This window comes from Chanodichthys erythropterus, chromosome 4 (assembly GCF_024489055.1).
Source record: "Chanodichthys erythropterus isolate Z2021 chromosome 4, ASM2448905v1, whole genome shotgun sequence".
Taxonomy (NCBI): domain Eukaryota; kingdom Metazoa; phylum Chordata; class Actinopteri; order Cypriniformes; family Xenocyprididae; genus Chanodichthys; species Chanodichthys erythropterus.
Genome location: NC_090224.1, coordinates 23,684,964 through 23,809,065, shown reverse-complemented (window position 1 = coordinate 23,809,065; position 124,102 = coordinate 23,684,964). Strand labels below are relative to the sequence as shown.

At 38.5% G+C, this 124,102-nt stretch overlaps 4 protein-coding genes across 7 annotated transcripts; 1 reads left to right on the top strand and 3 right to left on the bottom strand.

Annotated features, from left to right (window-relative positions):
• Nucleotides 1-3,389: 3,389 nt before the first annotated feature.
• Nucleotides 3,390-28,733, top strand: sytl3 (synaptotagmin-like 3). 3 transcript variants are annotated; one of them, XM_067384607.1, is made up of 16 exons: nt 3,390-3,499; nt 13,412-13,568; nt 13,657-13,872; nt 14,634-14,701; nt 16,395-16,446; nt 16,555-16,621; nt 16,953-17,025; nt 17,901-18,019; nt 20,068-20,199; nt 20,461-20,627; nt 20,761-20,860; nt 22,666-22,836; nt 25,138-25,234; nt 25,430-25,520; nt 26,240-26,433; nt 27,430-28,733. In XM_067384607.1, the coding sequence occupies exons 1-16, from the start codon at nt 3,424-3,426 to the stop codon at nt 27,522-27,524; spliced, it is 1,875 nt and encodes a 624-aa protein (XP_067240708.1). In that variant the 5' UTR covers nt 3,390-3,423; the 3' UTR covers nt 27,525-28,733. The 3 variants fall into 3 exon arrangements, with proteins under 3 accessions (XP_067240708.1, XP_067240707.1, XP_067240709.1); XM_067384606.1 differs by having other exon boundaries at nt 25,135-25,234; XM_067384608.1 differs by lacking the exons at nt 25,138-25,234; nt 25,430-25,520; nt 27,430-28,733 and having other exon boundaries at nt 26,240-26,398.
• Nucleotides 28,734-28,939: 206 nt separating this feature from the next.
• ezrb (ezrin b) lies at nt 28,940-57,855 on the bottom strand. 2 transcript variants are annotated; one of them, XM_067384609.1, is made up of 14 exons: nt 57,706-57,855; nt 56,089-56,164; nt 50,132-50,215; nt 45,525-45,620; nt 42,902-43,176; nt 42,657-42,740; nt 40,973-41,119; nt 38,363-38,459; nt 36,717-36,880; nt 35,848-35,978; nt 33,540-33,700; nt 33,355-33,447; nt 32,028-32,270; nt 28,940-30,153 (listed from the first exon to the last, which is right to left on the bottom strand). In XM_067384609.1, exons 2-14 carry the CDS (start codon nt 56,098-56,100, stop codon nt 29,989-29,991), a joined length of 1,752 nt encoding a protein of 583 aa, XP_067240710.1. In that variant the 5' UTR covers nt 56,101-56,164; nt 57,706-57,855; the 3' UTR covers nt 28,940-29,988. The 2 variants fall into 2 exon arrangements, with proteins under 2 accessions (XP_067240710.1, XP_067240711.1); XM_067384610.1 differs by lacking the exon at nt 57,706-57,855 and adding an exon at nt 57,580-57,598.
• Nucleotides 57,856-59,873: 2,018 nt separating this feature from the next.
• Nucleotides 59,874-65,374, bottom strand: rsph3 (radial spoke head 3). The gene is made up of 9 exons (XM_067383376.1): nt 65,157-65,374; nt 64,800-64,887; nt 64,452-64,593; nt 64,032-64,177; nt 63,297-63,500; nt 61,072-61,234; nt 60,843-60,929; nt 60,604-60,679; nt 59,874-60,482 (listed from the first exon to the last, which is right to left on the bottom strand). Exons 1-8 carry the CDS (start codon nt 65,267-65,269, stop codon nt 60,624-60,626), a joined length of 999 nt encoding a protein of 332 aa, XP_067239477.1. The 5' UTR covers nt 65,270-65,374; the 3' UTR covers nt 59,874-60,482; nt 60,604-60,623.
• A 7,488-nt stretch (nt 65,375-72,862) lies between these two features.
• On the bottom strand, nt 72,863-79,138 carry tagapb (T cell activation RhoGTPase activating protein b). The gene is made up of 10 exons (XM_067383375.1): nt 79,005-79,138; nt 78,665-78,749; nt 78,397-78,450; nt 78,113-78,182; nt 77,718-77,866; nt 76,982-77,143; nt 76,743-76,852; nt 76,236-76,416; nt 75,737-75,845; nt 72,863-74,667 (listed from the first exon to the last, which is right to left on the bottom strand). Exons 2-10 carry the CDS (start codon nt 78,689-78,691, stop codon nt 73,457-73,459), a joined length of 2,073 nt encoding a protein of 690 aa, XP_067239476.1. The 5' UTR covers nt 78,692-78,749; nt 79,005-79,138; the 3' UTR covers nt 72,863-73,456.
• Nucleotides 79,139-124,102: the final 44,964 nt, after the last annotated feature.

Genomic DNA, 124,102 nt, shown 5'->3' with positions numbered 1-124,102 from the left:
TTAAAAGAATGGTATGATCGATAGTGTCAAAAGCAGCACTGAGATCTAATAACACTAATAGAGAAATACAGCCATCGGATGATAGGAGTAGATCGTTTGTAACTCTAACGAGAGCAGTCTCAGTATGGTATGGTCTAAATCCTGACTGGAAATCCTCACAGATTCCATTTCTTTCTAAAAAGGAACACAGTTGTGTTGAAACTGCCTTTTCTAGCATCTTTGACAGAAAAGGAAGATTCGGTATTGGCCTGTAATTTAATAAATCTCTTGGATCTAGTTGAGGTTTTTTAATAAGAGGTTTAATAATAGCCTGCTTAAAGGTTTTTGGCACATATCCTAGTGTTAAGGATGAATTAATTATATCAAGAAGTGGACCTACGACCTCTGGAAGCATTTCTTTCAGTAGTTTAGTCGGCATTGGGTCTAGCATACATGTCGTTGATTTTGATGATTTGATAAGTTTAGATAATTCTGCTGTGCTCTATGGAAACGTCAGCAGTTGAATCTCTGTTTCTAGTTAATTTAGCCACTGTGTCAAATAAATACCTAGGATTGTGTTTGTTTTCTATTAAGAGATTTGAAAAATAAGTAGATCTAGCATTTCTTATAGCCGTTCTGTACTCAATCATTTTTTCTTTCCACGAAAGGCGAAAAACTTGTAGTTTTGTTTTCTTCCAACTTCATTCAGCTTTTCTAACAGCTCATTTTAGAGCCCGAGTGTGCTCATCATACCACGCCGTTGGATTAGTTTCCTTAATCTTCTTTAGACGTAAAGGAGCGACTGCATCTAATGTGCTGGAAAAGAGAGAGCCAATAGTTTCTGTTGCAGCATCGAGTTCTTCTAAGTTGTCAGGTATACTAAGGCGATGAAACTGCTCGGGGAGATTATTTATAAAGCAATCTTTAGTGGTAGACGTGATGGTTCTACAATATTTATGGCTGGGTGGTGGTTTTGTAGCCTTGGCTAATTGTATTATACACGAGACTAAATAATGATCTGATATATCATCGCTCTGCTGTAGAATTTCAACAGCATCAATATCAATTCCATGCGACAGTATTAGATCTAGGGTATGATTACGACAATGAGTGGTTCCTGACACGTGTTGTCTAACTCCAATAGAGTTTAAAATGTCTGCAAATGCCAATCCAAATGCGCCTTTATTATTATCTACATGGATATTAAAATCACCAACAACAAGGACTTTTGACGTTTGTCTGCGTCCTGATCTGGGCCCTGGTTTGTCATGTTTCAGCTCTAAGACTATTTGCCAAATTTCTAGATAGAAGAGCAGCACCATCCCGGGAGGGATGAATACCTTTATCTTTTCAACAGATCAGGTCTGCCCCAAAAGCTTTTCCAATTGTCTATGAAACCTATATTATTCTGCGCACACCACTTAGACAGCCAGCCATTGAGTGATGATAACCTGCTAACTATCTCATCACTCCAACGAACAGGAAGAGGGCCAGAACAAATTACTTCTGCTGACATTGAATTTGCGAGTTCACACACCTCTTTAATGTTAATTTTAGTGATCTCCGACTGGCGAAGTCGAACATCATTTGTGCCGACGTGGATAATGATTTTAGAATATTTACGTTTAGCATTAGCCAGCACTTTTAAATTTGCTTTGATGTCAGGTGCTCTGGCCCCCGGCAAACATGTGGCTATTGTGGCTGGTGTCTCTATTTTCACGTTCCATGTAATAGAATCGCCAATAACTAGGGCACTTTCAACAGGATTCTAAGTGGGTGCGTCACTGAGTGGGGAGAACCTGTTTGATGTTCTAATCGGAACGGAAGAGTGGTGTTTGTTCTTGCCATTATGCCGCCTCACAGTCACCCAGTTAGCCTGCTGCATGGCTTCTACAACCGGAGCCGAATGTGCAGTGTTTACTAGGCTAGTCGCATCCAAAGCAGTATCTAAGGCCCTTTCATTCTCACTATCCTCAATTAAAGTTTGGATGCGTGTCTCTAATTCTGAGATTCTCTCTGTCAGCCTGACAATATCCCTGCATTTATCACATGTGTAAGTCTCACTGCTGACAGAAAGAGCTAAGCTGTACATGTTGCATTTAATGCACATGATAATCGTCGGACATGACTGACCGTGTGTTTGATGAACACCGTCCGAAAAACTGCAACGCACACGGGACTCGCTGGCTGGATGTCTCGGTCGCTTGCCTGTGCCTGGGGCACGGGTGATGTGCGGGACGCTGTACCTCGCGGTGGATCGATGAATGCCGGGCAGCAACGTTTCCACAGCTTCCCGATCTGGCGAGCTGCCCTTTTAATACAATTCATTTTTTTGACAGGAACTTCCATTAATAAGCCTTTACCTGACCGAGTTCTGCTGTGCTCTAAATCACTCACAAATCTTATGATAGTATGATAATCTCCATTCAGTTTTCACACAATATTAGTTGTTTTCATGCCTTTTGCACAAAATTGGAACATTTCATGCTTTTTATCTTCAGAAAGTGTGTTTTATAAGTGCGGGGCATGATGGGTTTTGGTCTAAAATCAAGAATGTCACATAGTTTAACTGCTAAAATGTAAGAGTACAATGTACAATTACAAATTAATAATATGTTGAAAATAATCATAAGTTGGGGTGAGTTGTGCCACTGGCACATCTTAACCCAGGCACTTTGGCACAAATCACCCCGGACCCACAAGTTTGAAAAACTATGATCCAGAGTACTGTATAGACTAATTGCGTAGCCTAAAACGTGTGAAATGTTTTCAAACTTGTCTATAATTGTTCAGACACTACAATCAAAAAACCTTGATCATAGAAATTTTACTTTGAAAGGGAAAAAAAGCTAAAATATGCTTTCCTTTCATGCCAGGTGTCTCTCTTCTTTGGAGGATGAGTAAAATGTATGGCTTTTCAAAATTAAGTGGTCACATGACCAATTACTTCTATGGTTTTCCAGATACAATGGGTGGAACTACTACCCCCCTGGCACAAATCACCACACTCTCCCCTACTACATAAAGCGTACTCAAAAATATACTTGAACATTACTTAAGTATACTTCACAAAATGAACTTATATTAGTTTTAGTATACTTCTTTTTCTTTTACAACTTTTTTAGTATACTTCTTTTTCTTTTTCAACTTCTTTTTCAACAAAGAATCCAAATACCCCCTGAAGGATTATGTGACACTGAAGACTGGAGTAATCAAGGTAAAGAGCATGTTACAAAAAATATGAAATGTTGTAATCGTCTGTAGGCTAATCATAATCTGGTTTGATTGAGTAGCTTCAAAGTTTCTCTTTAAAGATGAGGTTAGTTCTCTTTAAAGAGAACCAATTCCGGTCTTGCACAGAACTCTTAAAATGAAGATACTGTGGTGCTGGTTTATTTTAGTTCACAGACCTGTCATCCTCGTGTGAACAGGAAGGAAGTGGAAATGACGACCAGCGTTGTCTCTTCATATAAAGTTGAGATTGCAGTTCTTAGAGCTGTCACATCACACCAGCTGGAAGGTAAGCGTGCATGCTATTTTATCTCAACACATGAATGTGGCGAGTAGTTTTACAAGTAGCGTTACCAAAGCTGCAAAATTGAGGTTGGGTAAAGTTTATAACGTATATTAGCAGCAAGGTATGCAGTGTTTTAGAGAAGTACATGGATGTCATTGTACTTACAAACAATTTATTTTTGTAAGATCTAAATAATATTGCTGCCTTAGTTCTTTGGGCTTGTCATGAAGAAAATGCATTTTTAGGACTGTAAATGACAATGTGGACAAAAGACAATGATTTTACTAAATTTGAAAACATTAATATTTCATTATAATTCTATACTATAAAAAATCATGAGATTAATTGATTCTAATACTCTTATACTATAATAACAGTAAAAACACATATTTGGAGATTCTTGACAATACAAACCCCTCTATGGGGTAAAAATTAGTGAATTTAAGTGATGGTCCAGAGAGATTTTTTGATGCATGTAGCTAAGTGGAAAGAATTGGACCAGTCACTGTGGATCAGTTTAGTTTTTTGTCTAGTGTTTGGTTAATTCAAACACATACATGTCTGTGGAAATAAAGAAGATGTCAAGAAGGCCTCTGACTAAGGACATTTGATGTGTGTGAACCAGGTTGTCAGCTGTTCTCACAACTATATATATAATAAATACGTGCAGCGTTTGTTGGATAAACCTTTCCTGGAAGTGGCTCTTGCAGCAAAAGCCCTTTGAGCTATCGAGGCCAGACGTTGTGGGTTCCCGCATAACCCCATCATTGCATGACATACGCAGCTCACCAGATATGAGTACAATGAAGTGACTTCACGTAAATGAGCTTATGAAGAATGTGGGAAATGACAGCAGACTCTTCCCACACTCCTCTGCAGTCCGTGTAGGTCTGTTGACTCAGTTTAACCCCTGCTGGGTCATCTCACACATTGTTACACATTCTTGGTTTTGTTACAAGAACCAACAAAATAAGAGAGGTCATACAAAATGCATTAGCATTATAAAATTTTAGTACTGTCCTGAGTAAGGTATTTTACATAAAAGATGTTTACATATAATCCATAAGACAAAAACAAAAAAAGCTGAATTTATTAAAATGATCCAATTCAAAAGTTTGTGAACCATTGATTCTTAATACTGTGTGGTTACCTGGATGATGTTAACTGTTTTTTTGTTTTGTTTTGTTTTTTAGCTCTGTTGTGAGCATCTTTTGCATATTTGAACCCTTTCCAACAGTGACTGAATGATTTTGAGATCTGTCTTTTCACACTGAGGACAATAATGGACTCAAACACAACTTTAAGGGTGTGTTCACACTTTTCACGTTTGGTTCGATTAAAACGAACCCTGGTGCGATTGCTCGGATAGTGCGGTTCATTTGGACATATGTGAACGCTGCCATCCGAACCCTGGGTGCGCACCAAACAAGCGGACCGAGACCGCTGAAAAGATGGGTCTCGGTCCGCTTCCAAACGAACTCTGGTGCGGTTCGAATGATATATGAACGCAACACGGACCAATTAAGACATGTAACCGAACCAAAAACAGGAATACGAGACCCTAAAAAAGGACAGAATCCTCACGCATGTCGGTTTTTCTTGTCATAGTCACGAGTTTGCCCATCACAGGCATCAGACGCGCGTCTCCATGCAGCAGATCATTTGTGTGTGTGTGACGGATGGATTCCCGCCGGTGTTTTGACTACTTTACACATTTTATAAGCTCTTCACGAGTTCCCAGCTGGCCAAAATACCATCACGTACAGGCTACGCACCGCTACGCACACATAACGAGCGCATTTACCTCAGCAAACAGCTTTGTTTTGGATGTTCAGTAAGTTCCGTCTCAAAATAGGCAATACGTCATAAAATCCGACCAATCACGTTGTGAATGTATCCCTATGCCTTAAGGTTCGGTATCTTTTGGTTCGGTGATAAAATTGCCATTTTTTTCTTCTTTGGTCCGGACCAAATGAACCAAACGAACCGAACTACAAGTGTGAACGCACTCTAAAAAGGACAGAATCCTCACGCATGTCGGTTTTTCTTGTCATAGTCGCGAGTTTGCCCATCAGACGCGCGTCTCCACGCAGCAGATCGTTTGTGTGTGACGGAGGGATTCCCCATTCCCGCCGCTGTTTTGACTACTTTAAACATTTTATAAGCTCTTCACGAGTTCCCAGCTGGCCAAAATGCCATCACATGCAGGCGACGCACACATAACAAATGCATTTACCTCAGCAAACAGCACTGTTTTGGATGTTCGGTAAGTTCCGTCTCAAAATAGGCAATACGTCATAAAATCCGATCAATCACGTTGTGAATGTATCCCTATGCCTTAAGGTTCGGTATCTTTTGGTTCAGTGATAAAATTGCCATTTCCCTTTCAGTCGGTCACGTTCGACGTACGTCAGTAGTGACCGACGAATTGGGATATCGCTTAGAGAGCCCTATCATCTTCGTGTAAACTAAAACAAGCCAATGGAATTGGCGTGCGATATTTGCATAATGCGCACCGCCCCCGACAGGTGTATATAAATAGGAAGCAGATGCAATCGCACTCTGTCTTTCGCTTCGGAGCCATTCACTGGTGTCCTGTTTTAGAAGACTCCTTTCTTCGTTTGTTTTATGCTAAAACATTGCCTCAGAAGAGGATTTACAGCGAGCTTCCAGTGCTGGTGAAAGGGCACGTTCAGCGAGGTCGCGAGTCTCCGAGGAGCTGAGCTATAAGCTCGAAAACTGCTGTTTTCACAGCAACACAAAGAGTGTGTGCGTGTGTAGCGATTTGGGCCGGTTCCTCGGTGTGTCAGGGAGTGGTGTACCTGACACATCGCGTCGCTCCCTGGGTGCTTCAGCACGAGTGAGTTGACTTCCCCTTCTAAAAGAGCTTTACAGACGAACCCTGACAGTATGTCATTTCGTCTGAGCGTTAATGGGTGCGGTCGTTCCCTGGTCCCTGCTGATGGGCACAATCGTTGCATCTCGTGTTTGGGCATTCTGCACGTTGAAGCAGCTTTTGTGGATGGTTCATGTCCCCATTGCGGGAACATGACTATCGCGATGCTGAGGTCGAGACTCTCCTTCCTGAAGTCTCAGGAAGCGGGGGTCCCCTCTCCTATGCCGCGTACGACCGTTTTTTCCGGCCCCGGGAACCGGAATGACGGTACGGCGCTGTATAGGAAGGGTGACCGGAGGATTACGGTCAGGGCTTCCCCGCCGAGCGGAAACGCTCCTCGGGCCCCTGCCGCCTCATCAGCACCGCAACCCATCGTGCCACCGTTGGTTTCCGCTGGGCCCTCTACGGACTGTCCAGCCGTTACCTTTGGTGTGCCGGCGGCGGATCAGATGTCGATCGCTGCATCGGAAGGTGAGCCTGAGTCCTCGGGGGAGGATTCGGACGCGCTGCCGCCCGGGACGGTAGCGTTGCCCGAGTCGGATCCCGAGCTTACGGCTGTGCTCTCCCGGGCCGCCTTGTGCGTCGGGCTTGAGTGGAACCCTCCACCCTGTCCCGGCCCATCTCGGTTGGACGATTGGTACTTGGCGGGGGTCGCGCTGGTCAAACCCAGCGTCTCCCCAATGCCTTCTTCCCGGAAGTACACGATGAGGTGACCAGGTCTTGGCAAGCTCCGCTTGGGGCTCGTACAGGGCCTGGTCCCTCGTCCGCCTTCACCTCCCTGGACGGCGGGCTAGCCAGGGGGTACGCGGAGATCCCGCCAGTCGAGCGGTCTGTTGCGACGCAGTTGTGTCCAACGGCCGCTGGCTGGCGCGGTGAGCCGCGTCTCCCGTCCCAGGCCTGTGAATTCTCAGCCGGTCTGACTGAGAAAGCTTACAGTGCCTGTGGGCAGGCTGCCTCTGCCCTGCACGCGGTGGCCCTTTTGCAGGTCTATCAGGCAAAAGCGCTGTCGCAGATGCCCCAGGAAGGTCCTGACCAACAGCTGCTTGGGGAGCTGCGCGCTGCCACTGACCTTGCCCTCCGGGCAACGAAGGTGACAGCGCGTTCTGTTGGCCAGGCGATGTCTACTCTGGTAGCCCAGCAACGCCACCTCTGGCTGACCTTGGCAGACATGAGGGAGACCGACAAACATCGGCTCCTGGATTCCCCCGTGTCTCCGGTCGGCCTTTTCGGCGACGCGGTGGAGAGCTGTGCCCAACAGTCCTCCGCTGCACAGAAGCAGGCTGAGGCTATCGGACATGTCATGCCACGGCGGTCCGCTGCTGCCTCCACCCAGCCGCCCGTGGCTCAGCCTCAGCCCGCTCGTCGCCGAGGGCGCCCGCCTGCGTCTTCCTCCGCCCCCTGCTGGCAAAGCAGCAGCCTACACCAGCCAAACAGCAGGGTGCCGGGCGTGGACGTGGTGCCCAGCCCGTCTCTGCCAGCCAGGTGGCAAGCGGTCGGGGAAAACTCGGCCCTGAGACGGGCGACCTGGAGCGGAAGGTTCCTGCCCTTTGGGAGAGTATTCCATCTGCTCTCCCAACCCCGGAGGAGGGCCGGGGGGATTTTGTGGCGGCTGTCCATCTACCGCCGCTGGCTCTCCGGAGTCCAGCGGTACCCACTTTGCCACAAAAAGAGCAGTTTCCTCAAACTCCAGGTCACAACAAGGGGTGTCTGCCAGTGTGCCAGGCTCCGCCCTCGCTGCTGTCAGCTCCCTCCCCATCTCGCCAGCAGGTGGCAGTGTGATGGTGCAGACCGCGTCCCGTGCGCCGTCTCTCCCATGCACACTGCTGCCTCGCAGAGTCCGACCCCACTCCGGGCCGCCCTCGCCGTCCGAGTCGGGTCCCTCTCTGCCTTGCTGCCCCACCCCCGGTGCGTCTGTGGTGCCTTTGGTCCCGCTGGCTCAGTGTCTGGAAGCGTGGATAGCGCTCTCCAGCCTGTCCAGTTGGCTCATTCGTACTATCAGACTCGGCTATGCGATTCAGTTCGCCCGGCGTCCCCCGGTCTTCAGGGCTGTCCACTTCACTCAGGTGTCGTTGGACAGTGCTCCTGTTCTCCGGGTGGAGATTGCTGTCCTCCTGGCGAAGGGTACAATCAAGCCGGTCCCTCCAGCCGATATGAAGGCGGGGTTTTACAGCCCCTACTTCATTGTACCGTAAAAGGGCGGTGGGCTACGGCCAATCCTGGACCGTCCCCAGGATTGGTTTGCAGCAATAGACCTGAAGGACGCATACTTTCATGTCTCGATTCTGCCTCGACACAGACCCTTCCTAGGTCGGCCTGCGTTCGAGGGTCGGGCATGTCAGTACAAAGTCCTACCCGACATGGTTGTAGCTCCCAACCGGTTGGGTCCTCAGGTCAACTGGGACAAGAGCAAACTCGCCCCCGGGTAGAGGATCTCTTGTTTCGGTCTCGAGCTAGACTCGGTCGCACGGACTGCGCGTCTCACCGAGGTGCGCGTCCAGTCGGTGTTGAACTGCCTGAGCTCGCTCAAGTGCAGGACAGCGGCTCCACTGAAAGATTTTCAGAGGCTCCTGGGGCATATGGCATCTGCAGCCGCGGTAACGCCGCTCGGATTGCTTCATATGAGACCGCTTCAACACTGGCTCCGCGGCCGGGTCCCGAGATGGCGTGGCAGTGCGGCACGCTCCGTGTCCCCGTGACACCGAGCTGCCGTCGCACCCTTGTCCGGTGGTTGGACCCTTCGTTCCTGTGGGCCGGAGTACCCCTCGAACGAGTGTCCAGGCACGCTGTGGTCTCCACAGATGTCTCTGCCACGGGATGGGGGGCCACGTACAACGGGCATGCAGTGACAGGTCTTTGGACGGGGCCTCAGCTGCATTGGCATACCAATTGCCTCGAGTTGCTAGCGGTTCGTCTTGCGCTGGCCCGCTTCAAGGAGCTGTTGTCAGGCAAGCACGTTCTAGTCCGCTCACTAAGCACTGCGGCCGCTGCGCACACCTACCGTCAAGGTGGTCTACGCTTCCGTCGCATGTTGCAACTCGCCCGCCATCTCTTGTTGTGGAGTCAGAAGGATCTGAGGTCCCTTCGGGCCACTCGTGTCTCAGGTGTGCTCTACCGTGCAGCCGACGAGCTGTCACGGCAGCATCTACTTGCGGGCGAGTGGCGGCTCCACCCCCAGGCGGTCGAGCTGATTTGGCAGCGGTTCGGCGAGGCCCAGGTAGTCCTGCTTGCCTCCCCGGAAACTGCCCTCCGCCAGTGGTTTTATTCCCTGACCGGCGGCACGCTCGGCACGGATGCCCTGGCACACAGCTGGCCCCCGGGTCTGCGCAAACATGCGCTTCCCCCAGTGAGCCTTCTCGCACTATTCATGTGCAAGGTCAGGGAGGACGGGGAGCAGGTTCTGTTAGTGGCTCCGTACTGGCCCACTCGGACCTGATTCTCAGACCTCATTCTCCTCGTGACAGCACCTCCCTGGCCGATTCCTCTGAGGAAGGACACCCTGACTCAGAGACGGGGCACCCTGTGGCACCCGCCTCCCGATCTGTGGAACCTCCACGTGTGGTCCCTGGACGGGATGCGGAGGTTCTGAGTGATCCCCCGCAAGCGGTCGTAGACACCATCACTTCCGCTAGAGCCCTTCTACTAGGAATCTCTACGCGCTGAAGTGGAACCTGTTCGTCGAATGGTGCGCCTCTCGCCGAGAGGACCCCCGATCATGTTCGGTCGGATCCGTGCTTTCCTTTCTGCAAGATGGGTTGGAGCGAAGGCTGTCTCCCTCCACCCTCAAGGTGTATGTTGCCGCCATTGCCGCACATCACCATGCAGTTGAGGGTAAGTCCCTGGGGAAACACGATCTGATCGTCAGATTCCTGAGGGGGGCCAGGAGACTGAATCCTCCTCGCCCTTCCTCCGTACCCTCTTGGGATTTGACCCTGGTTCTCACAGCTCTCCGGGGTCATCCCTTCGAACCTTTGCAATCAGTCGACCTGAAACTAATGTCTCTTAAGACGGTTCTTCTGGTTGCATTGGCTTCCCTGAAGAGGGTAGGGGATCTGCATGCATTTTCGGTCGACGAAACGTGCCTAGAATTCGGGCCCGGTGCTTCTCACGTCATCCTGAGACCCCGGCCTGGATACGTGCCCAAGGTTCCTACCACTCCCTTCAGAGATCAGGGTAGTGAACCTGCAAGCGCTGCCCTCGGAGGAGGCAGACCCAGCCCTAGCTTTGCTCTGTCCCGTCCGCGCTCTGCGCGTTTACGTGGACAGAACGCGAAGCTTTAGGACCTCAGATCAGCTCTTCATCTGTTACGGAGGCCAGCAGAAGGGGAAAGGCTGTCTCCACAGAGGATGGCCCACTGGATAGTGGATGCCATCGCCTTGGCGTACGAATCCCAGGGCGTGCCTTGCCCGCTCGGGTTGAGAGCCCACTCCATCAGAGGGGTGGCCTCTTCCTGGGCGCTGGCTCATGGCGCCTCGCTGACAGATATCTGTAGAGCTGCGGGCTGGGCGACACCAAACACGTTCGCTAGGTTTTATAGCCTACGTGTAGAGCCGGTATCCTCACGTGTACTCGCATCCTCTAGTCGGTAGACGTGTTGTACCCACTCTAAGTGTCGGCTTGCAATGCCATTCCCGCCACTGGCCGGATACGTGCATACTTTCACCCAGTCGTGTTCCCCGCTTGGCGAACCCTGTCGAGTTCCTCCGCCTCCCCTTCGGCTCGGACATTGCGGAGTGTTCTGATGCCAGGCCTACATCCGTCGCTGACGCTGTCTGTTGGCTGGGGCCCATATGTCGTGACCCCCTCTACGTGAGCGGTCCCATATGTGTATTTTCCACGGTTTAAAACCCCTACGGGCCGAGTCCGTGTCTTTCCCTTAGCAGAGCCAGCTCTGCTGTCACCTGTCAGATGAGTCTCCCCAACCAGGTGGAGCCATCCCAGGGACTCCATATGCGTACTGCCCCCCCGGGCCAGTCCATGTGTGTATTCCCACGTAAACCCTCCCCCATTGGGTAGGTAGTGGTTTCCGCAGCGTCCCTTCGGGTTCGCTTTCCCCAGTGTGTCTAGTTTACTTAGTGGGTAGTGGTTAGACAGCAGTAGACTCTCTCGGTGTAAGCTCGCCCTTCACCGCCAGCCGGTGCTATGGGCGGCTGAGCTTGTGCTGGGCACTGGAAGGGCTCGTAACTGTGGCGCTTTAGTTGGGATCCCACCTCGTCGGTCACTACTGGACGTACGTCGAACGTGACCGACTGAAAGGGGAACATCTCGGTTACGTATGTAACCCTCGTTCCCCTGAAGGAGGGAACGGAGACGTACGTCCCGTCGCCACAGTTTCTGTACCCTCGCTGTAGTGCGGACACCAGTTGTCTCCTCAGCGAAAAACAGAGTGCGATTGCATCTGCTTCCTATTTATATACACCTGTCGGGGGCGGTGCGCATTATGCAAATATCGCACGCCAATTCCATTGGCTTGTTTTAGTTTACACGAAGATGATAGGGCTCTCTAAGCGATATCCCAATTCGTCGGTCACTACTGACGTACGTCTCCGTTCCCTCCTTCAGGGAACGAGGGTTACATACGTAACCGAGACGTTTTTTCTTCTTTGGTCCGGACCAAATGAACCAAACGAACCGAACTACAAGTGTGAACACACCCTTAAAGAAGGTTCAAACATTCACTGATGCTCCAGAAGGAAACACAATGCATTAAGAATCGGGGGGTGAAACCTTTTGAACAGGATGAAGAAGTCCAAATTTTTCTTATTTCGCTTGAATAGCCTATAATTTTTTTTTTTTTTTTTTTTTTTACTACTACCCTTCGGAAGCAACAGAAGATACTTGCATGTTTCCTGGAAGGCAAATTAAATACAATTTACCTTGATCTTCAAATTCCAAATGTTTTCACTCCCCATCAATCTCAGAACAAACAAGGGACTCATGAACTACCATCACAAAAAAACAAACAGTCGTAGATCATCCAGGTAACCACACACAGTACAATGGTTCACATACTTATGAATGGGGTTATTTTAATAAATTCAGCTTCTTTTTTTTTTTTTTTTTTGTCTTGTGGATTATATGTAAACATCTTTTATGTAAAATATCTTACTCAGGACAGTACTACATAAAAACTAACATAACACTAAACAATATTTTTTAATCAATCCAGCTTACAGGGAACGTTTTTAGAACTTTGGCTGACGTTCTGGCAACGTTCTCTCAAAAGTTATGAACAAACATTCTTCCAGTAACGTTAATAGAATGTTCGTTCAAGGTTATCTTGTCTTTAATTATGTTCGCAAAAAGTTAGCACAAAAACATTTTAAAAAAGAGAACATTCAGAAATAACGTTTTTTATAACCTAATGGGAATGCTAGCAAAACATTCTTAAAACATATTTGCATGCGAATGTTTTCATAGAAAATGAACATTCCAGCTGAAGAATATTTAAGAAGAATGGTTACTCACCCTCAGGTTGTTCCAAATCTATATAAATTTATTTGTTCTGCTGAACACAAAGGAAGATATTTTGAAGAAAGTTTGTAACCAGGCCGCTTTGGGGCACCAATAACTTACTATGGAAGTCAATGGTGCCCCAGAACTGTTCAGTTTCTCACATTCTTCAAAATATCTTCCTTTGTGTTCAACAGAACAACGAAATGTATACAAGTTTGTAATAACCTGAGGCTGAGTAAATGATGACAGAATTTTCATTTTTGGGTGAACTATCCCTTTAAGATGGTGTGTTCATTTAACAATAGTTCCATTGTTAAAAAATACTACATGTTCTGTCTAATTTACTCAAACTAATTTTGTGCTGCATGTATTCATACGCCCAACTGAGCTTTAGGTTTAGTGATGGACCATGCTTTTTTATGTTTTCACATGAATTATATTGAATTATATTTTGTTTTAAGCGTTTGTTTAATATAAAATCAATTTTATTAATTGTACACATTATTGTATATTTATTTAACACTTTAATTGATGGAAAGCCAAAAAAAAATATCACAATTTTTCAGAATCTGAAATGAAACTTGAAGAGGAAAACTGGGATATCAGATACAATCACTTCTGCCCTATGGATCTCGGGTTGTTCCAGGCTCTGGAGAGACAACGAGTTCTGGAGGTTCTTCAGAGAGACAAAGCACTTCGAACCATTGAAGCAGACAGAATCAGGTCCGAAAATGTTCCTAGAACGTTCTTCAAAATATATATATAAATCATTGTACAATGAAAAATGAAATTTCACACTAATTTGTTTTAGGAGGCTAAAGTTAGAACTTCAAGGTATCTATCGACAGGGTGCCAAAACCATTACACGTCCATATGGTCAGAGATCGTGTGCACGATGTCAACGACATCTAGGAAAGTTCTGGGACTGTGGTTCTGTGTGCTGTGGATGCAGTCACCGCATCTGTAACCGCTGTCAGGTTGTCCGGTCTGCAAGAGAGTGGAAGTGCACAATGTGTCATGCATTCAGGTAAAAACAATACATCGTTGAAGTGTTTATATTAAAACCTTCGAATCTATGTGAAATGCGTTATGCACAGGGCTGGGGGGGGTTAGCACAACACCGGCGCCACGGGAGGTCACCTCCTCACCCGGACTATCCTGCCCTCTCAGTCAAGATGAATAAAAAAAATCATTTTAATGATTAACTATTAACTATTTTTTAAAAAATCACAATTTCCTAGTTTAGCATTCATTTTAGACTACTATATCAACATTTTACTTAAATACAGTCACATTTGGCACATTAACCTACAAACTTTCGGCACCACAAAGAATGCAGCTTTACAGAGTAGGTTAAAGGTATGATGATATTGTGGTAGAAATTCCCCTATGCACCTGACGTAAGTGTAGCGTTCCTTATCGATTCTTACGAACTCTAGCGCATCTGCGGGTAACAACTTGCTTAGAGTCGGAAGACGTCATGCCTTCTATGAACATTAAGATCCTGGGATTAAGGTCTTTAGTGTTCCACTAACCTTTGTTAGTGTTAGTTAATAAAATGTTCATGTTCATGATAGTTCACAGTGCATTAACTAATGTTAACAGTTTTATGTATTAGGTATGAACTTTGAGATTAACAAGCATTGAGTATTGTTAGTTCACGTTAACTAATGTAGTTATTAACAAACAAAAACTTATTATAAAGTGTTACCAAAGCTTTAGATATATGACATAAGGATAAATTAAATTGAGTAATTATAAGTGATTTTTTAAAAATTTTTTCCCCAGGGAATTTAAGATCAAATCTGGTGAATGGTTTCTGGAGCAGCAAGCAAAGAAATTTCCGGATGTCAAAGGTTAGTTTACTTCCATTAGCTAATGGTTAGGAACAATTACTGTGTTGAACAAACTAAATTTATACTTTAAATATACACCACTGAACACTTTTTACAAGGCTCACTGGAATATCACAAGACCTCTGTGTCACAAGGGTCATTATTTTGTGATAAATGCCTGCTAACTTTACATTTATGCCTATTTCAGTCAGGACCACTCTGTTTGGTTAAGATTATTGTAGAGGCTCTAAATGTTATTTGGTGGCAGGCTTCGTTCTGAAGGGTTCAGCTTTTGAGCTGCCCACAAGCAAACCTTTCTGAGGTTTGTGAACCCCCATGAAGCCTAAGGCAATTAACCAGAATTTTTATAAGCAACAGTAACATATTTCAATGAGGAAGTAATAGAAGTGCTGAAATGAGAAATGAGAATTACTGAGCAGGATAGAAATATGTGACGATGGACCACAAAAACAGTCATGAGGGTAAATTTTTTGAAATTGAGATTTATACATCAAGCTGAATAACTAAGCTTTCCATTGATGTATGGTTTTAGGATAGGACATATTTGGACGAGATACAACTATTTGAAAATCTGGAATCTGAGGGTGCAAAAAAATCAAAATATTGAGAAAATCGCCTTTAAAGTTGTCCAAATTAAGTCCTTAGCAATACATATTCACTCACAAAAATAATGTTATATATATATATATATATATATATATATATATATATATATATATATATATATATATATATATATATATATATAAAAAATCGCCTTTAAAGTTGTCCAAATGAAGTCCTTAGCAAATACATATTCACTCACAAAAAAAAAAAAAAAAAAAAAAAAAATATATATATATATATATATGGAGGGTGAGTAAGCGTGTGTCTGTGCGAACTGAAAGCTGGCTTAATGCATGTCTGTGCGACAGCAAGTGAGTGTATGAATGAATTTATGCCTTGATTAATTGGTAGTGGAAGGAGTTACGGATTAGCTGAGTATCAGCTCATAGCTGGCTGTCATACTGTGGTCTGTGGTCACACAATATTATTTCCTTGGGTTTGTGAGAACAACCGAGGGGGTTTGTTAATATTGCTAATATTAAAATAAAACTGAAAAAAATAAATAAATAAATAAATAAAAAACAATTCCTTACTGGGAATATGTGCTCTGCGTTTCACCCATAGACGTGCACACACACATATACACACAACACTGATTATTGAACACACACACCGTGAACTCACTGTGGGCGGTTATTTTGCTGCGGCGCACGGGGAGTGATTGGGGGCTAGGTGTCTTTCTCACCTCAATTGTGGGTAATGGGAGTGGAAGAGAGCGCTGTTCATTCACTCCCCCCACCTAAATTTCCTGTCAATACTGGGACTCGAGAGCTGTGACCTTCGGGTTACAAGTCCGACTCTTAAACCATTAGGCCACAACTGCCCATAATATTTTTTATTAACTAGCATCAGAGAACTGTGAACATATAAAATATTTGTTAAATTCTTAAAATATTAACTTATTATCAAGACATGTACATCAGGTAAACAAGAAAGTTTGGGAATCCCTGGTGTACTATAAATATATGTAATCTCCGTTTACAACACTACATGTACTTGATTATTTGTGTGTTGAAATAAACTTGATACTATCCATATGAAATGTCAATTTTAATATATGTTTGCTGTCTTTTTGTGTTGGTTTTAGAAAATCATGAGACCACTGGAGACAAACTATTACAGTCTTATCAACAGCTCAGGTTGGAAACTTTTAACTAAAAACCTTTAAGAGAACATTATAATAACCACCATTACTTTATGACAATTTTTAATCAATCATTTTAAAGTTTTATGTTATTTTGTTTTAGCTTCATTGCAGTCGTGCCTCCAACTCCTCCTCCCTTCAAAGATGTGCCATCATTTAACAGAGTGGAGGTGAAAAGAATAATATCTTTAAGAAATAATGGCCTGGTTTCACAGACAAGGCTTAGATTAAGCCAGGATTAGGCCTTAGTTCAATTTGGACATTTAAGTAGCTTTAATAAACATGCCTTAGAAAAAAAGCATTACTGCTGTGCATCTTGAGACAAAACATCGACACTGATTTATTTTAAGATTTGTCATTGCAAGTTGCTTTCAGTTAAAACAGCTCAAACATGCATTTTAGTCTAGGACTAGACTTAAGCCTTGTCTGTGAAACCGGGGGAATATTTCTATATGTTTTTTCATCACCTTATAATGTGTGTGTGTGTGTCTTTGTATATAGGATCTCAAAACATCAAAGCCATTTACTAAATCTATGGAGAACCTTATGATGTCGGTCAGTGCTCACATAAAAAGTAAGAGAACAAAACTAGAACCTTTGGTTACGCTTTATTTTAGGGCTGCACAACGATTAATCGTGATTAATCGTTTGCAAAATAAAAGTCTTTGTTACGTAATATATGTGTGTGTTCTGTGTATAATAATTATGTATATATAAATACACACACATACATGTATAAATTTAAGAAATATATACATGTATAAATAAATATACATATTTATATATATTTTATATTACATATAAATATAAATATGTTATATATACATATAATTTTTTTCTTAAATATATACATGTATGTTCATTTATTTATATATACATAATTATTATACACAGAACACACACATATATTACGTAACAAAGACTTTTATTTTGCAAACAATTAATCACGATTAATCATTGTGCAGCCCTACTTTATTTGGTAACACTTTATATGTAACTTGTAACAATGACATTGTAAAATAGTTACTGTAGTAATAACTAGAAATTATGCATAATTACATGCAATTAACCCTAAAACAAACCCTCACCTTAACACTAAACCTATAGTAAGTACATGCAGGTAATAATTATTACTCAGTACTTAAGTGTAACTCTTTATTTTAAGGTGTCTTTGTTACACTGTAATTATACATTTAAGTACTGATCAATATTAAGTAGCTACATCTACTCACTTAGGATTAGGGTTTGGTTTGGTTTCGTTTAGGGTTAGCTGCATGTAATAATGCATCATTTATAGTTATTACTATAGTAACTACATGTAATATATGTAACAATGACATTGTAAAATGAAGTGTTACTGAACCTTCTAATTGTAATAACATTGTAATAACTCCACAAGAGTGTCTACAACAGCCTGATCCAAATTATTTTGTCTTTTCCTGATGCTAGAGCTCTCCAAGTCTCAGAATGATTTGAGTGAGGAAGCAGGTCAGCTGACTGTGGATTACGGACGCATGAACGCAAGGCGCAAGAGCCTATCAATGGGTGCTCTCAACAAAGACTTCAATGTAAGAGCCGTTTTCTTTCTTTCTTTCTTTCTTTCTTTCTTTCTTTCTTTCTTTCTTTCTTTCTTTCTTTCTTTCTTTCTTTCTTTCTTTCTTTCTTTCTTTCTTTCTTTCTTTCAATATTTAATTGAATTACATAAAAATAGAATGATCTATACACAATGTCTTTTACAATAAAGGTTGTTTCAAAGCAGCTTTACAGTGATAAATAGGAAAATGATTCAATGATGCAAACAGAGTTTAATTCTGCTGTAAAGCAGCTATGAAAAGACAATAGTAAACAGTCATTATTCAGTTGAAATCAGATCAGTGTTGACAGTTCTCTGGCCTCTAAACAAAGATCTAAATTTAAGACTAGCAACTAATGTAAAATTAATTGAAAGAAACCTTTGAACTTTTAAAAGAAGTCTCTTATGCTTAGCAAGGCTACAGTAGTTTGATCAAAAAATTTGAATATATTTTAAAAATTTAATTTATTCCTGTGATGCAAATCTGAAAGTCTTCAGTGTCACATGATCCTTCAGAAATCATTTGGTGCTCAGTCATTATCAATTATTGTTGGTGCTCAGTTGTTAATAATGGTTCTTACTGTTCTCAATGTTGAAAACTATTTAGCTTCTTAATATTTTTGTTGAAACTTTTCCAGAATTCTTTGATGAACAGAAAGATCGAAAGAACAGAATTTGTTAAAAAAGAAGAAAATCAGCACAATTTCATGTGTAAAGACACAGCTCACTTTCAGGTCAAAACGGACAGAATGCAAAAGGGGTGACAATTTACTTTAAATGGTTATATTGGTTATATCTCTTACATTTCTTATAAAAGCAAAATCTGAAAAAATAAATAAATAAATAAATAATAATAATAATAAAATAAATTATGTGTATTTTCATACTAAAAACGATGGATTATTTACCTCTTCTTGGTCAAAACAGACCCGAATGCATTATAGGGTTAACTTAAAACATATTTTATTTTATAACATTATAAATGTCTTTACTGTCACCGAATAAAAGTATTAATTTCTTTTTTTAGTATTCATTTCTTTCTATTTTAATCTAACTTACCCAAACGTATTTTATCACGTTTCCATAAAATATTATGTTTCCATAAAAATATTAAGCAGCTCAACTGTTTTCAACATTGATAATACTAAGAAATCTTTCTTGAGCCTCAAATAAGCATATTAAAATTATTTTTGAAGGATCATGTGACACTGAAGACTGGAGCAATGATGCTGAATTCAGCTTAACCATCACAGGAATAAATTACATTCTAAAAAAAATAAAATAGAAAACAGTTCTTTTAAATTGTAATAATATTTCACAATATTACTGTTTTACTGTATTTTGATAAATAAAAAAATGCAGCCTTGGTGAGCATAAGAGACTTATTTCCAATAATATGTGGGGACAAACAAACAAACAAATAAATAAATAAATAAAATGATTGTATATGTAATACTCTTTATAATATGTAGCGCACTTACTATAAATTACACTGTTTTCAGGGGGTCAAAGAGCTCTTGATGACTCTGTACGTCGCTTTATTTTAATATAAAAATGAACTGAAGCAATGATGATTCTGAAATGAGTCTTGCTATAGAAACAAACACATTTTTCACACGCATCTGATTGACAGATAAACCGCTCTTATTCCAGTGTTGTTTTTCATTTTGTGAGCTCTGTTTGTTTCATACATTCAGTTTAACAACATTAAGTTAAAGTTAAAGAGGGTTTATCATTCAACTCTGTCCATGCACTAAACGCATGTCCTTGAAAGACTGCTGTCGGAGAATGGTATGATCCATTTCAGATGCGTCCAAAATTATAACAACAGTGGTTATTTTAGTTTTTGATCAAAATTATTGCTAGGGACATTTGAGTAGTCACTGAATATTAGTAGGGATGTGTCCCTAGCAGCCCTACTAAACTCTATGCCATTGCTTCTCTCAAATGTTCAGAGGTTTTTTCAATTCACTTCACAACTAATGACATTGACTAGATGTTTAGTATTAATGTGACGTCCTAATTGATTTTGTTCCCTCACAGCTGTCCAAAGCTCCAAGTCTTCCCGATCTTTCCCAGGACACCAAAGCAGCGGAGCAGTACGCTTCAGCAAGTACAATTTGCCTAACAGATGATGATGTTTCATATACATCCGCTTACAGCGATGAGCAGAGGGTGTGTATTCATGCAATATTTAATCAGATTTCTGTGTAATCAGATAACTGCTAAACGCAGAGCTTTCAGCAAATTGCCTGAGGTGTGCAAAAATCTGCAAGATAGCTTTTTAAGGCATCAACGTTATATAATAATATATTATATATAAAGGCTCACATTGAAAAGTAATGTTTTCCACATTAATTATCTCTTACAACTTTATGTATCATCATAGGATAAAAAAAAAACAAATGAATTCATTCGAAAACATGTTTTGTACAGGACAGCAACAGCAGCACAGGAATGGATTGTGGGTTCTTTGAAAACACTAGTGTGACTGGAGAAATAGAAGTTGCTTTTGGGTACAACAACAGGACGTCCTGTTTGGAGATAACTATCAAAGCCTGCAAAAATCTGATGATTGGAGATATGAAGAAGAAATGTCGTCCGTAAGTTGTTTGCTGACTTACTACTTTGTTTCAGACTTGTTTCAAAAATGTCAGAAGAACTTTGTTGCTATGACATATTTTGCTCATATGCAGTTGGCCTGATAAGAAATGTTGTTTCTTTCTGAACAAACAGGTACGTAAAGGTCCGTTTGCTTCCAAAGAAATATCACAGTTATAAGATGAAAACAGCAATCAAGAGGGGAAATAACCCGGTTTACAATGAAATGTTTACCGTAAGTATTTACAAGATGAAGTTGCTGGTGAACTTTGAACAACATCAACAATGAGGGTGTTATTTTAGTATCAATAGATTTATTGTTTGAATTAGTTTCTATTTTTATAGTTCTTGTTTTAAATATGCCTATTGTTTTCATTATTTTGTATTTCTATTTTAGTTTGAGTTAAGTTTATATATACAGTGGCATGAAAAAGTATGTGAACCACTTGCAGAATCTGTGAAAATGTGCAAAATTTTAACAAAATAAGGGTGATGATACAAAATGCATGTTAGTTTTTATGTAGTACTGTCCTGAGTAAGATATTTTACATAAAAGATGTTTACATATAATCCACAAGACAAAAAAAAAAAAAAAAAATAGCTGAATTTATTAAAATAACCCCATTCATAAGTTTGTGAACCATTGATTCTCAATACTGTGTGTGGTTACCTGGATGATCCACGACTGTTTTTGTGTTTTGTGATGGTTGTTCATGAATCCCTTGTTTGTTCTGAGCAGTTAAACTGAGCTCTGTTCTTCAGAAAAATCCTCCATGTCCTGAAAATTCTTCAGTTTTCCAGCATGTTTTACATATTTGAACCCTTTCCAGCAGTGATTGTATGATTTTGAGATCCGTCTTTTCACACTGAGGACAATTGAGGGACTCAAACACAAGTATTAAAAAAGGTTCAAACATTCACTGATGCTCCAGAAAAAAAAAAAAAAACATGATGCATTAATAGATGGGGGTGAAAACATTTTGAATTTGAAGATCAAGGTAAATTGTATTTAATTTGTCTTCCGGGAAACATGCAAGTATCTTCTGTTGCTTCTGAAGGGCAGTACTAAAAAATAAATAAAATAAAATAAGAAAAATTTGGACCTCTTCATCCTCTTCAAAAGTTTTCACCCCCTGACTCTTAATGCATCGTGTTTCCTTCTGGAGCATCAGTGAATGTTTGAACCTTTTTTAATAGTTGAGTTTGAGCTCCTCAGTTGTCTTCAGTGTGAAAAGATGGATCTCAAAATCATTCAGTCACTGTTGGAAAGGGTTCAATTATGCAAAAGATGCTGGAAAACTGAAGAATTTTTTGGGACCTGGGGGATTTTTCTGAAGAACAGAGCTCAGTTTAACTGCTCAGAACAAACAAGAGACTCAAGAACAACCATCACAAAACAAAAACAGTCGTGGATCATCCAGGTAACCACACACAGTATTGAGAATCAATGGTTTACATAATTATGAATGGGGTTATTTGAATAAATTCAGCTATTTTTTTGTCTTATGGATTATATTTAAACATCTTTTATGTAAAATATCTTATTAAGGAGAGTACTAAATAAAAAATAACATGCATTTTCTATGATCTCTCTCCTTTTGTCTAAACTTTTCACAGATTCTGCAAGTGGTTCACATACTTTTTCTTGCAACTGTATATGTATTCATAAGTATGCATTTGCCCTGAATGATTTATTGTCATCCATCTTGTGTCAAACGGACAGTATGGCAGTTCATTGTTCTCATTGGTTGTTACATTAGTAAATTTAAATGTAAAAGTTGCAAAATTATTTACTATTTAATTGTAACATTTAACTAAATTTTTCATTATGCATTAAATCATGTTACATTTAATTTGGCTGTATTTATTTACATTATTATCATTATTATTATTATTATAATTATTTAACATAAAAATACATTGAAAATTGTGTAATTTTTAAGAGGTCTAACTAGCTATCAATGTTTCTAATGACTTATTTGTTGCACACTTAACAGTGGAGATTGTCAGAGCAATGGTCATCATGTGTTGTGTTTGCAGTGTGTGGTTGACCGTGAGCAGCTGGTCAGCAGTGTAGTTCAGGCCTCAGTGTGGCACTCCAGGGGACTCAAGCGGAAGCTCTTTCTGGGCGAGACACTCGTCCGTCTGGCAGACTTGTGTCTGGAGAGCACAGACACTCAGTGCTCTGTCTGGAACACACTCGGTCCAAAGGTAAGATCAGTGAAACAAGTTTCAATCAAGATCAATCAATCAAGTTTAATATTAGAATCATTCACTCTCTTTCACAGCACTCCCTTGTCACATGACAGGGAGCTAACTATTGTGCAAAATATAAAGAGCTGAAGAGAGATGATGAAAACAACACTACAGGGCTCAACAATAACACAATAACAATTAAGTTTTTATATTTAAAACATATGATACAGTTAACCCTCTACTGCACACATGTTGATGGCACATGAAAAAAAATATTCCACATAATTTTTTGGTTCATTTGGGAACATTTTATTGATTAAAAAAAAATGTTGTGCGACAATGGTACAGAGTCATAGAGAAAATTATCATCACAATCAAAAAAAAAAAAAAAAAAAAAAATTGAAGAAATCATTAAGTAAAAAGGGAAAAACACTTGAAAGATATTGAATCTTTATCATGTAGTGTGCTATGTCATATAATGTCCTTCATGTAATAAGATTTCACTCTGTACGAAACTTCAAAAAGCACTTCTCTGCTGTGACATAGTGGTTTATGTTACAATTTTTGCACATCACTTTGGGTGTTCCTGCACACCCAGGAATCTTGCATCTTCCCTTCTTATAATACATTGTTGCCAATGAGAGGCACTCTCTAAAACTTCACCGAAAAGTACCCCCTTATCGCACAAGGTTGCCCTGAGGCAACAAAAAGAAAAGCTGAATTTCTGAACATGCAAAATAAAAAAAAAACTTCATAAAACCTGTTTTTTTTAGTTTCATGTTTAAAAGTATAATTCTTTCCAACATTTCTTATTTGTATATTAAAAAAATAAAATAAAACAAATCTCATAACATTATTTAATTCTTTTGTTACTTTTCAGTGTAAATTATTTAATTTGACTGGTAGTGTCTTATTATTCTAATTGAATTTACTGATCAAATTTAAGAATTTAAAATGAAAGACGAAGCATAAGATGAAGCAAACATTTAATAAGATTATAAGATTATAAGAAAAAACCCTTTATAAAGCCCTCAGAGTAAATATCACAAATATGCAGATTTAAGTGTCAAAGCTTAGTGGACACGGATGAGAATATTGCTTCAGAATAAATTCTATTTACAACACAAGGATCCTACTTTTTCCAGACAAACAACTTTTTTATTTGGACAAGTGAATGACAAGGCTTTTTAGTTGTGGTGCTCCTAAATTTTTGCTGGTATATATATATATATATATATATATATATATATATATATATATATATATATACATGTAAATCTCATGTAACGTGTACCAAGGATAATAAATAAAGTGTTATCGATAACTGAAGTACATTTTACAAGAAAATATTATTTGTCTTTCTACTGCAAAATTTAATTGTTAATTCATTGTAGTATTTGTACTTTGTAATTATTTGTGAGATTTGTGAAATTTACTTGAAATTTCTGAGTGAAAATTGTTTAAAAGTAAATCCTACTCCTTTTTTTCTTCCTTGAAATTGCTATTTAGACCCTTAAATTAAATTAAATTAAATTAATCAGCAGATCATTGCAGAAATGAAAGCACTGTAAAAAATAAAAAAAGAGTAAAAATTTAAATTTGTTATGAAGCAAATGTATTAAACTAAACATTTTTATTTGATACAAAATATATATTTTACAAAATTTGGACTCAGAAATTGCTAGAAATCAAAGCCATATGTCTAACCAAGTTGTGTTCCAAATGTGAAGTTGATATCACAAAAGTTGAGCCCGCTAAAAGGTTTTAAAGTATCATTTTGATGATAACACAATGTCCAATTTTAAAACATCATGAATTATGTGAGTTTAAGAATTTAAATGATAACTAATTTATGATGATTAAAATATGTGATGGAGAAAAAAGCAATAAAAAAAGTGTGCCAAGTGTCCTGCTACCAGGACACTATAAGTTAACAGGCTAAATTAAAATAAATTAAATAAATTAAAGCAATAAGTAAATAAATATTCATGTTTATTAACCATTCAAGTAACAGAAGAGGTGATCTGGAACAGTAAATATCATAGATGCTCGGATAACTGATCCAATTGTAATCATAGGTCTTCAAAAGTGATCTGCTGAACCAAATCTGTGTGTAGTGCAGATATTGTGCAAGTAAGGTGATCTATGCAAAGTTTAATGGCAGCAAAAACAAGTACGTAAAAGGAAGTAAAATATTTTGCCTGGTTGTGTAAGGAACAAATGAACACGATCATGCAAACGTCTGCTCATGTTCTGAGGTAAACTATCTGCTGATCTGAAACGAGGCAAATGCTAAAGCTTGTTCTTTCATAGCAGGGACATGCACTGGGTGGCGATGTAGAGCCGTACACTTCAGAGCTGCTGCTTAAAGCGCAACTACAGTTTCTGCCACAGACTTCCCCACATACAGATGGTACGAGACTTTGTTACACACTGTGACACTGACATTTTCTGCCAGCACGGAATGGGAATATGAATGACTGTTCTATTTCTTTCAGTGCTCATTATAAATATTTTTTCAAATGTATTTGAACTCTTATCAAATATATAATAATAATAATATAATATTAGGCCTATTTCAGAATACAAATTGTAATTATCTATACAGACATTTTAATGGGATCTGCAGGACAGCTCAAAGTTGTCATCACCGATGTGTGGAAGCTGCTCTCTGTGTCAAAAACAGCCTACATTGAGGGGTGAGTGTATATTAAGCTTATATATAGAACAATATTAAGGTTGTGAAAAAAATTGAAAAATTGAAAAACATCAGACTTCCCTCCACATGACCCTTCAGAAATCATTCTGATATGCTGATTTGACACTCAAGAAACATTGTGCTGCTTAATATTTTTGTGAAAACCGTAGTACATTTTTTCAGGATTGCTGAAAAAAACTTTGCTGAATAGAAAGTTAAAAAAATTAAAATCTTTTGTAACATTATGAATTTCTTTACTGTCACTTTTGATTAATTTAAAGGTGCTAAGAGGATGTTTTGTTTTATACATTTTTGCAATATTACTTGAAACTGTCTTTACTAACGGATAAAAGACTATTTATTAGGTGCACTGAAAGGAATAATATTAATATACATCATCTGTGCACGAGGTAGGGCCTTAAAAACATCAGCCAATCGTTTACGCGTTGGCCCTCTGGCTTGTCAATCACTGCCGTGACGTTCCTTGTGAGAGACGTGCGTGGCTGCGTGCTCCAGTAACTTTCCACACTCCACAGGCGCCACATGCAATGTTTTTGTCCGGAGACAGGAGTAACAACTGCAGATTATGAGTTACCTCCTCTCCACACCGATATATAGGTTGTGTGTGCCAAGAACACTTGCTATCTGACAAGAACATCTGAAGGCATATATGGCACTTGACTTAATGTTAGTTGCATTAATTGGGATTTTTCTTCCCAGGATTCTTTGCTTTTCTGGAGATAGAGAGCTGGTGCAGAGAACTCCACTGAAGAAGACTGCTGATTCTCTCCAAATAAACTTTCGCAGAGTCACACGTCAGGAGCTCCAGCAGGCCACACTGCAGCTCAACATATGGGAGAAAAACACCTTCAGCCTCGCTGACCGTTTACTAAGATCAGCACGACTGGGCGGCGGTGAGACATACACACACACGCACACACGCGCGCGCACACACACACACACGCACACACAGAGGTTTGTTTTGCTATCAAAGTGAGGACATTCTGGTTTTTATACTGTATGAACTGTACATTCTATCCCCCCACACTACCTCTATCCCTAAACCTACCCATCACGGAAAACATTCTGCATTTTTACATTTTTAATAAAACATTGTTTAATATGTTTTTAAAGCTATTTTAAATATGAGGACTCATGAAATGTTCTCATATTTCAAGTTCACATTGTATTACAGTGTAATACCCATGTCATTATACAACTTTGTGTCCTCATAAATCACAAAAACACACACACAAAACAGACATTAATAGGAATTTACCATTTAAATTTTATCACCTAAAGGCACACAAATTTAAAATGACCTCTTGAACTATGTTCAAAGTTTGGGGTCACTGAATTTTTTTTAACCTTCAGCAAGGATGCATTAAATTGATCAAAATTGACAGGAAAAAAAAAAAAAAAAAAAAACAGTTATGAAGTTACAAAAGATTTTTATTTCAATGAATTGCTTTCTTTTGAACTTTCTATTCAAATAATTTTGGAGAAAGTTTCCGCAAAAATATGAATCAGCACAACTGTTTTCAACATTGATGATAATAAATGTTTCTTCAACATCAAATCAGAATATTAGAATGATTTCTGAAGGATCATGTGACACTGAAGACTGGAGTAATGATGCTGAAAATTCAGCTTTGCATCACAGTAATAAATTATATTTAAAATATAATAAAAAAGTTGTAATATTTCACTGTTTTTATAGTATTTCTAATCAAATAAATGCAGCCTTGGTGAGCATGAGACTTCTTTCAAAAACTTGACCACAAGCTTTTCAATGGCAGTGTACATTACATTTCCATGATATCAAGATTAGTTATATCATCATGTTTGATGTCAGTATTTGAATTTTTTACACACACAAAAATATGGGCTCTGTCTGCTTATTTCAACAGAATCGTCATGGCAACGTCTCCAGCAGATGCCAGGAGAGTGGCATGACTTCGTTCTTCCACTTCATGCAGATGTCAGCACAAACATGAGGTCATAACTGAAGAATGTGGATCCTTTCCATCAACCCACGGATCCTGGCAATGTGACAGTTGTGCTTACAAGCTCACAAAGAACTTAAAGGCCACAGAATCCCAGTAATGCCCAGTTTATCTTAAGACCAAGGATAACGTGCCTCATTCAGATTTCTTGCATCCTATTTATTCAGACATGAACAGTTTTGATGTATTTTTGTTCTTATTTTATGTAATATGTATATATAAATTATTTCATAAATTAATAAACTGAATATATCCACAAAGATGGCATGCGGTACAGTATTATATATACTGTTCTTAAATAAGACACTCAGATCCGTTTATTATAAATCTTTATTTCTAATATAATAAACACCTTTTAGGGGAAAATAAATAAATCCACTTGAGAAGCTCAATGATACTTGAATTTATAATATTACTACTGCTGTATACAATAATAACTCTTTTCTATTACACACATACAGGCTTTTCACACTTCATATTGTTAACCAAGGGTTAACTAATTCATAGGGTTAGTAACTTGTATGCCGTTTAAAATCAGTGTTAAGCCCTGCCACTGGTCAGTAGTGTGAAAAGCTTATCTGTAAGGATGATATCAAAATAATATTCAAAACGTAAGCGCTCAAATTGTTGTGAAGTGATTTAAAGCAGCTGATTTTGATGATGGAAACTCAATGAATTAACAGTGACTGTCAGTAATAATCAGCATCATTTGGAGGAAACAAATACATTTAAGACTTACAAACTTGCCACATGGCAAGAAAAAAAGATGCAACAACAAAAATACTTTCCTATATTTATGAAAGTGGCACTGCATGGTTACAGGCATCAGAAACAATTTACTAAACTGTCATTTTTGCCCATTTGTATATTACTCAAAATGCTGAATGTCAAACTCTGTTCTTGTGTGAATATTTTACACTTTGTCCCTCCAGCAGAGTAAAGGTGTCTTAACACTACTCGATTAGTGCTATTTTTAAGCTAAGTTTTAATTAAAAGTATAAAGAGCTGCTAGTAAGTCAGTGAGAAATTCTCCACTCTCAGAACCACCAACACAACACTTATCAAAATCCATTCAGTAACTTACAGTGAGCCGAGATTACAAAAGGTTATTAAACTTTCTAAAAACAAATCTTCCTTTATCCCACTGCCATGGCAATAAACATTCAGTAACTAATTCAATTGAAAACCATAACAAAAATCAGTTTGTATCTAATGCAGAAATTCTAATGATTTTACAACATGCATCTGAACATTATTTATATATATATACACCAATTAGATTACTTATTTGAAAAGGATTCATATGTAAGTTATATATATATATATATATATATATATATATATATATATATATATATATATATATATATATATATGAATCCTTTTCAAATAAGGAATAAATCGGTATTAAAAGATTTGAGCATGTGGATTCAATCATTTGGGTCAGTACAGTATCAAGAAACAAATGAATCTGCACTGTCATTAGAAAAGAAGCAAAAGTACATCTACCCAAAAACCTTAAATAACCCAAAGACAGAATAAATAAACACTATAACAAATATTCTGGCAAAAGACATATTCAACATGAATGAAAGAGTTTTAATATCAGACAATACATAAAATTATTATCATACTGCCAAGCCCTGTGCTGAGTGGATCATGAACAAGAAAACAAAACAAAAACAAGGAAATGAGTACAACCCCAAACTAGTTACAATTATAATTTGGCCAGATTATTGAGTTAATAACATGTAATTAACAAAAGGGGATGCATTGTTGGCACGTGCGTTTACATATTATTTAGCTTTATATTTTTTATGGCAAAAGGATTTATTTCAGTCAGTGGTGTGCATTTGTGAAATTGGTAACATTTTACAATAAGGCTGTATACTTTAACGTTAGCACAATTAACTGAACAATACTTGTACAGATTTATTAATCTTAGCTAATGTTAATTGCTATATATATATATATATACACATTAATATTACAAGTTGTTTATCACTAGTTAACTAATGCATTACTAATCAAGAATGAACAAATTAACAGACATTAAGAAATGCTGTAAAAAGTGTTCATTGTTTGTTCATGATACGTACTGTATTAAGTAATGTTACAGTATAGAACCTTACTGTAAAGTGTTGCTGCGAAATTCGATGTACACCATTAAGGGGCAAACATCATATTTGAGTTTATGTATATAAATGTTATGACAAAAAACCTTGAGCATTTTTTTGTTTTAAAATAATTTCGTTTTGAGAGCATATTGAACCAGTGTTTGTATCATCCTAATCAAATCTGTTGCATTACTGTGTGCATGTACGAGTGCGCACTTGGTTGTGGTTTTGTACACAGGTTGTGCCTCTTGCATTGACCACTCAGATGTAGGGATAGAAAGAAAACAGACAAGGGCTTTGAGACTCCTCCTTTCCCTCCTTCCCAAAGTTTCCCGGTCCAGATATTTTATAAGGCCTCAAACTCATCAATTCTCTGTTTAGTATTGCCCTGCCGGATCTGCCGGAGAGTTTTGTATTTGTCTCGGCCGGCGCGTACGTTCTCTGTGTGCAGCAGGTCGTTCTGAGTCTTCTTGGTGTCGTCGCGAGCGTGGGCCAACTCTGAGGTCAGAGCCTGTAAAGAGGATAATGTCAGAAGTTTTGTGATGCTTTTTTGATCTATGACTTAAGAGTACAATCAGTTCTGAAACCATCTTATGTGATTTTGTCTAGTAGGACTTCCTGTCAAACAAACAGACCTAAACCTATCCAGTTAATGTGATTTTACCAAGTAGGACATGTTTTTGGATTAACAACCTGGAACAACATTGTTGTTCAGACCTAACAACAATGTCAGGCCCTAAATCCTTGCATAACAATGAGACATCTAGTTGATAACATTCTTATCGTTGATCTAGTTTCCTTCTAATTTAGGTTAAGAACAGGTTATGGTTGGAGTTTGGGGGAGAGGGTTTAGATTGTTTGATATTAATGTTGTTTTAGGACTAAAAAAGTATGTTACTTCAGGACTATGACCTACTTGGCAAAATCCCATTGACTATTCCTAAACCCAACCATTAACTACACTTAAAGGCAGAGGGATCTTATAGGTTTAAAAGACAAGCCTCAACCCCAGCCTAAAACCTAAGCCAAATCCTATTTACAAAATCTGATTGGTTGATAAGAATGTTGTCCAGGACCAACAAAGATCTGTTGGCTGTACTACGGTAATCATATGAGACAACCTGATGAACTAAAAGGACATGTTTGTTGACATCCCTGGTGCTAGACATTCCTATCAACCAAGTATATCTCTAAGTCTATCCAACGCTAAACCTAATCCCAACTTTCTCTTAAAATCAGAAGTAATTTACTGGTAGACTTTTGTTGTTTTAGGGCAGGGTTAAACATTCCTTCTCATGAGGGGCTTTCGTGGCAGGTAGTTATAGGAACTCAGGGGACCGCCCTGGTGGCTAGTTGCTATAACTGAGAACTAAGTTTCCCCTAGGGCCATTTTCCTGGTTGCATTCACACCGCAAGTAGGAACTCTGAAGTGATATAAGCCGGCCAACAGCAATGTCATTTAAGTGCGGCATTCAACATTGTCAACAGCTGTAGGATGGAGGACGCTGTGATCAGTCGAAAAGTGCCTGGACTTTGACGTTGGTCCATCTATCTTTGCTTTCCATGTTCATATTAGTTTGTGGAGTAAGTACAGGTAAACTTTGTATTTAAAAATGACGGGTGCCGGTGTTTTGTATGGCATGCGTTCGGGCCAATCAAATGTACACTTAGGTCACTGGTAGTTCCTATTGTTCTGGGTTAGACCCTACTCTGAAGTAGGAGCTAATTTAGTTCCCCCAAAAGCCGTTCCTATAGCTAAAATCATTCCCAGTTCCTGCAGTGCGAGCACGCCAAAAAGCAAGTACTTCCGCCAATAGTTATAGGAACTATAACTAGTTCCTATATGGGAGTATTTACTCAAACAGTTCGTGAAACAGGAATTAGTTCTTGCAGGAAGAAAGGAGCTATTCCTACATATTAGTTCCAACCCTTTAATTAAATACAAAAGATCTTGATAAGTTGGTTCAGGGACTGCAGGAAAGGGAGTCAGAATGAGTAACCGTGAGCAATGACAAATTGATAGCAATGTTGTATAGGATTGGTTGTATAGGAGGCATTCAACCCTGCTTCTGGAGACCCAATGTCCTACTGAGTTTAGGTCCAACCCTAATCAAATACACCTGAACAATCTGATCAAGGCCTTCAAGATTACCTGGAGCTGGTTGAGTACCCCTGATCCAGGACCAATACATTTTTATGAGACTTTACAGAAAAGTAATTAAGTAATCAAAGTGTTCAGGATTACTTGAAAATAGCAGGAGTGTTGGAGCAGGTTTGGAACTAAAGTCAGAATGGTGGCCTTTAAGGAGCATGATTGGCTACACCTGCCCTAGGCTCTAATCCTAAAGTCAGTAAAGTTCAATATTCCTGCAATATTTTACTTACCAACAGTTGTTTCTGAACTCGTTCATTCTTCTCGGCCTCAGTGAGTCGCTGTTCTTCATTGCGATGGTCATGGAATACTCCTGTCTGCAGGTCTGCACTGTAGCTACTGTTGGTCTCCTCCCCATCTTCCAACTCATTCTCATCAGGTTCGTAGGCGGGTGGAGGTGGAGGGAGAGGTGGCGCGGTCATCACACTGTGAAGCTCCTCGCGGGTCTTCACCAGGTCATCCTGGGCCTCTTGCGCCTTGAAGAATCAACACCAAAGTTCAGACCCAAAGTCCACCAATCCAATTACTGAAGAACTCAAGAATGCCACAAGTATATAGATATACAGACAGTTATTGTACACCAGTGGTTCCCAAACTGGGGTATGTGACAGAAGGGGGTTTGTGAACAAAATGCTGAGTAGTTCATTTAATTTCACTTTAAAATAATATTAAAATCCAGCATGTATTTCTAACTGCAGTCTAAAGGTCATTGCACACTGAGTCCGAAATTCGCATGCGAAACTTTCGCACGTTAAAAAAATAAATACGACCTCATGTTATGTCAATCGCGTTTGCACAGTGCCTCCGAAACTTCCGTCCGTCAAAAAAAGTTTGATTTTCAGGTTCGATTTTCTGCGTTTTTCGCATCCGTGGCACGCATTTTGAGAGACGTTTTGACAATTCAGAGCCACCGTACGCGAACACAAAAATCCAGAATGCCATCTGACAAGTTGATCCACGTCGTCTACAGCACAAAACAGCAGCACTGAATTACAAACAATGTGAGGAATACAAACGTATATAACGACATATTGTGCCAGTAGTAAAGCATCAAACAGAGCCACTGACATCCTGAAGTAATCTTTGAAATGCTTGGATAATCCCGCAGCCTCTTGATGAGGTGAATTCTCCTTTCTCTCTATGCGATCTCGGGATTGAATGGACCCAATATTTCCTCTTTCTTTTTCTTTTTTTAAGAAGAGAGACGACAACTAATCGTGCTCACTGCTGCTTGAAGACTTAATTTTGTATCGTTTTGCGATTTTTTTTCGCAACACATTCATTAATACGCATCGGACTCAGTGTGCAAGGTCTCTGTGCGTGACAAATTTTTAGGATTGCGAATACGAAAAAACGCATGTGAAAATTTCGGACTCAGTGTGCAAAGGCCTTAAGTTGAAGAGAGGGGGTACACAGAAGGATGGTAATCCCTTCAGGGGGTACTCCAAGCTAAAAAGTTTGGGAACCACTGTTGTACACCTTCGCAGTAATGCAAACTCATCAGGGGTCAAAAAAGTGACAAAGATCTTGAGGTTATTTCACTATTCTTAATGCTCTTACTCTGTGCTGCCATGTCACAGCCTCCTCCTCCTTGCGTCTTTTGGCTTCCTCCAGGAGTGCAATACGAGCAGTATGTTCTGCTAGCTCAGCGGCCTGAGAGAGATGAATGGGGAGGATTGTTAATGGAAAATAAACAACTCTTGACGGCAAAATCATTTTTCTGAGAAACGGTTTTAAGTTCTCACCAGCTGTTCCTGACTCTTCAGCTGGTCCTGGGCTTGACGGGCCAGTTCCTCCTTAGCGAGCAGGGCTGCCTGCCTCTCTGCCTCCAATCTGGCAGCCTCCTCCTCCGCCAGTCTCCGTTCTTGCTCCAGCTGCATGGCCCTCTGCATCTGCTCCTGCAGGTCTGAAAACACACATCCAGATTTAATTTAAAGTGCAACCATCAATACATCTTAAATATGGGTCTGGGCCTCACTATGCATCACATCTGTGATGCTAAAGAATGGTTTGCTGATTCAACACTAAATAGTGGTGACCATGTTATGAACCAAGTATGTGTCAAGTATGAGAACCCATACTCAGAATTTGTCCTATGCATTTAACCCATCCAAGTTAGTGCACACACATTAGGAGCAGTGAGTCGTGAACACACACACAGCAAATGGACACACCCGGAGCACCTGGGGAGCGATTGGGGGTTAGGTGTCTTCAGTTGTGGGTACTGAGTGTGGAAGTGAGAGCTGTTCATTCACTCCTCCACCTACTTTTTTCCTGCCAGTATTGGGAATCGAACATGCAACCTTGGGATTACAAGTCTGACTCTCTAACCATTAAGCCATGACTACCCCCGAAATTATGCTTTAGTATTCCCTTTAGTCTACTTTAGTCACCCAAAAATGAAAAATCTGTCATCATTTACTCACCCTCATGTCACTGTATGACCTTTATTTAATGGAACACCAAAGGAGAAGTTTAGTAAATGTTCATGCTGCTTTTTTCCACACAATGAAAGTGAGAGGGAACAAGGGGTTGTCAAGCTTCAGAATGGCTCACTGAAGCACAAAAAAATTAATACTCATAACTCATGCACTATTTCTGTATCTGAAGCCGTATAATAGGAAAAGACTGAAATTTAAAGGTGCCATCGAACGTTTTTTTTTTTTTTTTTTTTTTTTTTACAAGAACCACATTTACAGTACATTAGCAACATGCTAACGAAACTTTAGATTTAGAAAGACAATTTACAAAGATCACTAAAAATATCATGATATCATGGATCATCATATATTATTCCTCCATCTGCCAATTTTCACTATTGTTCTTGCGTGCTTACCTAGTCTGTTGATTCAGCTGTGCACATCCAGACGTTAATACTGGCTGCCCTTGTCTAATGCCTTTCATAATGCTGGGAACATGGGCTGGCAAATGCAAATATTGGGGGCGTACACCCCGACTGTTACGTAACGGTCCGCGTAATGTTGAGATTCGCCTGTTCTTCAGAGGTCTTTTAAACAAATGAGATTTATATAAGAAGGAGGAAACAATGGAGTTTGAGACTCACTGTATGTCACTTCCATGTACTGAACTCTTGTTATTCAACTATGCCAAGGTAAATTCAATTTTCAATTCGATGGCACCTTTAAATTATTATTCACTGAATTCTTGCTTGACAGCTGTAGTCATCATTCACATTCATTGTATGTTGAACAGCTTGGACTTTTGTGATCCACATAAGAAAGTCACATGGGTTTTGAAGTAAATAATGACAGAAATGTCATTTAAGCTGAGTGATGTCTGCAGAAAAGGCACAAGTGATGTCATTTTGTGATAGAGCCCATAAATTGAGATCATTTAGAAAGCTTTGTTGGACTTTGTATAGTCAGAGCTGGCTGACTGTTTTAACATGTATGGCCACACGATTCAGGATAATAACGTAATCTAAAACGAAAACGTTCTGAATGAAAAATTACTTGCTTAATGATCTAGTCTCAAAGTGAATATCAGAACGAAAAGCTTTGTGGCAAACACAAAAGAAACATGACATGTGAACAGCAGAAACTGAGTAACAGGTGCAGCGTGACACCACCTTGTGTTTGTATTGCCAGTCAATGGTATTGTCAGCTCACACTGATGATCAAAATATAATGTCTCCTCTTTATAGAATAACAAGCTTAATGGTTACATAAACTGAAAAGACCAAAGTGACTGTATCTGGCTTGATGTCTCCACTGAGTCACATTTTCCATACAGAGTCACAAAAAAACAAAACACAACTAAACCAATTATTGCAAAAATTGTTAGATTTGTTTTTATTATAATTCCATATTGTGCTGTTTCATAAAACTAAACCAAGACAGTTAAAAATTATTTTCTTTAAAAAATACGTATATAAAGCTTGACATTTTTCACACATTCAAAACTATTCACGTTGATTGTTTTATTTACTTATGTGAACACAGTCATGATATATTTGAAAACATTAAGCAAAATATAATTTTACATGATATTACTCCAATTAAAAACAAAACATGCTGGACCCTGGGGTCTTACCTTTCTCTGCTTTTTTGGTCTTCTCCTCAAACTGGTAGAGTCGCATCATCAGCTCCTGTTTTTCCTTCTCCATCTGCTCTTTCTCTCTCTCGATGGCCTCTCGTCTCTTCTTCTCACTCTCCAGCTGAGCTCTGCAGATAAGATACAACCAAAGAGAGACACAGTTACGTTTGCTCTGTACCCACAAACAAAAGTCATCTCTCAGACTGACCTGCCAAGGAAGATATATTAAAGTGGTTATATAATACAAAACTCATTTTTCCTTGCTCATAGTCTGATGTTAATAATTCAAAACTCTTTGACCTGCTGCAAAAATGGCTTGTTCAGAAATCATGTTGGCTTCTTGACATCACAACCATAAGGAGAATGACATACGGCCACTCGAGTTTACATAACATCTATTCAGTATTCAGCAACTTGCCTTTCCCTGATGAACTAAACTAATTAGCCAATAGTAACAGGTCATTTACATCTAAAACTTTTAAATGCCATTTGGAGCAACAAAGCAACTTTGTGGCAACTTGTCTTTTAAAAGACTTTTAAAAAGAAATGCAAAACAAAAATCAAATCCAAACAAAAGTAAAAGAAAACAAAAAGAATACAAAAGCAAAACAAAATCTGGCTTTGCTAATCCAGTTTCAAATCAAATCAAACAAAACAAAAGCAAACCAACAAAGCAAAAAAAAAACAAAAAAAAACAAACAAACAAAACAACACCAGGCTTGGTCAATCCAGTTTCTAGTTATGAAATTCTAATATGAAATAAGATGCTACACAAGTGTAGATAGAATATGGTCTGTTTTATATCCTGCAGCATCTGCTGATGAGACAACATCACTCCTCACATCGCCATGGTGATTCATCCTCACCTCTCCATCTGTTTCTGTTGTTTCTCCTCTCGAGCCTGTGCTTTCATCTGCTGCACCTCGATGGTGTCCGGCTTCCTGCGGCGCATGTAAAGCTCATGGTTCCCCATGCACAGCTGTAGGATACGCTTATTAATGCGCAAACGTGGGGCGTAGAACACAAAATCCTGCCGGGATAAGAAGAAAGAAATGAGATATATAGAAGCAGGGGTTTATGAATCATCCAATTTATTGGTCTTTGATCACACTGAAAAGTCTGTGTATTTGTATAATAAAGTCCTGTGATAATGTAAATGTAAGACGTACAGAAAGCAGTTGTTCTGAGCAGCCACAGACAGACGGGCTCTGGCGCTCAGAGATAACACTCTAGGGAGGTCCGCCTGTCAGAGGAGACTGACTGTTGCCGTTTATCAGCTAAAACAGCACTGCTAAAACTAATGAGTCTGTGAAACTGCACGAGTTACAGTGATTTACTGTTTGTGTGTCAAAATAAAGCCATAGTCATCTTTCAATATTTTTGAGTGTCACATTGCAGTATTATTTATACAGTATTATACTAATTATTCATAATTAGCTTTTATTTTTATATTATTATACTTTTAATCTTATATTTTTTTTATATTAGTTTTAATTTTAGAAAATTAACATTTTTACTAGTGCTTTCAAACTGATCACATCTAATATAAAAGTTTGTAGATATATTTATGTGGTGTGTTTACTATTTTTATATTATATTATTATATTACTATTTTTATATTATATTATATTATATTATATTATATTATATTATATTATATTATATTATTACACACACATTTATGTCAGATGTGATTAATCGATATGACAGCACAAATGTTTTATTAATTTTTATAGTTAATGCATTTTTATTTCAGTTTGAGCAATTTTAGTGCTTCAACTTTACTTCAGCCTATTTTATTTTAAGTTAAGTTTTTCATCTAATATTAATTTTATATTCATTGAGATACAGTGATGAAAAGTTGACTAGATAAAAATGTAGCTAAATCTCCATATGTCCAAGTACATTGTAAAAAACTTTTTGAAGTTGAACAAAAAAAACAAAACAAGATTATTAGAGTACACTTTACAAGAAAATACTAATTTTACTCTTTCAAGATTTCACATTTAAAATGAATGTTACTTGCCATTTCTTTGTAATTAATTGTGAAATTTACAAGCAATTTCTGAGTGAAAGCGGTTTCTACATGATTGATTTTTCTGTGTATTATTTATGAAAACCTGAAGATCATGGTTATCTACCATGATTTGCGAATGTACAAAAGGCTGTTAAAGCACAAGATGCTCTTTTAAAACAAAGTTCACAATGCTCAATTTTTCAAATATACAAATATACAATTAGTGACCTACAAATGGTGCAGAATCCGAAATATTTCTTACTCATTTTCATCACGATAATGGTTCTTTAATTTAATTTTTTTTTTTTAAATCCAAAAACTTAATTTAAATTAAACTTTGTATCCCAAACTTAATCTTAGACATTGTAATATTGGTGTGTCATAAAATGTTTGTCTTTTATAGTATAATAAAACAAGTTTTTTTCTCGTCAAAGCAGTTTTTCAGTTTCTGTGAAGTATGAAGGCGGCTCGTGTCACAATCATAGTTTCACTTACTGGAGCTTTTTTATCTATAGGCTTGATGACAAACTTCTTATCATTGAAGGAAATGTTTCTTATTTCGCTCCAGGGGAATCCAATTTTTGGTGTGAGTCTGTAAAGACAATGATGAAATCATGAGATGTTTTCATTCCAAACATACAGACATGCAAAAAAAACCAAAAACAAACAAACAAAAAACATATGTTGAATGAAACATGAAAGGTGGACGACAACCATCAGATCTCGCTGATTGAGCAAAAAAAAAAAAAAAAAAATAGAATATTAGAACTGAGATCAGTTTGTAATGCAGTGAGAATGTTGTACCACAGGCATGACGGTCCACCACTGAGATACTCAAGGAATGTCAAGACAAGGAAGGGCCTGCAATTAGCGTGAGCGAATGACATCATTGCAGTGAGGAGTGTGCTGCGTGATCTCTTTGTGGAGCTCATGGGAGTGTCGTTACAACTACGCCTTCCATCGTGCATGTCACATTGTTTCTATGCGTAGCTAAGAGAACACAAATATACTGTGGCCCACCTCATATGACACACCACAAACCTTCTCTAAAACAAATAAATGATGTTAATAAATATGGTATGAGCGATCCTGCACTCATAACTTTTTTTATTTTTAGGACTTTCTGTAATTTATTAAACACCTTTTTGATAGAGAGTACATTTAAATCTAATATGATTTTAAATTTGTATCCATGATTATTTTGGTACTTTATTGTACATTTTTCAAGGGTAGTGCAACAGGGTGCCAGGAATTTTGGGGGAAATGGAAAGAAGAGTGTAGAAAATGAACCTAGATTCTTGAATGTCACATTTCATTTTCATTAAACATTTATATGATATTAAACAAATAATTTTCAATAGTATTTAAAGCATTTCAAGAGGCCCACGTTTTTGTTCTTGTAGTGCTATGGCCATACATTTGGTCTGTTACAGTACATCTCATGCTTAGCTTTGATTGGCTCTAGTGGGAATAGATTTCCAGAGTGATTGTCATGCTGACTTGGTCTAGGTGGAATAGAGCTGCTAAAGAAAATGTGCCTGCTTATTTTTTCTCTTGTGAACAGAAGACGTGCAGTATTTTTAACAGGTTATTCTACTATTAAGGAAAATGCTATATTTTTAGATAAGTAAATAAATACATAAATAAAATATTACAATATTATATATATATTTTTTAAATATACTAAAAATACTATTATAATAGTATATACAGTACCTGTCAAAAGTTTGGAAACATTACAATTTTTTTAATGTTTTTTAAAGAAGTCTCTTATGCTCACCAAAGCTGCATTTATTTTGTCAAACAGTAATATTGTGAAATATTATTACTATTTTAAAATGTAATTTGTTCCTGTGATGGTTAAGCTGCATTTCTGTATATCTTAAGTATCATACAATACTTCAGAAATCATTCTAATATGATGATTTGCCTCTCAAGAAACTTTATTATTATTATTATTATTATTAAATAATAATCATAATAATATCATCATCATCATCATCATCAATGTTGAAAACAGTTGTGCTGCTTAGAATTTTGTGGAAACAATGATACCATTCAAACATTTATGGTAAGATTTAAAAAAAAAAAAAAAAAAAAAAGTGACTTAAATTTATTTGTCATTGAATCATTCAGTAAATATATTCGTTCAAAAATGCTGATTATCCAGTAGTAATGAAACAAGTATGTAGTCATTGAATCATTAATTCAAGTCATTTTTTAAAATGATTAATTCAGATTAAATAAATATTTTTTAGTAGACTGCAGAAATTAACAATTTGTCAGAACCTTTAGTAAATTATTTTATTTTATGTAGTTGTCTGTTCAGAATCATGAAAGAACAATTTATCCAGAATCACGCAGCTCTAATTTCAAATCATAGAATTCGATGTTGAACTATGACCACATGCTTTTGGAGACTGACATGTTGGAAGTTCTAAGACAGTTCATTTGAAACAAATGTGAAGCCAAGTCCCACACAGCTGAAAAAGAGCACAGCTAACACAACACCACATACACCGTATGAACACAAGCAAAGATCCGATGAATGTGAACTATTTCACAGGTCGTTGTGCAACATGGTTTCTTATCTTTACATGTGTGCGCTAGCAAAGCCTTCTCTCAGTCACACACAATTCTTCCCCAACGTTTTCAAGGACTGCACAGCTTGAAAAACCAGTCTTTGTTGCTATGGTTAAAATAGAGGGCTTTGTGGGGAAAAAGCCATTAGTTGCCAGTGCACTTATGTACACACACAGAGAGATCTCTGTTTATGGAAACAACGGAAATAAAATAGATGTTACTTAAAAGAAGAACATCTAGTTCTAGGAATCATGTCCTCAAACCAAACTAAATCACCAAAAATAGTCATTCCTCAATAGCTTGGATTTCACAAACTGGTGTAAATTAAAGGGGGATGATTGATGTGCAGGCCAAAGGTATTACTAGCTAGGTATACCACAGTACTCATAGTATGTACAGTACTCCTCTCTGATACCATTATTTTACCCTGGTACTGGCACAGTGAAGATACATGAAGTGTAGTTGAAATGACACTTCAGATATGAATTATGTCAAATGAATGTAGGGAAAGGCAGAACTCACTTGTCGTCTTTCTCATAGATATTTAGGCCCAGGGCATCCACACCCAGCCACAGCTCCGTTCCCTTCTTGTTCTTGATGTCAAAGTAGTTCACACCATACATTTCCAGATCCTGAGCAATTTTCAAATACTCAAGCATTGCGTCCTCTCTAGGGATAAATAAAACAGGACAACAAAATGATCAGTTTCGGATTGTATGCTAGCTGGTGATATGACCAAAATTTTTTTAGAACATTATGTGCTATAACATGGTAATAGTAACTAGGTTTTACACATATCATATGGTTATGTAATATATAAAATATTATGTAAATGCTTAAAAAAAATCACATAATCCAGAGTATTAAATGCTTTGCAAATGTAAGGTATTTATTTTCATATAATTTGGTGGTGTTATTGTTAACTAAGATATGGTTACAGGACAACAATGTACTTAAATTGGAAGCATTTTTACTTTGCGTTTTTCGAGTACAGACGACAACATTGTCAAAATCCCCGTTCACAGTGATCCGCCAAAACAATTAAAATCTATGTATTCTGCTGCCAGGCCAGTAGTTGGCGATGTCAATTTGTAAAGAAACACTACACGCTTCTAGACTGAACATGTAATACTCATGACATCACAGTTTTCTCTCATTTTTGTAGTTTACATGGAGACTATAATATCATTTTTAAAAACTTGACCTGTTTTCAAAAGTTTGCATTTTCAGGCCCCCAAAACACTGTTTTCGTGTAAATGGCCAGAACACATACAAAGTTTTCAGTTTGTAGTTGAAAAACGTCATGTAAATGGACCCTTAAACTATTAAAAATAATTCAGTAATTGAAAGAGATTAAATAAAATAAAATTTAAATATTACATGAAAAACAAATTGAAAATAGAAATGTTAGAAACTAACTGAAATAAGTACCAAAATTACCAAAAGTAAAATTTCAAAGCTAAATAGAAAATAAATGCTTAGTAACTAAACCTAAAATTGAAACAAAATCTTAATTTAATATTTTTATTAAAACTTTTACTAAATAATATAATATTATATAAATAATTCTAAAACAATCCTGATGAGCCTTTACTTTTTTATATGGAACTTATAACCAAAAAATAAAATTAGTTGCTAATCATTTAAATTGCACATCATTTGAATTATGAATGTTATGAAATGAATGTTAATATGGAAAGCGGAGACATTAGCAACCATAAACTACCTACAGTTATATCAAGTTTGCAGCTGTCTACACTGTGACACAGATTGCACAGTTTACATATTCACACTGGAATTTTTGAAATTGTGCCACAGACATCTTGTGGTATAAATGCCAAAACACAATCTATACCAATCTATCATTGCATGGCATACTGTATATCGTCAAATATATCATCCACCTGGGGCCTATAGAATGATTTATCAAGCAAGTCAATTAATAAGCCTAACTGTCCAATTGACTGACGTATTAGTTTCTTATTCCACAATCAACTGATATTTTAAAATCTACTTTTAGCACTACACTGTCCTTCGACCACCTTGTACTCTAGGCACTGAAAAGCCCATGTGCGGAGATCCCTTACTGTATAATCTGCTCAAAAAACACACAATTACACACAAAACTGCATGTGCAATTGTCAGATAAGATGAAGATATCATAATAAAGGGGCAATTAATTGCTTTTGAGAGGATGTCAACTAACCTGAGCATTCCACGATGTTCCTCGTGCCACACTTGAATCCTCTCCTCCCACTGTTCCCGTGACAACTTGTGCTGGTCTAGAACCCTGCAGGACACAATGTTGAAAAGGACAATGATACAACAGGAGAGACAAGGACTTGTTTCTAAACCTTTATCCATTATCCAGAGCCAAGTGTTGCTGGCAGAATTCATATCATGTACATCCAGGAGGACATGCCCCAGCTAAGCAAAGCCTCTGTGTCTCACCGTTGGGGAAGGAGGCGATCTGACGTCAGGTATCCAGGCCTGTGAACTTCCTTGTTGAAATCACCAAATTTAGCCTGCACTGAATAGGAAGCCAGAAGCACCGCAGTCTCTGGAGGACAGTAGATTTCATCACTCAGAATGCCATCTTTTACTTGCATGAAGAACAGCTTTTGAGTGATATCCTGGATCAACTCATCTGCCACATCTTCTGGGAAGAACTTAGACCGGAACCTAAACTGAATGGGGTTCTCCTTCTTTACATCCTGAGAGGAGACCTGCAAGAAATGTGTTGATTTCATATTTTGACTATCATGAAAGCATAAATGTATCATTCACTCCTTTAAATGGCTAACCATTTAAAGGTGCCCTAGAACATTTTTTTAAAAAGATGTAATTTAAGTCTAAGGTGTCCCCTGAATGTGTCTGTGAAGTCTCAGCTCAAAATACCCCATAGATTTTTTTTATTAATTTTTTTTAACTGCCTATTTTGGGGCATCATTATAAATGAGCTGATTCAGGGCTGCTGGCCCTTTAATTCTCGTGCTCCCCCGCCCAAGGAGCTCACGCTTGCCTTAAACAGTGCCTAAACAAAGTTTACACAGCTAATATAACCCTCAAATGAATCTTTACAAAGTGTTCATCATGCATGCGGCATGCATGCGTCGGATTATGTGAGTATTGTATACTGTTATATTGTTTACATTTGATTCTGAATGAATTTGAGTCTGTGATCCGTGGCTAACGGCTAATGCTACACTGTTGGAGAGATTTATAAAGAATGAAGTTGTGTTTATGCATTATACAGACTGCTAGTGTTTAAAAATGAAAATAGCAATGGCTCTTGTCTCCATGAATACAGTAAGAAACGATGGTAACTTTAACCACATTTAACAGTACATTAACAACAAGCTAACAAAACATTTAGAAAGAATTTACAAATCACTAAAAATATCATGATATCATGGATCATGTCAGTTATTATTGCTCCATCTGCCATTTTTCGCTGTTGTTCTTGCTTGCTTACCTAGTCTGTTGATTCAGCTGTGCACAGATCCAGACGTTAATACTGGCTGCCCTTGTCTAATGCATTTCATAATGTTGGGAACATGGGCTGGCATATGCAAATATTGGGGGCGTACACCCCGACTGTTACTTTGAGATTCGCCTGTTCTTCTGAGGTCTTTTAAACAAATGAGATTTATATAAGAAGGAGGAAACAATGGAGTTTGAGACTCACTGTATGTCATTTCCATGTACTGAACTTTGTTATTTGACTATGCCAAGATAAATTCAATTTTTCATTCGAGGGCACCTTTAAATGGTTTATCTATACACCAGTTAGTTTTGGTCCTTTAATCTGACTGACCAAGCAGCATGAGTGGCATACACGGGTATATATGCTTTTTTTAATTCATTTTCAATACAGCTTTTACGCAGAAGGAAAACCACAGGGAGCCCTTAAAGCTTCTCTTTTGTTTTAGGGTTAAACAAGTGCTCACTCGCTAGCTTGCTCTCTCTCTCATCCTTTCAAGCTCTGATCTGTGAGGTGTTTACGAGAGGAATGAAGCCAAACAAGTTTCTTGTGAAAATCTCCCTTTTTTGTTTACTGCTTCTGATTTATGGTGGGTTAAAACCTCAGTTATGACCTGTTCAGTTTTTGATCTTTTTGTGTATCAATTACTATATGGATGTCAGTGCGTCTTCCTCTTGAGAACTAGATTTCAATTAGTAACTCGGATTACATTTCAGGACGATAAAATTCATAATAGTGGTCTACTGATACAATTTCTATTATTAAAAGGAAAATATTAAAGGGCCATTATCTGTAGAGATGCAGGTCTGTTACTGCAAGTTTTCACAAAAGCAGGCCATCGCTGATGTGTACATTTTGAAACAAACCTAATATTTATTCTAATAATTAATAAAAATGAGTGGACTGAAACATGAGCACATAATCCAGAATAGGGTTGTCCAATTGGTACCAACATTTCAGAAGACTGTACAATACAAGTAAAATTTAGCAGTTCTCTGTACCAATTTTGGTACCAGAGCATAAAAAAAAAAAAAGCCATTTTGTCTTGTCTGGTTGGTTATCACTGTTAATCATTGCAGGTGATGAATTTTATTTATTTTAGTAGCTACTGATACCGGTAGTACCAGTACATTTGACAACACTAAAAAAAAAAAAAAAGAAAAAAAAAAAAGACTCAATTTAAATCAGTTTCACAAAAAGTCATTAATTTCCATATACAAGGAATACCGCTTTCCTTCGAAGTATATTGCATAAACTGCATGAAGACAACAACGAGGAAACGCATCACTGAAATGTTTAACCTACTGACGGTCACAGTCCAACAGGTTAAAGGCATGTATGTGGAGTGGGAAGGTATGCATAAGGATACGTCTACAAATATTTCAAATGTGTATATATACATATATATTATATATATGAAAACAGAGATTACATACTCAAGTAATAGACTGTAGTCAGGACAAACGCCATATTGATTTTACGAGCATGAAAGCAAAAAAAAACTTGGACTAAGGTTTATTAAAATACACATTCTGTAGAGAAAAACAGAATTGCATGGTGTTGCTAATCAAAAGTTAAATGTACAATTACCTTTTTATCAAGTTTCAGCCATGTAAGGTACCCTTTGCTGTCCATATACTGTAGTCCGAAGTACCATATTTCACGTAACCCGATGGTCTTCACCACCTGTCAAGAAAAAAAAAGGACACCTTTTAGCACACAATAAATAGATGAATGAATTATTAAGCTGTTGCTGGCAGCTTAAAGGGATAGTTCACCCAAAAATGAATTCGGTCATCATTTACTCACCCTCAAGTTGTTCCAAACCTGTGACAGAATTAACATTTATGGGTGAACTATCCCTTTAATGACTGTTGTATATTTGGTGCTTTGAAATACAACAGAGCACAGACTTGAATTTCATTGAAAACAGAACAAATTTAAAGATGTTCCACAATAAATACTGAATATACGATTTTTGCCTTCTTCCGATCACCAAATAGTTCATTATCTCATTCACACTCTAGCTTTGTCAGGTGTGGGTGTGATAAAGCACCAGAGGCCCTGAAGGCAAAACTTTAGATTTCAAACGATCTATATGCACGTACACAATTTCCCAAAGGGCTTTGAGCACAATGGTATTTATAACAGTTTTTGGCAAATGCTGCACCCTCATGCAGTGACCATCACCCAGATCTACACCTCGAGAGTATGCAACACTGACACAGTGTTGAACATTTTTGACATGGAATATAATTTAACAGAAATAAAAGTCAACAGGTAAACTTTATCAACTCCTCATTCTCTTAACTTGAGCTCTCTATAGCCAAAAGTTAATAGTTAGCTAATATACTGATCCATGGTCCTCCTGTCCTCTTTGTGTTATATTATGAATAATAATGTATAAATATACTGATGTAAATAAAATATACTGATCTAGTACACGTGTCACACATTTAGTACATATAACAAAAAAACACAACGCAATTAACAAAACATGTACCATCTGAAAATATACGACTGCAGGAAGTGTTAAGTGCATATTTACTAATAGGTTTCAATCTCTCAGATCTGAGTCTCAAGCATAATGGTGATTGACACCAAAGAATTACCCACAAAGAATATGCACATACACGTGCCAATGACATGACCGACAAATTAGTTGCCTAGTATGATTCTTTTTATAAAGCACACAACCAAACTCGCTTTCAAAATATCCTGAAAGTCTAGAAAAATTAAGAGTCACATTCTTGGTCAAAAATAAATAAATAATGCTGGTCGGTCTAGTAATCAACTGAAGTGTATGTGTACACAAACCGTGTTTAGCATTTATTCTTCTGTGGGAATGTAGCTGAAGAGAACTTCACTTATGGGGGACACATTATGGTAGAGAATCGAAACAGAAACCAACTCAAGACAAATGTTTTACACATCTGAGTTTGATCAAAACATTAACAAGTTTTTCTTCAACCAATCAGACTTTCTATCGCTTTTTGTAACCATTCACAATCATACCAAATCCCAGAAAAACAGATCCAATCTGGTGCCAAGGACAAACAGAAATGCTGTAAACCAGCTCAACAGGTTCTATGCATCTCCAAACTCCGTGTCAAAGCTATTCGAGAAAGTGGATTTAACCTTAGTAAAAAATAAATAAATAAATATTCTAGAATACATTTAATCTTTTATTTATTGATTACATAAAACTAGCAATAACCTGCTTTAAGAAATATTATATATATATATCCCAGGTATGGATGTTTTTTTTTTTTTTTTATATATAAAAATACAAAACATCCATACCTGGGTCATGGCACCAATTTTTAAGATTCAAGCTAGATAAGACTGATAGATAAGAAAAGTCTTTATAAGAAAATCTAGATAAGGAAAGGCTTTATTTAAAGCAACAACCTGCTAAGATATGTTTAATAACAACATTGTGCAGTTTTGTTTAATGCTTTGTACTTTAGAGTTCCATGATTCTGCAGGGAATTAACTCAGCCTGCCAGCATGGACAGCTGGCCTCCCAGAGGCTTCAGTGAGAAAATCTCATCTATGCCGGGTGCCGCAGTTCATGACTGCCTCTTTAAGAGCACTTACTCTGAAGTGGAGACTGTTTCAGCTGTGGGTTCTGTTCCACATGGGAAAACTAGAGTGTGCTCAGAGAGGGATGGCCCTTATTCACTGTTTCCACAGTCGTGGCAGTCAATGAGCACATCAGTGTAATGGTCAATGAGTCATGATTCGAGGGATATGCTCTTTTAAAGAAAAAAAGGCCTTGCTGTGAGGTTGTGGTGTGTGGGACCTTCTATTTGCAGGGGATTATCCCATGTCACCAAGCCGGTAATTAAATTAGGTCATAGGCATCGGAGTTACTGACAGACAGTTGCCCAGTGAAGTCAGAGTGTGTCCTGTGATGTCCTTAACTGGTTGTCAAATTACAAAACATTATTTTAAAAATTAATTTTTCAATATTTAAAATGAATGTTTCTTATGCTTTATATTCAAATAATCTAATTTAAGATTGGATTCAAACTTGAGTCAAGTTATTTTTGTGGTTAACACATGTACTACCCATGTACTACCAATTTTTTTTTAAGCAAAAAGTATTTGACTATGAAAACAAATGTAAATTTTTCATTTGTATTCTTGATTTACCCTTTAACATTTCTCTGAATAACTGTTTACAGACCTTTTCCTCTCCGTTTCAGCTGAATGTCATGAATGTTTTTAAGATCGAAGAATTGTGGGAAGAGAATGAGAAGCTGTCACTGAGGGATTAAACTGATGGATTGCAGATATCCGGTATACATTGTCTGTTACACAACCTGAACTTTTTAGAAATGAGTCAAATCAAATAGTATCTTTTTCATATTCCACTTATGAAAATATTTGCTGAAAAAAAAAAAAAAACAAAAAAAAAAAAACTACTATCTGTTCATGTTATAAAATGAATAGTTCAGACAATTAATTCATTACATTACATTAATACAATAAAGTCAACTGTACGTTTATGACCTTTACTGTGGTACTGTCAGCGATAATGTTTCTTAGCCCAGTATAAGGTAATATTTGTTGTCAGATAAGGATTTAGCAGTACAACTTTACTGGGGCTTGAGCTCAATATATATATAAAAAAAACAAAAAAAAAAAGTGTTAGGACGCCCTTGAGGCTCGATTAGAAAAAGCAAAGGTAAACAAAATTTGCAATCAAGTTGTGATTTTTCTGCATGAATCTCATCACACATCAGAGTGGGGGTGCATATCTCATTAACTGTAAACAAACATATTCTCACCAGCCAATGATTACATAAAATAGGTTGAAATCTGGATAATTTCACATATGCACACTACCTCCAGGGCAAAGTTTGTTACTCAATCATTTTAAGTTGAGCACTGCGATCATATTTTTGAGTAACAAGTATTTGACTATGAAAACAAATGTAAATGTGTTTTATATTTTTGATTTACACTCATCGGACACTTCATTAGGTACACCTGTTCAATCGCTCGTTAGCCCAAATATCTAATCAGCCAGTCACATGGCAGCAACTCGATGCATCTCATGAAATGAGTTCCAACCGGAATTGGAAGTCATCTTAAGTGAGATTACAATCCGAAGGAAGCGAACATGTTCAGTTCGAAGGGCACTGCGAATGGCATAGGGAGTAAGAGAACAATAGATACATCACTTCAATAAAGAAGATGACGGAAACGCAGAAAAAAAAAAAAAAAAAAAAAAAAAAAAAAAAAAATCACCCAACTGTCATTGCGCACAGTGTCACCAGTCTGAATGAATGATGGCGTAGATCTGTTGGAGGAGTTTTTCAATGGCTCTGCGTTTGAGCTATGTATGTGTTTGAGTACTCAAATTTTGTTACTATTATACATAGATATCCTGTGCTCAGGGAGTAGGAAGCAGTGAACAATGTGTAGGGACCCTGTCAAATGGAACGTACCAATGGTCAAGACGTTCTGCCGAGTTCAAACTGAGTATTAGAATGGGAAAATAAAGTTGATTTAAGTGACTTTGAATGTGGCATGGTTGTTGGTGCCAGATGGGCTGGTCTGAGTATTTCAGAAACTGCTGATGTACTGGGATTTTCCCCTTAGTACCAATTGGGCATCATTTAAATGCCACAGTCTGCCTTTGAGTATTGTTGCTGACCATGTTCATCCCTTTATGACCACGGTGTACTGGTAGACTCTAGATTCCAGTAGCATAATGTGCCATGTCACAAAGCTCAAATCATCTCAACCATGACCGTGAGTTCACCATACTGAAATTGCCTCCACTATCACCAGATCTCAATCCAATAGAGCACCTTTGTGATGTGGTGGAATGGGAGATTCTATTCATGGATGTGCAGCCGACAAATCTCAAGAAATTGCTTAATGCCATCATGTCAATATTAGGCAAAATCTAAGAATCTGGGAATGTTTCCAGCACCTTGCTGAATCCATGCCACACAGAATTAAGGCAGTTCTGTGGGCAAAATCGGGTCCAAACCGCTACTAGCAAGGTGTACCTATTAAAGTGGCTTATGATATATTTCACTGAATTTCAGGTTTTTTTTGTTTTTTTTTTCAGTGAATTATATTTCAGTGAATCCCTCGTTTTCTTTATTTTCATGTTATAATAAATATAATGGCAGAAAATATATAATGCAGTTATGTCTTGTGTAGCTGTTGCAGACCTGGTCAAATAGCTGCTTGCCAGTTGTGCTGGGCTGAACGGCGAACTCCAGCTCGGCGTCCATCGAAGTGACGCGAACATTTACCTACAGAGAGAAAAAAGGAGAAATTTCATTAGCAACTAATGTTGACATCTGTGTTTTCAAATACAGGAACAGTTGATGAAAATGGTCATTTACTACTACAAGATGGTTACAACAATTTTCCATCTGATGATGAGACCATCACGACCATGTTGACAAAAATCATAATAATTGGCCCATTGATGAAGATAGTAATGATCTATATATTGATAACTCAAGTCTGTAGAAAGCAGATGACCCTGACTGTGATTCTTCAAACAGACATGGCTGGAAAGAAAACTAGGAAAACTGCAGGAGTGGCTGCGCAGAACAATGTGCCTCAGCCACTATTTGAAATGGGGAAATGCCATTCTATTCTATAGTTAATGTTTGACAGGACTAAGTCAACAAGAAAAAGGCTGAAGCTGCTCTACAATCAAATTTGCACCATTTTATGGGACAACAAAGCGTCATTTTTAAGCAATTTCCCAAGAAACACGAAACAGAGGCGTTTCCTCACAATGAACAGACAACAGACTCACAGAACCAAGGAACAAGGATTCATTTGTGAGAGCCAATAAAAAAAAAAATCCCAAAAAAAAAAAAAAAAAAGGAATAGTACATTCTGAAATTTCATCATTTACTTGCACTCATGTTGTTTCAAAAACACAAAAGTGGAAATTTTAAAGAAAGCACTTGCAATTTTTTCCCAAGCAATTATAATGAATGCAGACAGCGACGGATTCAGGAATAAGGCATAGAGTTATAAAAATAGCACAAACTATGATTTTTTGGGTGCTTGAGAGACATTTTTTAAAGTGGAATTTATTGTAATTGTATGGAGAAAAAAAAAGGACCAGTACTTTCTACAATGGAATATAAAAATTATAAATAAATACATAAAGTCATGCTGAACTTGGTGTACTATTTCTTTAAAACAGCATAATTCAAAATATAATCATTGCTATCAGGTCAGAACATTGTTTGGTCCACATGTGACATATTTCATACACTACACTTAAATTGTATTATCAATAAACAGTTATATTTGCCTGCATATAAATGTTTATTTTCGCATTTAAATGAAAATTTATAAATATTTAAGAATCATATTTGCTTTTGATCTTTTAGCAAAATAAATGGTGTGCAAAACATATCCTGATTATTTTTCATCATTTCTTTCTTTTTTTTAGTTCTAAAGACTGTTATAGAAATATTGTGATTGTCCCTGCGACAATGGCCGTTTGGTTAAAATGAAGGCTTCTCCATGCAAAAAGAAAACAAAATTAAGCCATTTCAGAGAAAATGCATAAATATTGATGATGCCAACACAGTGTGGTACAAGGTCACTTTCCAAAACTGAACCTCAGTGGAAGAACAAACTCCCAACCTTCACCAGAAGAGAGCTAAATCCACTGCTCGAGCATGGTATTACTCTGGTATTGGAAGCACTACTTTTTTGTATACATTGCTTTGGATAAAAGCATGCGCTAAATGAATGATACATATCAAGATATATTTATCAAATATCAATTTGAGATTTTTATATACAAGAAGTATATAAATTATAGTGTACAATCAGTTTTAGTGCACAATCGACACCACAAGCATAATAACATGGAAAGAACTTCCTGTATCAAGCTTAAAGAGGACTGCTGGGACCTTTCCTGAAAACAGGTCTGTGATGGTGGCTTCACATACACATTCGCACAGTCACACGGACACCAATGTTTGGTGTAAGTTAATTAATATATAAATAAAAATGTACAATTAAAAAAAGTAGCATAAATAACTTGATCTAGACCATCCACTGACAAGAATTATAAAGAAAAGGAATCATTGGCCTGCTTGTATGTCTGAAATCTAGTGGTGAAGAGTTCAGCTTAAAGACTGGCATCCAACTCGCCAAAGAGGGGGAGATGGAGGGGTATCCATTTACTCAGCAAAACAAAGGGTCTCTTTCAGAAACGTCCTCTCAGTGGTCCACCTCCTGCATCAGGCTGCATTTTAATAGTCTCACCATTTCTCTGCATTGCTCTCAGAAAGGTTTTAGCTGCCTGACAAACTTTTTTTGGCTGCATTAGACTGGTCAAATCAAGCAGTGTCACCAATCTCAGGTTCCAATTAGCGTCATCGGGCTACTTTTGGCTCATCAAATTATTTAAAGCCTATATTTAATCTTCCTCAAATGTTGCAACGCACGCTGATTGGAAAAACGGGCATGTGGCAACATTTCTGCAAAATGTTATTACATTATGCACATTTCATGACACTTTCAAATGTTTAGTGAGTGGTAGTAAAAGCAGATTCAGTTTCATCCGAAACAGATGAAAGTGAATCTGGCAATGTTTCTTTATGTCAGTTGTTGTATGCATCACAGAAGTTGAAAAATTAAATGTCCGGTGAACGGCGCTAAATGGTTAATGCTCTATCATGGTTAAACCTTCACTAAACCAAAACCTAACCAATAGTGTTAACAAAAGCAAATGTGAGATAAAAATGCATTTTCTGAACAAAGCATGCCATTTTAGCTTGCTTGTACAATTCTTTAGCTTTTTTATGAAGATTCATGTTTAACGGGACTCATACCCAAGCTCTTAGCAGCACAAATGCAATGCTGTACTAGGTGAGCTATTGAGCCAGTTTACTCTAATTCAAGTGAATCCATAAATATATAAACATAAAAATATAATCAGTTTACAAATCATGAACTATGGTAAAAGGTCATAAGAACCACACAAAAATAAGTCTTTATTAAGCTCCTGTAATCATAATTTAATCATAAAAATAAGATTTCTGGGTAGGGTTGCACCAGCCGTTCGTAAATTCTTTCTTAAATTGGAACGTAAAGTCCACACTAGTTGCTTAGTAACTACTAGCTAGTTTGTAACTAACTCTGTACCTTATTCGGTTGCACCATTTGTTCTTAAAGCAGAACGTAGCTAGTAGCTCATAAGGTCTCCGTAAAGTAATGCGTAGTCGCATAATATGACGTTTACCCTCAGTGATCCTTCAAATACAGGAGCAGATGTTGTTGAAATTCTGTGAATTTTAGTTTACCTTCATTCTGACTTATTTTGCCTCACGTAGCTAACAGTAAAAATAAGTTTCCATTAAATATAATAGCCTACTACTTAATCATATATGTTTTTATATGTAAATAACATTGTATCAAAATGTATTTGAAACGAAATTAATAAGGATCAATAAACAAATACTCATACAAAAAAAAAAAAAGATTGATTCTGACTGATTTTATTTGACAAGCACAACACGGAGTGATAGGATTCACACAGACTTGATTCACACATCGCGGCGCGCTTAACGGGTTCGTAATGACGAGTGGCTAACAAAGTATTTTTTCACACAATGTTCTCTTTCTTAAAATGTAAGAGCGTGTAAATGTCAGCAGCATCATATATGTGTAAAGAATGAAGTCTGTCAGGTAAAACAAGAGCTTATTGATGCAGTTCAGTTAGTCTACTATTTTATTCCAATTGTTACTCCTGATAGGATGCTTCCGTAAATATTTAGTGTATGCGTAGAGTTACGCTTCAGCTAAGTTTAATGGTGTAACACAAATATATTTAGTAGTGCGTAAGTTGTAACTTAGTGCCCATTTATGTGAAAACTAGTCTACGTTGTAACTTGCGCACAGCTGGTGCAACTGGCCCCTGTCCACTAGAGGTCGCTAGAGGCCTATTCAAAACAAAAGCGTAGCTTGATGACGCCAAGTTTGAGCGTGGAATCTTGGGACATGTGGTCTTCACATCACAGCCAGTGGAAACAATCAGGATAGGACTCGGGAAGAAATCATGTTCGTGGATGCGATTATTAACGTTATTGTAGTATGAAGCAGAGCAGGACTGAGTGTTGTGGGAGCTGAACGAGGCCGCTGGAGTGATTGCGCAACACACGCCTCACAAGCAGCGGAACTTTTATTATGACACAGTTGCCGGCCCCGCTTCTGCTTTTCCGGTCATGAGTATGAGGTAACGCAGCTCTGTTTATCATATTAGATACATTTGAGAGTATTGAAAATGTTTTAACGTTACTCTGTGCATTTGCTCGGTAGCTGCTGTGAGACACTTGTTTGAGACACAATGCAGTAAGATAAATCAATTTTAGAATATCATATTAAATGCTGGATGGCTTGTGTTGATAAATGGCATGCAATTAAATGTTAAAACTTATTGTATGATGGAGAAAATTCTATATTACGGTTACTAAAAATAAAGCTGCATATGTTAGTTACTTGACAAAATAGTGTTTTTCTGAGGCATGATAAAAGCATGGTACTCAAAAAAAAAAAAAAATTGGATTTAAACAATAATACTAAACGTGTTGAGCTATATACCAACAACTAGTTTTCTGTCTATAAACGTAACCAAACAGTTGTGCCCTTGTCAATTAAAACATGTAATATATTAAAGCGTCTTTGGTGTTTCCATGGTTTCTACAAAATAAAACCAGAAACCAAGGTTAACGCGGGTATGACACAATTGACAGGCGACTCCTCACACGTCCCAGAGCCTTGGTTACAATTTCAATTTTCTCACGATTTACAAATAGTTGGAAACATTTGGGATATTGTTAATACTCAAGGTGAACAAAATATAAAACGCTGGCCTTGTTTTTGGAAATCTTACATATTGCACCTTTAATTGTATAAAGAGGTATGTTTTTAAAGTTCTGAAATCATATAGGTTGAGGCACATTTTTCCAGTGTAATGTTTCCAAGTGGAACTAAAAGGGGACAAAAATGTACTAACAATTCTGGAAAGGGAACATGAACTTATTTTTCCTATAAACTGCCTTTTGCCTGAAGTTCCAATTTGGATGGTTCTGTTAGTCTTTCACTGAGCTGGTATGAGCTAAAGCCAGAGAGCACATCAGCACATTGATTACAGCACAATGCGCTTTTGTACTACATCACCAAAGGGCGTAACAGACATTGTCTGGTTATCAATTATTCAGTAGAACAAATGATAACAAAGATTTGAGAGGAAACACCCTCAGCTGCTAAAAGTACTTATTATAGACACACCTGAAAGATGCTATGAAAGAGCAGGGAAAATATAAGGCCATAATATAGAAAACAGAAACCCTCAAAATCTCTTTATGGGGGAGTTCAGAGTAAAATAAAATAAAATGTGTAATAATTTTATCAGATAACCATTATTTTACTGATAGCCCATATTGATTTAAAAGCATTGAAATAACTGAATCTTGAAAAAGGACTCTTTTGAACCCAAATCCACCACTTCCATGATCCAGACTCATGATGGCACCAAGAACAAGCCTCTGTATTCAGTGTTTCAGTAGGCAGTGCCGAGGGCCAGGGATGAATGAGCAGCAGCACCATGATGTCATTTCCTCTGAACTCTTCCTGACAACGCTGTTACCATCTTAAACAAACTTGACATGCTTCAAGCTTTACTTGCTGTTTTAAGTGTTTATAAGCAAATTCAATATGATGTTTGTTTCAAACATTTTAACTAGGCTTACACAAAAGTCAACACATTCTCAGTATTCTAATTTTGTTAAAGATAAACAAGCCAGTTAAAGATAAGCCAAAGGCAGGTATAAATGCCTTATAAACTATGCCTTGAAACAAATGCCTGACAGAATTAACAAAAACTCACATAAATTGAAAAGGTTTATGGATAAATTCAACATTTAGAAACTACAACCGTTTGAATGTATAATATTTAAGAACTAGACTCTCATTCCATATATAGTTAAAATACAAATTCAAGATTCTTGTTTTCTCTCAGACAAGATATATTCCAGAATATTACAAAACACTGAACAGAAGTTGAAGTGACTCTAAACACTCAGACCTTCTATAAAAACAAACATTTGAGCAATAAGAATAAGCCTTGAAGAATACTTACAGGTTTAGGCATTTTGAATCCTGTTGTAGATCTCGTCAAAGCGTCAGAATAATGCGAGTTTCCACGGGGCCTCCCTCTGAAGCAGAAAGATGGGAAACGTTTGAGCAGCGCTATTGAGAATGACTCACAAACATTCTGTCTGTCATTTAAACATGGGTGAGAATAAACCCTGACGCACTCTATGTATATCCAAATGAATCACGATTAAAAACTGGAACTCAAGACTGTCACCGCCTCACCCAAAAGAGGTAACACCGCCTTAGAGTCCCCACCCCATTCTGCAAATATTTGCTCCAGTCTCTGTTTCCCAAAGATCAACCCTTTATAGGGAATGCAGTCAAATATTAGGTTATAAAATCTAGCGGTACCAGAGTCATGGGACTACTCAAGGGATTCGCATACATATACATAAAGAAAGACTTATCGCATTTGCTGCCCTCAGCTGTCTCTCTAAATGATTATATTTTATTTTCAGAAGAAAAGATACAAACTGTATACAGTTTTTACTTATAAAGTATGCTTACGCATTTAATTATGTTCATTATACATGTGTACACTTTTAAAAATAAAGGTTCTTTATTGGCATAGATTCAAAGAAGAACCTTTAAATTCCATGGAACCTTTTAATAGCACAACACGTTCTTTAAAGTGGCAGAGGGTTCTTAAAATGACTCTTTTAATAACTGCTCACTGAAATCTTCTTTGGGGAATCCTGGAAAACGGCCTTTTGGAACATTTATTTACAAAACAATGAGGTAAAATATTTCCATTCACGTTTATAAAATACTAGTGATACCAACAAAATATGTATCACATTAACAACCAGTCAGTATCTACACTGTAGGCTACAACATAGCATACTAGCCTAACAGTTTCGGTTCACGAGTCGGACATGACGAAAGTAACGTTAATAGACTAACGTGCAGTTCATTAAATGAGTCAGATTAATTCAGTAACATCTACGACTGTGTTTTCGTGCACTAATAAATATCCAGTTCATGAAGCAATGTGCTGCTCACACTGTATTGATTCACTAAAAACAACCGGCTCATTGGAATCATTCATTTGGTGACCTGACTACATTCATTAGACTGTTGTGGATTCACTAAAAGGAACTGGCTCATAAGAGTCATTCGTTCGGGATTCGGGTTACACCGATGGTTTCACTAAAGACAGCCCTTGAATAGTGCAGGGAACACTGCGTTTTTAAGTACGGTGTTCCAGTCCCACAAACAAAAGAATGCACGTTTGACAACCGTTAACAGAATCGAACGTAATGAAAATCAACCGATTTCGATATTTGACTAGATTGAAGTAAAAACCGCGCGTCTCTCGGTTGCCAAGCGTATCACTCACTATCTAAACAGTTTAGTACGCATGGTAACGGCTCGTCTTCAAAAGAGGAAAGCTTTATTTTCCTTTCCATGACTTATAAAACAAACACCCCATCATTATGGTAAGATGCACACTATCTTATAATCAGAGCAGCACCTGTTGTTGGTAGAGATTTCTCTTTGACCTGGGCGGCGTCAGTACAAAGAGAACGAATGAATGATAGACGCATTAACTCTGTTGTGGTCTTTGACCCAGGCGATAATCGATCGGAGCAACTCTTACCAGAGTCGGTAAATTCAGTCCAGCTTCGGTCGAAAATTCCCCTCCCTCCGAGGAAATGAGCACAGAGTCCGGCGGAGGTAATATGGCTGACGGTGCGCTCACCTTTGTGCGCGCGGCTGAATGACAGCGACTCCAGTTCCTGTTTGAGACACGCTGCAACGCGAGCGCGACGCCCACAGCAGAGGACACGATGAGAAGCGCGCCATGCTCAAGACCAAGACAAGTAGTTTTAAAACCTTTCACATCATGGAAGCTGAATGACTGAAGTATACGTGAAAAATTATTTCATAGACAGAATAATGTACAGTATTTAGGTACTAGGAACAGGTGCCTTGCAAACGGAAGTAGTTACAGCATTCAGAAATATTATAAAGTGGTAAAACAATGTCGTGGTACTGTCCAGGTAGCCTGCTGTGATAGTGTGTTTTTGCAGGTCATAGAAGACTCAGATAGACCTTTTCACAATTATAGACCCATATCTCACATATGTCAATGAATATGATTTCATTTTATCCGGTAGTGTAAATTCCTATTAGTAGCGTACGGGTAGGTCTTAGGCTACATACTGTAAACACATTTTGATTGTGATATTTTCTTTACTGCCAATGAAGGCAATTTCCAAACCCAAACATAATAAACCTAATAACCCAGAATGCTTCAACAAACCGTGTTGGAAGAAAAGGGTTTTAGATCTATTTATCAGTGTAAAATTAAAGTGTGTGACATAAAATACAGAAACTGGGCAATATGTGGGAGACATCAATACAGCCTATGGTGTGCTTTTCAGGAAGTCAAGTTTTTATATTGTGAAGATTTTGTGTCATCGGTTTAATAACGATGCATTGGCTTAGCCCAAGGGTGTCCAAACTCAGTCCTGGATGTAGAGTTTAGCTCCAGCTTGCCTCAACACACCTGCCTGGACGTTTCTAGTATGCCTAGTAAGACCTTGATTAGCTGGTTCAGGTGTGTTTAATTGGGGTTTGAGCTAAACTTTGCAGGACAGTGGCCCTCCAGGAGCAGGATTGGACACCCCTAGAAAACCAATGAACCAACACATATTCACACACATACACATTTCACTTTACCCAACCTGAGCACGTTTAGCACAAATGTAAAAATGTGGGTTATACTCTCATATTCTAATTTCATGTGCTATCTAGGACAGCCGGAGGGAAAAAAAGAAAAAAAAAAATCATTACTTGATTTTGCTCTTCAAGTGCTCTATGTAAGAATACCATGCTGTATTCCCCTTATATCACTCAACATTTGCACATTTATAATATTTGATCTTTTTATTAGCCCATTTATAATAATAAAAAACTGTTATTATTATAAATAGGCTAATAAAAAGCGTGTGTGTGTGTGTGTGTATATATATGTATATATAATATATAATATATATATATATATATATATATATATATATATATATATATATATAATATATATATAAAATATATAATGACGTGTTTGCTTGTCTGACAAAAGATATATATGAGTATGTGATTATACTTCAGAAACTAAATGAAAGAGAACAAAATAAGAAAAAAAACTGTATGGCGGCATCTTTTAAATTAAATAAACCTGTTTCCTTCTGCTTTAACCTCAAGAATGATAAACTGGTAATTTGATCGGTGATTCACTAGAGACCCATTATTACAGTGATTACATAACTACAGACTACAGGAACAGAAAAGAAAAGGAAGGGGCATTATTTTAGTCATTACTGCACCTGTGCTCACTAATTTCACAAAAAAAAAAAATGTAAGAGTAACATGAGGAAAACCTTAGTCAGCACTTTCATTCAGATGACTAGTGCAAACTGTTGAATTATTAAAGGTAATAGCTTATCTGAGAGAGAGAGTTCTATAGAAACTCTTTAGAATAGATGGAGCTTTTGCCCTCTTCTCGTGTTTACTTTGTAATGAAACCTCACGTTTGAATGATGTACATTAGTAATTAGGTCATTCAAACATTTACGTCGGTTCTGAATAAGTAAGTACACTGTGATGTAACTCAGAGGTCTTTCCTTAACGATTTCTTTACATCGACACGCCTGTTTCTATTTGTGTTGCCAGAGCTGCACCGACGGAAGTGAAACTTCGGTGCACCTAATGGGCGTGGTCATATGTGGGAGTTGACCAATGGAGAAGCAGGATTAAAATAGAGCAGTATATAGGCGAGGTGAATGAAAGCTGAAGCGGAACCGTCGAAGAGATCACGTCACGGTGTTTAGTCAAAGGTCCAGGCGAGACAGGTAGGCGGAAAAATAAAACAGTCATTCCGCTAAATTCTTTTTTTATAAAGTTATAAAGTCGTAACGAGGACTGACATCACCTCAGTACAGTATCATGGTCAGTGTTTTGAGGACAGCTCCTCTGTACAACATTTGGGAAGGACATGAAAACGAACCATGAATATATTCTTCAAATAATATTGCTTTTACAAACTCTAAATATTAACGAGAGTCGGTCACAAGTTTTCCATAAAATACACCTGCTGCATTACACAGCAGTAATGTGGCCAAGATTTTTAATAGCTTGAGTGATGGCCAGTATTTTTGACTCCGCAGCGCCTCCTACAGTGTTGTTCTTGAAGTGCAGTTCTTGTACATAGTGACATAGCGATATAAAAATAACATATTTTGCCCTCTTTTCGCCATTACTAATTTTATTCAAATAATATATTTATAATAATATTAAAATTAATTAGATTTTTATAAAGAATGCGTGAACCCTTGAATATTTTCCAGCGTCTTTCTGGTTTCCTGGTATGACCTGAAATGAGAATAGACTATAAGGTTAACTCTTCACATCAACTATTAATTAAACCGATATTACAAAAACAGATATAATTTTACAGATATGTTAAAGTGATTAAATGTTTGATCGGGTTTACCTCTAATCGCATAAAGGAGTTTATTCTTGAACCTGAAAGGCCTCAAATCTTTGGTTAGTGACGTCTTGAATGAGCACTGTGGATAAACAAGAAATGCAAATTATGCCCAAAATACTGTTATCACTGCCTAATGGATCTCAACAAGACAACAACAGACTTGATTGATTAATCCCAAAGTCAGTGTTATGAATTAAGTCACCAGAAAATCATTAAAAAAAGAAGAAGAAAAAAACACTCACTGTCAAGCACTGTTCTTGCTACATATTTCTGTTCTAAAGCATTGCTGACCTCTTGCATCAGCCAAGGGAGGAATTCGGTCTCTATATCTGGAGCAGAGATAATGAACTTTCATTCACTAGACAGTATACTGGCTATTCATGTATTAATTCATTAAAGATCTAAAGATAATTTAATACATAGATTAATTCAGTTTTTCTGTTTTTCATGCACACATGCTGGGACACTTGCCTCTCTGCACAGGGTCATAGAAGTAGCCACAATCCCTCAAATTGGAATAGACTGAGGGCAACAAGTCAGACAAGTACTGTTGAGCAAATGCTCTCGCAGCAATTTTATCTGCTGTCTCCTTCTCTTTTTCCAGTACTGCCTTCTGCTGCTTTATCCGGTTCTCCTGCATTGCATTAAAATACATAAGAAGCATTACAATCAGAAAATGTACTTTAACCCCCTGAGATTGTTTTTAGGTTTTTAATGTTTTGGTACAGTATGCAGTACATTGCTGCTTAGATTCTTTTCCAGTTGAACGATAACCAATCAGACTCCATCCAGCTTTAAAGAGCTCAAGAATTTAAAGTGGCAGATGACATAACAGCAGTGCGCACTTTAGAATAAGCAGAATTATATCATCCGCTGGAGTGGACACTAATATACAGTAGTCAACATTTGAAGTGGAACAAAATCTTTCATCAAAGTTGTCCTAAAACCTTCTTCTTAGGACAACTTTTGTTGACTTTTTTGATCCACTTCAACTGTTGACTACTATAGTTATCGTTATAGTTGTCTGTATAGTTATTGTTCTTGGAGTGAATGGGCCTTTACTCTGATGCACTGTCTATATGTGAGTATTGGTCATGGCTTTCTATTTTACCACCTGTATTATAATGCTTGTTTTTAGTACATTTTAAGGTAAGAAGGAGATTTCGAGAGTTCAAGTAGATTGGTGTATTATCATTATATCACCTATTGAAATATGCACTTTACTGGAGCAAATACTACACACTTAAAGGGTTAGTTCACCCAAAAATTACTTCATTAATTATGTAATTCCAAACCCGTAAGACTTTCGCTCATCTTCGGAACACAAATGAAGATATTTTTGATGAACCATGAGAGCTTTCTGTCCCTCCATAGACAGCCTACGCAATTGGAACTTTGATCCTTCAAAACGTTCATAAAGAGATCGTAAAACTAATCCATATGAATTGAGTGGTTTAGTCAACATTTTCTGAAGAGACACAAATGATGATGAACAAATTTAATTTAGGCTTTTATTCACACATAAACATTGATCAGTGAACATAAACAGAAGCTCAATTGAATTGGTGAGCAAGAACAAACCTCTTCTCCAAGCTCAAACATGCTGCGTAACATACGAGAATGAACCTCACTGGTTCTCGCACGTGTCAAGCAAACATGCTTGAGCTTCCGTTAACCATAACTGATGTGTAAATTGATGAATGTTTATGTAAATAAAAGCCTACATTTGATGTTCATCATGTAAAGCAATCGATTTTCTTCAGAAAATTTAGACTAAACCACTCAATTCATATGGATTTGTTTTATGATCTCTTTATGAACTTTTTGAAGCGTCAAAGTTTCTATTGCGTAGGCTGTCTATGGAGGGACAGAAAGCTCTCAGAATTTATCAAAAAGATTTTCATTTGTGTTCCAAAGATGAATGAAAGGGGTTTGGAACGACATGAGGGTGAGTAATTAATGGCAGAATTTTCATTTTGGGGTGGACTAACCCTTTAACTGGGGTAATATAAGGTCTAGTTCAGGCCACAATGCACCTATCCACTGAACTTTTAACCACCAGCAGTTTAGCCACCAGCCACTAAGTTATTCTGGTTGCACCGAATAGTTCTAGGAACTCAGTTCTAGGAACTAGCCACTAGAATTGGGCCATGTTTCTGGTTGGATTCGCACCGGAAATAGGAACTCTGAAGCAGCCGACAGCGGCTGAAGGATGCCGTGATCAGAGCTGTGTTTGTTGTGTGTCTTGGGTTTCGTGATAAAAAAGATGGAATGTAAACGCATAATTTAAGCGACTGAAAGAGCAAAAAGTTGGGCTATGAGGCTTTTTAAAAATGCTGGATGTTGGTGTTTGACATGCGTTTGACCAATTAACATACACTCACTGATAGTCACTGATAATTCCTATAGTGCTGGTTTAAGACCCTACTCTGAAGTAGGAGCTAAGGAGTTCCTAGAACTAAAATTGTTCCTAGTTCCTGCTGTGCGAACACGCCAAAATCCGGTTACTTCAGCAAATAGTTCTAGGAACAATGAAAATACGAAAGCCCTTATTGTGCCGTTATTTCCAGACAACAAAATTGTTTTGTGTCCTGTTTCTTTGTTGCCATAGTCTTTACCTCTAATTAAATTAAAACCACAACCTTGATGTTTTTTGGCTGAGCATCATGCTGTGTATTGTTTGTAGTGATTCTAACCTTCTCCACACGGAGACGGCGTTCCCTCTCCTCTAGCCTCTGCACCTCCACCAGCTCAGCATCACGGATCTCCTTGAATGTCTGCTGCTGGGCCCTCAAATTGGCCAGCTCCTCCTCCTCCAGCACTTCCAGCAATGCTTGCTCTATTGTCTTCCCCACCAACACCTGCAGCACGGGCTGGACCTCCATGTCAAAATCAAATAGCTGCAGACGAGACAAACAAATGCAAGTTTTACATGGAGAGGGCGGGGTTGATGACCTACACTGCAGCCAGCCAGCCTGTTGCATTAATCTAGTTGAACAAAATCTGAGTTTAAGAGTAGGTTTAGTTGACAAAACCATACAAATCCAACCTGATCAGGTTCAACAGGCTCACAACACTCAGGATAAACCTGAAACAGGTCTCAGAGGGCGATTAAAAATGTTTTGGCTTCACTTTTCAGGACATGTGCGGCACATTTGCTCTGGGCTCACAGTGTCTCAGAGACCAATATTTTAATGTTTCATAAAAGATGAATCACTGTCTGGCCATCTGAGATTTGGTATGGAGATAAATATATAATCATGATTGTTCTGTAGTTTTTCAGCACACTGTGAGTGTATATAAGTACCATTTGTTTGCTTTTGGCATCTGATAAAGTGTTTGGACCCTGGTGACGCATGACGTCAGACTTAACGAGCGGACAGAAGAAAAAAGCATCCAAAAACAGCCAATTGACAGCATCTATACTCTACCTCTCCCTCTTCTATCTGTGTGGCTACATCTCGTCCGGTTTTGGCTGGGATAAAGAGGGGAGTGTCTGGTTTGTCCAGAAACATGTCTGTTTGGCACTCCACGCTGACTTCCTCTATACGATCGCTCAGCTCTTCCAGATACATCTCTAAAAACACATCAAACAGAATTCATGACTTGATTTCTGGGCTTACAGATGCATGTCAAATTCTGAGATTTACACTTGTAACACAATGAAAGTAAACCTAGGTTATTTTGGGGTAGCTTTATGCCAGATGTTATTGATAGACACAGTAGTTGAAAAAAATAGGATGGGGACATGACCTGGGCCAGACTCGAACCCGGGTCTCTCATGAGCACCAGAGCTCAACATTGGGCTCCGACATTAAGCCCTGTGTTTATTGTGCAAAATCATGCACTACCTGTCTGCAAATCTATGTTCTTTCTGCCCTCTAGTGGTTCTGGTGTTTTCGGGCCAAACTGCTCCTTCAGCCTTTTTCTGGACATAGCTCTTCTTCTGGCCTCCTGCTGTTTCAGGAACTCGACTGGATCTGGCTGAGATGTCTGTCAAACACATTTATATTCTTTTATATTCAATTCATTCATCAGTTGTGCTCTCAGCATTCATCAATTGGGCACAGTACCATATGAAAATATGTTATGCTATGGTTCATTATAGTAATGAGCTTTTTAGGCAGTTTTTTACTCTGTTATTTTTACATTATGCTTCATATAAGAGAGATTTCTAACCTTTCTGCATTAATACTTACAATAGGTAGGATATGTTGAGCATATGTGTTTCCTCTGACAACACGTCGGTCATACATGATATTTCCATAACTGCTCTGTTCTTCATTTCTGCATCATACAGTGAAAAAAAAAATAATAATAAAATAATATATATATATATATAGAGAGAGAGAGAGAGAGAGAGAGAGAGAGAGAGGAAGAAGAAGAGTGTGTAAGTTACTTACAGGACCAACAGAGTGGGAAAAATAAATTGTCTCAGGAAGTTAAAACATGTAGGAAAATCTTAAATATATCAATCTATCAATGACACTTAACGTGTTTAGACTAATAAATTGGCAAAATATGAAAGTTGAAGTGAGAAGTGGTGTATGACTCACAGCAGCGGATCGGTTTGTCTGTATTTGGTGCGGTTGGGAACCGCACGAGGACGGCTGGAAAACGTGTAAACTCCGCTCTGCGTCTCGTGTTGTGCCTGTAAATTAGATGCCATTTTTTCCTTTTAATTCAAAAATGTGTATGAAGGCTGAAATCATCAACTTTTGGTTGTTGAGAGATGGACTAGCATCTGTTGCTGCTACAGTTGTTGTTACTGTTACCGTGGCGACTGTTTCCAACAGCGGTCCGCTTTGTTTACTTCCGTCTCGGTTCTTCTTCTTCTCCTTTTTTTTCTTTTTTTTTATTCCATACGGTTTATGTATGCAACCCAGTATCTGTCATATACGTTTACATTTCTGATGTTGCGAACAATAATATAACGTTTACCGTAAGTAGTTAAAATACACTGTAATTATTAACTATATTATAACTAGTTATAACTACTACTTATAACTTAATTACTATTAAGTTATAACTATATAGTTAAAGTTTATAGTATAGGTCCTTATAGTTTTGCTGTGGATATATAGGCTCTTTGTCACACACACAATATATATATAGAGAGAGAGAGAGAGAGAAGCAAGAGAGCCCAAGCACAGAACATCTGACCATATTTACACCCTCCACACGATCCAACTAAATTCCAACTAACGTTACTAGAACCAAATTTTATGGCATTATACAGAAAAAAATAAATCACATTCTGTGAGAAAAGTCCAACTTAATTGAAACAGCAGCAAAATACGAAACAACTTGCCACAATCTAAGAGAGTCAGGTTGTTGTTATTTCTTGTATGTGTATATATATATATATTCTTATTTTGTTTATGCATTATGTAATCATTATATAATCATTATTTGTTCATTAATGGCCAATGCTTTGGCAATATACTGTGTAAGTCATGCCAATAAAGCGCATTTGTATTGAACTGAATTGAGAGAGAGAGAGAGAGAGAGAGAGAGAGAGTAAGCAATTATACTATAAATCTATAACTATAAAACTATAAACAATTATTGACTATAAGTAGCCTAAACAGAAAAAAAAATACAAAGCAACAAGAAATATCAAGTAAAGTCACCTTTAATTATAAAACATATTTGCATAAAAGTAATTAAAAATTATCCCATAACATTGTAAAAAAAAAAAAAAAACTATTTATTGACAAACTCATACTGAAACTGAATAAACTGAAACTCTATCATTGTGTTGTTGTCTTGATTTACTTTAGTATGATGAAACAGTTGACATCTAAGCTTCTTTTAAACTGATCACTAAAGAAGTTGTAATACATGCTTACCAAACTATAAATGTATGAATTAATAAAGCTTTGCCAGAGGGAAAAATAAATCAAAATAACCGTCTAATTCAGATCTGAAAATGTCCACAGCATGATAATAACCAGTAGATGGAGACAGATAAACCGTGATTTTGCCTGCTGAGAACAAAACTGAACAGATGGAGCAGCTGCACTCAAGCTGACACGAAAAAGACCAGGTTTAATTTACAGGTGCTATAGCAAATGTAATCTATTGCAGACACTACACAGAATATGTGTAGATCTATAGATGTTGGCAAAAACTAATCTTTTTTTGATGTTGTAACAAATAATTATATGGCTCAAAGTCCTCTATAACTTTCAGCTGATCCCATCTGCAGTGTTTAGAGTTCACACTGTGATTTCTGGGACCCCTTCACTTGTGTACTTTGGACATGCTGACACATTCAGAGCTTTTACTCATTTTAGTATCATCTTTCGAAATCTTAAAAAGATTTGTCTCACTTTCATTTTAACTCACTTTGTTTAGCATTATTTTATACATCCTTAATCAATGATTCTTTTTGTTTTTGAATTAAGAAATTGAAATTTGTGATGCAAGGAAGTGGTTTTGGGTTCTTAGTCTGAAAAGAAAAAAGAAAAGAGACTGATGCTAACAGAAATCACTTTACCACAACTGTACACCTAGGATTGGCTCTCATTGTAAACAACACAGTGGCCATGCTTAAACCATGGCAAACATAAAAGTCACTGCACAGGCATTGCAGTGTGCGTTCATCAAGCATTGTTCTGAAACATGCCTTTTTCCATGGATGTATAATTTAATAATTGACTTTTATTAAAAAAAAAAGAAAAAAAAAAAAGGGGACTGATTGCCATGCTTTTTATGCATGTGAACTTTGCTAAACAAGTTCTTGACGACATGAGCAGGCATTTTTTCATCTCACTTGCACAAAAACAGATTCAGTATTCCTCAAAATAAATAAAAAACAGTGAAATGCACTATTTAAATATGCTAAATAAACATCACATTAGCGTTTCTTTTTTAATGGTGAAATAATAGTGTTGAGCTTTCTTCTCCTGCATCCTATTCTTCTTCAATCCAGAATGGCGGCACATCTGAAAGGTTTGTTTGAGCTGCGCCGTCTGTACAGGCGTGAATTTGCATTTCCTCCAGCCTGAACCCTCAACCTTTATACATTTCACTTTTGGTGTGAAAGGGCTTTTACATTCGCCAAAAATAATCTTCAAGTACAAGCAAGGTGAGAAAAAGTAACACAAAATAAATGTAACCCATTACTTTCCATAAAAAGTAACTAAGTGATTCAATTAGTTACTTTTTAAGGCAGTAACACAATATTGTAATGCATTACTTTTAAAAGTAACTTTTCCCAACACTGGATCTGAATATGTGAATTTCCTGATAGTCTTAAAGAACTCTACCAGACATTTTAAAACATTTATATTATGCACAATATAATATATATTGTGCTTTCTAAGCAGGTCCGGTTCTAGGATTGCGTGACTGGTGGGGCATTTCGAAAACTTGGTGCAGTGGAAGAAGACAACTTGGTGAAGAAATTTAAACCATTAGAAGACCTGGTTGCATGATTCTTTCCTTTTTTTGTGTTTTTCTCGCCTATATTTTTGGTTCATTTCTGTTGTGCTCAGTTATTTTGGATATATAAAAATAAAAGCCACAAGACATAATAATATTTGAATTAACACAAAGGATCCAGTTCAAAAGTTTATATGCTTGATTCTTAATAGTGTGTGTTCTTATCTAGATGATCAAAAGCTGCAAACATTTACTGATGCCCAAGACAACACAATACAATTAGAGAGCCAGGTTGTAAATATGAACAGGATGACCGGAAATTCTGACTGGAATAAGACTGGAAGTCATAAAGAAAATCATAAAAACAATCATAAATTAATGACACACATGAGAATAAGTTATGTAAACTTTTGAACTGCTGAATTTGTGTAAAGGCAGATATTGTGGACTATATGTAAACATCTCATAATAATACATTTTTGTTGCAGTGCTAAATAAAAAAAATCATTTTTTAAATGATTGATATTTTGCAGATTCTGAAAGGTGCATGTAACTATCACATCAAATAATAGGCTACTCTTCAACAAATCATCTATCAGTAATGCTGATAGAATATTTTAGAGCTGAACATAACCGAGCAAAACTATTTTATATTTTAGAACAGTTACATCTATTTTTTTTTTTTTAAGTTTTTAATTTTTTCATTTTCGAGATTTTTCATGACTTAGAAATTACAATTTTAAAATTCCAAGCTAAATTTCCAAGTGTTTCATGATTGTGTGTCAATGAATTAATGGTGTGTGCGCATTTAAATAGAGACTAGAGCGCATTTATAAAGGAGTTGCATGTCATCTGCTCATGTGATTGTCAATGGCAGTCTTGAGAAGTGATCAGATAAGGTGTGCAAAAGGCTTGGAAAACTGCTTAGAAAAAGGATGTGGATGAGGACATGAATGCTTTTTACAAGTTGAAATCTTGTAGTTATAATCTAGCATGGTGTGAGCACGTGAAGTCCTGAGCGTGTCTGTGAGGGAGAACTGTAAAAGCATGCAACTTGTCACTGGACTATATGATTAGTTCACCCAGAAGTGGAGCACAAAAGTGAACATGCATAAAATAATTGTTCACAGAGAGCCTAATTCCCCCAAAATATTGTATGGCAAGAGCTGTGTAACATTCTTTAAAAATGTTGTGTTACAAAAAAAAACATAAAATGACATGAAGGTGAGTAAATGATGTTATAATTGTCATTGTTTGTTGAACTATTTCTTTAAGAAAAACATGTATTTAGAGGAAATGAGCAAGCATGGGTTACCACAGAGCTTTACTTTATTATCAGAAGATCTCAAGGTATTGGGGTTCCTGTTGGTTGTATTCTAGAATATTATTATAACATATTTCTACCTATTGTCACATTTCCTAAGCATGGTGCCAAAGAATATCAATTCAAATAGACTTTATTAACACAAGGAAAACCTGAACCAAACTCAGAACTAACATTAACGAGAACCGAAACATACTGAGAAGGAACAAAGGGAACTAACTGATAACAGCTGAACAGAATGATTAATCAAATGAGTAACTATAGTAACTAATGTCAAACACAGACAGGCAAGAGAACATCAATGACTGAAAACTAACTACAAACAGAACATAACTGTGTCATAACGCCCCCTCTCGGAAAGGTGTGACCTTGCGCCGTAATAGATGAAATGAGGGTGGGTGCTTTGGAGGTAGATGAGGAGCTGGTGAAGGGCAGGTAAGAGTAGGCAGCAGAAACCAGGGAGTGGATGGTGATAGCAGCCATGGAGGAGATGTCACTTATTTTATTTTTAGAGCATCTTTTTTCAGTCATTGTAATTGCTATTAAACGATTAGTCCACTTTCAAATTAAAATTTCCTGATAATTTACTCACCCCCATGTTATCCAAGATGTTCATGTCCTTCTTTCTTCAGTCGAAAAGAAATTAAGGTTTTTGATGAAAACATTCCAGGATTTCTCTCCATATAGTGGACTTCAATGGAGCCCAAAAGGTTGAAGGTCAAAATTACAGTTTACAGTGATCCCAGCCGAGAAACAAGGGTCTTATCTAGATAAACCATCACTCATTTTTCTAAATTTTTTAAAAATTGTATAAGTTTTAACCATAAATGCTCATCTTGAACTAGCTCTCTTCTTCTTCTCTATTTGAATTCCAGCAGTTTAGACATTGCTAAGTGCATTACTGCCCTCCACAGGTCAAAGTTTGAACTAAATTGTCATACAATATGCTAGTTTAAGTATATAACAATTAGTTCAAACTTTAACATGAGGAGGGCAGTAATACACTTAGCAGTGTCTACACTGCCAGAATTCTAATAGAGAAGAAGAAGAAGAGAGCTAGTTCAAGATAAGCATTTATTGTTAAAATGTATAGAAGTTTTGTTTGGTTTTGTTTTGTTTTGTTTTTTTAGATGTTTTGTTTTCTTAAATGAGCGATGGTTTCTCTAGATAAGACCCTTATTCCTCGTCTGTGATTGTGTAGAATGATTTGAAGCTGCAATGAAACTGTAATTTTGACCTTCAACCGTTTGGGCTCCATTGAAGTCCACAATATGGAGAAAAATGTTTTCATCAAAAACCATAATTAATTTTCGACTGAAGAAAGAAAGACATGAACATCTTGGATGACATGGGTGTGAGTAAATTATCAGGAAATCTTAATTTGAAAGTGAACAAATCCTATAACCTTTAAATACATACCTCGGGTCTTTAGTGACCCGGGACGTCATTCACTACCCTCCTCCTCGTTAATTTTTTAAAGTTAGACATCAACCTTCTTGGTATTCCACAATCAATTTATTATAAAGAATATAACAAGAAAAAAATCATAAAATTATAAAAGAATGCCTATTTTTGTATTCATTTTTTATAAAAATTATATAGGGTCGCAAACGACCCGAGGTGTGTATGAGTGTACGTATATTTTTTCTGCACAACAATAATTGAATCTTAGACGACGGAATAAGTGCAATTCACCTTTATTCCACAAGGTGGCAATGTCTGATACACAATGCTGAAGTGACGACTCATTCAGACTGAAAACGAAATAATAAGAAAAACATGAAATGGCTCAGATTTACTGCAGAGCAAGTACTGAACGCAATCAAATATGACTGTAACTGTTACTGGATGGATCTGGTGAAGCTATTAGCGATTGAAATATTGATTTTGAAGATGTTGAAAATTATATAGTTTTGAGAATACGTTTGAGCTCACGAATGGGCTCATATCTGTGACCTCAAACATAAAAATAGCGTATTATTTGCTGAATTTACTGATGAGGACAGTGATGATGGCATAAAACATCAGCTCAAACGGAGCCCTTTCAAGCTCCAAAAGGTAATAAAATATGCTTTATTTTATTCTTCTGTAATTGTTACTCTAATATCAGAGGAGTTTTATATTATCGCGACAGGTAGAGATCCTTCCGTGTTAGATATTGATCCGGGTCGATAAAGACCCGAATATGTAAGAATGATTGGCGAAACAGTCATGCATCTAGGGTTAAAGTTTGCCTGTTTAGACTATGTCCATTGGTTTTTTTATGAGCTTTGGTGAGAAATTCAATAACATTGTTCCCTATTTAGATTTGCTGGTAATCCAATACTTGTGTCACTGAATAGTCACTAATTGGTTCTTAATTTAACTTTAAGCATTAAAACATTTATTATATAAAGTTCCCATTCATCAGTGTATAATGGCCACAGCAATGGCAACAGAGGGACAACCATTGTGTTATGTAAGAGACCTCTGTCCATGAACACATGCTACTATTCACAGTTTCATTATGTAACATTTGTCCCTTGCTTTGTCTTTAATAATTGTTTAATGGCTTGCATTGCCAAGTTTATAGTGAATTTTGAAAACAAAAAGTCTTAACCTGCTTGGCATTTCCACTTTGTTAGACAAAAGTTTACTTCACTTGCTGATTGCTATGAAACTTTTTATTATTAGCATTATACACCTTTTAATTTATATATAAATACAGAGCATGATGCTTAAAAGCATGCAGCTTGCACAGCGTGTTCTATGTCTTGATAAGAATCTTTTGAAGATTTGCCAGCACTACCCATATACAGACCAATATTAGCGTGTGCACACTACGCTATAGAAACCATGCTGAGTGACATTTGACACACTGCAGCCTGTTTCTTAGTAAGGCTGAAAGAGGAGGAAATAGGGGCATATCTATAGATATGTGAGACGGCAGACCAAATTCAGCGAAAAACCAAATCAGTCCACATGATAGCTGACTTCCTCTCCAAAGCAGAACACACTGTTCTCAATGACATTTTGTTTTCTATGTTATGCAACCCCTTGCCAACGATGGGGAACAGGGCCGTTCAAAATGCCATATGAAAGCATGGTTTCTGTAAGTTCCTTATAACATCTTTTAATGTTTTTCTTTTGGTATCCCAAAGGAACAAAGACTAAAAGGATTATTTCAGCTAAAAATGAAAATTCTGTCATCATTTACTCAATCTCATGTCATTCCAAAAACAAACAGTATGATTTTATTTTTGTGGAACACTAAAGATGAATGTTTATCCAGGCCACTCTTTTTAATATCATGAAGCTGCAAAATGACAAACAAAGCTATATTCAAATTTTATGGAAATATCATCACACACAAAGACTTGCTGCTTTTATGAAGCGGGAAGTCTCTTAACATTCATTATAATTGCGAGGAAAAGAGCAGTACATTAATTTGGAACAACATGAGTGTAAGCAAATAATATTACCCATTCCAGTGTTTATAGGGTGAAACAACCCTAATAAGACTCAGCAGCATTTCGAGACTATCAGAGATGAATTCAAACAATGTGGCCTCTAAAGTTCTTTATTGTAGTGAAATAAAGAGTAGCAATATTACAGAAATCTTGTAATTTACAGCTGTACATTGGGACTACATCAAAATTATTCTGTTACCACCATAAACTATTTTATTATATTATACAATTTAATTGTTGTAAATGTCTATTTACATAGCTTTATACTGGCAAGAGTTTAAAATGATTAGAAATTAGCATATAAAATCACTGTAACACATTGAATTCTATGTGTCACTAAGTCAAACAGTTGAGCTTAACAGTTGCAGGGGTTTTTTAAAGCTGAAGTGTGCAGTTTTTCTGTTAAATGTTCTACTATCCCAGCTTAACTTAAGAGTCAGCTATAAGTAAGCCATTTATGGGTTTATTTTTCCTGAAAAGTATAAACATTGTGGAACTATCAAAACATTGCTCTGTTTGGTTGATTATCCTGACGAGGCAATGTTGTGAGTTTGGGGCAGGGCTATGTGACTGATGGGAGGAGTGTTAGGGAAACCTGTTTGATAACAAGGTGATACTAGTGGCACACAAATTACACACTTCACCTTTAAATCATAGCTCATCAAGTTCAGTATTGCAATTAAGAAAAAAACACTCACACATAAGATTCCTTTGCATAGGAGAACTCCTCAAATACAGGCTGACTACACCTGCGGGACACTCTGTCGTGCCTTGTCTGGGATACTGACTCGGACATTGCCCTCTGCCGGAACGAAACTGCCTGTGGTTCTACTAATTGAACACTTTCTGTGAATGTTTCTATGTGTTCTGTGGGTTCGTTAACTTTGTAAACATCCAATAGGTTGTCGTTCATGGATATGGGACGAGATTTCCTGCCCAGCTCTCTGGCGTGTTGGACAGTCATGGCCCTGTACTGCGGAGGGGCCGGTTGTCCACCGGTCTGCAGCGCCTGCTCATAGGATGGGGGACTGCATGGCATACGACTATCCACATGTTGGAAGACTTCAATGGCAGAGAGAGGCCGTCGACGGCGAACAAGCTCATCAATGTTCTCTGTCTCATTTTGTGAGTCCTCTTGGAGAGTTTCACAAGGGAAGGCAACTTCCTTCTGAGAGTCCCCTTTTTTCAGACTGCCTCTGTTAAATGTAAAGTTTCCAAGGCTTTTGGCCCTCATTGAGAAGGACCGTCGGTTCACTTCCAGGTCTCCTAGGGCATGGTTATGTTTAGACTTACTCATAAAGGATGAATGCCTAGTAGATTGGCTTTTGCGAGGGCTTGCAGGGGATGGCAGCGGTGAAGTGGTGGTTGATTGCTCCGAGAGATTTGAGGAGGTGCTATCTGAGGAACAAAATGATGGGCAGGAACCAGCCTTAGATGTTGGAGAAGACACACTGATGGGCGTGTTCAAACTCCCAACCACTTTTTTGAGAGACATCTGGGATCTTCTGTTCTCACAGTGGTGGGGATGCAAGAAGGAGTCATCTGAGTTCTGCTTCTTGAGTGGTTGGTTGTCAAAGTCTTCCTTTTCTGTCGAAAAATCGTCATGGCTGCGGGCAAGTTCTCTTAAACCCGTAATGGGGGCAGAGGGAAAAATGGAGGGCTCAGAGCACCGGCGATTGAAAGGATTTGTGAAAGCGTCAAAAATAGCATCAGAGGAACAAGACTGAATGTCAGAGCGTCCCATCTTGCTTAGGCCTGGGCTCCCACGTGGCATCATGTTGTCCTCTTGAGTCTGGCTCTCAGCTTCCACGCAGTCACAATCAACATCAGGATCTGTGCTGTCATATGCTGAGTCATGCTGGTGGACATCGAAGGATATATCGGGGGACATCAAGGAGGCTGAATCTGTAGAAAATAAATCAGTGTTAATGCTCTGTTGATTTGAGCATTCCAGCCAGCCTAACACAGCAGCATTTGCTCAACCAATGCCTTGAGGTTGGGTGAGACTATGGGTGTTGCCACTGGTAGAAGGGCAGCTGCTCCCTGCTGAAAAGTTCTGGTAGCTGTGTTTTGAAACATAGTTGCTGGTCAAACATGGTCTTTAGCTGTTCAAAGCTAATTAATAACTTGTTCAAGCTGGTAGACCATCCCGAAGCAGCAACAAACCAGCTAATAGTTTGTCAAACCAGCTCTACATGGTCAAGCTGATATTTGGAACATAGTAACTGATCAACTTGCAAAAGCTACTGACCAGCTTGGACCAGTTTAGATCAGCTAGAAACTAGCTACCATGTTCCAAAACACAGCTACCAGTTTAAGTTGGATTTTGTAATAGGGATTGACGTAATGCAATTCCATTTGCTCACACTAGTGGTGCAGAAACATCAGCTTCAACAAGGCCTTTTTCTAAATGCAAATGTATTAACACCACACATGCTCTTTACAATAATAGTTTGGTGAACATCCTGTTGAGACTTGAGGTTGTGGCCAACCTCAAAATCATAACGGAGCTCTTGATTCGTGAGGTATTTTTTACCAATATCAATCGCCAATCGCTGATTGATAAAGTCATTGCTTCACTGCAGCTGCCGTTAAAGGCTCCTTTTCCCATAGAAACCTGAGACTTGCGCTTAGGACTGCACATGCGCATTTGCTTGTCTAGCCTGAAAAATAAGTGTTCTTAACACTATTTGAGCATAAGAAACAACATTTATAGGACAGTTCATGTCAGATTTTGTTGATGGTTTGAAATATATTATTTAATTGTGAGTTTGCCAAGCAGTTTTTGAGATTTCAGGATTCCCCCATTCAAATAGATAGGACTTGGTCTTGAATGCCCGAAATAGCTGCCTGGAGGCTTTGCAAATATGGCCGCCGAATGAACAGACTTTCCTTGAAAGGGACTTTGATATTTCTTAAAGTACATTTAGGAATTATATTTCAGTTCTTATTTAAATAGTTAAGATTTATTTACCTGACTTGTCTATGGAGTCCTGTTCCTCGAAATCCCCAAAAAGCATCAGGATATTATGTCCAAACACCTCACAGCAATTTTCAATTAGGAACTGGATAAGTTTTGTGACCTAAGAACCAAAATAAAAATAATAAAGTCTCTTTAATATAATGTGTTAAGTTTTGTGTGCAACTCAGTGTCACAGTGCTTTTAGTGCTGTGGTTTCTTATGCATATAAACCACACCATGTATATGACAGTGCCAAGTTTTGATCTTAAATCAACAGATTAGTCAAACCGAGACTGCAGAGGTGTTTCATGGGAAAAAAAAAAAAAAAAAAAAACATTGAGGAGACTTCTGACATACATTCTTGCTCAGATGCCGATCCAGACTGCTAATTTCTATGTTTAGTGCTAAAGGCTCAACACCAAAGCAGACCCCAGAGAAATCATTTCATCATATAATAGATTATTTAGAAGTTTCATTTTAAAAGGCAGAAAAAAATGACCAAGTGTCTGACCTTTTCAACATCATCCCTGTCTAGGGGCTGGCTGTCACGATGCAGCAAGGTTGGAGCAATGCACACTGCCAGGTTCTTTGCATCCATTTTGTTGGTTTCTGAACGCTGACTAATGTGGTGAAACAGGCACAGCAGGTGCTGCAGGAGAAGACTGTTTGCTTTGGGCAACTTCTCAGCCATTCTGAAAGGGGGGAACAACAGAAAAATCAGTTAGGTCATTTTTCTATTAACCACTCCTCAAATTTTAATCATGATGAGGGAGGAAGGGCAAAAACAGAACTATCTGTCTGACATTTTTGTGGTTGGACTTCAGCTTCCAATTTCCCTATTTTCAAATCTCTGAAGAGTACATAGCAAGGCCACAGAAAAGTCCCATTTCTATCATCCCATCTGTGCCAGGGACTTTTTTTTAACAGCCCCCACATCTGCTCATAGTTTCTCTCTACCATCCACCCTGAAACTACAGTGAGTTTACAGCTAGGTCATGGGACAGAGTCTTATACTCACCTTCTCAACTCACTCTGCGCATCCTCTGTCCTCTCTTTCTCCACAGCACTGATCCAACTTTCATAGTGCTCAAACACTAGAAGGCCTCCAGGGAGTTCCCTCAAGTAAATCTGTCAGTACATTAAAAATAAAGAAATGACTCATGTTTCACAGACACCTCAGAAATGGAAGAATGGGCGTTGACAAGAGAAATACATAGGCAAAGGCCAGGCCTAACATATACAGAGTGTATTATTTACCTTCAACAATCCAACCAAGAGTGTCACAGGCAGTGCGTCCATATCTACCTCGGCCCCAGAGTTCAGCTGATCTCTGAGAGCATTCAGGTTTTTGCTGTTACATGGGACTCTGAAAACACCCTCAGTAAATGGACCCTTCCTGAACAACAACAGGAGTGTTTCCTGTTGGAGAGCCAAAAACATGAGAAGTTTGAGGAATGTAAATCTTCTACCCACTTTAAAGACTGAAGTCAACATGAAATTGACCCTAGAATCAAAAATGTGCCATATTTACTTTTCTTTCTGGTGCATGCATGATTCATCAGCGAATATTCATCAAAGAAAAATGAATGTCTTCATAATCTGTCATCAAAATGTAATGACTTGGTTCATGTCTGAAACGCTTTTTCTATTCAGATGATATAACCCAAGGGCACTTTACTTTTTTGCATGCCATCAGTTTCCAAGGGCTGTTTGGCAAGGGTTTTGACTGATTTTATGAAAACTTCTAAACCTGCTGTTGTTTTGACCACATTTTTGTTTCCAATCCAGATGGTCTTGAAAAAGTTTGATTGAGGTCTGGATAAGGTTAGCAAGAATTTGCATGAAGCCTATCAAAAGAAACATCGGGTGTCCTACAGATTGCATCTGTGGTGGAGATGTTTTTGAAGCTATTTACTTGTTCTTAGACAAAAAAATAAATAAATAAAAACTCATGATGTAAACAACAATACATCAATACAGTACACTAACGTACAGTAATTGGTTTTGGAAGTGTGGTGTCATCTTGTAGATGTCGTCCAAACAACAAGTTCTTCACACTGGACTCAGGATGAGCAGGAAAGCTTGGGTTTGTAGAGCTTCTCTTCAGCTTAAATGGGAAAAAGTTCCTTTTGCCTCCATTCTCTATTGAGGCCAAGAAAATGCATTATAATCAATACTTTAAATGATCTTATTGTGTCAACAACAGTTTATTTGAGAGGTTTATTACTAGAGTAAAGCAATTATGACTTCAAACTCTGTTTTTCACACCTTTGTTTTCTTGCATTTTTTTTTACACTCCTACTCAGTTTCACTGTTTTTTTTTTCTTCTGGCGGGCACCTAACCAAACATGTGGTTTCGAACAGCCATTTTGACTTGTTTAAACTCACCAATAGGCTGCTGTGCATGTGCCTCCTGGTTATGCAACTGCTTTGAGAGGGTGGAGATTTTGCCGTTGCCCTGGGAACAGGCACATGTTTGTCATGAGCACATGAAGAAGTAGTAGGGTGTGACCTCAAATTACATGCATACAACTATCAAAACTATGATAGACTTTTCATTCATTTTTAGCATCCTTGTTTTTGTTCCTGTAGTCATTTTTTAAAGTATCATTGGAAGTAATTCAAAATACAAGAGTTTGAATCTAATATGAAGTGAATATGAGAATACTCACATCAAAAGGCAACTCTACGCCAGAGTCCATCCCAACTCCGCTTAGAGTTTTATTCTGTAAGACAGAGAAAAACAGCAAAATGAATGTCAATGTTTTATCTGTACTGCAAGACCCAAAGATATTTCCATACACAGACCAAGACCGAGGACTTACATCATCTGAGATAAAAGGCATAGAAGAAAAATATCCCATTCCAAGCATTTATGCAGTTTGACCCTTGGAAATCTGATCACTAATGTTTATTAATCAGTGACAGAAGAACGCGTACCGTGGTATTGCCACTCAGCACCTTCATGAGGACGCTGGGCGGTGGGGAAGTGCTGCCTGCACTCGATCTTGCCTCTGCAGTTTTTCTGCAATGACATTTGAAATGGCAACGTTTTTTTTTTTTTGGTCATGTGGCACACAATTACAGCAAGAAGTGTTTAAAAAAATCTCGAGTACACAGTCGGTAAACATGCTAATAGACATAGTCATTAACTGGAGAGATTTGCATTTATGGTGGGGTTCAGAAGTCTTAATCTACTTTTTAGCATAACAAATTGAGCTAATCTTGAATTTCAGAATTTAGTATGTTTGCATTTATAATATACTAAATGACACCTTACCTGTGTAGAGTATCTAACCAGTGATCCTTTAGCTCAGGCAAACTGCAAGTGAGAGAACAGCATGGTGTAAGTTAGTAGTCCACAGAGAGTGTATCGCGCGTGATTATGTTGTGAATATGAAGAGGCCACACACGCTCGACCTCTTTACAACAAAAAGGGCAGGAAAGTCTCAGTGAGTCATGAGGACAGGAAGCAGCATCACAGTTACAGACAGCTACCACTTCCTCATTTCAGAGTGTGGCTAGGCGACAAGTGGAAAGTTTATCTGTGCGACTTGCAGTTCATTTTTGAAAGTTAGATTAGGCCTAATGAAATGCGTAGGAAGGAAGACCTGAAATGTGTGTAAACATTTATATTTTTGGAATATAGTGTGAAGCATGGACCTTTTCTGCAGAAAAAGATGACTAAGATCTTTTTTTAAATCTTTCTCTCATCTTGTTTTAGGTGCATAAATGAAAGATACAAATTCAAAGCTATTTGAATTATCCACTGTATATGTTTTATGAAATGCCAAATACTAAACACTAACATTTTGTTAATCACAGTATACAAAAAAAAAAAAAAAAAAAAAAAAAAAAATACAGCAGGGAAGATTGGGGTAAGATGAGCCATTTTTAACTTATGTAGTCCTCAAGATAAGGGAAAATGAGGCAGGAGTACAATAAAAGTGTCTTGTTTCCTATCATTTTAAATTATCAGAATAAAACTATGACAAAGGGTTCTAAAATATATGGCTTCTTATAAAAAGTGTTCCTGGGGCTTAATTTACCCCAAGTTAGGGGTAAAGTTATCTGAATCGGTGGATAAGTTGCACCATCTGGGTGTAAACTGACCATCTAACTGAATCTGAATCAAACCCATATGAAATTGTAAATATAAATGGTCTCTTTTAAACACTAATTTAATAATCAAATTTCCTTTCGGCTTACTTCGACAACATAAATCCAACAAAATGAAGTTGAAATTTGTTTGCAAAATGTTAAGTCAAATTAAATAAAAACTACATTAAAGTGAATGAATAAATGTCACTAAAATTAATAAACATTTTAGTTTTTCTGCAATGTTGACCATGTTAGGCCACTAGAGACTACAGGTGGTAAGATATATATGATTTGGGCTGAATCAAATTAGCATGAGACCACAATCCTATGAAAGTGCCGAAGAGACTCAGCAGCAAAGTAAATTAGCGTAGGAATGCAAAAAAGCAGAGCTGATGATAATCAGTTAAAACAATCAGAGCTGATGATAATCAGTTGTGGCTAATCAATTAACAAAACAGGCACAGCCAATTAAATATAATATGTCTTGGCAAATGACGTATCCGGATAACATCTTCCTCTAGCATTTCAAATACATGAACATGAGTGGAGAAAATTCTAGCAGCAACTATTGCAGCCAAGTGTAAAATGGGTTAAGACATGCTTTTTTGGGGGCATTAAATAATGGTGCAAACAAGGGCAGACTTAGTGATTTGTGGGCCCTAAGCAATTCTAGGTTTGGGGCCCCAACACACCAACTACACACCCTTTTATCTTTCTTGTCTCTTTTTAAAACCACTAAACCTTTTTTGTGTTTGTAAACAAACTGTCCATCAAATCTTAATGCAATGTAATCTGTAGAGGATGTAAAATTTTCTTTAAGTCAGATAAAATAATGAATAACAATTTCACTAAAAATAATAATAATAATCATCATAAATGAACTATAGCTCACAGCACTCATTGTCTGACAGGTGTTTTGTCCAGAAAGCAGGGTTGCCATTCATTAACATCTGTGTTAAAACATTGTCATTTTCGGGGGCCAGGACAGAGGTAAAACTCATCCCTCTGTCTGACAGGAGAGGGGCTGTTGCAAGGCTGATGGTGTTTGGGCAGTTTGGCCACATTCTTTTTTTTTTTCTTTTCTTTTTTTCCTGCTCCGCTGGGGAAGCTGCATTTTATTGTTAATTTATTCCTGACAACTTTAACTTTGACTTTCTTTGGCTGATAATGTTTCACTCGCGCTAGCTCTAGGCTCTACTAACTCTGCTGTAACTTTCTCTCTAACTCTGGCTAGTGCAAGTGCAGTACTAATGCAATAGTCCATTAATCCATGATAGGGTGGCCCGCATTCTCAAAGCTGCAATTATAATGTTAAAACTTTAATATCCTGACCATATGTTAGTCCTTTAGTATGTTAGTCAACACATCGAAAATAAGTGTACTTCTTTAAAGCATCAAAAAAGATTATTAAAAATGTATGATTTGAAGTACACTACAATTGCACATACAATGCAGTTAGTATCCTTTAAGTAAATCATACATTTCCATTGCGTGTTGCGGTAGGCTTCTTATTGGAAAGACCTCTACTGGTTTTGAAAACATGTGACTAAATTCACAACTGAACTTCACTATTCCTTATGCTAACTGCCCTTTGATGCTGATGGCAGATATTCACTGACTTCCCTTTATTGGCTTGTGTCTAAAACCACACATTCATGCTTAACACTATAAGTAAATGCAATATTGCTTAATATAGCTGCAAGTAGCGATGACAGGCCCAAGCAATGATTTTACACGAAATGAGACACTTCCTTTTTTGTCCTTACTTTAATCCCTCAGCATGGCAACATGTTTGAGATATCCTATAATCAATTAGCATCTTCAGTGTCTTTGTTTCATGTTGACTGAGTTTGGTGGGGATTACATGAATCTCCTATGAGGAGTAGTTAAAAGCCTGATTATTCAAAAAAATCCACATTTAAACTAAATTATCTGACTTCCTGTTGGTCGGAGCTAATGACTGTAAATTAGAAAGTTGTTCGGTTTGATGAGAACAATATCTGTATAGAGTTTTTTGAAGCATGCTAGCCTCAAAAACACTCAAGAATATTATAAAAGTTTGACATGTTGCCATAGAAACAGTATTTAAGATATAAAGAATCCTTTCACAGGTCTACATCTGCCACATTATTCTGATGAAGTTTGAAGCAAACTGGGTAAAAATAATATGCCGATTTCAAATCATTTTGAAAGTGACACTTTCAGTTGCCAGTTGGTGTCGCCATGACTTTCGCTAATAATAGTCACATACATGTGATCGGCCAGCTACAATGAACACACTGCTGAAGTTTCAAAATCATTTAATATTTGCAAACATTTTAACGTATTTCCTGTTTCCCTTTTTTTGCCATAAATAAATAAATGTTCATAAATGCCTCGCCACGGCCAAACCATTTGAGATATCCAATATCTGTCTGCAATTTAGCATGTTTAATGTCTTGATTTCATGTCGAAAAAGTTTGCATTGTACGACGGCCTTTGGAGCAGTAGTTAAAAACTGAGAGCTTGGTTCAAAAAAATCAACATTCTAACAAAAATAGCTGACTTCCTATTGGTCAGAGCTAATGACTGTAAATTAGAAAGTTACAATAAGGAGTGTGCTACAGGGGTGCGCCATACAACCATATAAAAGGGTGTGCCACGGAGTCCCCCCCCCAACTTCTGTCCGACCCTGATGGACGACATTTCCTATGCGTGTGCAAAGTTTCAAGAATTTTTGAGCATGTTAAGGGACCCAAACATGCCCGAAATGTGGAAAAAAATAATTTAACCTAAGGAAAACAATAGGGCCTTTAATCCTAATGGCATACTCTCTAAAAAACAACCTTCTTCTATAAAAAAACATTTCTGGTTGCCTATTCTATTATATTAAGGGTTTCCACTTGTTCAAGTCAGGCAATCTTTGTCTTAAAACTTACTCCTAGTATTGCAACCAACACCTGTGAGAAAACCTACTTAACCCCACTTTCAAACAAAGCTTCGAAAAACACCTACTCATTCTCACATAATGACTACCTACGTCCTTATACACCTGCTCTAATTGCTCTACACTTATCATCATACACTAGCAGTAACATCCTGACTACGTATTTTTTTGGTTAGCAGCTACTTTCAGCGTCAGACAGCATGCCCACAGACTACCCACATGCTTTACTCTTTGTGCATGGTCTTGTGAACGTTCTCATGAGTGTTCAATCTGTTCCTGGGGATCTTTTTTCAGAGCTTAGTTCCAAACCATTTTTTTTTTAAATAAATAATAAAAAACCTCACCAGAACGACACCAGGCACAGAGAGACAGACCAAGCCAATACGAAGGACGTCCTTAGATCAACATCTGTATCATCGTCTTCTGCCTCCTCATCTTCATTTTCAAAGCTGCACACCCACAGATCCTTTAGATCAATTCTGTGTTTCAGTCTGTAACTTGCATTTGACCTGTGAACACAGAAATATAGGTTATATTGTCTTGTTATGTTTTGCAATATGGTAATGATTTCCAAGAACATTTATTTTAAATTTGCATAGGCATAATGTACAATTAACTTGTTATTATCGCAAAAAATCAACAATCAAAAAAAACAAAACAAAACAAAAAAACCCTCTACAAAACATGTAATGTGGAATTGCAATATATATCTTTAAAGCTGTTCAAATGCAATTTAAAAAGCAGTTATTATGCTGTAATATAAAACTAAAGCTAAAAGCTCAAAGAGAATGCACATTTTTTTTTGGTCACAAAATATTATTAAAAATGTATTGTTTTTATATTAAAATTTCTTAAACCCTACACTTTTATGAGACACTTTTGCCTTTTACCTTACACTGGGGGGCATATTGTTGGGTTTTCATTTTGTTTAATGGACTTTTAGTTTGTACCACCTTGTTTTCATGTGTTGCCTATACCAATTATACTCCGCCCTAAAAGTATGTACTCTTTTTGTGAAGAAAAAGTACTTTTGAGTGTGTAGTAGAAAAGTATACAAGCTTTGGGACATAAAATTGCATCTTAACTTTACTTTTTATTCATCTTTCTGAACTGAATCCTCCTCCAAAGTGATTTTGAAAATCTACACTTCGAAAATCTAATCTTCTTTGGAAAAAGTAGATCATCAGACACACTTAATCTAATCTCACATACTATCTAGTATAGTTACTGATTATATTCATCACCTGTTTCTAGTTGAGTTGCTCATTATCTTGTTTCCCTGTGTATTTATATGCCCTCAGTTTCATTGGTTCTGTATTATCTTTATGTTTAAAGCTGTTACATTTTCTCCTATGTGCCTAGATCTTTGTTTTGAGAATAAAACTTAAAAGTTGCAGTTAGATCTGGAGATTTGACCCTCCATTGAATGTCCCTAAATGTAACCAAAACTTTGAAGCTTCAAAAAGATTGTGAAAGCGATCCAATTACTTGGTTTAATCCAAAGACACAATAATTTCATAATGACAGATTTCATTTAAGCTTTAATTCACATATATAGAGCACATCAAAAGGAATGTGAAATATACTTACTTCACATGCAAGAACACACCTTATTGCTTTTTGTAGAAGCTCAAACCATGTTTTAATTGCAGCACTTGGTGTGAGACAACTGTGCACATATACCAACAAATCTATTCCCTAAAAATGATGGAAAATAATTGACTGAAGTTCAGGCATTGTGCCTTTTTGACCTCGGCCCAAACACGAAAAAAACATGATCATCTTCAAAACAAAACTGAAACTCATAACCATGTCTTTTGAAACTATTGCATATGTTTTGAGACATGCTCATCCTTTAAAAGAAAAAGGAAAAAAGTAGCATCCTTGACAACATTTTAAAAAGTAAACCAGATTATTAATTCACAAATTGCCATTGCACTTTATAACCGCATAGTCCAGGGAAATTTTACAGTTTATAGTGGCAAGCAGGTGTTTGGGAAAGTACTGTAGTGGTTTTGTTTCTATTTACTATTGTGGGAGAAAAAAAGGACCTTTTATTCCAGGGTGTCACATTCATGTCTTGACTAGTTCAGTTTCATTATCATGTTCTGTTTAGTTTAATTTGCATTGTTTTCCCTGTCACCATTTGTCTGATTAATTGAGTTACGCACCTGTTTCTTGTTCCGTTAATCATTCCTTCTGTGTATTTAAGCCCTCAGTTCTTTCTGTTCATCGTTCAATGTCATCAGTATTAATCTGTAGTGCATTTTGCTATTCCTGGTGGTTATTAAAAGTGTTCATCCTGCAACACGCATCATTCTCATCATTTGGATTAAGTGACAACCATGACACAGGGGACCTTTAGCCCTAATGTATCTTAATCATCATCATCATCATCATCATCATCATCACCTCCATCAGATTAGACTGAATTTGAATGTATCACACCAAGTCTTCAACTTTTTTATATTTTATTTCATTATATTCATATATAACTTAAAAGTGAATGAAACATATGCAGATCCTGGTCTCATTGTTAATATGTAGTTATAAAGACGTAACTTTTAAAGACACAAAACGTACATTTTTGTACGTTTAGAAAGGTGCTGAAATGTACAATATTGACATATTTATAGCACTAAAATGTAAAAATACTTACGTAAATACTAACTAAATATTTACGAATCTTTCATGTCATAAAGATGTATATGTATAATTTTCCTTTTATCATTTTGTAAATAAATGCAAGATCTCTAAACCCCATCCCAAACCTAAACATAACCATACCCACGTGCACTCATTTCAAATGTCAATCCACTGAAACACAGCATGTCGCAATCTGTGAAGAAGCAGGTGAGAACCAATAAGCGTTTGATATCAATGCCATGAACCATGTTGAAAAGGTTCTCAAGGGCGCAACTTTCAAATTTACAAATTTTTAAAAATATGTCAATATTGTAAATGTATGTGTAGTAGAACCACATTTTACGTAAAAAATAAATAAATAAATAAATAAATAAAAACACGTAGGTATTCTCATGAGATCACATTGCAGTGCCAGCATTTATTTTAAATGCCACATTTAGAAAAAAGGAAGCAGCTGAATTCCCCTATTTCTGTGACATTGTTATTTCATTAAGTTTATTTAAAAAGTCAAAATTTTTGAAAATCTTGAAAACTAAACCATGAGAAAACAAATTCACCCAACCGTGTGTGCATTCTATGTGTTGCTTAAGTTATGATTTAACACTTTTTAATTTGTTATTTTTGTTCCTCCAGCACCTCTGATAGATTGTTAAGCAACGGGTATTGCATAAGCCTCACCATGGGTCCTGCGTTATGTAATAGCAACGGTTCTCTGCTGATTAAAGGAGCTTCTATGGTGTCTTGGGTCACTTGTTTTCACCATTAAAACTCATTGGAATTTATTTGATTTGTTTCTTCACTAACTACAGAGGAGATTATTGTCTTTCTGAGATCCTGAATGGGATTTTACAAAAGTATTGACCGAATGGCCGAATCATGCAAGCATCCAATTTATTCTCTTAAGGTCAGACAGTCAATACAGAAAGAACCAGTCAATACAGTAGTAGCAGCAGAGACTCTATGTGTGCAGAAGAGTTATAATCAAACCTACATTAAATCTCTAGGCTGTCTAAGGGAAAAACACACAGAAACAACTAAACAAGAGCTTGCCAGAGCCCAGCTAGTACTTTAGACATGTGCCAGAGATGTTGAAATTGCTTCCATTGTGCAGATTTAAATATTTTTTTCTTTCTTTTTTTTTTGTACATTTTATTTTGTACAAACCCAAAAATATAATTTTATATATAGTACCTTACACAAATTCTTATCTAAACTATTATATATATATATATATATATATATATATATATATATATATATATATATATATATATATATATATTTTTTTTTTTTTTTTTCTAATAAAAATACAGAAATCCTAGAAATCCTTCTAGACCTGTTGTATCCTAATCATGAATTAATGAATTTATAATGTGGGTCAGCACTTTAAGCAATGCATATTAAAATTGTGGCAAAGATAATAATTTAACAATAAAGAATCTGAAATATATTCATGAATCATACATAAATCAGTAGGGCTTTTTTCTTGATCAAAACAGACTGTAAAACATAGAAGATTTTCATAATAATAATAATAACAATAAATAGTAAAACTCCTTATATTAGGTGTCTTTAACTTCTGTGTACTCAAACAAACAAACAAACAAACACACACACACACACGCACACGCACGCACGCACACACACACACACAATGTACCCACATTGTACCCATTATATTGCAAAACACTTTGCTACTATTGAGGTGGGATATGGTTAAGGCTAGAGACAGGTTTGGTGGTATGGGTGGGTTAAAGGGTGAGGGAAGTGTCAAAATTGTAATTATAGATGTAATTACAGATGTAGTTAGTTACATATGTAATTACATTCAGAATGTTAATACAATGTAAAAACATGTATTTATGTACACAAAAAGTGCATTGAATCAATGGTTAGTTTAAATGTTAGTACATAGTTAAAGACACAATATAAAGTGGGCCCAAAATAATTTTAGCCTCATCTTAATTAGACTGAATGTCTTTGGGGAATTCCCATCACAATCTTGTTTGCTGGGTGATTCCCATTTTCGTGCCAAAACTGAAAGCAACTCTAAATATAGTTTATGGTCACTTTTAGTGTGTAATGCACATTAGTTAGTGTGCATGTTTGTGTATGTGTGTTAACCTGAAGAATTCACAATTCTTACTTGAGCTTGGCAATGACCAGGGCGTCACTGAGGAGGAACAGGTGTCTTTCCCTGGTCTTCAGTCCTTCGGTCAGCTGAGCACATTCATCCAAAATCAGCTCTGAGTTCTCATTGGTCAATCCCAGCACAAAGGGACACTGATCCACTGCCACCAGACATGGAGCTTCCTCCCTGAAAATGAGAGAATTTCTCATTATAAACCACCAATGCAACAACTTTGACCACAGATGAATGAAATAAAAGTACGATTGGGAAAATCCAATAGTGTGTGGTTGCAATGGGTGAATATCAATGAATTATTCTTTGTAGTGAGTCATACAGTTTTCTAACTCAGTTAAAATATTTAATCCATGTAACTGTCATATCAGGGCATACAAGATGAAGAGCAGTGGATCTAATTGCAGTAATACTTTAGTTAACACAAAAAAAGAAAGAAGATAATCCAAACACAAGGAATGTTACAGCTTTGTAAAAGAACCAAGGGGTCTATCTGGACTGAAAGATAATTAAAGTTCACAAAAGAACAACAGTAGTTATTGTGTTTTACACACACACACACACACACACACACACAAACACATGTTTGTTTTTGTGAATTGTGGGGACTTTCCATAGGCCGCAATGCATTTTATACTGTACAAACCGTACTTTCTATCCCCCTACCCTACCCCTAAACCTAACCATCACAGGAAACTGTGCACACCTTTATTTTCTCACAAAAACATCATTTAGTATTTTTATTAATTCATTTACATTGTGGGGACCGGTGGCTGGTCCCCACGATGTAGGTGAACTCAGGTTTATATCACATCGTGGGGACATTTAAATTTGAATAAAATGAAAAAACTAAAATTCATAATAGAAAATAGATAAAATAACAAATGTTTAAACTGAGAAATTTTACAGTTTTATGCTCATTTCAAATTTGATGCCTGCTACAGGTCTCAAAATAGATGGGACGGGGGCATGTTTACCATGGTGTAGCATCTCCTGCAGGCAGGCCAATTCAGCACCCAGACTCTTCTATGATGAATCCATGCTGTTGTAATAGCTGCAGTATGTGGTTTTGCATTGTCCTGCTGAAATACACAAGGCCTTCCCTGAAATACGTCATCTGGAGGGGAGCATATGTTGCTCTAATACCTTTATATACCTTTCAGCATTCAAAGTGCCTTCCAAAACATGCAAGCTGCCCATGCCGTATGCACTTATGCACCCCCATACCATCAGAGATGCTGGCTTTTGAACTGAACGCTGATAACACGCTGGAAGGTCTCCCTCCTCTTTAGCCAATAGGACACGGCGTCCGTGATTTCTAACAAGAATGTAAAATTTGGTCTCGTCTGACCATAGAACACTTTTCCACTTTGAAACAGTCAATTTTAAATGAGCCTTGGCCCACAGGACACGACGACACTTCAGGACCATGTTCACATATGGCTTCCTTTTTGTATGATAGAGTTTTAGTTGGCATCTGCAGATGGCACGGCGGATTGTGTTAACCGGCATTCCGCCATGCCATCTTCATTCTCCTGGGCCCATTTAATAATGTCATTGACACAATCATGCCGATGAGTGATGCAGTGTCATCTGAGGGCCCGAAGACCACGGGCATCCAATAAAAGGTCTTCAGCCTTGTCCCTTACGTACATAAAGTTTCTCTGAATCTTTTGATGATGTTATGCACTGTAGATTTGCAAAGCCTTTGCAATTTGATGTTGAGGAACATTGTTTTTAAAGTATTCCACAATCTTCCACAAACAATTGTTTAAACATTTGTTATGTTATCTATGTTGGCTCATGTGATTTGAAAGTCTTTTAGTTTTCATTTTATTCAAATTTAAAAAAACGTCCCAACATTTCTGGAATTCAGGTTGTAAATAAAATGCAGTCACATACCTTATTGGGCTCCAAGACATTCCTAAAGCCTTTCCCAGCACCAGGTTTGGTGCAGAACGTCTCCTCTGAGACAGACCCCGCAGGTGCTGTATAAAACAGTCATTATTTTATTCATTGTTCTTTTATTTTACTTATTTTGTTCAACTGTATTTATTTATTCTGATAATTCAACTGCAAACCATAGGAACAAGAACATGTATATTTTTGTGTGGTTGTATCTTACTGAGCAGATGAAAAAGTTGATAGCAGAAAGATGATACACATATTCAACTAACATTTGTTCCATAAACGCTGCTTTCAAAAGTCAAATACTATATATTTAAATGTCTTTGTTTAATACTGAAGTACATTACCAGCAATTAATATATCTCAGGGAATATCAAAAAGGGAAAAAACAAAACAAAAAACAGACTATGATAGATATTAAAAATGTTGTTTAGTGACTTTTGCACTAACACATATTTTATATTTCATTGGATCTTCTTCTTATTATTGATACTGGATTTTTTTAACCCTGTTAGGTTGGTTTGTTAACTAATGCCATGTATGGTTGTTTATATTGTATTTTTTTATATTGTTGTTTTTGTTTCTCTCTCAGCCATGGCCATGTTTTGGCTGAAAGTGTTATATAATTCATTCATTCATTCATTCATTCATTCATTCATTCATTCATTCAAGCATTTCATGGTGTGGCCACTGTGACCATTGTGTGTGTTCTGTGCTTGTTGTCCTGGCATTCATCCCTGAATTGTGCCTCGGGAGCTGTGGGTCATTGCATATTATTTCATCACTACAGCTGGCACTGCTTGTTTGGACATTTTATGTTTATGCTTTGGCAAAAATTACAAAAACATAAAAACACAGCTTTACTGGCACACACACAAACCTTGCTAATTTTGTCTTTCATTTCATCATTGTAATGTGCAGCCCCCTTTTTAAAGCAATTTTGCAATTTTTGCCATTTTTGTTTAGACGTAGTGAGTTTGCAGGGATCTTTCATGTTTATGCCTTGTGCAGCTCTTAAATCACTGGTTCAATAGATAATAAACAGTGTTGTGTAAGTTACTCTAAAAAAGTAATTAATTACTATACTAATTACATCTTCAACAGTTACTCTTTCTAAAAAGTATTCCATTACTTATTACTAATTACATTCTAAGTCAACCTCGACCAGCTGAAAAATACAAGGATGAAGCTTTTTTAATTTTTAAATAAATAAATTATTTAAATAAATTATTCTGGAACTGACCACAGTAATTCATGGGAGAATATTACATTAACAACCATACATTTAAACATTAGACATTACATTTTTATGTTAAATCCAGTATTGTTTTATATAGAATTGTTCTATGAATTTGTCTATACAGTATTCAATGCAACTGTAATTAAAGGGAATTAAGTAACTGTAATTAAAGGGATAGTTCACCCAAAAATTTACTCTCAAGCCATCCTAGGTGTATATGGCTATTTTATTTCAGACAAACACAATCAGAGATATATTTAAAAAATATTGTTAGTCCTCCAAGGTTTATAATGGTTGTGAATGTTAGCCCAAATTCTGAAGACAGAAAAAAATGCATCCATCCATAAAAAAAAAAAAAAATTAAAAATCCATATGACTCCAGGGGGTTAATAGGCCTACTGAAGCGAATCAATGCATTTGTGTGAGACAAATATCCTTATTTAAAACTTTATGAAGTAAAATAATGAGGTTCCGGCGCAACAGCCATACACGTTCGAAGTATGTCCAAAAAGCGTTAACTCCCACGACGTAGCACACAATGTCATAACGTTCTACACTACACCATGACATACTACACTTGGAATAGCCTCACATGAGGGTACCACAAATGTAGTTATTTATTGTCTTAAATATTAAAATTTAATATTTTGTATTAATATTAATATTGAGTCAGATGATTACTTCCAACCCAGATAGCAAACGGATGTGGGCCACTTTAGGCAATGATGCGGCACTGCAGGCCTTCTTATGGCCCGGACAAAATGTATGTGAGCCTTAAGTGGCCCACATGTAACATGGCAAATATGGCCCAAATTTTTCAAATCACATGTGGGCCTTTTTAGGCAAAGGTGCGGCACTTACGGCAATGTGTAATCTGAATGTGAGCCTGAAGTGGCCCGTGTGATAAATAATGAATATGGGCCAAATATCGCAAACCAAATGTGGGCCATCTTTGGCAAAAATATGGCACAATCAATAATGGCTAATCTGGCTTTAAACCAAATATGGCCCACATATGCCGCAGCAAATGTGGCCCAGTTATCTTAAAACACAACTGGGCCAGTTTTGGCAAAGATGTGGAAAGTAAACACTGGCGATTCTGAATGTGAACCTTAAGTGGCCCAGACATGGCATAACAAATATGGCCCAGATACATTACACCAACTTTGGACCACATTTGGCTAATGTACGACACAGTCAGCACTGGCTAGCAGGGTGTAAGCCTAAACTGGCCCACATATAATGCAGCAAATGTGGCCCAGTTATCTTTAAACTTATCTGGGCCAGTTTTGGCAAAGATGACGGAGTGTAATCACTGGCGATTCTGAATGTGAACCTAAAGTGGCCCACAAATGGCATAACAAATATGGCCCAGATACATTACTTCAACTTTGGACCACATTTGGTTAATGTACAGCTCAGTCAGCACTGGCTAGAAGGGTGTAAGCCTAAACTGGCCCACATATAATGCAGAAAATGTGGCCCAGTTATTCTTAAAACATATCTGGGCCAGTTTTGGCAAAGATTATGGAGTGTAGTCACTGGCGATTCTGAATGTGAACCTAAAGTGGCCCACAAATGGCATAACAACTATGGGCCAGATACATTATTTCAACTTTGGACCACATTTGGCTAATGTACGGCACAGTCAGCACTGGCTAACCAGGATGTAAGCCTAAACTGGCCCACATATAATACAGCAAATGTGGCCCAGTTATCTTAAAACATATCTGGGCCAGTTTTGGCTAAATTGTGGGACAGTAATAACTGGCAAATCTGATTGTGAACCTTAAGTGGCCCACAAATGGCATAACAAATATGGCCCAGATACATTACACCAACTTTGGACCACATTTGGCTAATGTACGGCACAGTCAGCACTGGCTAGCAGGGTGTAAGCCTAAACTGGCCCACATATAATGCAGCAAATGTAGCCCAGTTATCTTTAAACTTATCTGGGCCAGTTTTGGCAAAGATGACGGAGTGTAATCACTGGCGATTCTGAATGTGAACCTAAAGTGGCCCACAAATGGCATAACAAATATGGCCCAGATACATTATTTCAACTTTGGACCACATTTGGTTAATGTACGGCACAGTCAGCACTGGCTAACCAGAGTGTAAGCCTAAACTGGCCCACATATAATGCAGCAAATGTGGCCCAGTTATCTTAAAACATATCTGGGCCAGTTTTGGCTAAATTGTGGGACAGTAATAACTGGCAAATCTGAATGTGAACCTTAAGTGGCCCACAAATGGCATAATAAATATGGCCCAGATACATTATTTCAACTTTGGACCACATTTGGCTAATGTACGGCACAGTCAGCACTGGCTAACCAGGATGTAAGCCTAAACTGGCCCACATATAATGCAGCAGATGTGGCCCAATTATCTTTAATCTTATCTGGGCCAATTTTGGCAAAATTGTGGGACAGTAGTCACTGGCAATTCTGAATGTGAACCTAAAGTGGCCCACAGATGGCATAACAAATATGGCCCAGATACATTATTTCAATTTTGGACCATATTGGCTAATGTACGGCACAGTCAGCACTGGCTAACCAGGATGTAAGCCTAAACTAGCCCACATATAATAAATGTGGCCCAGATATCTTAAAACATATCTGGACCAGTTTTGGCAAAGATGACAGAGTGTAATCACTGGCGATTCTGAATGTGAACTCCAACTGTACTCCATTACTCCAACTTTGGACCATATTTGGCATATGTATGGCACAGTCAGCTCTGGCCAACCAGGGTGTAAGCTCAAAATGGAACAGTAAGCATGTTAATAGTTCATAACAATTAGGGCCAATGATAATAAATATTTGGTACAGTTGACACAGCAAATATGCTCTAAATATCATAAAAAAAACTAGGCTACTTCTGGCTTTGTAAGGAGCACCTTTTAAAACTGGTTAATTTAAATGTATAGCTAAAAATGGAGCTGAAAATATAACATTAATACTTTTCAGGGATATTTGATGTAGGATGCAACACTTAATTGTACAGGCTAATCTGGAGAAGGCAGATATTTCAGTTTTTTAAACACAACTTTATTGGTGTGTTTGTGTGTACAGGTATATGTGGTTTGTGAGGACACAAATATATATAATGACATTTGCATTACAACCAAATGGCTTAAAAACATACAAAACTTTTTTCTTTTTTTAATTCAAAACATGCAGAAAGTTGTGTGTGTGGTGGGTAGGTTTAGGGCTAGGGGAGGGGGGATGTACAATAAATTGGGAAGGGGGGTAATAATAAATGATGTTTTTGGAAAATGTAAATTGTAGAAAGTTTTCTGTGATGGGTAGGTTTAATGTAGAGGGATAGGTTATGCAGTTTGTACAGTATAAAAACCATCTGCATGGTCCCCATAAAACATGAAAACACAGCGTGTATGTGTGTCTGTACTGTAGAGCAGAAACACAGATGTGCACTGTTACAGCTCTTGGAACATATATTTAGTAGAGTGACATTTTGAGCTGCTGTATGTTAAAATCTTTGCCATGGTTTCAAGCAGAACATATTCCACTGTCCATGTTTTGTTGAACTTGTAACAATATCCCAAGGACAAGTTAGTCCTAACGCTACCCTAAACCTAACCCAACCCATTATCCTTAAAGTAAATAATAACCGGCACAAAACCCTGGTTGTATGCATAAACTTGACATAAACTGTAAACTTGTCACTCAAATATGATTGGTTGAATGAAATGCAGGATTAACAATGTAAGCAGGCAGTGTCATTTTATAAACTGCTTCAAGTGACCCTGATATTGTAATAAGTACATAAATGAATGAATAAATAAACTAATAAATAAAACATTACAAAACAAACATTAATACAAATATTTATTTTGTCTTACATTTTAACTGAATATTGACATTTACATTTATAAATGACTTTTTTATTAATAAAAATAGTTATATTATCAATTGATAAATTAAATTATGAATGGGTAAATCAGCACAGCATAAAACTTCAATGAGAACATGATATTATTTTACTTGATATTAGGCTATTAACTTTTCAAACATTTTGTATTTTTATTTTATTATTATTATCATGTTATAGGCTTCAGCTAACTTTATTAGAGATCATTATTTAATAGAATTCAAACGGGTTCGAATTCCTATTTCCGGCCCTTTAAATTTAAAAGTAGGCGCGCGGAAAAGGCGCCTAAACAGCAGAGAGGATCGGCTGGAGAATTGACTGTTGAAAACTGCACAAAGTAAAGTCAAGGTAAGACTTCATAAAAAATAATGGATTTAAACAATGTTTTTATGTTGTTGGCGATTGCTTCGTTATATTTGATTGGAGTATGTATGTGATATTAAAGTTAGCTAATGATTACTTAAATCGTTAGCAAGCAAACACATAGGTAAGGCTATTTGAATTTAAGTTACTTAATCATTTCAACTTTTGCTATCTCTGGATTTTCAGTATTTATTTATTTTTTTTAAATATGAATGTTTATGTAGAAGATTTGTAGTTTGTGTAGGCTACAATGATTAAGTGATCGGACATAGTAATTTGCTATGTTCGTGCTGTTTACATTTTTCTTATGATACGGCCAGTAGATCAAGACTGATTAGTTCATTGTTTTTAACTATTTTATGTAATATCTCGTGAATAACGTTGATTAGTTCACCTCCGAGTCTTTTGAACCGAGTCTCTTTCATTCATTCACGTCACGTGACGGCACACATTCAGTTAACGTTAGTTTGGTGTTACTTAAGTAACATGATATACAGTTAAGTCCCATGTAGCCCAGTTAAACTGTAAATCCAGTGGTCAATAATACTGAAGTGATACATTGTCTGTCTCCTCAATGTAGATCCTCCTGCTGTAAAAACCAGCATTGACCAGCATGAATTCCCTTTCAGTCACTGTCTACCAACCTGCAGTCGGTTCAGCACGGTACTGTAGACAAGTGTTTTTACTTATGCTTTATTATGGCATAACAGTAAAATAAAATTATGACTATAATTCAATTGGACATTCATCTATGTATTCATTGTACATTTTACTGCACTAACTAGTTTTATTACTTGTCAGAAACATCAGGCTCACAGCAACAGATTAAGAAGAATCCTGCATCAAAAGATGACTTCAACTTGCATGTGAGAGAGTTAGAAGAGAAAAAGAGGAATGAAGATGGACTGTCTAAGAAACCTGTAAGTCAGTTACACTGTCTATTTTGCTATATGTGTGTATTAATTTGTATTATACTACGAGGATGTTGAATGCTTGAATTAGAGCTACAATAACCGCAATTCCGCGGTAATGAGATGCCTACCGCGATGTTGAGGCCATCACCGCCATCACCGCACCGTTTCTATGGTAACCAAGAACTCATCAGATTCATGCGGCTGCGGCTTGTTTGTAGTATCGGCAAAAAGAATTTCTTGAACATCTGTGAAAGTATGTAAAATAGTGGCTGAACTTAAACATATGCTTTTATTAAAACTGGTGCTCTGCTGTGCCAAGGGACATTTCGAAACAGTTCACCAATTACTTTCGTTTATTGTATAGACCTTTATGTCCTATAAATGTGTCATATTCGTATTTGTGTGACAGTCCACGCAGCTTTCAGTGGGCAGGGCTATTGGCATTATTAATAAAGAAACATGAATGAATGAGAAAGTAAAGAGCAGGACGTGGTTGATATTAACAATAAAATTAAATACTGGCAGGATGTTTCTATGCGCATACTCTGAGTGTAAGACGGATAAGCATTGAAGCCTCTGTTTGCGCGTCTAATTGGTCAAATACACCGTGTGAGCTAGAAAGTGAGCTAATGTATATCACACAAAAAGCAAAGTGCAAACTATTCTCAAGAGACAAATTTCAGCATAACATGCTGATAACGGTAGGCTATCCTAACTGTCTTAATTTATTCCTTTATTTATTTTGTGGACCATAAATATAGAAATGAGAAGAATGTTAAACAGGTTGGTTTTTAAAATGCATCTAAAGGTGCTTTCACACTTGGTTCGATTGCCTGGACCGAACGCGAGTTCAATTGCTCTCCCCTCTCCCTGCGCCCACTGGACTGTGTTCACATTATATTATTTGGGTCCGAACCGCGGTTCGTTTTCGTCATCAAACCAGCAGCTGTTGACTACGTTGCTTAATAACAATGGCACAGGAGAAGTCGGCAAAATGCATAACGTTGCTCTCCTCACTATTTTTGTTTTTGAACCGTTGGTTTTGTTCATAACGGAACTTGCATCTATCTCCCACGAATGTAGAATGCTGAAGGTGAGCAGAAATGAGAAAAGCTATGCTACAGCTCTCTGTTTGCAGCACGTCAGTCACGCTCGTCAGGAAAGTGAGTAAAACACACACAAACACACATCTTTATCAAATAATACGGCATTAATAGCGGTTCACTTCCACAACTTGGTGCGTTTGCATTTATATCAGAAGCGAACTGTACCTGAGTTCACTTGAACCGCACCCCAGACCACCCTTTTTAAGCGGACTCGGGTACGGTTCGTGGGTGTCCGCAGTTACACACAGCACACAGTTACTCCTCGTGTTTGCTGGATAATGATATAATGATATTATATTTAATCCTCCAAAATCACTGTGCAATAATGAGTGTTAAGTGAATAAATGTAAACTCTATGAATGAAATGAGCGCAAATCAAATAGCTGTATTGCTGTTGCCTCTCCATGTGCCACAAATCAGCTTGGAAAGAATAAATCAACTGAAATACTTAGTGCTTTTTCCAGTTTAACGCTTTAAAATATTTAACACAGTTAATGCAGCATACGTTTTTTTGTTTTGTTTGTTTCATCCTTTGGCTAGCATTACAATATATGATTATGCTCTTATTTCTGCGAATGCTTTTAAACCATTTAAGCGCACCAAAAGAGAAAAAGAGAACGCACTGTCTGTGAATGTCCTGTCACACACACGACGCACAGAAAGAAATGCACCAGTATTGTGAGCATGGACGGCCCACCAGTATCGAGTTCTCTGTCGTGCTTGAAGAAACAATAACACACACGATAATGTCAAAAATGTCAGTTTTGTTAAATATCACCAATGGAGCAGCCTTAAATGAGTTAAAGTCCCCGTTAACCGGAAGTGCAAACGTCTTTTCTCCAGTGTTGTGACATATTTCCAAGCGAAACAGAATATTGAATAGAGGGCAGAGTTTTAATTTAACTCTCCTCCTCTCCGTCTCTCGCTCATAGCAGACTAAGGGTTGGGGGGGGAGTGGTTTTATTTTATCAGAGAAGGAACACCATTTCAGACCAGAAGTAACATTTCAGATTTTGATTAAAGATTACCACGACAAACAATTTTTTTCGGTGTATTAACTTGCACAGATTAATTGTTCACCACAAGACTAGTAATATGCACTAACAAAGTAAGTAAGGTCAATTTTGATTTTATGACGTCTTGAAATGAAGTCTTAATTGAAAAGTAAATGAGTTGTGAGAAAGTGGACATCAGTAGCTGTATTAAGACCCGGGTATACTTCACTTTCCGCGGCCAGACGCATCTCGCGTGCAGTCTTGTCTGCGAATCTTTCAAAGTATACTCAACTACAGATGTGCGTGGATGACCGAGTTCAACATGTGCAGTACAATTTAATTCATGAATCGTGCCATCAACGGGACTTCGCTGTGTAGGACTAGAGATGAAATATAGTGCATCCAACATCCACCACACAGTCTTGAAATTTGGCCTGCACACGGACAAGGTATGCAGACGTCCGTGAGCCCTCCAGATGACGAACATTATGTCATGCAGACGGTGCACGAACGTGGCTTTAGTTTCAGTGAGACTGTCCTTATTTCATAAAAAACATGCCATTAAAAAGTATTTAAAATATACTCTTCATGTTGTTTCTTTATGTTGTTTTTATTTTAGAGATTAACTGTGACATTATTACATAATAATATGTATTATTAAAAACTTGACTGTGAGTTCAAAACTCAGTCAACATTTTGTCTGTCTCTTCCTTATCCCGAGGTTACCATAGTCAGCTGGATCCCCTCCAAATCCAGATCAGATGGTTGACCTGCATCTTGGCATGACCACGACGCAAGCCTAAATGTCAACGAAGACCATGTCAACTAGACAAGCCAGACAGATCCCCTGTGAGAACTTCGTTGACAGCCATCGGCAAAGATCCTCAGCAAAGACCACAAGAACCAGACAAGTCCTCTGCACAGACCTCTACGGCTAGCTTCAACTCTATGCCGGCGTGTTGTATCTTGATCTTCAAACTGATAGAAACATATGAAATATTCTAGATTATACCAATCCACAATCTGACTTGTGTTGCTGCCTGAATCATATCACACCATGTTCATTCATTTGCCAGAGGAGAATTGGTCCCTGACTGAGCCTGGTTTCTCCCAAGGTTTTTTTTTCTTCTCCATTTTTGTAACCTGATGGATTTTGGGTTCCTTACCCCTGTTGCCTTTGGCTTGCTAAGTTTGGGACACTTAATATTCAGCAATAATATTGATTTGATTGCACTGACACTATCATATGAGAACTGAACTGAGCTGGACGATGACATCACTGTTTTTTGCAGAGCTGCTTTTTGATTAACTTTATACAGCTATTGAACAGAACTGAATTAAAACATACTGACTTCAGCTGAACAATGACACTATTTCTTTCAGAGCTGCTTTACAGCAGAATTGAACTGGAATAATTGAATCATTCTCCTGTTTATACCTGTAAAGCTGCTTTGAAGCAGTCTATAAAGTGTTAAATTAAAGGTGACTTGACTTTTGAAATAGCCTGATTTGGTAAACAGTAATGCGTTGTCAAAATGTCACCATTCTAGGCAGCATGTGGGCCACGTGAGGATTTTTATTTTAATCCACTAGGGTTAAAATAAAAATATACTGTGGCCCACATTAGGGTCAGTTCTGGTTTATTATTTGGTTTGTTATTGGCTTACGTGTGGCATGATTGTGGCTTTATTGTGGCCCAGATCTTTCAAACAGGAGTGGACCGCTCATCATGCCATCATTCAACGCAGTATGTGAGCCAGAGCGAGGTGTTGGATCTGGGCCAGAATTAAAATGAACTGTTGCCCAGATTAGGGCCAGTTATGCTTTATTTGTATTGCTTATGGCTGACATGCGCCATTGGTATGGCTTGCTTGTGGCCCAAATCTGGCCAACAGGAGTGGTCCGCCTAAGTGCCATCATTCCATGTGGTATGTGGGCCAGAGCAAAGGGGTTGGATCTGTTGCACACTTGACACTTTCATGTGGCCCACATTTGGCAGGAATAATGGCACTTGGGCGGTCCGCTCCTGTGTGCCAGATTAGGGCCACAAGCAAGCCACGGTTATGCCGCATGTCAGCCATGAACAAAACAAATTAAGAAGAACTGGCCCACATCTGGGCAACAGTTCATTTTGATTCTGGCCCAGATCCAACAACCTTGCTGTTGCCCAGATGTGAGCCAGTTCTGCTATATTCGTTTTGGTTATGGCTGTCATGCGGCATTGGTATGGCTTGCTTGTGGCCCAGATCTGGCGCAAGTTTGACACTTTTCTTTTGGCTGACTTTTGGCAGGAATGATGGCACTTGGGCGGTCCGCTCCTGTTTTCCAGATTTGGACCACAAGCAAGCCACAATAATGCCGCATGTCAGCCATGAACAAAACAAATGAAGCAGAACTGGCGTACATCTGGGCAACAGTTCATTTTAATTCTGGCCCAGATCCAACAACTCGCTCTGGCCCACTGTGACGAGCAGGGCGGGCGAGAGCCGTGAGGGAACGGCGCGAGGCCGGTGACGCGAGTGATAATGAGCGTCACCTGCGAGGCGTGCCGGCCTCGAGTCTCTCACGGAGGAGCTCCGGAGGCATAAAAGGAGGAGCGACATCAGTGAAGGACGAGAGAGGACCAGGCCTGGACTTTATTTTATGTTTTATTATGTTTGTGTGGCCGGCAGACGTCCGCGAGGGTCTGCCGGCATTACTTTCGTTTTGTTCTTTGTTTATTTTGAATTAAAGTTTTGTTGAATGTTCGCCGGTTCCCGCCTCCTTCTTCCCATATCTACTAACCGTGTTACATTGGTGCCGAAACCCGGGAGGAAGGAGGGACATGCTGTCGGAGAGCCCTCGCTGCTGAGGGGGATCGCGGTGCTGCGGAGTTCGGGCAGCGCGGAAGTGAAGACCGCGAAAGGCTGTCCGAGGCGGTGGTGCTGGAGCCTTGTGAAAGGTGGGACGGAGACCCGGATGCCGTGCTCCTGGGACGAGGTGGGGTGGCTGCCGTCCTGGACCTGGAGGGAGCGGAGGAGTCGCCGCCGTCTGCCGTGGGCCGGAGCCTGCTGCCGTCCGCCATGAAGGGGAGGAGCAGGGGACGGGGGACTCGCTGCCGGCTGCCCTCAGTCGGAGGAGCCATCGCCGGCCGCCAGGAGGCGGTCGAGGATCGGGCCGTCCACCGAGCGTCCAGTGCCACCGCATGGCACCGCGAAGAAGAGCCTCTTGGCAGGCTGAGGACCGAGCGGCAGTGTGTCTGGGAGCCGGACCCAGCATTTTTTTTTTCTTTCTTTTTCCTCTCTCCCCTCTCTCGTCCTGTCGCTCCCCTTGCTTCCGTCTCCTTTCTCTCGTCTCGTCTGTCCTTACCCCCAGGTGCTGCGGCCGCCGAGACAGGCCCCGGGGGGGAGTAAAGCGCAGTCTCGGAGGTACCCCCCGGCCTGCGAGGGGCGTTGGGGGTATGTGACGAGCAGGGCGGGCGAGAGCCGTGAGGGAACGGCGCGAGGCCGGTGACGCGAGTGATAATGAGCGTCACCTGCGAGGCGTGCCGGCCTCGAGTCTCTCACGGAGGAGCTCCGGAGGCATAAAAGGAGGAGCGACATCAGTGAAGGACGAGAGAGGACCAGGCCTGGACTTTATTTTATGTTTTATTATGTTTGTGTGGCCGGCAGACGTCCGCGAGGGTCTGCCGGCATTACTTTCGTTTTGTTCTTTGTTTATTTTGAATTAAAGTTTTGTTGAATGTTCGCCGGTTCCCGCCTCCTTCTTCCCATATCTACTAACCGTGTTACACCCACATACCGCATGGAATGATGGCACTTGGGCGGTCCACTCCTGTTGGCCAGATTTGGGCCACAAGCAATCCATACCAATGCAGCTTGTCAGCCATAAACAAATTAAATAAAGCAGAATTGGCCCACATCTGGGTAACAGCAAGTTGATGGATCTGGGCCAGAATCAAAATGAACTGTTGCCCAGATGTGGGCCAGTTCTGCTTCATTCATTTTGTTTATGGCTAACATGTGGCATTACTGTGGCTTGCTTGTGGCCCTAATCTGGAAAACGGGAGCGGACCGCCCAAGTGCCATCATTCCTGCCAAAAGTCAGCCAAATGAAAAGTGTCAAACTTGCGCCAGATCTGGGCCACAAGCAAGCCATACCAATGCCGCATGTCAGCCATAACCAAAACGAATATAGCAGAACTGGCTCACATCTGGGCAACAGCAAGGTTGTTGGATCTGGGCCAGAATCAAAATGAACTGTTGCCCAGATGTGGGCCAGTTCTGCTTCATTCGTTTTGTTCATGGCTGACATGCGGCATTACTGTGGCTTGCTTGTGGTCCAAATCTGGAAAACAGGAGCGGACCGCCCAAGTGCCATCATTCCTGCCAAAAGTGGGCCAAAGGAAAGTGTCAAATTTGCACCAGATCTGGGCCATATCAATTTTGCTATCTGGGAATATTTTCTGGGCACCAGCCAAGTCTCACCTTGACAAGAAAGAACAATCATGGAAGATTGTTGACTGAATTAAAATTATATAAATTGGAGGAAGTTCGTCATCTGACAAATTTGAAGGATTTGTCAGATATCATTAACTTGTAGAGCCTCTTACTGTATTATCAACACAAGGAATAAATGGATTTTATTAACAAAGGGACAGACAAGAGTAACTAACAACTACTGAATGGATCAAGTGCAAAAAGATTGATAAATGCAAGTGAATGAGTAGGCTGTTACTATGGGAGTTACAAGTTAATCTTATGGAAAGATAAACTGTTTCTCTAGAAGAAATAAGGTAAACCTTATTCTGAATTCAACAAATAAACCAATAGTTCAAGAGTTCACATGTACATATAATTCAGTATAATAAAAGTTATGTGTATTTGGCGTCCTGTCCAGGGAGAGGGCTCCAAGCTCGGAATATTGGCCCGAACCCAGAGTACAACACCCGGTGTGGTAAAAATAGATAGAACTAGAAGTGAGGAGATGGGGTGTAGGAGGGATGCTGATAAACTCTCAAATGAACAGAGGTAAATCTGCTGTATTTATACCTCTAGTCATTGGTTGAGTTGATTAACTGAATGCTCTCCACCTGTGCTAATTAGGTGCCTCCCGAATTTCGTTAATAAAACATCATATTATTCATCAACTGATATCAGCTTTGCAAAATCTAATGCAAATTAGATAATCATATACTGAAAATATACACTAATGCCAAGGTATCTGGAAAGAGGTTTGATAAGTGATATTTCCGTCTGCCTGGTTGTGCTGAATCCAAGCAATGACGTCTTCCACTTGTTGTGCTGTGCAGCGTTGCAGTGGGAAGAAAGGAGTTGGAATCTGTTTCAAAGCCTTGAACACAAAGTACTTGTGAACGTTGAACTCCTGGAGCACAGAGAAGGTCCTTTTCCTGAAACACGCAGAAGAAGAAGCCTTGAAGAAGCCTTGAAGGTTCTGATAACTTTATTCTCTGGAACACGCAGACGGAAGGATCTTTAGATTCTGAAGTCAGTGCAGATCCGGGCAGTCTGGAACAAGAAGATTCTGGAGGATCTCTGATGAGAGGATTTTGAATTTAGTGCAGAAGATATCTTGAAGATGGTGGGCTAAGCTTGTAGTTGCAGTAAATTCACTTCTTGCAGAACTTCATTGTTTTTCTCTTTAGAGCTTCAGAGTCTTGAGAGAGCAACTTCACAACTCTGTGGAGTTGGAATTAGCTTAGCACATCTTGTGATCGGAACCTTGAACTGGGACTGGAACAGGAACTGGAGTCTGGAACCAGAACGGGAACCTGCAGTAACCCGAAACCTGGAACCATTCTCTGTCTCAGAGACAAGCCTTTTAATCTGTCCCGAGAAGGAGGGAGATGCAAATTGGCACCTTTCAGATCCAGTGTTTTGATTGGCTGATGCTGTCAGAGGTGGCCACTGGATGGCCCCCTTCTTGCATGAGGTTCATTTGAATAGCTTAAAGTTCATGTTTAGAACAATGTCCTTAAGGTTTCATATTAACCTATACATTGTGCTAAAAACATAAAGACCAAAAATCATTGAGTTATATTCATTAAGTATATAGAGTTCTGTTAATAGAAATGGAGAAGATTTGCTCTATTTTGTCCACTGTGTGTCCATTGGTGTCTTTTTTGACTTCAAGCCACATGGCAAAACCTGTCTGGTGAGTGGAAGTTAGTTCACACCTCAGGTCTTAGGACTAAGGAACTGGGGTGAACAATGGGGCAAAATGGTGAAAGGATTAGCCTGCTCAATGACATGGTAATGCCATCATTCTTCCTATGCAAAAATGGTCAGGGTGATTGTCTTTGCAGGCTTATCTGCTAGCCTATCTATTTCCTTGTTTGCTTCTCTTGGAGGTTTGAGTTTTGGTGTCCTGTGCTTTTCATTATAATTGATGTAATGGTGATGTCTGTCCTCATGTCTGCCTGCTGATCACTACATACATCATGTCGTACCAGAAGCTCATGACTTTATAATGCTTTAAATAAAGATACTTGTCTTATACAAATGCATCGATTCACTTCAGAAGGCCTTTATTAAAGGTCCCGTTCTTAGTGATCCCATGTTTCAAACTTTAGTTAGTGTGTAATGTTGTTATTAGAGTATAAATAAAATCTGTAAAATTTTAAAGCTCAAAGTTCAATGCCAAGCGAGATATTTTATTTAACAGAAATCGCCTACATCGAATGGCCAGTTTGGACTACATCCCTCTACTTCCTTCTTTAATGACGTCACTAAAACGAGTGTGTTTATAGAGTGTGTTTGTCGCCATGTCGTTGAAACGCTGTTATTTTCATCCTGCAGTCCAATCACCTGCTCTGATTCCGGCTCAAATTGATAGGTTAAATTAAAGACGTTTACAATAAAACTGAGCGCGTGCATCTCCACGTTATGGTAAGAGGCGTGACCTTTCCGGGCACGGTGCACTCAGAGCTGTCGAATCACAATACAGGAACCGCTGGCATTCTCGTTACTTATTTCTGCAGGAGGGACTTCATAGAACAAGGAAGTCATCAGCCCGTTTTTATGACAGTGGAAACAGCGGTATACAGATAAGTAAATTATGTGAAAAATACTGTTTTTTTACACGCGAAACATGAACACATGTTATATTGCACACTATAAACACAATCAAAGCTTCAAAAAACCATGAAAAACGGGACCTTTAACCCCCTGGAGTCATATGGAATCTTTTTTAATTTTTTTTTTTTTTTTTATGGATGAATGCATTTTTTCTGTCTTCAGAATTTGGGCTACCATTCACAACCATTATAAACCTTGGAGGACAAGGGATATTTTTTAAATATATCTCTGATTGTGTTCTTCGGAAAGAAGGTAGTCATATACACCTAGGATGGCTTGAGGGTAAGTAAATTATGGAATAATTAAAATTTTTGGGTGAACTATCCCTTTAAATGTCTGAAAAATTAAAGAGTAATCCCTTACTTTACTTTCTCAAGGGAAAATTAAATTACCGTAATTAATTACACCCAACACTGAGAATGATGTATATTAAATCTATATTTTAATGATTAGTAATAACTTGGTCAGTTGTATGGCACAGCTAGACATTTGCTCTCAATATTAATTCTAAAGTCTTAATAAAATGTGATTGTACATAATTTTAATCATATTTCTTATAAATGTTCCACTTATATATTAATTTATTTTAAAAACAATTAGCAAATATTACATTGTACCTTTAAAAATTTAGTTTTTACTACTGAAGAATATGTAATTCCAAACCACGTCCACAGAATATGTTTACAAAATAATCATCACAAGCTAAATTATGCCATACAGCCACACAACGTCAAATTATATTTGCTAAATTTCTATGGATTATCTAGACTTAAATAAGAGATTGACTTGACTTAAGAAATGTGCAGGGTAACACTTTTTAAAGGCAGACTGCATCAGAACAGTATTAAGGGACATTTAACTACACCATAGAAATGCACAACAATCATACAAGAACAATTCAACACCTTTGAGGTTAAGTGTCTTTAACTCAGCAGGGATGCAGAGCATTGAGGATGGAGAAAGGTTAGGGGTCACCCACATCAAGCATGTTTTTGTTAGAAGTTATTCATTCTGCAATCATCTTTTCACTTTTTCAACCTTTTCAACACATCTTTACATAACTGCTTTGCTTGTGCACCTCCTATTGGTTAAGAAATGAATGATCTCTAGTGGAGAAAACATTCTGTGATCTTTCAAGAGCAGGTCTCATTATTTCCTTTCAAATAAATAGGTTTTGTAAACCTCTGAACATCTAAAATGAGACTGAACATTCTGTTCTCTTATTAGGACCGGACTTGGCTCAGATTGAGCTGCATTTTTCACTCTTTCTTTGTAAAAGTTCATTAATCTGAGCAAGGGTCATTTACACTTTATGCAAAATTAAACCTCCTCTTTCGTCTTCTTTTGTTTTTAATCACACTACTTGTCACTGATCTCCACTGATTTGGCTTCTTCAACGACATTCTTCAATGATATTAAGGCTAAATCCTGATTCACAGTGGACCCAAAAAGCAGGTCACTATTAAAATTTCCTGAATGCCATTGGATGACTTACAAAACATCAAACCAGTGGCATTTGTGAACAATTGCGATTTTCCTAGAATTTTACTTACTGGAGCCATTTTGTAATTACATTTAAACAGGACCTATTAATCCTTTTTAAAGTGTCAGTTGTGGCCTAATGGTTAAAGAGTCAGACTGGTAACCTGAAAGTTGCAGGTTTGAGTCTCAATACAAGCAGGAAATTACTTTTTCAGCAAGGCACCTAACCTCTAATTGCTCCCTGGGTGCCACAGCAAAATGGCTGCCACCTGCTATGTGTGCGTGCGCACTAACTTGGTTACTATACTTGGCCTTCGCATGTCACTTTCAAAGCCTTGATTTTGGTCTCCACTATAATAGGCTTGAATGTTTAAAAAAAAAAAAACACCTTATTTTCCACATATTTTACATTATTGCAGCTCCTCTCTTCCCAGTCTGTCAGTAACGCTCTGTTTAGTTCTTGTTTCTATGATGCCCCTCCTTCTGGACAGCGCAATGTGCTCTGATTGGTCGACTGGACCAATGTGCTGTGATTGGTCAACTGCTTTGAGAGTGTTTTGGAAATGTCACACCCCTTACCATAACCGTGTTTGATCTGGGGTGGATCTCTTGGACATGGTGACAACACACTACTAATGCAACTCAATCAGGCCTTGTGCAGGAATTATTTAAGAGGACAATTGTGATGGAAACACATTGTGAAGGAAACACATGACTACAACTGAGCTGTTTAAAAACAGTTCTTACTGATATAGAGAATAGCCCCCTTTGCAGTGACTTTTTGCTTTGTAACTTTGCAGATCTTTTTCATGCTCAAACAGCAACATTACACAGTAGGGCTGTGTCTGAAATCACCCCCTGCAACCATTTGTAAATTTAATGCATCTGGCTTCCAGTGTCATTTGCTTCCAGTTATTTTTAACTGTACAAAACAGCTTGTTACGCTGTTTGATATTGCAAACTTGTATTTCTTGCAAATAGTGAATGTGGTATAGGGGGCAATTTCACACACAGCCTTTGTGCCCTAGCAGAGTAACCTCAGGTGTAGTTCATCACATTATGGACATATTCTACCAATGTTTGACAACCAGAAAATATCCAAATACTTTTAGTCTAACATACACTTGGACATAGGCCTATGGCATTTATTCATAAGTGTGGATGACTATAGTGTCCTAATACTTTTTTGGGGACACTGTATAAAAGTGGATAAGCTATACTTATTATTTTAGTGCTGTTACAACAGAGACACGGAGACTGAAGTAGAAGCAATCCAGTTAAGTATTTATTTACAAACAGTAGAGCACAGAATGATAACAGGCAGATATGGCGTGATGAGAGATGAATAGGGTATAATACTGTCCTTATCAACTTGCAGATGATGGATGAGAGATACAGTTGAGGGAGACGATGGAGACACTCACACACACAGGTAGGTTTGCACACGGGGAGACCAGGAGACGAAGGAGATGAAGGAGATCGCTGGAGCAGGTAGGTAAGTAGTTTGGGAGTCCTTAAGGTAAGCATACATATCATGTAGTGCGAACGAGACCGGACAGTGAGTGTGTGTGAGTGTGGTGGCTTTATGGTGCTGGTGATTGCAGGGTAATGACGTGCAGGTGGCGGTGATTAGAAGGCTGGTGATTGAGTGCGTGGGTACTGCAGTGAGGTGGAACCTGACGTGTCTGTGACAGTACCCCCCCTCCCACGGCCCGCTCCTGAGGGCCGCGGACCTCGACGCCGTGGTGGTCGTCCTCTAGGTCGTGGGGCAGGTCTGTCCGGGTGATTGGCGTGGAAGTTCTGTAATAGGATAGGATCAAGGATATCATTCTTGGGTACCCATGAGCGTTCCTCGGGGCCATAACCTTCCCAGTCAACGAGGTACTCGAGCTGACCACCACGGCGCCGGGAATCCAGGATCTCATGAACCACGTAAGCTGTGCCGTCCTCCAGGATGAGTGGAAGGGGGGGCTCGGCGGCTGCCACGTCAGGTTCTGTGGAGGGAACAACAGAAGGGTGGTGAGGTTTTAGTAGTGAAACGTGGAAAGTGGGATGAATTCTACTATACTGTGCAGGGAGTTGGAGACGGTAAGTGACGGGGTTGATCTGCCGAAGGATGGTGAACGGGCCAATGAAGCGGGGACTCAGCTTCTTGCAGGGCAGACGCATCCTGATGTCCCTGGTGGACAGCCAGACCTTCTGCCCCGGTTGATAGACTGGAGCGTCGGAGCGTCGAAGGTCGGCTGTCCTCTTGCGTCTGCGCAGGGCTCTCTACAGTTGGTGGTGAGCTGAGTCCCATACCCTCTCGCTCTCCCGGAACCAGTAGTCGACTGCAGGGACGTTGGAGGGTTCCCCATCCCAGGGGAACAGCGGGAGTTGGTAGCCGAGTACGCACTGGAAGGGTGTTAGTCCAGTTGTGGCTTGACGGAGGGAGTTCTGTGCGTACTCGGCCCAACCCAGGTACTGGTTCCAGGAGTTCTGGTGGCCGTGACAGAAGGTACGCAGGAAGCGGCCAATCTCCTGGATCTTCCTTTCCGTCTGCCCGTTCGACTGAGGATGGTATCCAGATGACAGGCTGACGGTCACACCCAGGAGGGAGAAGAAGGCCTTCCAGACGTGGGAAATGAATTGAGGTCCTCGGTCGGAGACTATATCTTCAGGTATTCCATAATAGCGAAAAACATGGTTGAATAGCATCTCTGCCGTGGCCATAGCGGTAGGTAGACCCTCCAGGGGTATCAAACGGCAGGACTTAGAGAAGCGGTCTACCACCACCAGGATGCACGTGTGACCGTCAGACTCAGGGAGGTCGGTGACGAAGTCCACTCCCAGGTGTGACCAGGGTCGCTCAGGAACGGGCAGAGGAAGTAGCTTGCCGGTGGGAAGATGGCGTGGACTTTTGGAGATGGCGCACTCCCTGCAGCCCTGCACGTACCTTCTGACGTCGTTGGCCATGTTGGGCCACCAGAAGCGTTGTTTGAGCAACGAGAGGGTCTCATTGACCCCCGGGTGACCAGTGCCAAGTAATGAGTGGGTATTGTGCAGAAGTGGAGTGCGACGTGCCCGTGTGACGTATTGCAAGCCTTGGGGGCAACCCGGCGGAGTGCGTGTGGAGGCATTGGAGGAGGGAATGGTTTCTTCGGACCACTGGATAGGGTTCACGAAGATAGACTCCGGCAGGATCTTTTCAGGCTCTTCGGGCTTGTCCTCAGGGGAATGGATGCGAGACAGAGCGTCAGCTTTAGTGTTCTTAGAACCAGGGCGGTAAGAGATGGAGAAATTGAATCGAGAGAAAAACATGGCCCAGCGAGCTTGGCGAGGGTTGAGTCTTTTGGCAGCCTTCAGATATTCGAGATTTTTATGGTCAGTGAGAACTTGAAACGGATGAGTAGCCCCCTCCAACCAATGCCTCCACTCCTCGAGGGCAAGCTTGACGGCCAGGAGTTCGCGGTCACCGATGTTATAGTTGACCTCCGCCGGGTTGAGCTTGCGGGAGAAGAAGGCGCATGGATGGAGTCTACTTGGCGTCCCCTGCTGCTGTGAAAGGACCGCTCCCACTCCGGTGGTGGAGGCGTCCACTTCCACGATGAATGGTAGGTCCGGGTTAGGGTGGACGAGGAGGGGAGCGGTGGTGAAGGCTCTTTTCAGGGTCTCGAAGGCGTTGGTGGCAAGTTGGGACCAGGACAGAGACTTGGGCTGGTTACGGAGTAAGTTAGTGAGGGGACTGACGATGGTACTGTAATTCTTGATAAATCTGCGGTAGAAGTTGGAGAATCCTAGGAATCGTTGGAGCTCTTTGATAGTTGATGGAGTGGGCCAGGACTGGATAGCGGTGACCTTCCCCTCGTCCATCCGGATGCCACTGTGGTCAATGATGTATCCTAGAAACTGTACTGAGGGTTGGTGGAAAGAGCACTTCTCAGCTTTTAGGAAGAGGTGAAACTGTCGTAAGCGTTGAAGGACCTCCGCAACGTGGTGGCGATGTTCGGCCAAGCTCCGGGAGTAGATGAGGATGTCATCAATATATACCAGAACGAACTTGTGGAGATACTCCCGGAGCACCTCGTGAATGAAATCCTGGAATACGGAGGGGGCGTTGACTAGGCCATACGGCATGACGAGATATTCATAGTGTCCGGTGGGCGTGACAAAGGCGGTCTTCCACTCGTCCCCCTCACGTATCCGGATGAGGTTGTACGCGCTGCGGAGGTCCAACTTGGTGAACACAGTGGCACCGCGGAGATGTTCCAGGGCCGCTGGGACGAGGGGAAGTGGGTAGCGGAATTTGACAGTGATTTTGTTGAGGGCACGGTAGTCGATGCAGGGCCTCAAGCCTCCGTCCTTCTTTGCCACAAAAAAGAAGCTTGAAGCAGCAGGGGAAGTAGACGGGCGGATGTATCCCTGTTCGAGTGCCTCTTTGATGTATTCCTCCATGGCCTTCTCCTCCGGTAGTGATAGGGGGTAAATGCGTCCCCTAGGCACTGGTTCACCCGGTAGCAGATCGATGGCACAGTCCCATGGCCGGTGTGGAGGAAGTTTGGAGGCGCGCTGCGGGCAGAAAACGTCACTGAAGGGGCGTACTCCGGGGGAACATCCACGGAGGGTTTCTCGACAGGGCTTTCGATGGAGGTGGCGTTCATGGAGAGAGACTTGGAGAGTGGAGACGTTGGAACAGGAAGCGCTGGGAAACAGTCGGGAAAGCAGTGATCGCCCCACTTCAGGATTTCGCCCGTGCGCCAAGAGATGGTGGGATTGTGTTGTTCCAGCCACGGGCGCCCTAGAACCACGTCAGCAGTGGATTCCTCCAGAACCAGCAGATGTACCTTCTCCGAGTGCAGGATGCCGACACAGAGTTGAAGAGGTCCCACATAATGACGGATGTTCTTACGGCTCAGGGGTTTGCCCGTGATGGAGTGGATTTGATAGCTAGTCGGAGACGGGGAGACTTTGAGGTTGAGTTGTCGGCATAGGGCACCAGAGATGAAATTTCCTGCTGACCCTGAGTCGAGGAGCGCCACCACTGGAACAGAGGTGTTTGCAGCAGTAAGGATTACAACAGTAGTGAGTGGTTTCATTTTTTGGATAGAGGGAAAAATTGCACTCACCACGGGCCGAGGAGGACGGGTTGGGCATGTGGAGATGACATGCCCCGGTAATCCACAATATAAACATAAGTTCAGGGTCAGCCTTCTTTGTCTCTCATTAGTGGTGAGACGAGAATGATCAATCTGCATGGGTTCGGTGGCTGGTTCTGGAGAGCTGACGGGTTCGGACCGACGGAGGAGGTTGGTGATGGTTGACTGGCCCTGGTGCTCTAGGAGACACGACTGCATACGGGACCCCACGCGAATGGCGAGTTGGATGAAGCGTTCCAGTCCAATGGAGTCCTCGTATGCAGCGAGATGCAGCCGCATATTGGGTTCCAACCCCTGACGGAATGATGTGATGAGAGCTTGTTCATTCCATCCGCTGGTGGCGGCTAGCGTTCGGAACTGCAAGGCATATTCGTTAACAGAGAGATTACGTTGTTTTAGATTATAGAGCTTCTCACCAGTCGATGAATCCGTCAGAGGTCTCCCGAAGACCTCTCGGAAGTGAGAGACGAACGCCGAGTAAGATCTGACCACAGGGCCCTTTTGAGTCCACAGAGAGTCTGCCCATTGCAGGGCCTTACCTTGCAATTGCGAGATGATGAACGCTATTTTAGCCGTGTCGGTGGTGTAGAATTGCGGCTGCATCTCCAGGACCAGTTCGCATTGGAGAAGGAATCCGCTGCATTCCTCCGCCGATCCAGAGTAGGGCGCCGGTTTGGCCATGGGACTGGCGGTGAATGCAGGTGAGGAAGCGGTGCTGGCTGGTGCTGGAGTGGAAGCGTTGCTAGAGGCAGATGACGATAGCTGTGGTGTGAGTGCTCGGCGCAGCGTGTCCACGAGCTCTTGAAACGGGTCGTTGGTGCTCATACTGTGAAGTTGTTAAGGTCCGGTCTTCTGTTACAACAGAGACACGGAGACTGAAGTAGAAGCAATCCAGTTAAGTATTTATTTACAAACAGTAGAGCACAGAATGATAACAGGCAGATATGGCGTGATGAGAGATGAATAGGGTATAATACTGTCCTTATCAACTTGCAGATGATGGATGAGAGATACAGTTGAGGGAGACGATGGAGACACTCACACACACAGGTAGGTTTGCACACGGGGAGACCAGGAGACGAAGGAGATGAAGGAGATCGCTGGAGCAGGTAGGTAAGTAGTTTGGGAGTCCTTAAGGTAAGCATACATATCATGTAGTGCGAACGAGACCGGACAGTGAGTGTGGTGGCTTTATGGTGCTGGTGATTGCAGGGTAATGACGTGCAGGTGGCGGTGATTAGAAGGCTGGTGATTGAGTGCGTGGGTACTGCAGTGAGGTGGAACCTGACGTGTCTGTGACAAGTGCATGTTATCTACACATTTTGTAAAGCCAACAAACTTGTTTGACATTTTTCTAATCCAATTCATTATGAAACACAAATAGTGCAGTCAAGAATTTGCTAAAGCAGGCATGGGTAAAGGCGATTACAATTATTGTGTACACTGTCATTGCATATATAATTAATTATGCATTTATATGTGAACAATGAAGAATTTCCTTTAGTATGCGCTTTAATATTCACATATTACAGAGTTCAAGAATCTCAACATGAGTCCCGCTAAAGGGCAAAAACTATTCAAGCACAGCATGCATCAGTTATTTAGTAAATATTAATGCAACATGGCATAATTACAGAGCCTTCCTGGAACCTTCTTCCGCACTATTGCATTCTGGGGCAATTATGTGGCCCCAAACAATGATCATTTGTTCACGCAGACAGTGAAAAACAAGTCTGTGTCATTTGTATAGTATGGAGCCAATTTATCAGTCTGTCTGAGATTGGCAAAGGACTCTGGCTTTAAAAAGGAGAAATAGGCACTTTATACATAGGAAAATACATTTTCTCTATTCAAAACTGAATTCTTCACTGTATGAGAGTTTTCAATGAATAACAGTGAAGTGATAGCAAACTAGACTCCACTCACAGTGTTCCACTGTAAGAAACATGTCACTTTTTTAAATAGGTAAACAAACTATTTAATCCAACAAATAATCAAACCAATTTAAAAAATATATATATAAATATTAAAAATATAAAACAATTCATAATTATGTATAATAATTCAATTAATAAATATATATTTTTTTAAATTGTATCACTTTCTGATAGAATCAAACTAAAGGGTAACACAAATGTTTGGCATGTCAGTTAGTAAGGAATGAATGAATGAATGAATCAGTCAATCAACCAGTCAATGAATGAATGAATCAATCAATCAATCAGTCAATTTATCAATCAATCAACCAACCAACCAACCAACCAACCAACCAGCCAACCAATAAATCAATCAATCAATAATATTTTATTGTATCACTCTCTGATACAATCATGCTATGGTAACTTAATTTATTAGTATGCTAATAAGTGCATATTTGAAAATTGTTATTTCAGATGTCTATTACAAAATAAAATATATAGGACTTAAGTTGAAGACTTGCACTTAATGCAAGTCTGCAACTTTGGTCCACATCATGCATAAAACATGGCACAAACATTTAATAATGCTATAATAGTTTTAAAGTCTTAAAGTTAAGATAATCAACACCAAACACATTGTATTATTTATACAAAAAATCCTTATTATTGTGAATTGGAAACTTGAGAATAAGAAGCTGTAGTCTCTAAATAGTCTCTTTATGATACAATATAGATAGATAGATAGATAGATAGATAGATAGATAGATAGATAGATAGATAGATAGATAGATAGATAGATAGATAGATAGATAGATAGATAGATAGATAGATAGAGGTACCTCAGAGGTACTTACTGGCTGTATGGGGGCAGCGGTGCCATCATAACTTCCTCTCCTTCTCATTCTGAGCAACCTTTCAACAGCACCGCCCGCTTGCAGAGTTTCCCACTGTTTATTCTGAAGATACTTTTCCTAAACTGGAGCCTTTGAGAAGAGTTTTCAGCACCCTGCTTGTGATCCAGTTTGAAATGAATGCTGGCTTCTCTTGACTGGCATCTTCAGCAGTAACTAATGAGCCTGAGAACAATGGAGGACCAGGGAGGACAAATGGGCGGAGAGAGTGGTTCCGCTTGACCTAGACCAAACCTGCCTGCTGTGGCAGCCACTTATTCTTTGGGCTTTTCCAGCCATGTTTGCCCTGACACAATTGAAGCTACAACCCCCCCGCCCCCTTTTTTTTTTTAACAAGCTAATGATGATACAAGCTAATGGCTCTCACAAGAACAACACTGGTTTAGCAGTTTAAAATCCAATAAGAGAATGGGAATGATCTAAACCCACCCAGCAAGCAAACCCCACCTGAACTTTCAGGGTACAGCCAGAGAGGCAGTGAGTACATGTGCAAAACAATCATTATTTTTGCAGTTCTGTTTGGTGACACTAGAATTGTACAAAAATTAAACACTTTAAAGGATATGCACCAAAGTGTGTGTTGAGATATAGAAATTTATAATTGCTTTTGAATTATTCATAATATATTTACTATGGTAACTGGGACGGGACATGTTTGTTCACTTAGTTTTATTGTGTCCACGACATTAACCCCTGGGAATGTGATAATATTTCGTAGCCATGAGATATTAATTCATGGGAACATCATATTAACTGATAATGTGGGAATGAGATAATAAGTCAAAGATAATAAGATAAACATTTTGTTGAGGTAACGGCCTCGAGATCCTTGAGGGAATTATATTTTTCTCATGGCCACAACTTCTTTATGTTGACACAATCTTAATGAAACTCGAAAGGCTGAAGATCGGAGTCCTGGATTAAGATCCCCACTGGCACATCCAGGATAGAATTTCAATGATCAGACACCTAGTGAAGAAACAGGTATAAATACTAAATAGTATTTTGATCATGCATCGAAGTTTGACTGTCAATGCTTGTTTTCAGAATGCTCACAAAATTTTGTTAAAGGGGTGGTTCAGTGTTTTTTTTTTTTTCTAGGCTCGATTGTGTTTATGGGGCGCAGTTTAACATGTCTTAGTGCTTTGTTTTTAAAAAAAATGCTGTATTTTTCATACATTTTACCTTTATTCTACACCGCTGTTTCCGTTGTCATTTGAATGGCTGGATTGACTTCCTGATTCTATGATACCACTCCCTCTGAAATAGCAATGTGCTCAGATTGGTTAGCTGGCCCAGTGTATTGTGATTCGCTGAATTCGCGTCCGGAAACACCATGCCCCTTACCATTAGTTGCTACATGTGCTTTAGTGGAAATGTAAATAATGGCGTCTATATTGCTGAATCAAATTGAGCCTGAATCAGACCCAGATAGCAGTAATGATGAAGAGGGTCAAGCAGAACCTCTGCAAGCACAGTTTTTAAAGGACGTTTATTAATGGTAAGTATTTCCTTTTGTACTTGTCAAAGTGTTTAGATATGCTGTCACTTGTAAATGTTACTGCTGTTTGTTAGCTTTCAATATATGGTTTTATCCTGATTAAAACTTTACTGTAGCCAAATACATGACTGAGTAGTAGCATTTTCATAAAGGTAAACAACTGTCTCTCTATGAACATAGAAGTTTGTTGGTGTTTGCTGGAGAAGTATGCAATAGAATTTAGCTAACTGGCTAGCGAAGCAAAACCACGTTGGTCTTTGTTTACATCCTTGATGCAACCAAAAAGTAGAAACAGAATATATTTAAAAGACATGTACAAACAATAAAACATACTTACAGTTTGGGGCCCATAAACAGCAGCTTCTGCTTTTAAAGTGGGAACTGCTTCATCTTTCAGTAATAGCCTTTGTGCAAATCCAGCATTGAACTTGTGTAGATCTAGAAGCTGTCTTCCGCGCCCCATCTAGTGTAGACAATATCACTGATTATAATTTGTTCTATTATCATTTGACGCATCACGGCGTGTGTGTCCGGTGAAGACAACTCTTCCACTTCCATAATGCCACGCGACATGGCCTCGCCCACTTTTTTTGCGTGTTCCTGTGGGCAGGGTTTATGTTAATTGCAGGGTTTATGATGTCACCAACCCGGGAAGAAGCTCGTTGTAGTCCAAACCGGTCGTTTTGGCATTAAACTATAACTTTAAAAGACTATCTCATTTGCAGTGAACTTTCAGCGCTGTAACTTTGCAGATATGGTCTATGCTCAAGCAGCAACATTAAACACTAACTAAAGTTTAAATAGTGAAATCGCAATGAACCACCCCTTTAAAAAACACAAATCACTACCCTAACTCTTGTATTGACAAAAATTATGAGTTACATACTACCAAAGTTAGTACAAAGCAAAATTATATAGACAATATAATATATTTGAATTTATGTAAATGTACATGCTCCCTGCAAAGCACTTGGTATACATTTTTTAAAGGATGCAGTATAAAAGTTTGTAAGTTGTTCATTAAGTGTATTACAGTTTTTTTACAATTGCTTACACACTAAAATTAAAAATAACACACAATTACTGAAACTCTACACTCAAGGAGCAAAACCTCAGCCCAGATCTGCACAACAATGAGCACATTCTCAGCCTCACACTTTTTGCAAAATACTACACACATTGTTTTGCAAAACACTAAACACACTTCTCTACATCAGATACAGAAATCTAACATAATGTCACTTCTTTGCCATTTCAAGACACTGCTTTCCAAAATACCACCCCTATAAACCAATTGATCAAACACAGCTGTCAGGTCTGCAGACACTTAGATGCTTAACTGTAAACTCAACAATCAGGTGCAAGTACTATAAAAATGGAAATATGTGAGTTTATATGTCTTCAACAAAATGGAAGGCAATGCTGCAGTAAGAGGGAGAAACATCATTGGCCACAGAGCTATTTTGAATGTCCTGGGACAACGTGGTGGTAACATCACAATGTATGTTGCAATCACGCAGAATGGGGTCCTCCACGGCCCACATATTCACATTTTAGACAGACTTCACAAAATTGTCCCAGCAGAAGACCACATGGATGCAGAGCAGATGAGATACATTGTCGTATGGGACAATGCATATTTCCATCTATCTGCTCTGGTCCAAAACTGGTTTCATTAGCATCCACAATTTTCACTCCAATACCTCCCACTATACTGTTCCTTCCTTAAAACCATTGAGGAGTTTTTTTTTTTTTTTTTTTTGGCATTGCGGTGGAAGGTTTATGATATCCAGCCCTATATCAGGATACCCCTCATTCAAGTCATGGAGGAGGCCTGAGACCTAATTGATGCAGGGTCTGTGCAAGGATGGATTCGCCATTCAAGAAGATTCTTCCCTCGCTGTCTTGTGAGAGAGGACATCGCCTGTGATGTGGATGAAGTGCTATGGCCAGATCCAGCTAGGCCAAGAGATGATGCTCAGGTGTTTTTTTTGTTTGTTTTTTTTTTGTCTCCACAAAAGTTTTCATTTGTGTACTATATTGTATTTAGAATATGTTCTGATTTTCAGTGCAAAATGCAACCTTTGGGATTGGTTTTATTACATGATGCAAATAAAACTGAGTTGATCTGCAGAACACAACTGCCGGACCAGCTCTTGCATAATCTTTTTATAGATTTCTATAGCTCTCCACCCAGGTGGGATCAATACATCTTATATATTTTCAAACTCTGCACCAATATTGTTTATCAGTTCATCCATTTGTTGGCTGTGAATCCAGTCTGTTTTGAAAAGTGGAATGAGAGACCCCACATTAGAGGCCCCCGCTCATCCTGTAAATATTCTTTAATGGCAAAACGAGACGCTCAGCTTAGGTATAGTTACCATATATCTAATGGCAGAGGCAGAGCAAGCATATCCCAAACCCTGCACTGCGGTGGAAATTTCAGAACCAAACATCTCCATTCCATCTGATTAAGAATGGAGTAAAAGATTCTGAAATATAATTATGATCTTGCAACTGGTTCAGCCTTGCCTGTGGATGTCAATTATAAAAACATTCATTATGTCGTCAAAAAGTTCTTTCATGACACAACTTTACATGTCTTCTTCATCCTATGTCTCTGGTCTTTCCACTTACTCTTTTCCATGTGGCTCATATCTGCTCCAAAGTGTTTTGATCATCTCGTCAGCCGTCCCATCAATCATTTGCGAGTTGTTGCAATGTTCTTTCCCTCTTGGGCAAAGGAGGTACGTTACTGCCAGGGCTGGGGAGTAACGAAATACATGTTACGACGTTACCTATTTAAAATACTGTATTTGGTTACAGTTACATTTTAAAGGGCACCTATTATGCCCCTTTTTACAAGATGTAATATTGGTCTTGGGTGTCCCCAGAATGTATTTGTGAAGTTTCAGCACAAAATAGCCCACAGTTAATTTATTATAACCATTTGAAAATGACATTTTTGGGGCCTGTTTTAAAAAGAGCTGTTTTGGTGTGTAACACCTTAAATATAAATGAGCTGCATATCCCCGCCCTGCCTTTGGATGAGGGCGTAACTTGCATACCTATGGCAATAAACAGTCGGTAATGCAGAATGGCTGAGAATGAGAGACCCGCTGTTTTGTATGGCATTCAGCCGTACATGTTTGAACCGGAATCAGACTCAGATGATGAAGAGACTCCGGCAGAAGAAACACAATTGAGAATGGAGCAGGACGTCTCTGAATGGTTATTTGATACATTTATGTACTTATAGAGTTTTAATCGCATCCCCTTTGTAATTATGGATGTGCAACACACACACACACACACACACACACACACACTGTGATAACGTTCGCTCAATTTTTTGAAACCACAAACACTAATACTGTGATAACGTTTGCTAAGTACGTTAGATACACACTATACAAACAAGGTTTAAATTATATACACAGACATTCTACGACGACGACAACAACTTTAGACGCATTTGTTATTGAATTGGCTGAAATCGACTGAAATGACTATTTGCTCAAAAAACATTAAATACACTTACTTCTTCTGGAGGTGACGTCGGATCGCGAACAGTACTTTGAAGCAACACCTGCTTTGAATTGACCCTCGTTCTCAAAACAGTCAGTCAAAAAATGATTCGCGCAAACATAAACGTATTTTGGAATTTTGAGTGGCGCCTTTCCTTCGTAAATAAAATCCATCTACTGCGTTTTCAGTGGCTCTGATGTCGGAAGTAAGTGAAAACTACTATGTTCGTTATTAGATCCCACAACAGAACACTTATGTTTCTTAGGAGACATTACCGGCTTAGCGCAATTCTACGTCATAGTGAGAGCAATCTTAGAACAGGGCGTTCTGAGACAGTGCTTATGAATTAATGAGATTGTAAAAAAAACACTGGGTGGATTTTTCTCATTCTAGGGTGGTTTTGCTCACACACTGCCAACACACATTTATGGTCAAACACCATGTAAAAGTGAATTTTGCATAATAGGTGCCCTTTAAATAGATGGTAATCAAATTACAGTTACATTCAAACAGTATTTTAGATTATCAAAGTGATTACTCACTACTGTTTGAGGATTTTTAACCGACGAGGCAATTGTTGATGATTCTCCGACTCTGTCTGTTAAAAAAAAAAAAAAAAAAAAAAAAAAAACGCGCACAGCCTGTTCAGTTAGCAAACAGCAGAGTGCAGACATGCAATCGCACGCAAAGATGGACGCGAAAACAGCGCGTAATGCATTTCTCGTGGAAATTCAAAGAAAGTTTTACTTATTAACATGAAAAAGGACGTAACATCACAGTGCAATGCATGTCTACTTGCGAAAAACCTTCTATCGGCTTCAAAGGATTAAACATGTAATCTGAAAAAAGGATCTTGAGGTAGGCTAAGTTGTTCTTGGTCTTTGAAAATATTACTTTCCTTATTTATTCCTTATTTTCCTATGTACTCATACGTTGAGCTTTGTATGGTTATCATTAGCCTACGTTTAATATTTATAATTTTATATTTTTAAGTAGTCTAACTCAGGTCTTTGAAAAATAACACAAATTCCTCATAGAATTAACATCCAATTAATCATGCATTAAATAATGTTTTATAAAGCCAATGGCTTTCTGTAGCATACCCTTAAAGGGATAGTTCACCCAAAAATGAAAATTTGATGTTTATCTGCTTACCCCAGTGCATCCAAGATGTAGGTGACTTTTTTTCTTCAGTCGAACGCAAATTATGATTTTTAACTGCAACCGCTGCCGTCTGTCAGTCAAATAATAGCAGTAGATGGGAACTTCAACTATAACAGTAAATAAAACTTGCTTAGACAAATCAAAATTAAAACCTGCGGCTCGTAACGACACATTAATGTCCTAAGACACGAAACGATCGGTTTGTGCGAGAAACCGAACATTACTTATATCATTTTTACCTCTAATACACCACTATGTCCAACTCCGTTCAGCTTCCTGCTAGTGAGGTCAAAAAACGCGTTCTGAAGACGGAAGTGTTGTCTCGCCCATGTACTGCAATGAGCGCGAGACATCACTTCCGGAAGCTGAACGGAGTTGGACATAGTGGTGTATTAGAGGTAAAAAATGATATAAATACTGTTCGGTTTCTCGCACAAACCGATCGTTTCGTGTCTTAGGACATCAATGTGCCGTCACGAGCCACAGGGTTTAATTTGGATTTGTCTATGGAAGTTTTTTCGACTCTTATTGTTCAAGTTCCCAATCACTGCTATTATTTGACTGACAGACGGCAGCGGTTGCAGTTAAAAATCATAATTTGCGTTCGACTGAAGAAAAAAAGTCATCTACATCTTGGATGCACTGGGGGTAAGCATATAAACATCAAATTTTCATTTTTGGGTGAACTATCCCTTTAATCCCTCACTTCAGGCTGTCTGGGATTGCTGAAGCAGGTTGGTGTCACTCTGCAACCAGGTTGGTGTATTTTAAGGTGAGAGATGTGGACCCAGGTGTCACTCTGCAACCAGGTTACAGTTTTTTACGATTGCTTAAGCACAACTTTGAAAACAGGGCCCAGTTTGTCAAAACACTACACACAATTAACACAACCCTACACCAAAGTAGCACAACACTTCAGATCATTTGCAAAATGGAACACTTTTGTCAAAACTATACACAACTTTATAAAAACAATATTTTGTTACCATACGAAACACACACATTTCATATGACTTTACAGTTTTTTACGATTGCTTAAGCACAATTTTGAAAACAGGGCCCGGTTTGTCAAAACACTACACACAATTAACACAACCCTACACCAAAGTAGCACAACACTTCAGATCATTTGCAAAATGAAACACTTCATTCAAAACTTTACATTAATTTAACAAAACCCAACTTTGACACCGTATGGAACACACATGGTTCATACATTCTGATCCTGTTTGATTCATTTACACACTGCTGTGCCCAATCTTAAACACTTGTAACTTTTATACTTTTCTAATTTATATAGGCTGGGTTTGATTTTTTCAGAGATATTGTTAGAGTAAAGTACATGAATATATATATATATATATATATATATATATAAACACAAGATCAGTACTGCACATTGATGAAAATATTTATTTCTCACCACATTGTAAAACCATTCAATACATCAATGCCTTTCCAAAGGTTATATTTTGCACTGAAAATTAGAACATATTCTAAATATAATATATTACACGAACAAAAATATTTGTGGAGACAAAACACCAATGCATCATCTCTTGGCCTAGCTGGATCTGGCCATAGCGCTTCATCCACATCTCAGGCGATGTCCTTTCACGCAAGACAGCGAGGGAAGAATCTTCTTGAAAGGTGAATCCATCCTTGCACAGATCCTGCATCAGTTCAGTCAGGCCTTCACCATGACTTGAATGAGGCACATCCTGACAGAGGGCTGGAGATTGTAAACCTTCCATGCCAAAAAACAACAACAAACAAACAAAAAACTCCTCAATGGGTTTACAGTTTTTTACGATTGCTTAAGCACAATTTTGAAAACAGGGCCCGGTTTGTCAAAACACTACACACAATTAATACAACCCTACACCAAAGTAGCACAACACTTCAGATCATTTGCAAAATGGAACACTTTTGTCAAAACCATACACAACTTTATAAAAACAATATTTTGTTACCATACGAAACACACACATTTCATATGACTTTAATCTTTTTGAACCAGTTACACACTGCTGTTGCTAACCTAAAACACTTTTAGCAAGTCTAATTCTCAGTGATTAGAGTACTGTAAATGAAGTACACGGAGAAAGTGCAACTATACAATAGTTCACCAAACACTACACAAGACCAATGCTGCAGACTGAGAAAATATCATTGATTTCTCTCCATATACCCAAATCAGTCAACATGGAGAATAACAACAAAACATGTCCCAGTTGTCATGCTACTACAGTAGTGTGCATAACACTGTTAGCTCAGCAAACAACAGACAAATGTAAAATACTGTATCCAGTACAGGTTACAATTACAGTAAATAACAACAACAAACATAAAAAATCATCTGAAAAAACTGACAATATTGTACAGAAAATACTACAGTAAACATACTATACATTATCTCCTCGCCTAGCTGGATCTGGCCATAGCGCTTCATCCACATCACAGGCAATGTCCTCTCTCGCAAGTGAGGGAAGAATCTTTTTGAAGAATCTTCTTGAAAGGTGAATTCATCCTTGCACACACCCTGCATCAATTAGGTCAGGCCTTCTCCATGAATGAGGCACATCCTGACATAGGGCTGGAGATTGTAAACCTTCCATGCCAAAAAAGCAAACAAACAAACAAAAAACTCAATGGGTTTAAGGAAGGGACAGCATGGGATGTATTAGAGTGAAAATTGTGGATGCTAATGAAACCAGTTTTGGACCAGAGCAGATAGGTGGAAATTTACATTGTCCCCTATGACAATGTATCTCATCTGCTCTGCATCCATTTGGTCTTCTGCTGTGATGATTTTGTGCAGTCTGTCTGAAATGTGAATATGTGGGCCGTGTTGTAAGGGTCTAAGTTGGCATGCTGGTGGAGGACTGCATCATATATTATGATGTCAACACCACGGTGGCCCAGGGCATTCAAAATTATGTTTCTCCCTCTCCCTCTTTCTGCAACACTGCCTTTCATTTTGATGAAGATACATAAACTCACTCTTTTGCCTTTTTATTGTACTTGCACCTGATTGTTGAGTTTACAGTTAAGCACCTAAGTGTCTGCACACCTGACGGCTGTGTTTGATCAATTGGTTTATAGGGGTGGTATTTTGGAAAGCAGTGTCTTGAAATGGCAAAGAAGTGACATTATGTTAGATTTCTGTATCTGATGTAGAGAAGTGTGTTTAGTGTTGTGCAAAACAATGAGTGTAGTGTTTTGCAAAAAGTGTGAGGCTGAGAATGTGCTCATTGTTGTGCAGAGCTAGCTTTGTGTTTTGCTCCTTGAGTGTAAGGTTTTGCAAATTGTGGGAAAAGTTTAATTTTAGTGTGTAAGCAATCGTAAAAAAACTGTAAATAAAAAAAAAAAAAAAAAAAAAAAACACAATAGAAAAAACACCTAAGCATCATC

Excerpts from the sequence above, each read along its gene's own strand:
- sytl3 (XM_067384606.1), top strand. The coding sequence starts at position 3,424 with ATGACGACCAGCGTTGTCTCTTCATATAAAGTTGAGATTGCAGTTCTT. Across the intron at positions 14,702-16,394 it reads GAAATTTCCGGATGTCAAAG|AAAATCATGAGACCACTGGA; the intron begins GTTAGTTTACTT and ends TGTTGGTTTTAG. Across the intron at positions 25,521-26,239 it reads AAAACAGCCTACATTGAGGG|GATTCTTTGCTTTTCTGGAG; the intron begins GTGAGTGTATAT and ends TTTTCTTCCCAG.
- rsph3 (XM_067383376.1), bottom strand. The coding sequence starts at position 65,269 with ATGGCATCTAATTTACAGGCACAACACGAGACGCAGAGCGGAGTTTAC. Across the intron at positions 64,178-64,451 it reads GAACATAGATTTGCAGACAG|AGATGTATCTGGAAGAGCTG; the intron begins GTAGTGCATGAT and ends ATGTGTTTTTAG. Across the intron at positions 60,680-60,842 it reads AGCAAGAACAGTGCTTGACA|TGCTCATTCAAGACGTCACT; the intron begins GTGAGTGTTTTT and ends GTTTATCCACAG.
- ezrb (XM_067384609.1), bottom strand. Across the intron at positions 45,621-50,131 it reads GCAAGCAGCTATTTGACCAG|GTGGTGAAGACCATCGGGTT; the intron begins GTCTGCAACAGC and ends TTTTCTTGACAG. Across the intron at positions 32,271-33,354 it reads CTGTGACATGGCAGCACAGA|GCGCAAGAGGCCCAGGATGA; the intron begins GTAAGAGCATTA and ends TGATTCTTCAAG.
- tagapb (XM_067383375.1), bottom strand. The coding sequence starts at position 78,691 with ATGAAGGTGCTGAGTGGCAATACCACG. Across the intron at positions 78,183-78,396 it reads GCGTAGAGTTGCCTTTTGAT|GGCAACGGCAAAATCTCCAC; the intron begins GTGAGTATTCTC and ends GCCTGTTCCCAG. Across the intron at positions 75,846-76,235 it reads ACAGGGATGATGTTGAAAAG|GTCACAAAACTTATCCAGTT; the intron begins GTCAGACACTTG and ends TTTGGTTCTTAG.